Consider the following 141,347-nt stretch of genomic DNA (forward strand, 5'->3'; position numbering starts at 1 on the left):
GAGCTGGATCTGGCAGGCTCTGGTAAACTCGGTTCCCCTTCTGTCACTCACTCGACATTGTGTTGAATGAAGTGACATAAGGGGTCTTCCTGGGACGCCAAACGTACCTCTGAACCTGAGAAAAGGCTAATGTCAAGTTGGCAGACAGAATTTGCATGTCCCGTCCCGGACATATGGATATAAAGGGAAGCGGGGCAGCGAGTGCCAGTCAGAATTTTTCTTCAGAGCCGAACGGTTGTACAACAGCAAGCTGAGTTCACCACTGTTTCACTCACCTCTTCTGGCGATAAGCATTGCTGTTGGATCTACGGCGTGTTTCCAGCAGGCGTTCTCTCTCTCTGCACGCTGTGCAGTCCACGGCCCTGGGCGCTTCGACAGCGCTTTCATTGCCTGAAAGAGAGTTTCTCCTCCTAAAAAGAGTTTATTTCCTCTAAAAGAGTTTGAGTTCCCACTCATAAAACAGCAATACACAGCAGGCGTCCGACTCGGCTACGCGATTCAGTTCACCCGGCTCCCGCCTCGTTTCAGCGGTGACTTCCGTGCGCGGCGAGAAAGCCAGCGCCTTACGAGCAGAGATCACGACCCAGCTCCTCAAGGATGCGATAGAGCCTATACCTCCATCCGAGATGGAGAAGGGTTTCTACAGCCCTTACTTCATATACGCCGTATCCAAACAGAGGTTAGCTCACTGGGTCATTGATGCTATTTCCTTAGCTTATCACACCCAGGCTGTGCCTGCCGCTTTGCGGGTTCGAGCACACTCTACGAGAAGTGTGGCATCATGTGGCACATGCCCATGACACCTTCTTAGCAGACATCTGCAGAGCAGCGGGCTGGGCAACACCCAATACCTTTGCCAGATTTTACAATCTCAAGGTTGAGTCGGTCTCGTACAGTGTTTTGTCAGGTCCGAGCCAGTAGAACTCGATAATGCGGCACAACCGACCCACGGTATGGTCCCCCTGTCGGCGGATCTCTTGGGCAGCCCCGCTGCCGCAGTCGCCGTGCTTGTACAGTCCCCCCTCATTAGGCTGGACCTACCACCGCGCCATTTCCCATGTATGGCTTCACAATCTCGTGGTGTATTTGCCACATGTTACCTCCCCCTAGACTGGGCAGGATGTGGCCTCCGCAGGGTCTTTTCCCCCTGAAAGAATAGGAGCGGGAAAGACCGCCTTCCCTGACGCATTTCATAGCGTTAAGATAGCCCCAGCCGATTCACCTCCTATGTGAGAGACATAGTGCAGGTGTGCGGGGAACCTAAGGTCTGTATGTGACACCTCTTTGGGGGCATTGGGGAGCGCTACGTGCAGCCGACACAGTTGCTTCTAGTATGCAGTAGCCTCGGCAGTTCACGTAACACGGTCAGTGCTTGGCGTTTTATATGGGACCCCTTGTGTCACTTCATTCGACACAATGTCGAGTAAGTGACAGAAGGGGAACGTCATGGTTACTGTTGTAACCTCCGTTCCCCGAGGGAAGGAACAAGACGTTGTGTCCATCCTGCAACAGCACTAGACCTACCACTGTAAATGGCCACACCTTTTTTCGGCTCCTCAGTCCTGACTGGCACTCACTTCCTTTTATACCTGTATGTCCGGGGCGGGGTATGCAAATTCTGTATGCCAACTTGACATTGGCCTTTTCTCAGGTTCAGAGGTACGTTTGGCATCCCAGGAAGACCCCTTGTGTCACTTCATTCAACACAAGGTCTTGTTCCTGCCCTCGGGGAACCAAGGTTACAACAGTAACCATGACGATATGAAAAAAATAGAATAATATTAGCATAGATGCCATTAAATTTTCCATTAATATCAAGATGGATGTTTCTGGTTCTAAAGCAGCCTAATTATGAGTTGAAGGATAAATTGGTTTATGTCTGGCTAAATTGTGTTTAGGTTTAGTGAAAGTGTTTAGTCTAGACTTAAACTGAGTGAGTGTGTCTGCATCCCAAACAGTGTTAGGGAAACTATTCCATAGTTTAGGAGCCAATTATGAAAATCCTTTTGTGGAATTTCATGTTTTTGGAATTATTAACAAGACAGAATTTTGTGATCATAATGAACTTGATGGAATATAGCATGTTAGAAGGTCTCTTAAGTACTGTGGAGCTAGACCATTCAAAGGTTTGTATGCGGTTATCAGAATTTTTAAATAAATATGAAATTAATCAGGTAACCAATGTAACAACGATATAATTGAATCTGATTATATTTCTTGGTTCTCGTCAGCAATCTGGCTGCTGCATTTTGAACCAATTTAAGTTTATTTATTTAACTTGCTGGACATACTCCCAGTAATGCATTACAATAATCTAGTCTTGAGGTCATGAACAAATACATTTTTCAAAGAACGCTGTTCTACAAACATTGGAAATATTATTTTCAAAGGACATATTGGTATCAAATATAACACCTAAGTTCTTCACTGTTGAAGAGAATGTAACAGTACATTCATCTAGAGTCAAATTATATTTTAGCTGCTTATTTTTAGAGGTTTTTGGTCCAATCATTAGTACCTCTGTTTTGTTGGAATTGAGTAGAAGGAAATTTCTGGCCATCCAATCTTTTATTTCATTGATACACTCTATCAATGAATTGCTAATTTGGGGAATTGTGAATTTTCATTAGGTTTAGAAGAAATATAAAGTTGGGTATTGTCTCCATAAATAATATCTCCCAGGGGAAGCATGTATAAGGAGAAAAGCAGAGGTCCTAAAACTGATCCCTGTGGCACTCCATACTTTTGAATGATTTGACAATTCCTCATTTACACATACATAGTGGTAGCGGTCTAATAAATAGGACCTAAACCATGCTAATGCAAGTCCACTAATGCCAACATAATTTACAAGCCTATTCAAAAGAATGTTGTGATCTATCATGTTGAAGGCTGCACTAAGATCTAAAAGCACTAGAAGAAAAATACAGCTGCGATCAGTTCAAAAGAGCAAGTAATTTATATCTCTGATAAGCGCAGTCTCTGTAGAATGGTAGATTTTAAATCGGTCAGTAATTAGCCAATTCTCTAGGATCAATCTGTGGCTTCTTAATAAGTGGTTTGATAACTGCCATTTTCTTTGGCATGTCCTAAGGATAGTGAGTAGTTAATAATATTAAGAAGAGGTTCTGAGATTACTGGGAATACCTCTTTTAAGAGCTTAGTTGGTATTGGATCTTACATACATAACATACAGATCTAACATACATAACATAAAGATTTTTTATATGTTTTGTTACCTATTATGAGACACTTGTTTCTGAGGTGCTGTGACAGTTGATTGCATAATTCCAATTTTATTCTTATTATTACATTTTTTTTAAGTAAAGAAATTCATGAAGTCATTACTATTGTACTGCAATGGAATATCTGGTTCAGTCGATGCTTTATTCCTAACCAATTTAGCCCCTTTCTGAATAAACACCTTGGAATGTTGTGGTTATTTTCAATGAGTTTTGCTAAAATATGCTGACCTGGCAGTCTCTAGCTACAGACACTATCCTTCCTATGCATCCTATGCAAAATACCTCTAATTTTGTATTCTTCCACTTGCACTCTATTTTCCGAGCTTCTCTCTTGAGAGCATGAGTGTGACCATTATACAACGGTGTGAGGCTTTTTTCTTAAATTTTCTTTAATCGAAGGGGGGCAGTGGGGGGGACCCTCAATATCAAGAGTCCTAGAGAAGACTGTATATGATATCTAGATGATACAGTCTCTATGTGTTGCAGTTTATGTGACCTATGTAAAATCTCAAGGCAGCTAACAGATGTTCGGATTAACCAGTTTGTCTGCTTCCTGACCAGGGCCTCAGTTAGTCAAATATTATCATTACTAAGTCTATGAGCCAAATTACTAGAGAGGAGAGCAGCACCTTTCCTGGAGGGGTGGAGTCCATCTCTCTTTAGCAGGTTAGGTCTACCCCTGAAACTCTTCCAAATGTCTATAAATCCTATGCTATTCTCCAGACACCACTCAGACAACCAGCCGTTCAGTGACACTAATCTATTATAAACCTCATCACCACAAGTAGGGAGGGGGCCCGAGCATAATTCAGTGTCTGACATCATTTTTGCAAGTTCACACACCTCTTTAATATTATCTATAGTGATCTCCAACTGGCGAAATGTGCCGACATTAATAACAATTTGAGAAATTCTACATTTCGCATAAGCCAACACTTGTAAATTTTATCTAATGTCAGATGCCTGAGCCCCCAAAATGCATTTAACAATGTTGGCTGGAGTCTCTATTTCCATGTTCCATGTTAGTATCACCAATTATTAGTGCTCTTTCAACCTGATTCTCAGTGGATGCATCACTAAGTGGGGAGAATCGATTGGAAACCCTAACAGGAACGGGAGAGTGGTGTCAATTTGTTGAGCGAGAATGCCGCCGAGACGTCACCCAATCATCCTCTAGAGGACTCTAGAGCCGCAACCAAAGTGTGTGTATCGGTCGCTGTTCTACCCACATCAGAAACAGTAAATACCGGCTTCTCTCTCTCACTGACCTCCACTAGTGTTCGGATGCATGCCTCTAGCTCTTTAACCTTCTCTGTCAGCCTGACTATTTCCTTACATTTATCACATGTGAATCCCTCACTGCTGACGGAAGAAGCTAGAGTAAACATGTGGCATGTAATGCAGGAAGCAATAACATGAGCAGATGCCATGACTTACTGCAATTTTTTGTTGTTATGGTTTTTCTTGAGTGGCAAGGGTTTGAGATCGATGTGGTTTCTAATCAGCAGATGTTTGAGATTGATGCAATAATCTGTGTAATTAACAGTGTTGAATGCGAGATTTAGACAAGCGGAAAAAACTAAAATAAAAAACAGAGAAACGGGTGTGCGCGGTATAATACACACAGATGAAACAGTAGAAAAGTGGAAAAACCAAAAGCGCAAGCATAAAATGATGAACGTATAAGATTAAGAAATGCAAAGCAGGCTAGTAAGCTACAAACACTTGTGCACCCGTGCCATCAGCAACAGAAACATGAACTGTTATGTGGATGTGCGTGTGTATGTGAGGGTATATAAATTCAGAAAGTGATCATAGGCTTGAGGAATGTTGGATCTGATAATTTTATGATTAACCTATGTTACATATTTAACAATGTACTGCTTTGCTGGGAGCAACCAATGGAAGCCAACCACATTTGCACCAGATTATCAGATTACACCCAAAACTGATTATGCTGTTACGTAGCAACATAAATACAAAGGAAATCATCATTAGTTCCAAATCACCTGTATTCGGACCGATGTGCTGCATTCCTGTCAAGTGCTGCCATGCAGCGAATGTTCATGCCACAAAAATCACAGCATGTGCTGTGCATTTGACATCATGCCAGATTGACGTCATTTGCTTTTGTGATATCAGTCTGTAAGGGAAAGTAATCTAAGAATCAATGTATTTGTATCAATGTAACTGTTATGATGCAGGAGGAGGCAGACAAGAGGTTGGATCTATTTGCGGCTTTATTGCTCAGATTAACAAGAAAACACAGAGGAAACAAAACACTGGGAACAAAATAAAACATCCACGAGGGGATAAACAAGAATGTAAACATTAGAAACCAGAAAACCTTAAAGGAACACAAACTGGGGAAACAAGGCATAAACAGGAACAGCGAGACACAGGAGAAACATCCATAACAATATTCATCAACATGAAACGACGGGTAACCATACAACGAATGACAAAGGAAAAGGAAAACAACAGGGTTTAAATACACAGACACAATGAAGACTGAACGAGACACAGGTGAGAACAATGATGATTGCAGGCAGTGAGGGAGGCTGGGAATTGTGGGAATTGTAGTTTTTAGACAAAGACAAGTGAAACACGGAGTGGACAACAAGGAAAACGTGACATGGAGCGTGATCAGTGATGAGTGAAACAGAAAACACGGGGTAGACAACACGGGAACGTAACAGTAACTTTGCTATAATAAACACATTATATTAGTCAATTAGTCATGTTATTATTCCTGATTAATTCTCATTCACAACCATTCAGAAACTCTCTGTGTGTGTGTGTGTGTGCATGCATGCGTGCGTGTGTGTGTGTGGTGGAGAGGGAATGTTCCACAGTTTTGAATGGCTAATCTTGGAGTTATTTCATCACACACACATACGCACACACAAACACACACAGAGAGAGAGAGAGACTTCTGCATATAATGTAAATGCTGCAGTTCTCTGTATAATGACCCCTTGTGTATACACATCTGGATGTACACACATCTATACACAAATGTCCTTTTCTTCCCCTCTACACACTAATATTCAAGCTCTCCTGCTTGTGCTGCAAAAACAAACAGCTCCCGTTAGAGGTCTAGAATAATGGCTCCATTTTTCTCTCATATAGTCAGTCTCTCTCTCTCTCTCTCTCTCTCTCTCTCTCTCTCTCTCTCTCTCTCTCTCTCTCTCTCTCTCTCTCTCTCTCTCTCGATGGGCCATTCTTTACATGAATACTGCATAAAGCTAGCCACGCGCCTACCAGTCCTCCGGGGCCTTCCCCAGACACAGGCAAGCAGGCCATGGCCCACTCAAAGAGCTCGCTCCTCTTTATTCTTGTGTAAAGCATTCACACACAGCCTAAGGACTGCTCAGAAACTAAACCGTCTGAGTTAAGTTCACAGGATAGGTCTAGGACAGGTTTAGCCAATTCTGTGCAAGTTTGTCTTAAGGCAATACATGCATATTTATGTGCCCACACTGCACATGAATGTAAACATTCATCATCATTGAAGATACTGAATAGCTTATATTATCATCCAAATCTCAAATGGATATTGTAGAAATCTCCCGCGTGAAACTCTGCATAAATATATATGGTCAATAGAAATCCATATGCAATTTAGTTGGGCTTTATACATCTATAAGTTCCTCCAACCTTTCACTGTGAACAATATGAATTTTTCATTATGTTTATTATGGAGAACACCAAATGGCCACATTGGCTAACATTTAGTTCATCAAACATTAGCAATTTTACACCATCACTTATTTTTTTAAATGCGGTTTTTGAATTGCAGGTTACAGAAATTATTCATAATGCATTGCACTGTAAAAAATAATTTTGTCTTTTAGCTATCATAACTTGAGATACTGAGATACTGAGTAACTGAGATAACTCAAGTTATCCTATTTTTGTTGGCTGAACTTGTGATAAGTTATTGAACTTAGAAAAATAGAAGTCAAGAGAAGTAGACACATCACGCTCATGTGTTTGGATTCTCAGCATGCGCTGCTGGATTAATAAATTATGCAAATTGCAGTATTATTAAGCTCATCTTTTTACTCAACGTGTTTGATAATATTGTCACCATCATTGTGATTTCCATGTAAAGTGAAGAGGAACGCATGTCTCTTTGACAAGCTTAAGTCTGAATATGATAGAGGCATCAGATGTTGGTTTCTGACAGTATATTTGAACTCTGACAGTAGAATGGCCCTGGCTACTTCTATGGATGTCATCAGTAATATTCAATGATAAATATAACTAATTGAACTTCTATATTCCATTAGCATTGCATAAGAATGAAGTTGATTGAAATAAGTAGTCAAGTCAAGTTTTTTAAAAGACATTATGCTCATTTAACAAGATTTTTTTACAATAATATAGGCAAAATATATAGTTGACTAGTGAAGGTCATCAAGAATGTTAGCTTGTCTTTTTGCTGTCATTGTAATAAACACTGTAGTTAGATACAGACTAAATTAGAAGGTAGTTAAATAAAATATAGTGTATGTTTATTCAAGCCAAGCAAAAATCACTATGAAATCAAGGCAGGGAAAAACTGTTAAATTATCATATTTTTTACTTAGCAATTGTTTGTTTTTCTCCTGGATCCACTAAGCTTTTATTTTAAAGAGCTGGTTTACCATTAAAAAAAAAACTTACTTAAAACCCATTTGATTCCTTCCATTGAACAAGGTGATTTTTTTTTAAAGATTATTTTTATTTACTATTTTCTCTTTTGACTATTTGAATGGAGAGCATTTTATATTGGGGGTGAATTCACTAAAAATAAATTGTGCCCACTGTTAGTGTTGTTTATTTTCACATGCTGTCTGCATTGTTTTAGCGGCCAATTCACTAAATGGAATTATGTGCAACAAGTAGCAGTGCAAAATGTGTGCTAAATGTAATTTGAAGAAAACAACAACAACAACAAAAAAAAATAGGCAAGGGAAAAGGCCAACACGGTGCGAAAGAGCGAGAGAGAGGAGAGAGAGAAAAAGCTCACTCACCGGTTCTCTGATGTACCGTCGCATGGTCCTCGAACACTCCTCCACACTCAGGCGGACGACAGCCGCTCCAACCCCAGGCAAACCGGAGTGAAACCTTCGACCCCCAGCGAGCAGAACGCGCCTCCGCTTCTCTGGCAGCAAATGGGGACACTCCTCCGCCCCTGGCAGCGGCTCTACCGCTCCGGGCGGTCAGAGAGTTTCTTCCCTCTTCCCCTCGCGGACGGCGGTCTCCCTCGACCCCTCCGCGTCTCTGGGGACGGTAGGGCACTCCTCCGCCCCCGGCAGCGGCTCCCTCACTCCAGGCAGTCGGGGTATCCAGTTCCCACTTGCTTTCCCGTAATTCTCTTCCCGTAATTCCCGTAATTCTCTCTCTCTCGAACCATCATCACCGGACGCCTTTATCCCTCGCGCGCCTCATCAGGCCGATTGGGGACCAGGCGCGCGATATTCCGACCCGGTCCTGCCCCCCTCCATTCCACAATGATGTTTTATCTTGTGAATTTTATGGTTTTTGTTTAAATGTACAGTAATTTCAAATCAGATGATTGCGACACTCTCCAAAAACGTTGGGACAGTACAGTGTTTTCCACTGAAACATCACCATTTCTTCTAATAACACTTATCAAGCATTTAGGCACTGCAGACACAAGTTTGTTAAATTTAGAAAGTGGAATTTTCCTCCATTCATCCATTATTTATGTTTTTAGCTGCACAATTGTACGGGGTCTTCATTGTCATATAGTGTGCTTCATAATGCGCCACACATTCTCAATTGGAGATGGTCATGATTGCAGGCAGGACAATCTAGCACCCACACTCTCTTCTCACACAGCCATGCACTTGTAAACCGGGCAGTATGTGGTTTAAAGTTGTCCGCTGGAAAATGCAGGGACATCCCTGGAAAAGATGGTGCTGGATGACAGTATATGTTGCTTCAAAATATTTACAAATCTGTCTGCATTCTCACAGATGTGCGAGTTACCTATGGGCACAAACACTCCCCTGGCCCATACAGAAACTGACTTTTGGAACTTACAGTCGGCAGCTCTTCTGAACAGTGTTGATGTATGGCTTCTGCTTTGTATAGTAAAATCTTAACTTGCATCTGTTGGTGCAGTGGTGAGTGGTGCTGACTAACAAAGGTTTATAAAGTTATCCCAATCCCATATTCATGATATCCATTACAGATGAATGCCCTCAGTCATCACGAAAGACAGTGACATCTGAGGGATCATAGATCATGCGCATTCAGAACTGGTGTTTGTCTTGCCCTTTACGCACCGAGATTTGACCAGATTCCTTGAAACTTTTACCTATATTGTGCACTTTAGAAGGTGAAATGCCCAAAATCCTTACAATTTGTCTTTGGGGAACATTGTTCGCAAAGTGCTGGATTTTATCAAATTGTTATTAGTCTTAAATTGCCCCTGTCTCAACTTTTGTGGAGCATCTGATTAGAAATTACTGTCCATTTTTTTTTTTAACTATTAAATTCACAAGGTAAAACATCATATAATGTGTAGTTGTAGTGCTTTCAATATAGCAAAGGCTGAACGTAATTTACAAATCACTCCTTTTTTGTTTTTATTCAGATTTTTCATACTGTCTCAACTTTATTGTAATTGGGGTTGTAAATTAATAATCTAGAGATGAGGAACACACAGACGAGAGTTAATTATTAGCATATTTCTCTTGATTGGCAGCATTACGTTAAATGCACTGCAGAAAAAAAACAAAGGATAATCCTTTTTCAAGCACACATTGTAAGTGAACTTTAAGTCAGCACCTGTGTCTTCATGAAGTTATTTGTTTTATATTATGTTTGTGAGCTAAAATTAAAGCTATTTTAATATCAGCCTCTGATTTTACCTCTATGTTGGTGTACAGTCGACAAACTTTAGAAAAAAAGATAGATTTGCTGTGTTTTTAGAACACTTATGCGTTTTAATGAAGCCAGTAAATATTTATACACATTTCTTTTGTACATGGAAACGTACACACGTTATTGAAACTCATAATTATTATAAGACTGTTATTGTTGTCTTTTGATAAAAGTCAAGCTCAGCAGATCAAAAACTGTAGAGAAATTATAGATTTGCTTTGTTCTTATAATGATTAAACCCTCTACTAAAGTCTCTTTGTAGGTCTGTATATAAAAATTTTATAGGATTAAAAAAAATTTAAGATCATGATTCAATGACTAACGTCTAATTTACTGTCATAACCCTCATTCCCTGATGGAGGGAACGAGACATTATGTTGATGAAGTGACACTAGCGGTCTCTCTTGAGAGCCTTGAGAAAAGGCCAATGAGAACTGCCAAACAGAATTTGCATGTCCCTCCCCCAGACATACGTGTATAAAAGGAGGGAATTGTGCATCTGTTTAATCGGGTTTTGCACTGAGGAGCCGAGAATAAGGTTCGGCCGTTACAGTGGTTGGTATGATGTTGTGGCACGAGGGACAGTGGTAGGTGGCGCTGTGGTAGGTCCTACCTGGTGAGGGAGGGGCTCTACAAACACAGCAACCGGGGGCAGAGGGAACTGCCCAAGGGAGACGCGGGTCCGCCGACAGGGGGAAAGTACAGCGGAAAATACAACACAGGGGGTAGTCGTGATGACCGATACCTGTGGAGCACCTATTCATACAGAGTAATTAGTACCCATAGTGGGTCTTGTCGGGAATTCCTCCGGCGAATTTGCGAGCCAGAGGGCTATGGAGGAAAGACATCCAGGGAGCACAAGCTTTTGTGGACTCACCTGGGGGTAAAAGCTCACGGGTTCACCTTGGAAGAGGGGAAAGGCGCTATACGCATGTGGAACACCTTGTCAGCTGTCCCATATTATCGAGTTCTATGTGCTCGGACCTGAAGAAACACGGGCCAACCGACTCAACCCTCGGAGGTTATTGATCTCGCAAAGAAATTGGGTGTTTCCCAGCCCGCTGCTATGCCAATGTCTGCTAAAGAGGCGCCGTTGGCCAGTGCCCACGAGAATGCTATGCTCCTCATAGAGCATGCTCAACCCGCAAGTGGGCGGGCACAGCTTGGGTCTAATAGGCCAGGCGAGGGCATTGGTGACCTCGTGGACAAGCCTGTGGTGGGGGACAGCGTCCCTTTCCGCTGTCCGCCACAGCAAATTAAGAGCTGCTCGGAATAATCTAGAGCTCCAAGTATGGTCCAAAATAGGTATGCAAAGCACACACCGGACACAGTAATGATAAGGGTGGGTCAGCCTCCTCCTGGGGCAGTCGCTTGTAGGTTCACTGTCTGGCCCTGAAGGGGGGCCGTAGGAACCTTGGGCACTTAGCCTGGTTGGGGTCTTAGGATGACGTGAGTGTCTGCCGGACCGGGTTCCAGGCATGTGTCGCTGGCAGAGGGCGCTTGCAGGTCCCTCACCCTCTTGAAGGAAGCGAGCGGAAACAGGAGGGCCATCTTCAGAGGAGGGCATATAGACCATCTCGGGACTCAAGTCTGAAGCCGGTGCTGAAGCGGTCTCAAATGCATCAAATGCATCTAAACCGTTTTAGACTCTAGACCTCTAGACTCGTCAGAACCGGCCTGCCGGGAGTCTGCATTTGGAGGCATGGAGGCGAATAGACCGCATCCCTGGTGCCGTGACTGTAGGTGTTTGACTAAACAGATGCATGATTCCCTCCTTTTATACCTTATGTCTGCGGGAGGGACATGCACATTCTGTTCGCCAATTCTCACTGGCCTTCTCTCAAAGCTCAGAGGCAACTTAGGCTCTCAAGAGAGACCCCTAGTGTCACTTCATCGACACAACATCGAGTGAGTGACAGAAGGGGAACTCAGTTCACACAAGACTCTAATTTGTCACCACCTTCTGGCATCATCAGAAATAGTCACTGAATGAATAATTAAATGGATCTAAATGAATTTCGGTGAACTTAGTCAAACTCGAGCCACTTGGATACATTTAAATTCCACAATGCACAAACACAGAGTAAAAAATGTAAACGTAAACATGCACAATTGTCAATATTGTAATTGTCAAAATAATTTATTCAGGACCAGCTCATGTGTGAATCTGAAGCAATTGCTCCACATGATGTCCTTTTATTTTTGCAGCTAAATTAGCAAACATTTGCAGTTAATTTGCAACATCTGATTCTTTAAAATATATAATATTAGAATATCTAAAGTATATAATACTTATATATCAATATAATACTTATACTTATATATTAATATATACTGTAAAATATTAATGCAGCACTGTAAGTGTAGTCTGCACAGCTATGTCCATCCACTTTTAAAATGACTGCTACGCCCCTAGCCTGGTTTGTATCAGCCTCTGGCTGCATACACACAGTCTGTTCACTGACTGTCCGATGCATGTTGCACACAGAACTGGAAAGCATTTTCTCAATCTAATGAGTGAGCTCTAATCTGATTGGCTGGCTTTGAGCTACTTCCATAATAAGGGCAAACAGACTTTTACATCAGTCCGCCTGTCGTGTTCACAAGTAATTATAGTTGTGTGATACAATGGGCACATTTGAGGATGAAATATTAACTGGCTTTGCCAAAGTTTGCCATGTTAGTGGCATCAAATGCTGATATCCAGAGGTTTGTTTGATGTACTAGTTTAGCAAGTAAACTAGATGTCCACGAGAACTATACTCTACTTTGTTTTCTTAGTTATTTTTGTCAAATAGGCACTTATTTTCTGCACTGTAACGTACTTAAAAGTCTCTGCACATTTTCTGCTATTTTTGCAAGTGTTTTCTGTAAATATGTTTATAAAGCTATATTTTATATATATATTTTTTCACACTGGCCATGTTGGTTAAATTACTAAACAAGTAATTTACTACAAATTACCAATTATTTCTGTATAAATTGTAATCAGATTACTTGAACAATTACTAAATACACTTTTTACGGAAAAAGGTTTTCAGCTCGACTATTAAAAATAATGTTTAAATTGAACGTTTCTCCCGTACAATAACTTGTTAGCGGGCGCACGCCCTTCAGCTGTCATGGAAATGCAAACACGCTTATAGACATTATTCATGTTTTGAATGCAACATAAACAATATTATTTCAGAAATATGTGTAACCGAAGTAATGTACTTTAATGCATTAGACTTAAAATTATTAACTGTAATCTGATTGCAAGAATTTACAAAGTAATAGGTTATACTTCTTTTTAACTAAAATGCTACAGTAATTACAGTAACTAATTACTTGGTAATCAGTAGGGATGTGCCAGTAGCCGAATTTGGAAGGGCACGAATAGTGACTCCAAAACGAATAACGAATACATCCGAATAATAAAAAAACTATTCGGAAGTCGGATCATACAAGAACAGGTATTAAGCGATATTTTAAATAAGCATACCCAAAATTACAAAGCAATGAGTGATGAGTCTGTGAAGCCAATATTACTACAGTGTAAACCTTATGAATGAAAATGCGCAGGGTGTGATTTCAAGTACATCGGATGGCCGATGAACATGAAACGACTCCGTTTCAGTCTCCATTAATTGTGCATGTCTCAGAAATCTAAACTTGTCAAGAGTAACATTAACTAAGATACTATATCAAACACATTTTCCACTTCTTAAAACATCTCTTAAAGCTGACCACATTTATATCCACATCACCAATTAGGGTAATTGCATGGTTTAGCCTTCATTCCCAAACAGTTGAAATGCTCCAGAGAGGTTTAAATAGTTTTAAATGTATTCAGAATATTCCTGTACATGCACAGATGATTGCATTGAAAACAGAAAATGACAATTTTCTAAATGCTAAAATGCTTTTCAAAATATAGAGGCTCGCTCTTGCTATTTATTCCACTGCATTTCACCAATTCTGCACATGTAATTTAACTAAATAATTACATCCTCCACATTATGTTATAATATGTACACACAAATTAAACCTCAAGTGTAGCCTATCATAAAACTTTCTGATATCAATGTACAGTGATTTCACATGTTTGTAGGCGTAATCATATTTTTTTATTTCTTTTAATGTTTGTATTTGTATTTAATATTCGAGAAAAAATTAAGAATATATCAATAATATAATTAAATCAAAATAATAATAATAAAAATAATAATAATTAAATAGGCCTATCCAAGGCATATTTTGTATACAGAAATTATAAATGTAAGAGAGTTATATTTTCAAATTAGTTTGAGACATTTCATGTTTAAGCCACATCCACATACGGTTCTATCCAAATACAGAGACAGATACAGATAATGATGTCATAATAACAGATACAAATAGAGATACAGATAATGGCTTCGCTGCACACCTCTAGTAATCAGATTACAATCAACACTGCACATAGGTCTGTTGCTGTGGTATAACGTATCTCTAAACCTGCCCCTTAATGGCCCATAAAAACAAACCGAACTGTGATTGATTGCTTTACATGTCAGTCAGATAGTTCTTGGCCAGAATAAGCAACAATATGGGCCAGACCTTTTGCCATTTAGTCAAAGGTCTTTCTCTTTGAGACTGTGTCTGGTTAAACTGGATTGCGGATGGCTACTGAATAAGATGCATGTTTTTGCGATGCAAGCAAAAGTGCCGCAGCTGTGTAGTGAATTCGCCCCCTCAGTATATTGTGTTTGAGATAGAGAGGCTGACTAGCGGTACAAGCCTTGATGTAACACACCAATGAGCTGCAAAATTTGATTGTGTGTGATGGCCCTGAGGTTCCGAGAGGCGTGTGCCACAGATACATTAGGCCATCAATTTAAGAGACAGACTTTATTCGTCTCCTGCTTTTTCTTCTTGCTCTCAGTTTTTGCCCACACACATAAACCCAGTTGACACAAAAACATCTCCTAGCACCTTAATCAGCCAATACTCTCTTTTTCATTTATCTGTGTGTGTGTGTGTGTGTGTGTGTGTGTGTGTGTGTGTGTGTGTGTGTGTGTGTGTGTGTGTGTGTGTGTGAGCGTGTATTTATCACTTTGTGGGGACCAAATGTCCCCATAAGGATAGTAAAACCCAAAATTTTTGACCTTGTGGGGACATTTTGTCGGTCCCCATGAGGAAAACAGCTTATAAATCATACTAAATTATGTTTTTTGAGAATGTAAAAATGCAGAAAGTTTTCTGTGAGGGTTAGGTTTAGGGGATAGAATATAAAGTTTGTACAGTATAAAAACCATTATGTCTATGGAAAGTCCCCATAAAACATGGAAACACTACGTGTGTGTGTGTGTGTGTGTGAGAAGAGATCCGTGTTATTCGTATAAACCTTGCAAAGGCTTTGCATATATTTGAGTGATCTGCTTCCAGGGCTCTGGCTGATTCTGGTTGGACTAAACCAATAAGGAATGCTTTTATGAAAGAGCTACAAACATTCTTCTAGCTCAAAAATGTGACAGAGAAAGAAAAAAGAGATGAATTGGAGGATGGAGAGAGGGGAGTTGAGCAGTTGGCTACAACATGGTAAATCATGGCCACGGGACAGCGACTAGGAATGTCACTGACAGGATATAAAACATTGCATGTACCTGGTTGGCACTCGCCCATCCACTACACACTCTTGCAATCACACTGTCTCTGTTCCACATAATGAAGAGTCCATCAACCATCTCCTGTCTAGATGGAATATAGAGTTAAATGGAAGTGGGAAGAGAGGAAGGATGGGGGAAGGGCAGATAAGATTGAAGAAGGATGTATCGAGATGGAGAGAAGGATAAATGGAGGCATACAGGAAGCAGAGATAGGGAAATATGCTAGACAGGAAGTAGTGAGGACACAACTGGATTGCGTATAGTCCTCAAATACAAATTGCATTATAAAAAATGTGTTAGTAGCAGTCAGCCATGATAAATGTATCTCGTGTGAAAGCATCCAATTACAAGGGATTTTTGAGATAAAGCAAGTAGGTAATATTCAGCTGGTCATATGATCTCAACATGGCGGCGCTCATGAATGTGATACTAGCACCATATGTAGAATTAAGCAGCTTTTCTCTAAAGCCCAGAGTATACTTCTATTTTGATGTGAACTCTTATTTGTATCCGTGTACAGTCGACTGTTAGCCTTTCAATGTATACTTTATTCGACTGCGTGCATACAGAGGTGGTTGTCAGATGCACGCTACGATTGCTATGAGATACTGGACAATTTCTCTTCAAATGCGGTAGCACTGTTGGTGTTACCGCATTTGACTCCTTGTGGACCCACTAATTAGTGCAAATAATTCCAGGTCCAAACTGCACGTTTAGAGTACGCGCGGTTAGAAAAATCGGGCCACACAGGTTCAGTACTCGAGAACTCTGCCAAAGACAAAATTTGCGCTGAGTGCCTTAGTGTTCACGTCTGACCTAAGAATACTTATGCTTAAAGAATATTCCATGTTCAATACAATATAAGCTTAATCGACAGCATTTGTGGCATACAATTGATTACCACTTTATTTTTAGATAAAGTATTTTAGACTTTTTCCTCCTTTTCTTTAAAAAAAACAAAAATCTGGGTTCCAGTGAGGCACAATGGAAGTGAATGGGGCCAGTCCGTAAACATTAAAATACTGTTTTTCAAAAGTTTAACCACAAGACATAAACAGTAAGTGTGTTAACATGATTTTAGTGAGATAAAATCAATTACTAACATTTTCTGTTTAAAGTAATATCCAATTTTACAACTTTGTTGCCATAACGATGTAATTTCAGTAAAAAAGTCTATTTAAACAACTGTACAGCTCAAATAATACATGAGTTTTAACAGAACAATTAATGTACGTGCTTTTATAAAAGTATTAGCTTTACATTTCTGACTTTAAACGCTCCAAATATTGGCCCCATTCACTTTCATTGTAAGTGCCACGTGGTAACCTCAATTTTTGCTTTGTTTATGTTGAAATACCTGCCTGCCTATATAAAGAAAAGAAGGGAAAAGTCTAAATACATTTTTGTAATAATCACCAATATGCCTCAAATGCTGTTGAGCTTAACTTGTACTGAACCTGGAATATTCCTTTAACCCTCATGTAATGTTTGGTAATTTTTGACCGAAATAAATTTCGTTTCTTCAATAAACCTGGTTTTCTTTATCTAACGGGTATGAGACTTCGTGACTTTTTGTCCATTTGATATCTGAACACACACAAATAATTTGGAGTTCATTTGATCAGTCCTAAGTGGTAGAGAAAGAAAAAGTTACACTTGTACTGTTCACGGTCAAAAGTAACCGCCATAGGACATGAATGGGGAACACTAAAACACAGTTTTTTTATTTTTTATTATATAAAATCGAAACAACAGCCACAATGCAGAAAAAACACTCACATTCATGAAGGGGTGAGACTACCAAATATCAAGAGTGCAAAAAAAAAAAAAAAAAAGAATCTTGTTACAACCAGGGATAAATTAGGTTATTACTTGTTATTCTACTCAGTTCAAGTAATTTTTGGAAGCAATCTGCACACACACACACACACACACACACACATGCAACCCCATTGTTAATGTAGGATACATGTGTCAACGCCCCTTAATATATCTCGGTTTGGCAGCTGCACTCAGTATGTTTTTCCTCATTAGAAAGGCTTCACACATAAAACAATGAATAGTACTTTTGAACAATATTTTGTATTATACACACTCACATACACTAGTTCTAACATGCATCCAAACTCCTTAGAGCTCTGAGCTTTCAAGAAGTCAAACAGGGCCATTTGTTTGCTTTCACTCATAATGAGTCTGAAATTTCATTAGAGCTGAGAGCCAGAGAGCATCAAGCCTCTCTGTAGGCCGAACGGCACCCATGATTTCTCTTTTCTCATTGCTGCCCACAGTACACTGAGAGACTTTAAAGATGTAATCAATAGATTCTAAATCAAATTGGTTTTCATATTTGTTCCATTCAATATATAATGTGCAATCATGGACTGCATGGGCCTGCAGTCTGATTTATTTGATTATCGGGGACATGACTGTTGGGAAGACATCAGCCTTGTTTGTTTTATGGCAGGTCTGTTAAATGATTGAGAGAATGAATGTTTGTCAAAGAGTGAAATATAAAGATGATACAGAGACAAACATTGCGAGGCACACAAACACTGGCGCAAACGCACATTCTCAGTGGAAAATGCCATCAACTACCACAGCAGGGTGGAAAGCAATGAGACTGTTGTATTGCCAGAAACGCTCAAGCAAAACACACTGAATTTGAGATTTCCTGGCCTCCCTCTCCAGATATATTACACAATTCTATGTTGAAGTTAACAACATATACATATATTCATGATACACTTGCATTATTCACAAGAGAGACAATTTCATGCAACACATGTATAGGCTATACAGAGTCATAAAGTTTAAATGCATAGGTGTATATGACAATGCCGTAAAAGAGTAGTGGGTTCTCAACTGACAAAAATGAATTTCTAGTTCAATTCACATTGCAGCATAATGACACATTGAGCATGTTTTCATGTCTTACTAGGATTATGCTTATAAAAGTCGACAATGTCTGTGGTCATGTAAATGCATTAAACTGATTTTCTTTATCAGCGTAAGGTCATAAACCACTTAAGAATAAACCGAATGACACTGTGATGCATGTCAACACCTTTACCAGCATTCTTACCAGCTCATCCAATGTACGCAATGTAGTGCACCTCTTCGCGGTTTGACATGAAAATCAAAGTATATCGTGATTATTTTAAAGCTCACTTAAAGGTAGTTTTCTTATTTGTTTTGTTTTTTAGTTATGAGCATATTGGTGTGCATGTAAACGAACATGTCCAGGTCATATAAGTTAGTATGCACATATATATAAAAATAACATTTTGGATAAATAAAATTAAGCCTGTTTTTTCCATGGTGGCATTATTTATTTTTGTGACAATTAGGCAAATTAATGCCACAAATTCTCAATTACGTAATGAGTAAAAAAAAAAAAAGAGGTATTCTCATTACTATAATACAGTAATTATTATTGAAACTACTGTAATACAATGATTTTGAATTAAAATCAGCTTCAATTAAAAGCAGTTCAACAAAAAATGGAAGCGCAGCGTAGTTCTAGCGGGAAGACTAGCAGCTGTACATCAGCACATCATTAGCTGGGTAACTCCTAGCCAATCGCATGCAAGCCATTGCTTTATAAGTCTGCTCACAATCTATCACATTGCTGTTTCAGTGTGCTAACACAGGCAACCTCCACCACCCCACCATCACCAGTTGAGCCCTGTCCCGCAAGGGGGTAAGCTCCTCGCCCCTGCCTCCTATCTCCGGCAGGACATGACGGTTCCGGGTACAAATCCCTCGGACCGCCGGACGGGGCATACGCCAAAGAGAGAGACATTACTTCCTGTTTTACATTTATCAAATAAATGGCATCTTAAACTTCACTCAAGCCTGCGTGTCTTCCCGATAGAACTTCTATTATGTATGAATACTTTACAATTCAAATACTACATCCTTATTTTTCACAATATGGTCATGAGCAAAATTTGGTAAGATGTGCTTAATTTTCATGAAAGTAGTCACAATGCAAAATAAAAATAAAAAAAGCTTCATTCTCTTTATACAAAATATAATGTAATATTTTTTCTTTCATCTTGAGGTGAAAGAAGACATTATTTGCTAGTTTCATGAGATTCACCACATTAACTTTGTTCCAAAAACTCACCTTCTCACAAACACGTTGAGCAGTAGTTGTTTTGCACTGGAGTAAATATCCCATCTCTCCAGTAAACTGTTTTTCTGTTCTTACTTGTTCTGCTGTCACACTTTCAGTGTTGATGGAGAGAGAAAGTAATAGAGATTAAAAGAGACAGGAAAGATGTAGTGATTGATCCATCTCTGTGGTTTAGTTTTAGTGATGGCAAAAGAGTAGAGATGGGATTGAGAGTTCAGTCTCTCTGAAGAAAATCTACTTTACTCTGGAGATCTCCAGTTACTGGCTTGTAAATTCTGAAACAGAGACATAGAAATCAATCAATCAATCAATCAATCAATCAATCAATCAATCAATCAATCAATCTATCTATCTATCTATCTATCTATCTATCTATCTATCTATCTATCTATCTATCTATCTATCTATCTGTAACCCGCACACACAAACACAAGACGAGACAGTCACAATGTCGGAGAAAACTGCTTTATTCCAACAAAGCAGGCAACAGTACAAAAACAGGGCAAATCCAGTGAAGAATGGTCAGGGTGAGCATTAAATCGAAGCCGGGGAATCAAGATAGGGTAAAGGGGCAAATCCAGGAGAGAGTGGTCAACGAGAGCATAGGGGGTCAAAGCCGGGGTAATCAGAATAAGAATAACAAGTGGGAGCAAAAGACAGGGGAACAAGGGGAGCTGGCAAGCTAAGAGGTGAACGAGAGGAGGTCAAAACTAGATGAGACTAGCGGGGGGCAAAGACACGGGAAACTAAATACAATAACCAACAACCGTGAGACGAAAGGGTAGTGATATATATAGGGGCGAGTGCAGGTGTAAACCGTGACAGGTGATGAGACGAGTGCAGGTGAAACTAATGTGCAGGAGTGCAGATGACGCGAGTGCAGGTGGTCATAATGTTCTGGGGGATTGGAAACACGTGAGAAACTCGAGGAAGGGAGATTGCCTATGAGCATGTGAGCAAGTAGGAGCAAAGTGGGCGTGAGGGCTTGAGCGAGCAAAAAGAGCGTGCGAGCTCGAGGGGGCGGAATGAGCGTGGGAGCTCGAGGGGCGGAGCAGCTGGAAGCTCGAGGCGGGCTGAGGAGCGGGGTTCGTGACAGTACTCCCCCCTCTAAAACGGACGGCTCCTGACGGCCGCGCTCGGTTGCGAGGAAGTGGTGCTGGACGAACTCAACAAACAAAAAACCCTGAACAGACAACCCACAAAACACACAAACAAAATTGAGGGCAGTCCAAGGGGCACAGAGGGAAATGAGACAGTCCATGGGGTCAATGGGCAGTATCAAGGCAAGGTCTGGGGGAACATAGCGGACAGGCGGGTGGTCGGGAGATCTAGGGGGCAGCCGTATGGCAGAGGCTGGGTCAGGGGGTCTGGAAGGCGACTGGAGGACAGGGACTGGGTCCGGGGGTCTGGAAGGTGACCACCGGACAGGAGCAGGGTCAGGAGGCCAGGGAAGAGGCCACAGGACAGGGAGAGTGTCAGGGGGCCACCGGACAGGGTCAGGGGGCCAGGGAAGAGCCGTGAAAGGCGGTGCCGTCAGAGGCGGCACTGTAGGCGGCTCTGGAGGTGGGGTTCTGGAAGGCTCTGGAGGTGGAGCCGAAGGAGGCTTTAGGGGCGAAGGCCTGAAAGGCTCTGGAGGTGGAGCCAATGACGGTGGCGCCGTGGGAGGCTCTAGAGGCGGAGGCCTGGAAGGCTCAGGAGGTGGAGCCAATGGAGGTGGCGCCGTGGGAGGTCCCCGAGGCGACGACCTGGCAGGCTCTGTAGTCTCGGGGGGTAGAGCCGTAGGAGGCCCGAGAGGCGGAGCCATAGAAAGCTCTGGAGTCTTTGGGAGCAGAGCCGTGAGGGGCTCGGGAGGCGGAGCCCTAGGAAGCTCTGGAGTCTCTGGGAGTAGAGCCATGAGAGGCTCGGGGAAAAAGGTCATGGAAGACTCGAGAGGCTCTAGAGGTGGGGCCCTGGAAGGCTCGAGAGGCTCGAGGGGGGGAGCCATGAAAGACTCAAGAGACGGAGCCCCGAGAGGCTCGGGAGGAGGAGGAGCCCTGGAAGACTCGAGAGACGAAGCCCTGAGAGGCTTGGAAGGGGGTGGAGCCCTGAAAGACTCAAGAGGAGAAGCCCTGAGAGGCTTGAGGGGAGGAGGAGCCCTGAGAGACTCGAGAGGGGAAGCCCTGAGAGGTTTGAGAGGGGGAGGAGCCCTGAGAGACTCGAGAGGCGAAGCAGTGAGAGGCTTGAGGGGTGGAGCCATGAAAGACTCGAGGGACGGAGCCCTGAGAGGCTCAAGGGGAGGAGGAGCCCTGAGAGACTCGAGAGGCGAAGCCGTGAGAGGCTTGAGGGGTGGAGCCATGAAAGACTCAAGGGCCGGAGCCCTGAGAGGCTCGAGGGGAGGAGGAGTCCTGAAAGACTCGAGAGGGGAAGCCCTGAGAGGCTTGAGGGGGGAGGAGCCCTGAGAGACTCGAGAGGCGAAGCCGTGAGAGGCTTGAGGGGTGGAGCCCTGAAAGACTCGAGAGGAGAAGCCCTGAGAGGCTTGGGAGGGGGAGCCCTGAAAGACTCGAGAGGAGAAGCCCTGAGAGGCTCGAGAGGAGGAGCCCTGGGAGGCTTGGGAGGAGGAGCCTTGGGAGGCTTGTGAGGCGGAGCCCTGGGAGGCTCGAGAGGAGGAGCCCTGGGAGGCTTGGGAGGAGGAGCCTTGAAAGACTCGGGAGGAGAAGCCCTGAGAGGCTTGAGAGGCGGAGCTCTGGGAGGCTCGAGGGGTAGAGCTCTGGGAGGCTCAAGAGACTTGAAAGGCAGAACCCCGGGGGGCTTGGGAGGTAGAGCTCTGGGAGGCTCGAGAGGAGGAGCCTTAGGAGGCTCGAGAGGAAGAGCCCTGGGAGGCTTGAGAGGAGCCCTGGGAGGCTTGGGAGGAGGAGCCTTGGGAGACTCGAGAGGCGGAGGCCGCGAGGGCTCTGAGGGGCAAGCAGAGGCTGGCAGAGCCGTGGAAGACTCTGGGGGCGGAGCAGAACCCGGCAGAGCCGTGGAAGACTGGGGGCGGAGCAGAACCCGGCAGAGCCATGGAAGACTCTGGGGGCGGAGCAGAACCCGGCAGAGCCGTGGAAGACTCTGGGGGTGGAGCAGAACCCGGCAGAGCCGTGGAAGACTCTGGGGGTGGAGCAGAACCCAGCAGAGCCGTGGAAGACTCTGGGGGCTGAGCAGAACCCGGCAGAGCCGTGGAAGACTCTGGGGGCGGAGCAGAACCCGGCAGAGCCGTGGAAGACTCTGGGGGCGGAGCAGAACCCGGCAGAGCCGTGGAAGACTCTGGGGGCGGAGCAGAACCCGGCAGAGCCGTGGAAGACTCTGGGGGCGGAGCAGAAACCGGCAGAGCCGTGGAAGACTCTGAGGGCGGAGCAGAACCCGGCAGAGCCGTGGAAGACTCTGGGGGCGGAGCAGAAACCGGCAGAGCCGTGGAAGACTCTGAGGGCGGAGCAGAGGTCGGTAGAGCTGTGGAAGACTCTGAGGGAACCTCTGCGGTCTTGAGCACAAGACGAGACTGGGGAGAAGGGGCCCTCTTCCTTCTCTTGCGTCTTCGGCCAACAGGGGACGTGGCCATGGGGACAGTCGAGGCTACAGGCGCTGGCTCGCCGACCGTGGCGGGCATGGGCACTGGCTCGCCGACCGTGGCGGGCATGGGCGCTGGCTCGTTGGCCGTGGCGGGCATGGGCGCTGACTCTCTGCCCGTGGCAGGCATGGGCGTTGACTCGCTGGCTGTGCCAGGCTTCGAGACTGGGGCCATGACAGGCTTCGGGACTGGGGCCGTGACAGGCCTCGGGACTGGGGCCGTGTCAGGCTTCGGGGCTAGGGCCGTGTCAGGCTTCGGGACTAGGGCCGCGACAGGCTTCGGGACTAGGGCCGCGACAGGCTTCAAGACGGGGGCCGTGTAAGGCTTCAAGACGGGGGCCATGTAAAGCTTCAAGACGGGGGCCATGGTAGGCTTCAAGACGGGGGCCGTGGTAGGCTTCAAGACGGGGGCCGTGGTAGGCTTCAAGACGGGGGCCGTGGTATGGAACGCTGGTTCAGTTTCTGCCTCCCCCACAGTAAACGAGGAACCAGCGTACAGTAGGGTGAGGTCAATAAACTGAGCCAGGTTGAGAGAGCAGCGACCACCAGGCATGAATGATGAGGCTGGCTTATTCAGTCCAAATTGAAAAATGTCTTTCAGAGCCACCTCATCAAAATTCACCTGGTACGCCAGGGCACAAAAATCCATTACATAAGCTTCCAAGGGTTGGCTCCCCTGGAGCAAACCCAAGAGTCGGGCCGCTGGCTCCATAATGTCAAGGACGGGGTTATGAGTTACATAACCACTGCCTTGCACGGAAAACCCTTGGTCCGCGTCCGATGAGCCATAAAACCTCTCCGGGGATGGAGAGCATACGGCGCTCGCAGATGCGTGGAAAGCATCAACGGGCTCAGGGGCAGACACAGGTGAAACAGGGTGAAAAATTTCAGACATAGAACATACCTGCTGCCCCTGGGCCGCGAGCGCTTGGTCAAGTTTCCACACCGTAGCTCCTCGCGCTGAATGTGACGTGTTCCTCCGCTCTAGTGAGCTGCGCGAATCCTCAGCGCGACGCATTGTGACTGTCTTCGGTGAGGTTAGTTATTTTGTAACCCGCACACACAAACACAAGACGAGACAGTCACAATGTCGGAGAAAACTGCTTTATTCCAACAAAGCAGGCAACAGTACAAAAACAGGGCAAATCCAGTGAAGAATGGTCAAGGTTAGTGTTAAATCGAAGCCGGGGAATCAAGATAGGGTAAAGGGGCAAATCCAGGAGAGAGTGGTCAACGAGAGCGTAGGGGGTCAAAGCCGGGGTAATCAGAATAAGAATAACAAGTGGGAGCAAAAGACAGGGGAACAAGGGGAGCTGGCAAGCTAAGAGGTGAACGAGAGGAGGTCAAAACTAGACGAGACTAGCGGGGGCAAAGACACGGGAAACTAAATACAATAACCAACAACCGTGAGATGAAAGGGTAGTGATATATATAGGGGCGAGTGCAGGTGTAAACCATGACAGGTGATGAGACGAGTGCAGGTGAAACTAATGTGCAGGAGTGCAGATGACGCGAGTGCAGGTGGTCATAATGTTCTGGGGGATTGGAAACGCGTGAGAAACTCGAGGAAGGGAGATTGCCTACGAGCATGTGAGCGAGTAGGAGCAAAGTGGGCATGAGGGCTTGAGCGAGCAAAAAGAGCGTGCGAGATCGAGGGGGCGGAACGAGCGTGGGAGCTCGAGGGGGCGGAACGAGCGTGGAAGCTCGAGGGGGCGGAGCGAGGGAGCGGGGTTCGTGACACTATCTATCTGTCTGTCTGTCTGTCTGTCTATCTATCTATCTGTCTGTCTATCTATCTGTTTGTCTGTCTGTCTGTCTGTGGTACAATGGGGCTAAAAAAGTAAAAGGCTCTCTCATTTGGGGTAAAAGGCCCCCAGAGGGGTTATATTGATATAGTGTAGATAACAGAGCAATGGTTATAGGACACAATTTGTCAACTTATAGGCAAATACCGAGACAGCAAGATGCTTTTTAGAGTCAAAAATTAAGATAATGCTTATTAAAGATAACCACTTCAGAAAAGGGTCCATAATTCCTTGATCATTTTAATCTCATTTGACATTTAATTACATCTCAAGTATTCTTTAAACAAACTAATCTCTATTATGATTGTAGTCAATGTGAGCCCACACATTTTTCATAACAAGTCTATTCGCCCCACTTAAGAAAATATAATTAATTTTTTACCCCAAATACTATTATCCTTTCACTTATTGGGCAGTTATTGATTTTTTATTTTATATATATATATATATATATATATATATATATATATATATATATATATATATATATATATATATATATTAATAAATATATAATAAATGTGATCATTTCCAGGATATTCATTACCTACAGAAATATTAGATCAAATTGCCTCAAAGACATTACACGCAATGATCTCATGGAAGAGGACAATTTTGGTTTGTCGGTTAGTCTGTCTGTCTGTCTGACTGTCTGTCTGTCTGTCTGTCTGTCTGTCTATCTATCTATCTATATATCTATCCTTTCTACAGTTCTTCTGTTAATTCTTCCTGCCAAATTAGAATTTCAGTCCCGGCCAAATCCTGTCCTATGCGTTTAATTGTGAGCATTATGCCTTTTCTGCAGCCATCAATGGGGTTGGCACTCTCATGTGGAGAGGACACGGACTTCTGGTCAAATGCCAGCTGCACCTTAGCAAACAGGCTAGAAAGAGCAGCCTCAATCATGAGTAGAGCTGTCTTTATGAGATGTACTGTTACAGAACAACAGACCTTTGTCAACCCTGTCAAAACATGACAAGAGGCCAATCCACTTTGCAGCAGCATTGTGACACAGTTAGTTCTCACACTTATCAGCAGCCCATACTCTGTAACACTAGACTAAAAGGTAAGGTAAATGTAATGTACACCTCACATTAGTGGAGCAGAGCTGTTTGAAGTAACAGTGCCTATTGTAAAAAAAAAAAAAAAAAAAAGAAAAGAAAAGTGTGTATTAAACCCTCCAAAAGCATGTCAAGTCAAGTCAAGTCAACATGAATATTGATCCTATTTTTTATATATACACATTGCTGGTCTTATTGTGCATGATTCATCAGTGCATGTTACTGCATAAAAAAAAAGTATTTGCAATCTTTCAGCAAATGTAGATATTTATACATATTACATATAGGTGCAACAACAACAATGACTTTTATCAACTGACATGGTTGTTTCAGCAAATGCATTTTTCTCCTCACATTTGCTTTTTATGACACTATTATTTAGGTTTAGTGTAGGGAGTTAGGTTTTGTTGATTCAAAACAACATTTCTTTTTTGGCTGACATCACCTGGGCTGTAAAAGCATCGATATTAGCTGAAGGGAAAATTATATTAAACAAATGAATGCCGGTTAACATTATTTAATAAAAGTTACAGCAATAACAGCATAAAATTATAGATTTTAAAAAAGGCATCTTACATCGAGATGATGAACTTGAGCTTTAGCCTCCACATTCCGGTCAAAAAGCCTCCTCAAAAGTGGGTTGAGAAATGTGGAAACTGTGTTTCCCACTCATGCAGAGCATTTACAGTACAATACATAAATCTATCTATGTATCTTTACATGCACATTATTTTATAACGTGTAGTCCAAACAAACCAAACAACCCAACTGTTGAGGCCATCATTTTTTCTTTCCTTATAGAAGAATTGAATGCATTAACTACAAAAGATATTTTGCAATTAAAACTTTTAAAATATTAGACATCTTTCTAAGCCTGAAATCAAGAGCACAAATAACAAATGTTGTGTTAGATTGATGTAAAAATCACAATAAATCTGACCTGGTAGTTTGCCCATTGGAAAAAATCAGATTTTATTTATTTCCACATACGAAAGTGGCCCGGATCGGATTCGAAAAAGTCAAATTCAGTGAGCTTGTGGCTGTTCACACTGTCATCCAATTAACAGACCTGTGTCACATGTGAGTGAAAAAATCAGGGCCACTGTCAGCTGCGGGGTGAACGCTGTCCAAATGCCACTTTCACATTCCAATCAATTACTGATGAATAAAAGCTATAAAGTCCTACCATACTTTTTTTTTGTTTTCCCTTATTTATGTCACTTTGTGCACAGCAACTTATAGTGCATTCAAGGTATGTCACATTATGGAAGTAAAATGGGTTTCATGTTGACTATAAAAAGCTAAAGTATGAATAAGTATAAGATGAAAATTGCACATTTAGAGTCCTTGTTCATTCAATTTTGTATTAGTTATACCACATACATTACTACTTTTGACTGAGCTGTGAAGTAACAAAAATACAGTTCAGCAATAGTGCCTCACCTTCACATAGCACAACGTTATCCAGAATTGGGAATATTGTTTTTTTTTCTCTTCTACTCTAGTCAACCTTTGACGTCACTTTATAGATATTCTAATTCAGAGGGTGACAATACTGTATGTGTAATTGACATAAATCTCTGAGTGTGTGTGTGTGTGTGTGTGTGTGTGTGTGTGTGTGTGTGTGTGTGTGTGTGTGTCCCAAAGCCCCACTGTGCCCCTACTACCAGATTTGGGTTAAGGGAAAATGACTCACCATGCATCACACAGAATCTATCCCCCCTCCCAGCTAATATAGCTTTGATTCAATTTCCATTTTCATGGGGTCATTTTGCCCCTCTTTTATAGAAGGTTATAAAATATATAGTGTATTTTTTAAGCATTCTGCATAACATTTATATTTTCTATTGTATAGATGTGATCAGGGGAAGAAGACTGAATAAAACATTCATGTCAGGGGCCATTTCTTCAGTGACATTTGAAGCTGTATCTATCATCGCACTCTCGTGGAGTCGGAGGAGCAAATGATGGTGCAGTGTTTAACCGCGGCCTCCACAAATAAAATCCCAATTCTGCCTTCACATTATTGCTCGCCAGCTAGTTGATGAAATACATTTTCCAGAGATAAGAGGAAAGTCAAATTGAAATGTCGCTTAGTTGTGCGTGCTTCTGTATGTAAGAGGGTGTGTGAATTTGTGGAAATTTAAACAAGTCAGAAATGTGCATTATTGAATATTTCACCTTACCCTTTGCCATACAAAACAGTAATGTAAAGCAGAGCTTCATGGAATCTCCAATGCCATCATTTCTCTTTGCAAAGAATTTGCACAATGATTTTAGCTTACAGGGATAAAAAGCAAATGCAAAACACATGAAAAGCAACAAATGAATAAGGGCAAGCATACTTGGAAGTTTTCAAGCTGAGTAAATAATTTATTTTTGAAGCACTCCTGTCATGTTGATTTGTTAAGGTTAGAGACAAATGTAAATGTTCAATTAAGCTATCTGGTGATTAGAATATATATATATATATATATATATATATATATATATATATATATATATATATATATATATATATATATATATATATATACATACATACACACACGATCAGCCACAACATTATAACCACCTGCCTAATATTATGCAGGTCCCCCTCGGAGCGGTTATCTGAGTTACTGTAGACTTTGTCAGTTCAAATCAGTTTGGCCATTCTCTGTTGACCTCTCTCATCAACAAGGCGTTTCCATCTGCACTTGTTTTTTACTATGTTTTTTGTTTATGGCACCATTCTGAGTAAATTCTAGAGACTGTTGTGTGTGAAAATCCCAGGAGATCAGTAGGTAAAGAAATACTCAAACCAGCCCGTCTGCCACCAACAATCATGCCACGCTTCAAACGACTGAGATCACAATTTTTCCCCATTCTGATGGTTGATGTGAACATTAACTGAAGCTCCTGACCAGTATATGCATGATTTTATGCACTGCTGATTAGATTGGCTGATTAGATAATTGCATGGATGATTGTTGGTGCCAGATGGGCTGGATGAGTATTTCTGAAACTGCTGATCTTCTGGGATTTTCATTCAAAACAGTGTCTAGAATTTACTCTGAATGGTGCCAAAAATAAAAAACATCCAGTGAGTGGCAGATCTGTGGATGGAAATGCCTTGTTGTTGAGAGAGGTCAACTGATAATGGCCAAACTGGTTTGAACTGACAAAGTCTATGGTAACTCAGATAACCACTCTGTACCACGCTGTTTTGGCAGCACAAGGAGGACCTACACAATATTAGGCAGGTGGTTTTAATGTTGTGGCTGATAGGTGTGTATATGTATATATACTGAATATATATATATATATATATATATATATATATATATATATATATATATATATATATATAGTTACATAGATATGACATTCAGATCTGGATCCAAATAGAAAATTAATGAATAAAATCTCCACCTACCACCAGTGTAGTTAGAAAACATTGCAAACACCACTTTATATTGACAGCAATTAAAACCCACTGCTTTTAATGTCTTTTACACAATCTTCTTTCTGGTGTATCCATCAAAATGTAGCCTAAATAGCCAGTTCCGTCCAGTCGTACCTTAAAGTCTTTTTAGTTTGAAATGAGCTCCTTTTTATTTACATCAAATTAATGTACTAAACAATAAAGGACATTTTAGAAAGAGGCGAGAATATAAGCTGCAGAAGAAGACCTCTCTTCTCTCCACGTGTGAACGCGTATCATGGCAGACTCTTTTAAAGAGGGGAGGAGTAACAACACACACATATACACTCACACACACTCGCTCCGCCATGCTTGTACGGAGGCTATGCTCTTGTCGCTGCTCTCTGACCCCAGTGGCAGTCCTTTCTTCCTCCACTGCGGTCTAGACTCACTCCCCCTCTCCGCCAGTCAGAGCGAGACTCGCCGCCTGCCCGAGCTGCTTTTCCCGCGTCTCGCCGCTGCGCTCCTCCAGCTCGCCGGAGGGTCTCCTAGGGTCGAGGGTCCTGCCCCTGCCCGGCTCCGAGTGCCACCCCTTCGGCTACCGACATCTGCATTTCCCGGCGTGTATGGAGCAACATCCTTAGAGGTGGGCGAGAAAGAGAGAAAGAAAGAGAGAGAGAGAGAGAGGGGGGAATTCACGAATTATGCGATGAACAGCTTGGAAATTCACGTTTAGATAGGGAGAGAATAACAAAATAGACACAAACGGGTTAGAGGTGGCTTGTCATTGACGGAGCGAGAGCAGCGGTGTCAGCGCGGCCACTCACCCGGGGAACGATCACCCTTCACGGCGGCCGCGTTAGACGCAAATACACGCGAGTTTGCGCGTATGGTGCGTGTTTTTAAGTCGAAATGTCGGTGATGTTGTAGTATGGGGTGACATAGGTTCAACTTGGTCTCTTTTGCTCTGACTGAGACTGGTATATAGAGCATCAAACTAGATTTGAAATATGAAGCCTTTATTCTGATCGTTCCCTCGCATTATTCAGCTGGAAAGCAGAAAAGAGTTGAGCGTAAAATAACACGGGCTTTATCTAATAAATGCAGTGGCAGGGTTCTAGGCAGCTATGCTAGTGGTGGCTAGCTAGCTAAGGTGAGGATGTTTGCAGAATAAGTGAGGCATTGAATATGAATATTCATTATGCAATTTTATGGACTTTAATTAAGTCCACAGTTTTTATTTCGATTTTTTTTCTTCACATTTAAGCAAACTATATTGCCTGTTTAACTAATTGTAAAAATAAAGATATTTATATATTTTATGGGATTTAATATCTATTTTAGTATTGTTACGTTAGAAGAAGGAAGTTGAGAAAAGAAAACTGATAGTAGATTTTATTAGCTGCTCTGTTAGTGAGGCGTTCTATTCAGAAACAATGGAAACAATGTAACTGTAACCAACACAAGTTATAATGTAACAAACGCGCCGAGCGGAAGTCCTCATTTAGACAGTTTAGAACACAGTTTGGTGTTATTGTATGAATGGACGTTTTTTTGTGAGGGTTGAGAGACAGTAGTTCAGTATTGGTTTAACAGTGACAGGGGCAGGTCGCGATTAATGTACTGCGATGAGTACAAAAAACAAACTTAATACAGCTTTATATTTTCTCCAGTACACCCCCAATTACTTAAAATATTTTTTTTTTTAATAAATTGAAATATTTTGAAGTATAATGTTTTGATATTAACAGTTGTGCTCAAGTGATAAGTGGTGTCAGTTGTAATTATTAGTTTTTGACCACGTTGAAATTAGTAAGATTTACTTAATGTCTAATGTGCAAGTTTTTGTACACAGTTTTTCTAAGTAATCTTAATGGTATAAAATTAAGTAATATCTACTCAACTTCCTGACATAATATTGATTCAAGTGAGTCAGTAAATATAACTTAAACATTTTAGTAAATACAGTAACTTCTACTTACAAATATGATATACATTGGACATCAATAAACATAGTCATGAAAAAGTCCTGCGACTTTTCTAAATTTGGCTAATTTGTATGATATCATCGCGACTGCACTCTATTGAATTCCTACGACTTTCACTATAGCCAATGATGTCGCTGGACTTCGTTTAATAAGCAAAAATAAGCAAAAGTTACTTGCTTCTGTCACACACAACAGCTTCCTATCATGTTTATGCACTCTTCTGATTGGTTAAGTTTAGATAAGGAGTTTGGGTAAGGGCATCATAGTAATAAGTATCTCCTTAACCCCTGGTGCGTGAAACTTGCGCTTACTTCCTGGAATTTGCACGTGATGAAGTCGTACGACTTTATGCGAAGAAAATCGCGTGACATTTAGCCACCTCGAAATTATCTACGACTTTTCATGAGATCGGGTTGAAATGAACAACATCTCCTTGCATTACTGGCTATAAAAAGAAGATATAAAGCTGTACACGCAGACTTCAACAATTGGTGCACAAAACACGATGACCGTGACCATCAATAGATAATTTTATTTTATCTTGAATGGGTCATTTTGAGTAGATAATGAATTTCAGACTGCACAAAAAAAAAAAAACGTACAAAGTGTAACTTCAAAATTATGATGTAATAAATATAACAATACAAATTGTGAAAAATAAAATTTGTAAGCAGTGAAATCATGCATGCTCATTAATTATTCAAGCACAGTGCATGCTGGGAGTGAAACTTATTAAATTTACTAGTGAAATTTACTCAAATCAGCAAATAGACCTAAATATGACAAGGTTTTCTACTTTAGGACTGATACATGGTAAAGGCAACAAACAATCATAAATAATATTTTTTTAAAAGCTAGAGCATAGAGAATTTACTTTGAATGTAGAATTTAGTTGATAAATTCAAGTTCACGCTTTAATTTATTCAATGTAATTAGTACAACATTTTTCTGCTATTTTTATGTCATCACAAAATAATTTTTTATACATAGATTGATACATTGTTTCAGTAATTTATGAAAGTACTATTTTCATTAGAGTTTTGTAAGTTCTGTTAAAGTTAATAAGTGGAATTGTTGTGCATTTTCAGTTCTGAGGCGGTTCTGACCATTTTTTCGGCGTGAATACGTACTACGTACTTTCGGCGTAATACAAATGATGACATTTTAATGACATCATAGCAGCGTGCCCTATGCATACGGCTTCAGTTGTCTGTTTGTAACAATGCCTAGTGTCCCTGTTAAATAAACAAATACATACAAATTAAAATTGTGTTTTCCTATTTTTATTTTATGGAAATATCAGAAATTCTCATTCATACAAATTTGCCTGAAAAACATCAATCTACTTAAATATTTACACAGATGTAGAATTTTTGTTTTTATACAATCTGTTAAATGATTTGTCCGTTATCCTTAAAAATGTGCTTCATGTAGCAACATCTACCTCAAGTAAGCTGGATATAAAGCATATACAATACTTTAATACGGTTTCCAGAAAACAATATTTTTTTCTAATTTAAATTGACACATATTCCACAATCCAAATCAAAGTGATTAATCTTGCTCTCCTCTGTTGCAGTTTAGTTATTCCCTGCATATACATGTTTTCGGTGTATTACTCATATGGTTATTTCATGCAACCGTTTACACATCGTAATGTCTTTTAAATGTCACTCTTTCTTTACAGGTAGTATTTTTCTCCACATTGGTGCTATCAAGGATTCTTTTCCGCTTTTAAGGGGTGGTTTTGAAGGATGCCGACTGTGTGGGTCGCTCCAGGATCCTGGTGAAGTTTCTCATGTGTGACGCGGAGAAAGAATGGCCCACGGAATGCCGTCACAAGGCAAAGTGACCATCTCGGTGGACGAGTACAGCTCCAACCCCACGCAGGCCTTCACCCACTACAACATTAACCAGAGCCGCTTTCAACCACCACACGTGCATATGTGAGTAACCATGGGGAAATGGCCGTAAAACTTTACCCTGCACAAGTCAGCTTGGCTTGTTTCAAGATCATTTTTATGCTCTTACTTTGTGATTTAGAGTTGTTGTACGTTTCGTTTTTAGCTTTCTTGTTGATGTCATTTTTTAATTCCTTAGCTATGCTGTTTTGTGGACCCTTTCAAATCACATGAGCCGATCTGTCAAATCTTATACTTTTCCTAAGCTTCAGTCATAGTATGCACTTCCCTTTTATGTCTAATATACATTTTCCTGATTTAGAAAACTTTATAATAGGTTTGGACTACATCAGACACAAAACACCTTTAATAGTATTATGGTCTATATACTGGACAGGCAGAAATCGATAGTTTTGGGATTTTAAGGCTCTTGGTTTTTATATTGCCCCCAGCTGTGGCTCTGAATTGCAATATTTTTATCAAAATAAATTGTCATACACTGCATATTGTGCAATTTAAAACCAGGTTGTTCAGTCCACGTGTAGTGGTTTGTGGTTTGGAGGGAAAAGTCTTCATGGCGGATGCACTGTTCCAGCGTTATTCATCATCGCGGTAGCTGTGTAGCGTCTCGGCTATGTTTTTTTTTTTATTCTTTTGGACTGCTGAATGTGCTATTACAATTACTTCTCTGGCATGGTGGTGATATTACAAAGCTTATACACTACTCCAATTCTCATTTTCTGTGTGATGGACCATCATTTCACAAGATCGGTTCATTTTAAGTATGAACTTGCACTGTGGAGACTGAGCTGTGTCAACACACCGATAGATGCAAGTGTTCTTCAGCAGTCACATGAATAAGATTAAAAAGGCTGCATCATTATTTACATCCATTGGTCTTCTTTAGATCGCCTGTGGTTCCTGTGTTTCCTTTCTTGTAGCAGCCCTGTTCTCCACTGCTTTCCCTTTAATCACCTTCTTGCTTATAGAGCAGTGTTCTGGGAAAGGAAAGGCTTCTTTAGATTTGAGAGATAATGATCGTGTTTACCAGAGGCTTGCTTTGCTGGACATGAACACAAAACTGCACATTCACTCAAATAAATGGGAAACATTTAGAAAAGGATTTTTTTTCCTTCATTCCTTTTTAAAGGCAATATGAAATGGCACTCACAGTGCATTTTACCTCTGAAGTGTGACGCTTTTCCGAGAGAAACAGGATGTTAAATGAGATTGTAGGGCTTTACTTGGGCTGGGTGATAAAATGATATTGATATTTACTGAGCAAAAAAAGTTAAAATTCACATCCGCTAACTTGTTGACAAAGGCAAGAATGTATTTCATTTGTTGATTTGATGTTAATTGGCGGTTGGCAGTCAAGATCATGGCGCATTACTGCCACCTACTGAGCTGGAGTGTGGTGTGTCGCAAGAAAGTCTTTCAGTGGAGTCAAGCGTGCGCTAAACATGATGTAATTGGCGAAATTTCATTGAAAAGAGATCACACATCTAATGTAGGATTAAATCCTAAATTGAGTATACTTCTTGAACTTTAAATTAAAAGCATATCCTGTCGATGATTACATTCATTCTTGAGGTCCAAGAAATACATGTATATGGAATGCATTTCCTCCCCAATTAATGGCATGAAATGTATATCATGGTGATAAATATCGATATCTAATGGAATGGGGGGGATCAACCAGCCCTAGATGTGACTTGAGGATCCATCAGGAATTGATTGGATCTTACAATTTGGCATCTCTCCTCTTAAGAAAAAGATGACAAAGACAAGACAAAAGATTTTTCCTCTGGAATAAAGTGCACTGATGAATTGTGTACTATAAGACCAGTTATTAAGAAAGTATATAGTGTCAGTTTTGATTTCATGTTGCTTGAAATGCAGCCATCTTTTTAGGTGGTTTAGCGAGGAATTTTGTGACAGCACACAGAAGGCTGTGGGTGCTCTGATGAACGTAGCCATGTTTTTCCTAATCACGTTACTGTATGCACATTGCTCCTGCACATCAACAGCAATTGTCCTACGTTCACAACGTAACTGAATGTGGCCCACATCAATTTTTTTTTTTGCTCAAATCTGATTTCTTGTTTGGTTGTTCACATGACATTGTAAATATATATCACATATCAGACACTGGTCTGATCAGCCGACACTTCTAAACTGTTCCGTATGCACGTAGCACTCCTTGAGCATATGCATAACAAACTCTGGCATGTTCATCAGTATAGTATGAATAATGAATTAAATTAAAATTGAATAAGGAATTATCAGTTTTTAACGCAGATATGACTCATACCTATCTGTCCACGAGTGATAGAGAAAGTCCGTTGATGGATAAAGTATTTGTATGTGGTCATTTGCCTTCATATGGTGGAATTTACACAGATCAGCCACAACATTTAAACCACCTGCCTAATATTGTGTAGGTCCCTCTCGTGCATTTCAAAATAGCATTCTGAGATTATATTCTTCTCACCACAATTGTACAGAGTTACCGTAGACTTTGTCAGTTCAACCCAATCTGACCATTCTCTGTTGACCTCTCTCATTAACAAGGCATTTCCATCCACAAATCTGCCGCTCATTGGATGTTTTTTGTTTTTGGCACCATTCTGAGTAAATTCTAGACACTGTTGTGCGTAAAGATCAACAGTTACAGAAATACCCAAACAAGCCCATCTGGCACGACAATCATCCATGCAATTATCTAATCAGCCAATTGTGTGGCAGCAGTGCATAAAATCATCCAGATACGGGTCAGGAGCTTCAGTTAATGTTCACATCAGCCATCAGAATGGGGAAAAATTGTGATCTCAGTCGTTTGGAGCATGGCATGATTGTTGGTGTCAGATGGGCTGGTTTGACTGTTGTAACCCTTGTTAAGACCCTTCAACGTGACCTTGTGATTCAAAGAGAGACTTCAGAAAGGGGGACTTTTTTCCTCTGTGTAGCATTCTGATCAAGAACTGACACGATTGTATCCGTTTTGGTTCCTTCCACCTTCTTCTATGTACTCGTTCAATTGTGTTTCATCTTGTTCTCATGGAGCAAATGCAAAGCAACAGAAATCGTATGTTCTGGTGCTTATCGTGTCACATCAACCTTCGTGGAGTTTGCATGATTTTTGGTGACTGTATTGTCACATCATTCAACTATGTCTGTTTTTAGGTTACTTGATTCTTTATTTTTGTTTTGTTTTATTCAACATCACTGAATCAACCTTAATACATTAGGGTTCACCAACACAACTCATTTTAGATCCAAGTAGCAGTTGTGTTATGTTGATAATTTCAGTCACAGGTGTGCTGTCCAGTTTTGCTTTTTATAAACTTTATAATTTTTAAGAAATTTAAGATTTAAACTTTAATAGTCTTCCATTGAGCTAATTTGTTAAAATGTTCGCCATTCAAAATCAAATTAAAAGAGATGACATCTTTGTAAAATGAGTGTACGATATTGTGATTGTCCTTCTTTTTTGCGTTTATTTGCGTACTGATTTATGATGGGTCTTTTTTTCTTGCATCTGTTTTACCATATAAGTGCCTTTACACTGCAAGGATGGTTATGTGCGTTGCGTTTATTCTCATGCACAATTGACAGAAAATGATGCACTCTGAGTGTGAATGGCAAAATTCAAGGTGGCTCTGATGCAGAATTTCATTTACGCAGAACCTAAAACCTAGTAAGCTTTCCTAAAACTTCAATACTTTTCTTTTGCTACCTTGAAAGCACTGCTATTTCCTTCTGGATATGCAAATCAATTTTTTTTTGGTCTTCATATGTCTGTGAAGGAGGCTCACTCCTTTCCTTCATCCCTTTTTATTTGCTCCCTCGCTTTCTCTCTGTATCCCCTCTCCTCTTTGTGATTGAAATCGGTTGTTCACCTGCGCCCTCATTACCTTTCCTCCACTTCCACCTGAAATTGGTTGTTGCCTTTTTTCTGTTTAACCTGATCTAGCAGAAATAACCGAGTGTGACCCCAGAGGTCCTGTGCCTTTATTTCAGCAGCCCTTCTTAATAAGAGTGTAATTGATCTTTGGCTCTTGTGCACACGTTCTGGTCTGTTTTAAGTAAAAAAAAAAATAAAAAAAACACAGCCTAACACTTTCAAGATTCAAAATACAATCGATTATGACATCACAAAGAGAACAGTTGAAGAGATAATAGTTTTAAAAGTCTACATTTGTAATCTTTATTTTGCATGATAAGCAGTCAACTGACATGGTTTTTTTCAATGGGCGATGCATTTTGATACCGATATCTACAGAGAGCGGGTGGCCGGTAAAATGCGGATATATACATAATACAATTCAGTGACAGAAAATAACATGAACACCAAATCCTTTCATTTATATTGTAATAGGGTGATTCTCAGGAAACCTGATTTACTCCAAAATAAATAAATAAAAGAAAGATATACAATATTACAGTAACACAAAGAATATTTTGCATTTAGAAAATAATTCATTCATATTTTTTACATTGTGACATTATCGTCATGATGATTATGCACAGTTTACCCTCCAATTTGCATTACCGGAATGTAAGAAATGATAGTACTCCACACACTTGGGGTAAAAGCCCCCATCGGCCTTTCCGATATATGAGTCTATAAATATGAACAATATTATGCATTACTTTTTACTATTTGCTAAAGCACAAATTTTGCTGTCTTGAGACAGAAAGACTAAATTGCCTCTTTTCCTCTCTCTCATTTTTCCCCAGGATCTCATTGTGCAGCCCTCATGTGCTTCCTATAGCCTCGTTAATTTCTCACCCTCTGAATAATTGAAATACTCATAAAAGTGCTAACCATTTTAGAATTTCAACTCAACGTTCATTTTATTCCAGCCACAGGGAGGAAGAGGGGCCCTCATCTCGCCCATGTCAAGTTAAATGAATGCAGCGCACATTCCTAACACACACATGCACACAAATAAACCACAGCGCAGAAAGCCTTTGTATCGGTTTATTATTCAATGTTGCTTGAATAACGTTGTTTACTTGGCTTGTTTCGAAAAGGAGAAAGAACAAGATTGTTGCTTTTAAAGTCTGTTTCTTTTTTCAGTTTAGAGTAGGGTACAACGTGGCTAAAGGCTCTGCAGGTTTAAGGGCACTTTTCTTTTTTTTTTTCTCCCAAAACACTAAATAGCATAAAAAAACTACCACAGTACTTTCCTAAACACTTGTTTGTCATGATGCACTGCAAATATTTTTTTTAAGTTTTAAGGTTTATTTTGAGGCAATATGATCAAATGTTTAATATTTTTTAAAATGTTGCAAATTATTGTAGCTAATGAAAATACCTGAATTTAACATATTTACATTGAGACAAAACACTGATTTATCATTTTCAGTTATTTTTAAGGTGATTAAATAAAAAAAGTTTCAATAAATGTTCAATAAGTGTAAGAATAGTATTTGGGGTAAAAAGACCCCCTGTTGCAGGGGCAAACGTTAAAGTGTTAAAATGTTAAAGTGCCCTATTAATCACACTGTTTTTCTTAAGTGGGGCGAATAGATTTGTTATGAAAAATGTTCAAAGTTGGCTCGCATTGACTGATCCAATCATAATAGAGATTAGTTTGTTTATAGAATACTTGAGATGTAATAACATGCCAAATGTGTTTGAAATTAACAGGAAATGGTTGACTTTTTCTGATGTAGTTATTTGGAGTAAGCACCACCTTAATTTGTTACTCAAAAAAAGCATCTTGCTGTCTCAAATTATTAGTTGTCAAATTCTGCCCTGTAACTATTGGTCCTAAATCTACACAATATCACTTTAAACCCTCTAGAGGCCTTTTACCCCAAGTGAGGGAGCCTTTTACACAGAGGTAAGAGCTTATACCCCATGCTTGGGGTATAAGGCTTCCTCACTTAGGGTAAAAGCCCCCATACTTGGGGTAAAAGCCTCCCTCACTTGGGGTAAAATGCCCCATGCTTGGGATAAGAGGCTCCCTCACTTGGGATAAAAGGATCCATCACTTGGGGTATAAGGCCCCATGCTTGGGGTAAAAGGCTTCCTCACTTGGGGTAAAAGGCTCCATCATTTGCGGTATAAGCCCCCATGCTTGGGGTAAAAGGCCTCCTCACTTGAGGTAAAAGCCCCCATGCATAGGGTAAGAGGCTTCCTCACTTGGGGTAAAAGCCCCCATGCTTGAGGTAAAAGGCTCCCTCACTTGGGGTAAAAGGCCCCCTGTTTGGAGTAAAAGGCTTCCTCACTTGGGGTAAAAGGCCCCCTGCTTGGAGTAAAAGGCTTCCTCACTTGGGGTAAAAGGCCCCATGCTTGGGGTAAAAGGCTTCCTCACATGGGGTAAAATGCTCCCTGGCTTGGGGTAAAAGGCTTCTTCTCTTGGGGTAAAAGATTTCCTCACTTGGGGTAGAACCCCCCATGCTTGGGGTAAAAGGCTCCCTCACTTGGGGTAAAATGTCCCATGCTTGGGGTAAGAGGCTCCCTCACTTGGGGTAAAAGGCTTCCTCACTTGGGGTGAAAGCCCCATGCTTGGGGTAAAAGCCTCCCTTTCTTGGGGTAAAATGCCCCATGCTCGGGATAAGAGGCTCCCTCACTTGGGATAAAAGGCACCATCACTTGGGGTATAAGGCCCCATGCTTGGGGTAAAAGGCTTCCTCACTTGGGGTAAAAGGCTCCATCATTTGCGGTATAAGCCCCCATACTTGAGGTAAAAGGCTTCCTCACTTGAGGTAAAAGCCCCCATGCATAGGGTAAGAGGCTCCCTCACTTGGGGTAAAAGGCTTCCTCACATGGGGTAAAATGCTCCCTTGCTTGGGGTAAAAGGCTTCTTCACTTGGGGTAAAAGGCCCCATGCTTGGGGTAAAAGATTTCCTCACTTGGGGTAGAAGCCCCCATGCTTGGGGTAAAAGGCTCCCTCACTTGGGGTAAAATGTCCCATGTTTGGGGTAAGAGGCTCCCTCACTTCGGGTAAAAGGCTTCCTCACTTGGGGTAAAAGCCCACATGCTTGGGTTAAAAGGCTCCCTTGCTTGGGGTTAAAGGCCCCATTCTTGGGTTAAAAAGCTTCCTTACTTGGGGTAAAAGGCCCAATTCTTGGGGTAAAAGGCTTCCTCACTTGGGGTAAAAGGCCCAATGCTTGGGGTAAAAGGCTTCCGCACTTTGGGTAAAAGGCCCCCTGCTTGAGGTAAAAGGCTCCCTCACCACAATTTTAATCGAAACAACCTTCAGTTATTATTTATTTAAAAATAATATCTTTGTTTGCTTTTACATTCTTGAATGGCATGCAAATAATTCAAATTTTTGTTGCTCTTCTATATGAGGTTAACATGACTAGCCGCTCAGATGCATCACCATACTGCAGTGTTTCCCAAACTGGGGTATGCTTACCCCTGGGGGTATGTGAGGTGACAATGGGGGTACGCAAATAACATTCTGAGGTTTACCGTTCTTTCAATTTCATCAGTCTTAAATAACATTCAAACCTGCAGTTCATGTATTTCTCGCTGGCAAAAATTATTTTGTGTGCCCTCTAGTGTAGAAACACCAAAATGGTTGTATCATAAAGGTCAGAAAAATGCGCAAAATATATTTTGCGGTTAAAAAATTATACAAAAGTATATTTTTTTGCCAGCCCAATCCAGTGCTAGGTGACGTAGCTTAGTGATAGCATGTAAAATACTTCACTGTTTTACCAGACTCGCGCATGTCAGTCATCCACGATTTTAGTTTCGTTTTTTAGTTTTTTTGCAGTTTAAAACGTATTTTGTATTTAAGGTTAGATGCATAAGGGGATTTGCATCGTACCTGTCTTTTGAGATTAATGGTAGCGGACATTTATGTTCCATTTCTGGAACACACAAGTGACAAACGACATGAATTGAAAGAAGTACGTACACCCGTGTGTGGAGCGTGTAATGGAAGTGCACAGAACTGAAAATCTTGGAACATGCGGCCTTTGCATGGTTGGTAATTGCTGTAAGCACTCTAGCGCACCCCTGTTACGCAGATGTCTTGCAAAATTAGACGAGGAGGTCCCGCTGCTCCTCTCTCCCTCATTCCCTATTTTCCTCCATCCAAAAGGCATGAACTCTTTCTTTTAGAGGGACCTGTTTTAGTTTGCTTTTCTGTGTGTGTGGATGGCACAAGAGTTCTCAAAGCCTTTGAAATGAGAGAAGCCTTGATTAAACTCACACAGCTTCTGTCCACTGAGGCAGCCTCCGCACAGGGTCATGGAGGTCAAGTGACAATTGACATCGGGCAGGTCTGGGACCTGTACGTTTGAAGTTTTTTATGTCAGCACTAGCGTATGTGCACTTCTCCTTCAGACAAACAGCACTGGGTACACTCACGGTACAGAGAAAGAGAGAGAGAGAGAGAGAGGTGAAGATCAACACTGCTCCTGTTTACTCAAGCAACCAAAATATCTAAGAATCGACGAGATACAATTTCCCTCTTCTTTTGCTAGCTCTGAATAGAGCTCTAGCTCTGAATAGAATCGCTACAGATCATATTCAGACTCAAATGGGGCTCCATACTTAACATTAGATGTCATTGGTGGATAGCATCATACAAGTCGTAGTGGATGATACTAATATATTTTAATTTCTAGTAGCTGAACTTTTGCAGGGTAAACTTTGAAAATGTACACCTTTGGAAACTCTCTTACAGTTGGTTTCCATGAGACTGAGAACAGCCCAGGATTAAATGTCTGCTCTAAAATCTGATGAAAATCTGGATGAGCCAAGTTTGAAATCGTTGAACTCTGTAAAAAGTGGCAATCTGCAATTGTTTCCTTATAAAGCTATTTCTACCTGATTTAACCCTTAAAATCAGTTTTGTTGGTGTAACCATGTATTCTAATTTATTCAGGTTGATTCAAATCATATTTTTGACTTGAATGAAGTTAATTTTGAGTGTAAAATTAAGTGTAAAATAGCTGGTATACTGTATATATGCCCACTTGAAACCAGTGGCGGGCCTTGCATTTAAAGTCTAGGCCTTCAATGTGATTCATGCCATTAAGGAAACACAGTTTCACAATGAATAAGACATTATGTCGCAGCTAACTGACAATGACAATGAAATCAACGGCAACGTTGCTAGGTCAAATCTTTCATCTAAAAACACTGAAACACTTTTAACCCTTACTGCTCACTGATATTCCAAAGCGGAGGTATTATATCAAGATATTACCTTTTCAACTGCAAGATTATTCTAAAAGAACAGAATATTCGCACAACCAATTGTCAAGTTTTATATCAATATAAAACAGCCGTTTTTAATGCAGCATGTGAGAACTGAACTCTCAAAGAGATGATGTACCCAAGAACGAAGTGTAGGTAACACTACATCAGTTAACATGAACTAACAATTAACACCATTTTATATTATGTATTAATCTTGGTTAATGTTAATTCCAAAATATAGTGTATTAATAAATGTTCATACATTAAAATAAAAAGTTCTATATGTTAACATTAGTTTTTTTTTCTTGTAACTAACATTAACTAAGATTGTAAAATGCTGTAAAATATTGTTCATTGTTAGTTCATGATAGTTCATGATTTAGCAAATGATAGAGAAGAGTGTCAAAACTTGCCAACTGTATATCAAGATGCACTTTGTAGTAAAGCACACTTTCGGTATGTTGAAGAGATGATTCTGGCTCACAGTAGTGAAGTGATGCTTTAAAGCCCCTTCAGAGTGTGGGGTAGAAATGGGCATTTTTGAGTAATTTTGTAGTTGAGTACTCTAACCCACAAATAAAGCGAGTAACCGATTACTCGTGAATTAAAAAAAGTTCAAAATAACAAGTTTGACACTTACGTTCAATTTATATATTGTTTTATTCAAAACGTTACCATGAACGGTTTCAAAATAAGCTCTTTAACTGAATGTTTTTCATTAAAACTGTATGCATTAATTCAAATGATAATAAAATAAGAGGTGAAAGTTGGCTTTTTATAAAATGCGACACATTCAACAGTGCCCCCAGTGGACACAAGTGTAACTGCAAGATTTGCTTTGAGATTCAGAATGAAAGTGCAGTAGAATTCAGCGTTTCTCACGGCAGAATAATCAAAGCGATATTCGAGTAGTGTTTTTAATAGTCGACTAGCTTGTACAGAATGATTAATAATTTAATCGTGCTCATTCTTAGTGTGAGGATTGGGGATTGCGCTTGCAAAATTAATTCAGCACAGATTATGTGGATGTGGTTGCGCTGTTGCCTGATCTTCATAGTTCCTTCAGTGAATCGGGCGCTAAACCAGTGCAAATAACCAGTGCTTTTACTGGCCACAATTTATTCTTAGTGAATCCCCCCAAATATTTTCAATTAACCAAAATGCAAACTCTTAAGAGCTAGGAAGATAAGTTTATAACTTGTTTCTTTTGTAAGAATGTATATGCAGATCCTCCATACAGCTATGCTGGAACGATTTTTGAACAACACAGAACCAAGCTATGCCATTTCCTCTGATTGTTTTGTTTTTACTTCTGTGGCTCTACGAAGAATTTAGGCATGGCGTTCAGCACTCCAATAAAGATAAATGAGTAAAAGATTGTTTTGAATCAATAAACAGAAATGATCACACAATTATTCTATTATTTTATCACCCCCAGAAATCGATAAAATGTTGTAGCTTCGGATCCCTGCTGATTCCTAGCCAGGGTAAACATAGCCAGTGTGAACGCACCTTTAGAAAAGGCTGCAAATTGTCATCTTCTAATTTAAATATTTGTTCTTGCAGCTGAAGTGATTCTTCATTTATCCTCATCTTCCATCCTATTTCTCCAGCTTTACCCCCTCCCCTTTCATTTTTGCGCTCACTGTTACTCTGAAGTTTATTGAATTAGTGCCGACAGCTGAGAAGCACAAGATAAGATAGATGCTCACTCGTGCTCTCTCTCTCTCGCTCTCTCTCTCTAAAATGGATTGCATTGCAATGTATGATTGAAGGTGGAGTTTGCACATATGTTTTGATGTTTCTTTAACAACAGCAGTACAAGCCGAGCAGCACGAGTGGAAAAGACAGTAAATATTTGTTTCCTCTTAATGATTATCATTATGTTTTTTCATAAAGCTTCCCGCCCCTGCTTGTCTCACACACACACACACACACACACACACATTTCCTGCCGCACATCAGTGCTGTGGCAGGGCTATACACATCAAAGGCTTGACTGCAGGGCACTCTTTTCAGAGCCCTCTGCCCCACATCTACACAACACGGCCTTCTGAAATATTCATACTGTACACAGAGGGTTCAATCTCTCTTTCTCTCTCTCTCTCTCGCTCTCTCTCTCACTTGCACTCCCTCAACGAATTCCTACTCAAACACCAAATTAATTTAAGAAGGAATCTTTAAGCAGAGAGAGAGTGAGAGAGAGAAATGCTAAATATTTCCTTTAAGTTGATGCACAACCCTAATTGATTCTTCTGTAAAGCAAAACTGCACATTTTCCTTTAAAGGAGACGTATTATGCCCCTTTTTACAAGATGTAATATAAGTCTCAGGTTTCTCTAGAATGTTTCTGTGAAGTTTCAGCTCAAAATACCCCATGGATCATTTATTATACCATGTTGTAAATGCCTCTTTTTGGGTGGAATCAAAACCACGCTGTTTTCGTGTGTGTGTCTCTTTAAATGCAAATGAGCTGCTGCTCCCTGCCCCCTTTCCATAAGAGGGCTGTGCCTTTACAGCTCTTGCTTCAGATACTACAGGAACAACAAATCAGAACCAATACTGACAAGCAAAAATAGCGGAGTTCAGTTCAGCCATGTATGTATGAATATGTATATATGTATATCTGGTCTCCATGAATACAATCAGAGACAATGGTAACTTTAGAATCCTTTATTTTGGTCACACATTATACACACAGTTTTTTGCATATATACAGTGAAATGTATTAGTTTTCACATATCCCAGCTAAGCTGGGGTCAGAGTGCAGGGTCAGCCATGATACGGCGCCCCTGGAGCAGATAGGGTTAAGGGCCTTGCTCAAGGGCCCAACAGTGGCATCTTGGTGGTGCTGGGGCTTGAACCCCCTACCTTCTGGCCTCAACCACTGAGCCACCACTGCCCCCTGAGAATCAGCTAACAAGCACATTCGGAAAGGCGATTTGTAAACATTCACAAAATACATGCGTGCGATATTTACATTTTCAGGTTATAAAGCTGGAACATGAATAGTTGGTACTGATACATGCTTGAGAATCAAATTTTTTGAAAATCCTGCTTTATATTGACACTCAATCACAAAGCAGTCCAGTGTAAAATAACTTGCACAAACATACACACATTTTTGTATGTTTTGGGGCACATTTCATTAAAAAACTAAACTTTGTCCACTGCGTCTCCAGTGGCTCTGATGTCGGGAGTACATGAAGACTCTTAGGTTCACTTTTACAGCCAATAACAGAACACTTATGACACTTATGAAGCTGAGACATTATTCTTCTCACTGTATCTGCTCCAGACTGTGTGTAGATCACTCAGGGGAGGATCTATGATAATAGGATGGAGTCTGTCACCAGTCGTGGTCGAGGCCAGAAACGAAAGCCATTCATTTGGACACACTGTTTTTGATTAATAGAAATATAAGAAAGAGGAGTGTGTGCACTTTTAATATCGTAGGGTGGTTGTGTACACAAACACACACTGCCAACACACAATTATGTACAAACACCATGTAAAAGTGAATTTAGCAAAATAGGTCCCCTTTAATGGCTGTAATATTCTTTGTAGTTTTTCACCAATATGGGTTATTTAATGGCTGATGCTAATATATACTGTATAAAGTGTTTTCCACATATTCCACTAACTGACATTTGTCCACAAAATGTTTACTACCAGAAGGTGTCTAAATACCTTGATTGGTATCGGCTGCCCAACGAGCCCGATCCAAATTCGATACTGTGTGTTGTCATGTCACCATTAAAGTAGTCACTTTGACTCGTGCCTTTTGAAGACCCACACTAGCTTTGTCAATCTGAAAAGGATGCATTTATTTTCAAAAAATATAGTCTGCATGGACAGCACTTTAGTAAGAGCTGTGATTTTCTTAATTGGCTTAATTGGCATTTCTCTTCCAATTCTGATACCGGAAATCTCAGTATCAGCCAATACCGATCCCGATCCGATACCAGTGTTGTTTTTTGCATAATCAGTTTAGAATCGCTTTACATTATTGTGTGGAACTAATTGGGAGTAATCTTTAATAAGTAAAGAAACACAAACCTCCAACTACACATTATTTCAATATAAATGTACAGCTTATTAAGAAACAATGTATTATTAACTAGTATACTGAATAATGTAGCAGCAACATTAACAGTAATTCCAGACTTCAAGTCTTCAGTAGAAAAGAAATCAGTGTTTTATTTTTGATATTTCTTTCTTTTTTTCCAAAAATGTTTCAACAACAATCTGGACTTTAAAGGATTCAGATCTCTTTTTTGTTCAGTTAAGTTGTAAGACATCAGCTCACTTGTCATGCACACAGTTATTTTTTGGAACCCTTTCAATTAAAATATTGTTATAAATTGTAAACAAATACTAATGATGAAAATAATAATAATAATAAATAGTTATTAATATTATTATTATTATTGACTTTTAATTGAAATTTTAAATACAACATTAATATATTTAGGTTGTGCACTTTTTAAACCTTCACGCTTTTATTTTGACATTCCATCCAAACTCTCCAGGAAGTCCTGTATGTGTGTGTTTGTAGGCAAGTTCACAGTAGTTTAATTCACTTTTTATTCAAATTCTGGTCAAATGCACCTCCGGTGCCGTTCTAAATGCATATTATAAGTGAACTGAACTATTGAGCATCTACATCAGAGATGTTGTTTGTGAGTAGCGGTCAAATGTTGCGCGATACGTGATGGCTGAAAATAGCCGCCAGTGTGTGTAAATAGAGCAGCGCCATTCACTGATGCGCTGGTGCTGTGCGTGCATTTCATATATTTACTTACACAGCCTTTTGTGATTCACAGAGCTATTGCACGTCTTCAGGTGGCTGATCACTTCACTTCTGGTGAGGGGTCTTTAATGTAAAACTATGGCAAACTAGTGAATTGCAATGTATTATGCTTTTTTAACACTTCTATAAGATTTAGTGATATTTTTGTTTGTATTTTGTGCTGTTATGCTCATTTAAATTCTCCAAGAGACTCATTATACACACACACACACACACACACACACACACACACACACACACACACACCGATAACTTGATGATTATCTAATCAAAATGCCAAAAATAAGTATTACTGTGAGGATAAAAAATGAACTGAAATCAGATGCGTTTCTGATTTGTTTATACGTTTCTCTTGACTGCATGAAGATATTTTTCTCAACTTTCTCACTACCTTTAAATATACAATTTAGCTGCCTAAGGCATAAAAAGCATAAACATGACTGGATATAAACTAATGCAAATAGATTGTAATACAGTTTATTGAAACATTTGGGTACGACTTGTGTGTTTTTTGTCACATTCTTCTAACTGCTTGAGGTTAGCTGTAATGTTAGCATCCTCTCAACTTGGTCTGAAAATATACTGCTATTCTCTATTAATGCAGCATCTATTCAAGAAATGAATTACTTTATAATGATATGACAACATTTACTGTATACATACCTTTTAGTTGTTGGTGTTTTAAATCTGCATTGTTCAGCTCTGTGCAGTGTTCCGCTGCATTCAACATACAGTCAGTCACACGTGTCAAAACAAACACAACAATCAGTGATCATTTTATTTCGCCTCTAGAGGCCACTCTCATACTGTATAATGACAGCGCGCCCTTCCCAGCCGTTCCAGCACGGTGGGGAAAAATTATCGGTCTGGATTTTTGCCGATAACCGATAGTTCCAGATATCGTTATCGCTGACGATTAATCGGCAAAACCGATATATCGGTTGACCTCTATCGAAGAATAAATGAGAAAAAAATGGTATCGGTGCATCCCTAACCCTTCCTTATTTAGTGATAGACTGATATTGTACAGACTGATTAATCAGCCAAAATTTGGCCATTTTAGGATTTATCAACATCGGCAAATAACCGGGTTCACTTCAGTGATTAACGGTGTTAACTTTCTCTTGTGTAAGTTCCTAAATCTGCCAATGGATAGTCAATACTTTCTGTTTTCAAGGGTTTTTTTTAATCTTTTCAAGATAATGCAAAATTAAGTAAATATAATAAGTGTTTGATTTACTTTAGAAATTGTGTGTACATCTGATTTGCTGTTGGTAAATGTTATTGTTTATCTTCATTTATATCGGCCATCCTGCTCTATAGATATTGGTATCGCATCAGCCATTGAAAAACCCATATCGGTTGACCACTAATTTGTTATCTAATATTCATACATTTTTAAGTGTTGTGTAAGTGTCCAAATACTTTTTGGAGCCACTGTAATGACTGTATACATCAGAAACATAATTCTAATATATACATTATGTATAAACTTTCTATTTAACCCTAATTTTGTGTTCCAGTCATTTTGACCTGAAGAAGATTTTGCCTGAAAATGCTATTCAGTCTTATCCTATTAGACTAAAACTTACTGACTTTGCTCAGACAGGGTATCACAGCTTCCCCAAAAAATGTGTATCTTACTGGTCATTTTCAATGGGCGGTCATTTTTGACCGGGAACACCAGAAGTGTGACTTTGTGCCATTTTGTACAAAATAAAAGCATTTACAAACAAACTTCCTGGTTAAACGTTAAAGCACACTAATGTGATAAATTGTACAGAATATTTTCATATTTTATTTAATATTGCCAAAATTATCCACAAATAATCTTTTTTTCAGTCAAAAATGGAGGTGCATAAGCTCAGGTCAATGAGTCCAATAATAAATACAAAACCTGTGCTAATTGAAAGAAAACAAGTTGACAAAAAGATCCAAACCAATATTTGGTGATAATATAGCTTAACAAGAGATATATTAGCTATTTTTAACTGGCTGGTCATTTTTGACCAGGAACACCAAATTAGGGTAAACATTTCAGCACAACACAAGGGTTAATTTTAGCAAATGAGATGGACACAAAAAATGCTAAAATCAAATTCTTTACACAATTTTTAATGCATTATTGCAATAATATGCATGATCTATTGATAAGGTTTTTGGTATACTGTAGATTTTGGATCTGACACAGCGACAAACTAAGGGGGGGCATATATTAATCTACTGATGAAATCAAAAAGCCCCAAAATCAATCTACCAATATTTCTTTGTATACTGTTGTCTCATTTGTATTAGATTTCATGCCAGCCATATTTTCATGGTAAGACATGGCAGTATCAGACTGACATTAAAGACATAAGATGACGTGCTGTCTTATGTTGTTTTGCGGTCTTTAAACCCATAGATCATAGGTCAGGCTTCAAATTAACAAGTCTATTGACTGGACAATCGTTATGTCATAATAAGTGCTCTGGGGAATGGAGGGTCTGATAATTATTCTTTACTCTGATTGGACAGCAAGTGTCTCTCTAATAGGAAGCACCTTGACCAATGGTTCCTCCCAATCGATTACAAAAAGTGGCTGTAAGAATGGACTAATAGCACTCAGATAACTATGTAGTAACATTCAGACTAACTGGAAGTAGTCTGGTTCAAGAGGTAAAAGCTTAATTCTGAGAAAAGTAGATTTGAAAACCCTTAATTTGCTGTGCTTTTATCTGCAAAAACGTATAGAGAATTAGAAATAACTTGGAAACCTTGAAGAGTTATTATTCTTTTACACGGTGTCCTAACCATTTGCGATGTGACGAGTTTCCTGCGTCAACAATTTTGTCTGTCTACACTTCAAGCAAAAATGCTGCCACACAATCACAACCAATCAGAACCTATTTGATGTTCCAAATGCAGCTGTGAATAAGGATTTTGGACCAATGAGATTTAATACCAACACAATAGAAACCAAGAGACTGACAAAATTGCATTTCTTGTAATACAAAAATCAAAGGAAGTAGGAGAGAACAGTCCACAAAGAGGGCGTTATTGTTCAGCTCTGTGTAACTGTAGTTGGATAAGGAAGCTTTTATAAACTGTTAACCTCAGAAACAATTCAATCATCTGTTCAATTCAGTTCATTTGTTTGTAAAGGTTAAAGCATCAAGTGAAATATGTCAACTAGAATATCTATTAATTCAAATAGAAATGCATTATGGCTGGGGATCTCATCGCTGCTTTTTGCAGATGATGTTGTCTTCATGTCATCATCGGTCCGTGACCTTCAGCTCTCACTGGATCGCTTGGCAGTCGAGTGTGAAGCAGCTGGGATGAGGATTAGCACCTCTAAATCTGAGGCCATGGTTCTCAGCAGGAAACCGATGGAGTGCGTACTCCAGGTAGGGAAGGAGGTATTGCCTCAAGTGAAGGAGTTCAAGTACCTCGGGGTCTTGTTCACAAGTGAGGGGACAATGGAGCGGGAGGTTGGCCGGAGAATCGGGGCAGCGGGGGCGGTATTGCACTCGCTCTATCGCGACTGTTAGTCACGTAAAAGAGAGCTGAGCCGAAGGCAAAGCTCTCGATCTACCGGTCAATTTTTGTTCCTACCCTCACCTATGGTCATGAAGGTTGGGTCATGACCGAAAGAACTAGGTCGCGAGTACAAGCGGCCGAAATGGGCTTCCTCAGAATGGTGGCGGGCTTCTCCCTTAGAGATAGGGTGAGGAGCTCAGTCATCCGTGAGGAGCTCGGAGTAGAGCCGCTGCTCCTTTGCGTCGAAAGGAGTCAGTTGAGGTGGTTTGGGCATCTGGTAAGGATGCCCCCTGGCCGCCTCCCTAGGGAGGTGTTTCAGGCACGTCCAGCTGGGAGGAGGCCTCGGGGAAGACCCAGGATTAGGTGGAGAGATTACATCTCCAAACTGGCCTGGGAACGCCTCGGGGTCCCCCAGTCAGAGCTGGTTAATGTGGCTCGGGATAGGGAAGTTTGGGGCCCCCTGCTGGAGCAGCTGCCCCCGCGACCCGACTTCGGATAATCGGTTGAAGATGGATGGAGAAATGCATTATGGCATATGTACCTAATAAAAGCGCTGCAGGGCATTCAGAGTCTAAACTTGTCTGTTATGAAAGTCTTTTTCTAGGCACGTTGAATTCTATGCATTTTATTACATTTCGACGACCGTTTCTTTTACTGCTCAGCTTTTTGCTAGGTCTGTCTTGCCTTTTCAGCATCATAATGGTAGGGTTGCCCCCTAATAGTCGACCAAACATTACTCGATGAGAAGAGTCTTGGTCGACCCAGTTTTGATTGGTCGGCTGGTCGCAGAAAACAAAAACTCCACAGGAAGTGGCGAAGTCACACAGTCAGTGACGGGCAGACATGGTCGTTTACACGGCTGATGCGTGTGGTAATTAGTTATTTTGGGCAGGAAATCCAAAGTGTGGGATCAAGGATGACCCCAAGAAGGTGACAGGAAAACGTTCGCCTATCATTCATCAACATCAAACATTGTATATCATTTGAAACATGTATGTTAGCCTAACGGTAGCCACTTAGCATGGCCGCTTGCTCTAACATTACATAACCTAGAGAATTTCTCTCTATAAATTAACTTAATGTCATAAGCGTGCAACAACTAGTCTGATAATGGCTTAAACTTACAACTACTAGTCGACTAGGAACATCTTTGGTCGGGGGCAGCCCTACATACTGGTATATTCTCTCTATCCTTTGGTCTAATGAAATTTCACTGGGCAAATAAGCTGCTTGTCTGAATAATCCTTTCTTTTCCCTTCCACCTAATGAATATTTAATGAACTGTGAGCGAATATTTTAAATACTAATCTAGTATTCAAGGAAGAGCCAATATGCTGTAAATCTTAGAAATTAAATAATATTTTTTTCTGGGTACATGCACAACAAAATAATAGAAAGCTATTGTTTTTAACCACATACCGACTGTTAGTGCTGTTAATCGATTTGATTTTTGAATGGTATATTTTTCTATATTCAGTGTTGTATCTTCAAAGGGTCAAAATACTGTGAGCATAAGGTTATTTAAAGTCAACATGAAATGGCATTCATAACCCTCTTCTGCAATTTTATAAGGGGTGTAACGATTCATTCGTTTTCTCGTTTCATTAATTACTATATGCAGTGATCTTGATATATGATTTTTGAATCGAGAATTGGTAGTGTTTGTCAATTATTTGCGATTTGACAAAACAATGTAAAATATTTTAAAATATCTAAATTTTGAATTAGTTACATGTGCGGCTTTGTTCTCTAGTGTGCCTCGGAGCATGTGCTCTCGTAGACACACTGCACTCTTCTGCCACCCATAACTCTCATTGAAACTTTTTTCTGTACAGCTTTTGAGCGCCTCTTGTCTGGGCAATTAACAGCTCGTCCTCTTGTCTCAAATGAAACACAGTCAAAGCAGTGTACAGCTGCCAACTCATTGGCTGCATCTGTATACTTGAAAAAGCTGCCTTCGGAGGCTGTATACGGAGGTAGGATGAAAATAAGATGCTTTTCAAACTGTTCTAGAACCAGTTCTTTAAGAGTTCCATTCATTCATTCGTTTAAGCCATTAACTGATTAGGCAGCAAGTCAGCTGCCTACGTTTTTGGATGCAGCAATTGTGTGGCCACTACTGAAATAAAATCAGGGTTCCCACGCATCCTAGAAAACCTGAAATTTTTCAAAACAGTTTTCCCGTCATAGAAAATAAGAAAAATACCTATATATATCCTGGAAAAAAATATTTGTCCTGGAAAATATTTTAGTAGAATAGAACTGTTTGACTACATGGTACAAAAACATGGTAATGATCAGGCCTCAGAATGTAGCAGAATATAGAGTCAAATACGCAGATTGTTTTGTCTCTCCCGGCGGCTGTTTATTGCTGTTGTGTTAACACCCTGAATTGGTAGCATTGTGATTTATACCACTTAACACTGGCAGCCAAATGTTTTGAAAAATTTAAACATTTTGCTCTGTGTTTCTTTGCCCACTCTAACCTTTTCTTTAAATATTTCTGTTTCAAAAGTGGCTTTTTCTTTGCCATTCTTCCCATAATGTTGAGCGGGTAGAATTCAATGAAGCTGTCAGCTGAGGACATGTGAGGTGTCTATTACTCAAACTAGAGACTCTGATGTACTTATCCTCTTGTTTAGTTGTACATCTGGCCTTCCACATCTCTTTGTGTCTTTGTTAGAGCCAGTTGTCCTTTGTCTTTGAAGACTGTAGTGTACACCTTTGTATGAAATCTTCAGTTTTTTGGCAATTTTAAGCATTGTAAAGCCTTCATTTCTCAAAACAATGATTGATTGATGAGTGTCTAGAGAAAGAGGTTTATTTTTTGCCATTTTTGACCTAATACTGACCTTAATACATGCCAGTTTATTGCATACTTGGCAACTCAGAAACAAACACAAAGACAATGTTAAGCTTAATTTAAAAACCAAATAGCTTTCAACTGTGTTGGATAGTTCCAAATGATCAATTTAGCATGATTGCTCAAGGATAAGGTGTTGGAGTGATATGCTGCTGGAAATGGTGCCTGTCTAGATTTGATCAAAATGACTTTTTTCAAATAGTGATGGTGTTGTTTTTTTTTACATCAGTAATGTCCTGACTATACTTTGTGATCAATTGAATGCCACTTTGGTGAATTAAAGTACCAATTTCCTTCAGAAACGGCCAAATTATTCCAAACTTTTGGCCGCCAGTTTATATCGCGTTACCACATGTAGTATGCAGAAAACACGGATGGAATCATGGAATCCAGTCATAAAAATGACATTCGTTTAAAAATTCAGAATATCATGGAATATGACATATTTGGATGAAATAATGCATGTTTAAATGCACAATTAATCAAATTAAAATTGTGATATGTGCTAGTGTGATAATTAAACAAATAATGTAATAAATGTGTAATCTATATTTGTATTTATATAATATATAAATAAAGAATAAATATAGAATCTACAAGTGGTGCGCGCTTCAAATTGTGTGTGATGCCGGCTGCTTATACACTGAAAACACCTTATCATGATCATCACACGCGCTCTTGTGTGTGAGGTGACAGAGAGCAGAGCACTCTGAAGTGCACAGCACATACAGACTATGTTTTTTTAATTTATTAAATAACAGCTTTACCGGAATTGCTTTTCTCTTTTCCTTGTTTGTTTATGAAGCTTTGAGGAAACTGAATATAGTCATGTTAAATATTACTTTAATGTTGTAATATATAGATTAGTACTGATTCAGGGTTCCCACGGTCATGGGGAACCTGGAAATATCAGACATTTTAAAATTGTGTTTTCCAGGCGTGGAAAAGTCATGCAGATTAATAAAATGTAAGAAAACATATATTTTTTTAATCATGGAATTTGTATCTTGACTGCATGGCTCTAAAATATTTTATCGGCACATTGCACTCTGTTGAATTCCAATAAGCCTGTATGTACATGTATTTAATGTGTTTTATTTTAACCTGCCTTTGGGGCAATCTTAAGTATAATCTTAAGCATATTGGCTTTCTTTTTATTGCCGAAGACACATTATGGGGAGTATTTAAAGAATCCTATAAATGCATTTAAAAAAATTAATTGAGAATCGAATCAAACCGAATCGTTCTGAATTTGCATAAAATCATTTTGAATAGGAAACGAATGAATCATGAATCATATCGCTTTCAATCCAAAGATTCACACTAAATTGTATCCATCTGGAATTGGTTGGACTGTAAAACGTGGTTCACATGACAGATGGTTAGAATGGAGGGGTTGAAAAATTAAGGTTCTTTGTGATGTCAGCCAAAAAATAAAGTAGTTTTATAGACTGAGCAAGTGTACATTTTGTTCAGGGTTTTGTGGTGGCTGACATTTATTGTCGTCCACATGATGACATGTTGGTTAAAGTTGGTTTATTACATAATTGCAATTAATATAATTTAATTGCATTTCATGGTAACATTGAAAATTTGAGAATTTGACATTTGATTTTTTACTAAAAGGTGCTAAGTGAACTCAAACATAAATTATTAAACACTTATTTCTTTAAGTCCAGTAAAAATATTCTGACTGTATCCATGAGTTGACCACTTTAGTGTGTTGAGACTGTGATACTGTATATGCTTGTTTCCTACTCCATAACATATTCCTTTCATCAGTCTCTTAATGATTTGAGTGAAGTACCACAAACTACCACGGTTACTGTAACCACTGTAAAATCACCCTTACATTTTAGTTGGGCTAATGGTGGCACTGCACAGTGTCTCGCCTAATTTGAGATGAATATCATTACATTTGCTTCAAAATTGTCAGTGCTGGAAAACCCCTTTTATGTGAAAGATAAAATAAAAAAAAAACATTCAATTTAGTTTTTTGGAATACTATGCTTTAATGAATCATTCACAATATGACCCTTGTGTAGGACTGTGTATTATGATAGGAAATAGATTTTCATTTCATGTAGACATTAAACTCTTGGTTTGCTCATGAAACATAGATCTGTGACTCCTGGGAGTTATGTTATCAGGTGACAATTAACAATGTGTGTGCGTGCGTTCCTGCGCACGTGTGTGTGTGTTTATGTTGGCCACAGAGTTCAGCACACCGGCCTCCTCCATAACTAGATCTTTCGGGTCTTTTATATCTCCATGGCTGGCCTGACCACCACAGACCACATTCAATCAATAAGTGTGTGTGTTGTGTGTGTGTGGTGCGTGCGTGCGTGTGTGTGTGTGTGTGTGTGTGTGTGTGTGTGTGATATTTGAGTCACATTGTATCTGAAGTGAACCACCTGAACAGAAAATCTTGACACTATAAAAAGGAGAGAGAAAGGAACAGTGTGTCAGAAAATAATATTTATTATTGATCACAATGCAGTAAATAAAAGCAAGTGTTCACACACACAAACACCCATGTGAACAGGCAGATTCACAGTTCAGACACATGCAAGACCCACTGAAAATGGAAAACGGGATTCTTATCTTCATTCTCTCTCTCTCTCCCTTCCCTCCTTCCTATTTGTAATTTTTCTACAAAAATACCTGCCTTTTTGTATTTCGATGTTGTTTAGATTTTTTGTCTGTCTGGCCCTATTGCAATGTCAACAAATTTTATTTTCCTTTCCACCCCATTTTTCATCTTGCTCTTTGCCATCATGTGATTTTTGTATTTTGTATTTTTTAAGTAGATTCCCTTTTATTTAACTGCTTGACGTACTTGTTTTCCATAATGGAGTGTGTGTGTCTGAGTGTCTGAGAGTTTGTGTGTGTGTGTGTGTGTGTGTGTGTGTGTGTGTGTGTGTGTGTGTGTGTGTGTGTGTGTGTGTGTGTGTGTGTGTGTGTGTGTGTGTGTGTGTGTGTGTTCTGTATGGCAGTCCACCTCCCTTCCTAAGGTCCTTTTATATTTTTAGTCAGACGGGAGTTGTAAGTGTTAATTAGAGTGATGAGGGTTTTTTTGTCGACTGACATCCCTTTTAGTAATTATATAATAGCGAGGTTAGGAAGTGAGGCTTATTGCACATTTCTGACTTCAATTACAGCCGAGATCCTTTCTTTTTCCACTTTACTTTTGAATTATAGAGGACCGTTGCTTCCACCCCAAACTATCTTTGGGAAAGTAAATAAAAGGATGTTCAGACAAGAGTAGAGTGATTCTCTTAAAGAAATCAAATGTGAGAATTTGATAGAAATCATAGAAATCAAATGTGAGAATTTCTGAAGGCCTTCTTCCATTTCACGAGCTACTCCAGAAAAATATTCACCACTAGTTTCTGCAGAAACGGTTAGCGCAAACAGGACAAACAAGGTTTTCGTGCAATATATTCTTTTTTGCATTCGTTTTTTGAAAATGTCGAAATGTCAAACAACATTTTAACTCATGTACTGTACAACCAATTTAGCAGTTATTTTTTGCTGATTTTAGAACTTAAACTATGTGAAACTTTGATTTTCTTGCTAATAGAATAATCCCCCTTTCTTTCTCTCCTTCTGTCTGTCTGTCACTCGTTCTCTCTTGCTCTTAGGGTGGACCCCATCTCGTACGACACTCCCAAGCCGGGTGGCCACACACGCTTTGTGTGTGTGTCAGACACACACTCAAGGACAGATGGCATCCAGATGCCTTATGGGGACGTTCTCCTGCACACGGGGGACTTCACCGAGCTGGGCCTGCCCTCCGAGGTCAAGAAGTTTAACGACTGGTTAGGTAAAGAGCTCCGATTAACCACCGTTTAACCCCCGTGCATCACAGATGACCCTCTTCCGCACACACGTGAGCTGGTGCTGACTGGTTTTACTGACTGAAGCTGAGTTTCTCCTTCCAGCATTGCGGTTCACTTAGAGAATAAGTGGTAGCACTTTACAAAAAAGTTTCATTTGTTAACATTAGTTAACAGCATTAGTTAGCATGAACAGTACTCTTACAGCATTTATTTATTCGTCTTGGTTCATGTTCATTTCAAGATCTGCTAATACATTGTTAAATGAAAAGTTGTATTAGATAACATTAGTTATTATAATTATTATTAAGTGTCATAATGTTATTAACTAACATTAACAAACCTTAATAAATGCTGTAAAAATATTTTGTTCATTGTTTGTTCATGACACCTAATGCATTTACTAATGTTAACCAATGGAACCTTACTGTAAAGTGTTAACCGAACAATAAGTATTATAAAACATAGTGTGCAATCATTGGGCTGTGTGCATTATTACTCTTCTGGATATATATAATTTTTTTCATTCAGTGAGGAATGCTGGGAACACATTATACTCTCACCCACTCTCTCACCTTCTGGGTTAAAGCCATTGAGTCGTTTAGTGTTAATGTCTTATGTGCGCTGCGTGCTGGTATTGGGTTTCTTAATTCGATTTTCCTCAGACTTCTGCCCTTTTCTATGGAGTTGGATAAAAATATAGAGAAATGTCTTCCATATATATTCTTTCAATTAGGGGGCCTGTTTATATCAAGGACTTTTGTTATTATTTAAAATCCTTAATTCTTTGATTAAGACTTATTTCTGATTTAAAGGAATTTATACTCACTAAGAATCATTTTATATCTCTAATTAAAAATTCATTCGACAGTAAGGGGTACTTCATTAGCACCTATTTATGTGCGGGTAAATGTAAACATGTTTTTATGCGTAGTAATATTCCTCTAAAGAATGTTCTTAAATATGAACATTTAACATTTATGCATTTGGCAGACGCTTTTATCCAAAGCGACTTACAGTGCACTTATTACAGGGACAATTCCCCCGGAGCAATCCTTGCTCAAGGACACAATGGTGGTGGCCGTGGGGATTGAACCAGTGACCTTCTGATTAACAGTTATGTGCCTTAGCCCACTACACCATCACCACTCCACTGAAATAATTTATTGCAAAATATCTCAATTCTTGAATCCATTCAATAACTTTCTTTATAGGAAAGTGTCAAAATTCTGCTAATTTTTTGCAAGTGCATTACACAAATTGGGACTTTGGGAATTGGTTGTAGGGCTTACAGTGCTAATTTGTCAAGTCCTTTTTATTTGTATACAATGTACTTTTTACAACTCCCATCGTTTCAAAGCAGCTTTACAGAAAATATCCTGGGAATGTCTGTGATGATTTAAAGTCCTCAAAGAACAGTTTCATTAAAAAAATTATACTAATTAAATCGTGCTTTAAAACTTTTAGTTTTTAGGCCGCAGTGAGCAAGACAAAGGGGACTGTGGAAAGGAACCCAAAACTCCATAAGATGCTAGTTAATGGAGAAATCAAACCTTGAGAGAAACCAGGCTCTGTTGGGGGAGCCAGTTCCCCTTAGGCTTTATAGCAAGATTATAATCCCAATATCAAATAGCTTTGTGTAATACAAGTCAATTGAGTAAACTCATTAGATTTTTGGTGGGTAATGGTTAAAATGAAAGGATATTAACTGAAAAGTAAGATTAATGATGGTGTCAACTGCGGAACATAGACTCATCAATTACACAATTAGCAGTTGATAGATAATGCAAAGGCAGATGTCCATTTTAAAAGTGTCTTGTTATTTCATAACCAGAGTTGACTGAACTTGAATGAGAGTTTCTAACAGGATTTTGTATCTCTAAGTACAAAATCAAAGTTTCTTCTACAATTGTTTTTGTTTTATTACCCATCTCTCTTGCATTCTTAAAGGTGCTTTTAATAATTTGGGGCTAATTTAAAACATTTTACAAATTAACTAATGAATTGTGTTTTTGTGAAGAGTGATCTGAATGTGTTTTTATTATTCATGGTGCGGGTCACCCCTTCAATGTGTTTCGCCATGTTGAAATGTAATGGTCCACTGTGTTTCACTAAATGTCAAAGTAGAAAATCCTCGCACTCATTGGCTGTCGCCTATGTAGATATGCGTGTCTATGCTTAGCGCGGTGTTGTTTGGTGACGCGAAGAGCGAAAAGGACACAATGTAGCATATTTGTTATCGTGCTTTAGTAACCGGAAAGCAACATGTAATTTTATTTTCTTTATTATCACAGCTGTATTAAGGGGGCCCATCTACCTCCACCTCTATCAAATGGCATATGTCTTCGTTCGTTTAGTAGCTTGGCACAGCGATTGAAGAGCCATGACACTGGTTTGCTGGGTTTATTTCATGCTAAGCAGTTCTCAAATAACAATAGTCTTTAGAAATAACGTGAAACGTAGACAGTCTCAAAAGATTATTGATATGAGGGACAATAATAATCTGTTCTTAACTGTAGAAGTCTGTTCACTTGCTAAATGCCCCTTAAAATTCAGATTGGTTGATTCTGCTGCATTCAAATGTTTTTGTATAATGCTAAACTGCTTATTTAACCACACTGTAAGTGTTTCAAGCCTCTCGTAGCACTCCGTGGTCTTTTTCTTCTCACATTGTAATTCTAATTTAGTATTTCACAACTGTTTAAAGGGATATTTCAAAGATAGATTTTTAGAAGAATATCTTACATCTGTTGGTCCTCACAATGCAAGTGAATGGTGGCCAGAACACAAAATGTCCAAAAAGGACATAAAGGCAACATTGAAGTAATCCATACAACTACATTGGTTTAATCCATGTCTTCTGAAGAAATATGGAAGGTGTGGGTAAGAAACAGATCAAAATGTATGTCTTTTTTTTACTATAAATCTCCAACTTTGGCCAGCCGTGCCCAGTAGGTGGCTGAATGTGAAAGTGAAAGTCAATTCAACACCAGAATGTTGAAGTGAAAGTGTATATTTATGCATTGAATGGGGCTACAGAGCTGAGATCTTCTTCTAAAATCTTCATTTGTGTTCAGCAGATGAAAGAAAGACATGAGATGGGGTGAGTAAATGATGAGAGAAAACGTCATTTTTGGGGGAACTATCCCTTTAAGTAGCGGTTGAATAATTACTTGCATATTTCTCGTCTTATTCTTGAGACACATTCAACATGCCCTCTAATACCTTTGTCTCTTTAGTGTGGACATCTGAATGAATTTATTCACCGAATCTTGTGTCTTTCAACACAGGCAAAACCTTGCCTTTAAACACATTGTTTTGTGTATGAAGCACAGAATCTAACCTCGATTAGTTAAAGGGAGCGCTTCTATTCCTCTGCCAGTGTACATTATCCTTGTTCAGATCTTTATCATCCTCTTCCATTTCAATCCTTTGCTTCTGCATTTCCCAGTTTCACTTTCAGTCACATTTGCTTCCATTTTGATGTCCTGTCTGTAGGGTTTGAGAGGTCTATCAGAAAGATAGAGTGACTAGTCTGTCTTTGCGGCTGACTTTCATAACTGTTAATTTATCCATTTAGAGGCCCCTGATGTGTGACGTGCTCTCATTAGTGTAGCTGTAGGCCTAGTACACTTCACACACACACACACACACACACACACACAGTCTAGGTTCTGCTGCATTACTCTTTTTGTATGGAATTGTGCATGGAGTTTGTCATTTATAAAGTACCTTTTGGGCTTTGGTAATGCATTGAATATTTAGACTATTCTTAAACTATTCTTAAGGTGTTTAAAATACCAAGAATCAGGGCTGTACAATTAATCGAAATAAAATCGAAACCGCGATATGACCTTGTGTGATTATTAAATTGCAAAGGGCTGTGATTTAATTAATTAAATAAATAGTCTGCTCCTTTCAAATATATTTGCGCTGCTCTTTCCAGTCTATATTAATTTAGAGCAGTTACAGTGTTACTGTTTTCAGAGCGGTTCTGTGCTCCACAACTCCCTCTCATGCTTAGAGTAACAGAAGTGCTCCGAGTTCGGTTCCGTTTACTTACGTGCGCTAAACGCTTTATTTACACTAAACTGGCGCGTACTGCGTGAAGCGTTTTTATTATTATCTGCGGAAGCAGCATCTCAGTCTCCGCAAGGCACAGGTATCATAATAATAACGCAGAATACAAGATGGGGTATAATTCAAACATCTTTATTAAATGATTGCTGAGCAAACAGCATTAACAGTAACACCTGTAGAGTCCAGAAACATGTCATTTGTTTACCTCTCACGAGAGAGCATGTCGCCCTTATTACACTCCCCGCGGAAACAAGTGAAAGCGGAACTAATATTACCAACATCCAACAAAATGAAAAGGAAGAAACATGCATATAATAAATCTATATCAAATATTTTGTTACTATAATGTAATGTATTGCTAATTTAAATATAATAAAATAATGAATAAAAATAATGTAATTAAATGGTGACAAACTAATCAAAATTTTCACTTTAAATTTAATCACACCAATGGGTTACCAGTTCAACTTCAGTTTGACATTAATTAAGCCTCCTTCTTTAGGACTATCTTATATACAGTAAAGAATAATTTGTATAAGCCAACTAGTTTTTAAGGCCTAGAATACAGATTATATTTTGTGTTTATTGCATTATTCAATCAACCAACATTATTTTGACAGCAAAAACTAGGCAACAATTATGGTTTTACCAACAGGGAAATTGAGTTAACATTGACATTGAGCAGAAACCTTATATATAACCAGTTTTGACAGAGCTGCTGATAAAAAGTTAAATGATCAGCGTTGATGAGCATTGATGAGATGAAAACTGGAGATCGTATCGGATGTTAAAATCCTGATTGGCGCATCCCTAATATTCAACTTGACTGTGTTTCAAAAACTAATGATTATGATTAGTGGGCTGAGACCCTATTGCAAAATGGACAAAAACATGGTAGATGGTAACATTTGAATATGAAGAAGACTTTGTTTCACAGTTATATTTATTTATATTTATTATTATATATATTTATTTGTTTGTGGTTGAACTGAAAAAGGTCTCAGTTTGGTTCTTTTTAAGAGGGCTCAAGTGTGAAAAGCCCAGTAGCCTTTTTGCAGTTGAACATGTGGAAAACATTACCATCGTAATCGCAATATTTTTCAAAATAATCGCAATATGACTTTTTGTCCAAATCGTGCAGCCCTACCAAGAATTTGACTTTCTCTATGGTTTCATTTTTTGAGCATTATAAAGTTAAGTGTATTATTCTATTTTATATTTAGCTTCACCGTTAGCTACTGTTATATCATTTTTGGTTTACTGAAAAAAAAATAAGGAAGGGAAGTCTTAAAGTGCTGAAAATAGAATACAGCACTTTATCAGCCTTTACAAAAACAAGAATGCAACTCTCACTCACTTCTACAGTATACACACAATTAATCCATTCCACTGGATGTATGTAATTTTGTGTATCTAGTTCAAAAAAAGCATCTTAAATCTTTTTTTATTCTTTGCTTTATAGAGGTGTAGATCAAATGTTATTAAATTAGGTTGCCAAATCTGACATCCAGAGCTCCCAGACTAGGGCCAGGGGGTCCTGTGCTGAGGTTCTGGGATGTTGGAACCTGATGCGTCCACAAAGAGATCACATTGACCTGTGGAAGTACTCAAATCACTGACCTTCATACCAATGAGTGCAGCGTATTGTGTTTTGTGCCATTTATTTGGCTTCTCATTTAGAGAATTAGAGACGCTACTGAGGCCTGTGAGTGTATGGCGTCGGACACGAGTAATATGATGATGTTTTAATTAGCTAGTCAGCGTCATCTACCACCCTGACAAAAAATGCATGTCGATAATTTATGTACTAACCTAGTTAAACCATCCTCTTAAAATCATGAAGATAAACCAAACATACACTATTTGTATAAAATTTTATTAACCAAACCATTGCAGTGGATGGTTTAGCGAGGTCCTCAGATTGCCCCCGCTGGGGCTCCTCTTGGGTCTTGGCGGAGCACTGAGAAGATGATAAAACTTGACTGTCTAGAGGAAGTAAATGTCGTAACAAGGTTTCCGTAGGTGAACCTGCAGAAGAATCATTAACAAAGGCTCTGGTGGCTAGAGACCCAGAAGAGCTGAAAAAGGCTGAGGTGGGGGTGGTGGCGTCCCCCTGCACGAGGCAAACCATGGTTCATCCTCTGTTAAACGAAGTCACCCGTACCCGGGGAGTTTAGCCGGCAAGACTATGGCCGCGCCATAACTCCTGCATGTTGCTGAGAAATGCCGAACGGTGGTGAACCGTGCTCAAGTGGAAATGCTACTGGAACTGTTTCTTACCGTGATCAGGACGGTCTGGCCCAATGTTGTCTAAGGTCTTTTTCCGGAAGAAAATGACTATTCAGTTAAATATGGAAGTCAATGGCAATATTTCCAGTTTTATTCAAAATTCAGGTTTATTTAGCCTAATTTTGCCAGTCATATCAATGTTAAAAAGTGGCCCAATATATTTTAATTCACCCTATTCTTTAGTTTTTATAATTGCATAATCAGATTATTATCAAAATGATATTGTCCCCTTAAATACAGTAGCTTCAGTATAGTTAGCTACTAAGTGTTACTAACTTGGCTAAAGAATCTAATTAGATTTCTCTGCACTGCTTGTATTTTTGCGAGTATGTGCTGCATAGGAGCTCGATTTTAATGCCACATTCTTAGCTTGTCCATCTCCCAGCCATTCCATCCCCTGCACACTCCCACGTCACACCGTTTCAAATAGCGTGTCAGTCGGGATGAAGCGGAGAGGGCTGTCAGCAGTCTTTCCATCCCTCCATCTATCAAATTACTCGACACTGCTGCATTTGTTTTTTATATCCGGCATATAGCTCCATCAGTTTTTTATGTCTCTGTGGCAGGTGAATTCTCAGATCCTTGTTCGACACTCGTAGTATTTACATCTGATGATGACATTTTTTACACATCATAATTTTTTGTTGTAAACAACACATGGACGCATGGATTGATCTCATGCCAATTGAAAGCTGTCTTCTGCCCCAAAAAATATGTTTGTAATGGAGGAATTTAGTCACCATGAAACAAAGCACTCCATCAAAGATGACATGATGATAGAGTGGTTTATATAAGCCTGTTGATGACTCAAAGGATGTGGTTCTCAAATCAAGTCAATCCACGTTATTGTCACTCCACCATATACACTAGTGTGTGGTCCACATACTGCAGTCATTCAATATACAAATACCATGCATTATGTATAGACAATATACAACATTCAAAACGTGCAGAGTACTTCATACAGTTATGATGTAGCACAGAATGTGCAACATATTGGAAAAACATCTAGTAATTTGCCCATTTTGTATTATATCTCAACTGTCTCAATTGCTTTGCACATGTCTAATCTGTGTAATATGTGTTTTATGCATATTGTGTATTATGTGTATGGGTGAACTACAAATAAATACTTTTGGAAAGTTGACCTGCCCTGCTGTGCAACATGCCATGGTCCATTTACATGCTATGTCTCAGCTGCTCATAAGCCTTTTGACGTTGTCCTTTAGTGGCTTTCTATACAGCGAGCAGGAAAAAGGGATCTTCATGTTTTCATTGTCCGACTCAAATCATTCCGTTTGTATTTTCCGGATAGTTCCGCAACATAAAGAAAACTTGCATTTATTTCCAAGGTCACTCCTTTGTTCTTTAGCTGTGGGGGCTTAATGATACTTGGAAAACAATGGCCATAATGGCCTTTTCTAAATTAAACGAAATGAGAATAAATTTGTTTTGTTTGTTTCTAGACCGTCTGAATTCTGCAAATGTTGTCGCCCCTCTCTTTTTTCTTGTTTTCCTACCACATTGTCTCTCTTTTACATTCACCTCATTCCCTAGACAGTATGTTTTCCTTGATTGGTCAAAGCATAGCTGACTTTTGTTTGTTTTTCCGCCACAGAAGTCCAGCCGCGCTAATCGTTGTCATTGATCAGGGTTTTGTTTTGTGCAAATTGATTCTTCTGAAGGAACGAGGTTCTTTGGCTGAAATTCAGTTCTGCTCAATATATTGCCTGGGAGTCCTGACCTGTTCTTGGCCACACAGGATTCTGGGATGCAAACATGGATCTGTGTACTGTAAATAAGGAGCTTTTCTAGGTTCTGACTTCGTTTGTCTTAGTTCACCGCTAGTGCATTTAGTCAATACAGGGCAGCCAGTATTATTGATGTCCAATAGATCAGCTTTTTGCCTTTGTTCTACAGAGAAAGAAAGCGTTCGCAAGTTTTTTAATGATTAACACTCAGCATGTGTTTCACCCCTGCAATTAACTTACAGTAAGTAAAAAAAAAAAATTTGTGATTGCGCTGTTGGGCGTTGTGAAGCCATGTTGCTCTTTGTTTTTAATTCTATTCATCAAATCACACATGTTGTGTTTTTTTCCCCAGCAGTGGTCAACAACTTGATGAATGTGATTGCACTGTTCTGTTTTCAACAAAATACATATGTTCCTACTAGGCTACTAGGCATCCTTCAGTTTCAGACGAATGTTTATGGTGAATAGTTTATTTTCACTAATTTGATTTACATTCATAACACACAGCGATTGCCAAACCGTGCCCCACGCTGGTCCTCTGATGTAAATCAAATTTAAACATTGAGGCTAAATTAAGTTCTTTCGACGTTCAAACTTTTAGCTGTTTCACGCATGGCACATAACTTTCCATATGTTCCTTCCCTAGCTGCTTCTCTTCAAAGTAATAAACAGAGTTTATATCTGCAGTGCTCTTTGAAAAATACATTTTGATTGCAATAAAATGTTGTAAAAATTCCTGTGGGGCACTGAAGATGCAGTCAGTGGGGCAGTAATTGGATTCCGGGCCTTTTGCTACAGTGGAGAGGCTGGCACAGAGCTTGTCCGCCGGGGCTTCGTGATTCGGTTTTGTGCGACAGGAAAGCTCCATGTAAATGGATCCGTGATGCATTTGGCTGACTGCAGACCGCAGAACTGAGAAATGGGCTCTCGTTATTAAGTTAGACTGGGATTTATGATATTGCTCCAGTACCGAGCGCTAACTCAGAAGAAAGAGGAAAAAATTGAGACTGCTGCTTTGACCATGGAGTAAATTAAACTGCTTTTAAATCAGTTTATCTTTTTATTTCCTTTATACTTTGGTCAAGTGTTTTGCTCCTTTCTAATACCTTTACGGTTCAGGATTTCATTGAGTTTTATTGTTGTTTTCTTGCTGCATTTTCAATCCAAGCTCTTGCTTTGTGTTAAAATTGTAATAGGCATCTCTTGATCTTTCATGAGATGAAATATTGTGATTTGTTTTGGTTTGAAAATCACTCTGCCTTTTGAAGTTCCATATGCATTATGCAATCCAGTGTAAAGCCAGCTCTAGTGAGAGTGTGTGTGACTGTGTTTTCATGTCTAAAGATTGGAATACAGAGACATTATTTGAGTTGTATAAGGAACAACTTCCTCTGCTTCGCTCTTAAGGCCCCTGCACACTTCCTATTGAATCAAAAAACAAATGGGTGTGATGTCATTTAGATCAACATCTGGCCAAAAAGGTGGTGTTTTTTTATTTTTAATCCGTTTCAGTGGTTCGTAACAGCTCGCCTGGGCGAATTTTCAGGAAAATTTGTACCGGCTGCTAAACCTCTTCTTACTGCCATTGGTCCACGTCATTGGTAGGCGTGACCTGGAGCTCCACCTACTTTTCCCATTCAGACTGTTAAGATTAGGCAACATGAACACACGGCATGCAGAGTTATTAGCACACTGGTGCAAATTTATCTACATCTGTACGGGAATCAAATCTACTCAAAAACTCTTAAGTGTCAATCCATTCGTGTGCCTTTTTTTTTTTTCAGAAAGCCATTCACACATCTGCCCAAAGTGATATATCTTAGCATAATTCTATTGTCTGTATTCTGCCCATTAACACTCATACACCCATCTTTGCAGTAGTATCAGTGACATCATAAATTACAATAACAGAATGTAATTGGCACATATTATGGCCGTGTATAGTGCGTTAGCTCATTTGCACCATGAACGCAAAAGGTAAACATTACAAATTACACATTATCTACTGCAGATGTATTACTTGATATAATCATTGAGAACTTAAACAGCTTCTTTTACTGATCTTGCGTGATTTCTACTCATGGAATGAGGCATGCAGTCATTGATAACACATTTTAATGTCACATTAGATGTATTACATGTAGTCTTGTGCATCCTCATATTTAAATTGAAAAATCTAAACGCCTCTCCCAGCAAAGTGGCGGGTGTCTGAATGTTCGCAAACAGTATGTTGTTGTTTAAATGTTTCTGAGCAAAGAGTGAAAAAGCACTTTGCCAGGGCCTTGAGAATGGAGGGTAAAGTGAAGAAAGGCAAAAGGAGAAATGAAGCAGCCGTGACTTTAATAGATGTTCGGTGCTATTCAGGTTGGCCACTGTGCTTTAGCACAGTTTTTGTAGAAGGGAAAAGAACGATAGTAGTAACCTGTGAGACATAGGCAGTAACGTCATCTGTGATTTAAACCCCTTATGAAATATATATTTTTTTCCTCTCAATGATTTGTCTTGCCAAAGCTTTCCAGAAGAATTTGTATTTTTTTTAAATCAGTTATTTGAGAATTGACAGTAACTTGAAAACAGAGGTAATGATATAAACTGTGTTTTTTTATTTTTGTTGTAATGATCTGTTTCTACTTGCAGGGAACAGAACCCTGTTTTTCATTAACTGACTTTTCCTCAGGATCACAGTAATCGACATGAATGTCAACAAAGCTTTTTTCCACATTTGAGAGTAACAGTAAAGAAAAAATAAAACGATAAAGTAAAACAAATGGAAGAATGGGAATTATGTAAAAACGAACTTATATTTTATCTTCAGTTGCCATCTTAATGCTTTTTCTGTAAATAAATCCATATATAGGCACAAATTATATTTGTCTAAAAAATTACATTTCCAAACAGTATATTAAATGAATTGTTTTGTGTAAAATGTGAAAATTGCTTCTGATAAAGAATAAATATTCTATACAGATGTAACTAACATGTGTACATTTGTGTGGTGTTGCAGGCAGCCTGCCGTACGAGTTTAAAGTGGTGATCGCGGGGAACCACGAGTTGACCTTCGATAAGGATTTCATGGCGGAGCTGGTCAAGCAGGATTACTATCGCTTTCCCTCCGTGTCCAAGTTGAAACCAGAGGACTTTGACAATGTTCCGTCTCTCCTCACAAACTGTGTTTACCTGCAGGACTCTGACGTCACCATCAAGGGCTTTCGAATTTATGGGACACCATGGTAAGTTCCTCATGCTCTTTCTTACAATTTCTTATAATTAGAATTTAGAGTTGGAACTATAGTTTTATATATATATATATATATATATATATATATATATATATATATATATATCGTGTCCGCTCAGCATTGGTTACATTAGCAGAAAAGAATAGAATAGAATAGCTACATTTTGATGAAAGATTATTCAAACCATCAGAATAAATTGCACTGATAAATCATGCACAGTGAGATCAGGAACATGTGTTAAGAATGAAAACAGGGTCCGTTTTGAAGATCTTTAATCATTTCTGATGTTATTTCTTTGATGGTACTGCACACAAGTAAACAAGACATCCTGAGAACGCACATCTACATCATTCCCATACTCCAGCTCTCTGTGTTTGAATTTCCTCAGGCACTCTGATCCTCTTGAAACCCGTGTTTTTGTAGAGCTACTGTGGGAATAGCTCTCCCTTCGTTCTCAGTTGGGCCGCCCATATAGCTGCACCTCTACCCTACTTCCTCTTCATTTTTAGCATCCAGCTAAAAAGATAAAACAACCCTGAACTATAATTATACCCCTCACAACATCTTTATGCTTCCTGACTTTTTCTATTTTTACCTCTCACCCCTTAGACTTTGCTTACCTCAGTTTCTTTCCTCTTAACACCCATTGTAAGATTCCCCCATTGTAGGTCACCATGCTCTCTTTTTAATGTCTATAATTAGCTGTGAAACTAAGTAAAAGAGGGCGTTGTTAAGGGCATACCTCAAATATAGTGAAACAGACAGTGGGGAAGAGGAAAACAGGGAGGAAGTGCAGAAGGAAGGAAGTCCCCTGTGGGCCTTTAGCGTGAAAGCTGCTAAATGTCTGTTGTGACAGCGTGGGGCCTTGTGGGAAACGGGAGGAGGGGGGACAGCGGGCGAGTTGATACTGTGATAACTCAGCACACACTCACAAACACAGATGGCCCGTGTGTTGGTCAGGCTGACCAGAAGTGTGAGGTCTCGCTATGAAATTTCTGGGTGGCCTGTTGCGGCGTGTGCCTCATCTGGCCTAGAAATTTGAGAAGCCTGCTAATTTGTTTTACCATATTGTCACAGTGATGATTCTGTAACATAAGTCATATACTCAGTGAATGTCATGATGGCAGACCAGCCGTTACGACACTAGCACTGCTTGTTCATTCTCCACTGAGAAATGTAGAGAAAGCGGTAAGAACAGAAAGATATTGGAATATGTGAGCAGTGTTGGAGTGAAAGTGGAACAAGGAGTGGAGATGCATGATTTTGCCTGGAGTGAGGAGTCAGAGCATCTTGCTCCAAGATCCAAGATCACTCCATCATGTGCATGACACATGTTAATGGCCCATAATGCAATTGCACCACACCACATGTTAAGCATAGCATGACCAAGCAGTCAGAATAAAAGAAAGATGGAATTTGTGAAAAAGTTCAAAAGTAGATTCATATGCAGAGACAAGTATTAAGAAGCCATTTGTAAGTTGATTCCCTAGAAAAGTGTGAACATTATGTCTCTGTGGCGCTTTAAAAAATATTTCTATGTTTGTAATAAGCCCGATGGTTCAATTAATGGGGCGTTAGTTTGGGGCGGGGGTTATCTTTTTTTGTCTGCTCAATAGAATACGGTTCGAGAAACCTGTTTGAAAAGTGCAATTTTTTTGCAATTTCATTTAGTGATGCTTGTGGCGTAAAAAATGTGACTTCAGCAGGACTGAGGTTGAGGGTGAATAAGAGTGTGACGACGGCGCATTGTGGAATTTACAAAGGCATTTGTCAAGAAAACATGATGATCTCTCTACTTTCACATATAAAAAATTAAATAAAAACATTTGTTTTTCTCTGCTTTTGACGTCAAACCATTATAAGCTGGTAAGAAGCTGGTAAATTGGCGTAATGGGCAAAAATATACCTATGTCGATCGGTTTATTCTTACACCATTTATGACCTTACACTGATAAAGGAACGCTGTTTAATGCGTTCACATGACCATGACCTTATTAAGCATAATCGTTGCAAGAACGTTCATGTAAATGCGTTCAAATATACATTGAGAATACATTCAAAGTTGACGTAATCCTGAAAAAAGCTCCTCTAACATTTATAACCTGTGATTTAAGATGCTTAAAAGATAGCCCACAGTTTGGACAATCAAAAAGCATCCTTGTTTAATAATTTACATTTTGTAAGTTCATGTTTCAACACTTAAATACAGTTTGTTTTCACAATGTGCTTTTTTTTGTTCTATCAATTGGCATCTATCACATGTGAAAGGCTTGATTTTTTTTTTTTTTTTCATCCCAGCTGTTAAATAAAATGTACATTTAAAAAGGTAGATTTAATGCTTATATTAGTTTGTACATCACTGACTAATCTTGTTCTTCTGGACTTCTTGGATTGCCTGATTCTGAAAATTCAAAAAGGAATGGTTTTTTTTTCTTGCTCTGGCCAGCTCCTGTTTGTATTGCAACTGGGAACCCAGACATCTTTCAGGAAATGGCTTTTTGTTCAGGAACATCCTGGTGCTTTTGTCTGTGCCCCGACATCAGACCCTGGCCTGACCCCAATGTGCTTCTCCAGAGAACTGCTTCCACACAAGCACTCTCAAGAACCGATAAAGTCCTTTGAAATTGCAGAACAAGAGAAGATAAATTGAGATAAAAAGAAGCAAGAATAAACAAATGCTTCCACTGGGATAGACTAAAAAACTTAGCACATGTTCAGACACAGTAATTTAATTCTTTGTTTATACTGTTTAAAAATATAAGAAACTCTAAACAAATCTCTATTCTATTTTTTAACAGTTTTTAATTTTATGTAGATTTGAGTTGTTAAAATGCTGTATTTCGGACATCAGGTTAATGGCACAAAAAGGTCAACTGTAGATTGTCAGTTTAGCGTATCGGTATTAAATAGATCTGATTCACAAAATATACCCAATGATATGCCGATATAAAATTATGCAAAATAGTGAATATTGCAATGACTTTTATTTGGCCGTTCAATTTCCTATTTATTTGACTAGTTTTCACGATCCATCCTTGAATTTTAGACTAGCGATTATGAGAGCGTTAAGGCACGTGTTTTAAAAGTTAGGTTGGTAAGTTAAATTTATTTCCAAGAATAAGGTCAAATTTTAATTAATCAATTCAAAACTCTAATTGTAAATCAAATGATCACCCTTTTGCGCCATTCCAAGGCAATGTTGTCTTAATCTTTATGTCCTACTATATCGCCCAACCCTAGTACGACCATTACATAGCCAGTTCTTTTCTCCCAAGTCGCTAGTGTTTTTTTTGGTTATTTGTGGTGGATGAAGGATAAATCAGAGAGTGTGGCACTCACTGAAACGTGAGTGAAAGCTGTATGAAGAGGAATAGTATGCAGGTTTGAGAATGGGGGTGCAGGGGCATCTGGCTTTTTAATGCTGCATGCTAGCAGTAATCTCCCTCAAGGCCTGACCTGTCTCTCTGAATAGTTGCCTTAACGGTCACGTGATTCAGTTCAGATGGGGTGAGTCCTGCTGGTAGTCAAGCTGGGTGCCAAACCAGCACCACTCCCAAGGGGTTATTACATACTCTTTGTAGTCTCTTATGAGCTTGATTCCCTTTTAACTTGAGAAGAAAACTTATGGTACATTTGTGTTGAGGACACAATAACTATTTGTGCACTTATTAATGAGCCTATGAAGTGCTCAAACTATTAACAATCAATTTTGAGAAAATTTGTCAAAATAGTATATACAATATTTTGAACAAAATTATTAGTTCATATATATATATATCACTCACCTAAAGGATTATTAGGAACACCATACTAATACTGTGTTTGACCCCCTTTCGCCTTCAGAACTGCCTTAATTCTACGTGGCATTGATTCAACAAGGTGCTGAAAGCATTCTTTAGAAATGTTGGCCCATATTGATAGGATAGCATCTTACAGTTGATGGAGATTTGTGGGATGCACATCCAGGGCACGAAGCTCCCGTTCCACCACATCCCAAAGATGCTCTATTGGGTTGAGATCTGGTGACTGTGGGGGCCATTTTAGTACGGTGAACTCATTGTCATGTTCAAGAAACCAATTTGAAATGATTCGAGCTTTGTGACATGGTGCATTATCCTGCTGGAAGTAGCCATCAGAGGATGGGTACATGGTGGCCATAAAGGGATGGACATGGTCAGAAACAATGCTCAGGTAGGCCGTGGCATTTAAACAATGCCCAATTGGCACTAAGGGGCCTAAAGTGTGCCAAGAAAACATCCCCCACACCATTACACCACCACCACCAGCCTGCACAGTGGTAACAAGGCATGATGGATCCATGTTCTCATTCTGTTTATACCAAATTCTGACTCTACCATCTGAATGTCTCAACAGAAATCAAGACTCATCAGACCAGGCAACATTTTTCCAATTTTGGTGAGCTCTTGCAAATTGTAGCCTCTTTTTCCTATTTGTAGTGGAGATGAGTGGTACCCGGTGGGGTCTTCTGCTGTTGTAGCCCATCCGCCTCAAGGTTGTGCGTGTTGTGGCTTCACAAATGCTTTGATGCATACCTCGGTTGTAATGAGTGGTTATTTCAGGCAAAGTTGCTCTTCTATCAGCTTGAATTAGTCGGCCCATTCTCCTCTGACCTCTAGCATCAACAAGGCATTTTCGCCCACAGGACTGCCGCATACTGGATGTTTTTCCCTTTTCACACCATTCTTTGTAAACCCTAGAAATGGTTGTGCGTGAAAATCCCAGTAACTGAGCAGATTTTGAAATACTCAGACCGGCCCATCTGGCACCAACAACCATGCCACGCTCAAAATTGCTTAAATCACATTTCTTTCCCATTCTGACATTCAGTTTGGAGTTCAGGAGATTGTCTTGACCAGGACCACACCCCTAAATGCATTGAAGCAACTGCCATGTGATTGGGTGATTAGATAATTGCATTAATGAGAAATTGAACAGGTGTTCCTAATAATCCTTTAGGTGAGTGTATATATATAAAACAACTAAATTAGGAATGATCAGTAGAAAGTTATCCAGATTTTGTGCAACTTTAACTGTTAATCCTTCATAAGAAGTAGGGGAATTGATTTTTAACAAGATCTTATTAACATTTAAATACAGAACAACGATGAGTTCTGAGGTTGTTAATCAATGGAGCATGCTTCTGTTGAAGCCATGAGTCCATGTTATTTCAACCTTATTTTTTAGAAATTGCGTAAATGTAGAGTATTTTACGCAATCCAGTCAGTCTTCATACACTCTCAAACTACTTATATTTTGGCAAATTTGCAGTGCTTCACGAGATTGTAGTTCACAACCTCATGACAGATGTTAAGTACACAGTCTTGCACCTTTATCACTTTGTCCAATTTTCAAACACGTTTGGCTTTAAATTAAAGTTTGCAATGTTCTGATTCACCTTGGAGCTGGTTGGTTTGGTTCATTTGCACACTATTACCATGAATACCTAAAATTAGAACTGAGCGAAAAATGTTTTACAGATTTTGTACAATCTTAATTGTTAATCATAATAGAAGTTTAGTAGTAGACCAGAATAGTACAAAACTATGGGCTATAGAAAGTCACAGATTTTTCCTCCTTCGTGCTAGCGAGTCTGGATCCTGTGAGAGTTTGGCTGTGTTGGGTAAATATTTCTCCGTGGCTCAAACGGGGCTGGTGGTGCAGGCACCAGGCTCTTCTCTAGTTTGTATTGGCCCAGTGCCCTCAACCCATGTCCAGTTCTGTACGATAATGTGAAAATCCCCTGACTCCGTTTGTAGATGCTTACTCTGTCACACTTTCGAACATGCACACGCAAAGACACTTATCCCATTCCACTGCTCTCATAAGCTGTGTGAGTAATACTCGACCGTTCATAATAAGTCTTCTTCACCCCTTATCTGCAAGTAAAGAGTGATTGATAGTCTGTGAAAAAACAGAACCAGAGAAAGAAGTGATCACTTTTCTCACCCATTTCCACATTATTTCATACATTTGATAAATGCATGACAATATCAAATTTAAGTGGAATGGGATAACCAATCCTGTTATTTTGAGTGCACAGAAAATTGTGTATAGTGAAGCTTTATCCTGATTTACTAAGGTATTTACGAAGGTACTAACAACTTCAATAATGAGAGTAAATAAATAATTCTAAGCTTCTATGCTATCAAATTTAAACTAAGTATATATTTTCCAGATTTTATATATATATATATATATATATATATATATATATTAGAGCTGTCAATCGATTAACATTTTTAATCAAATTAATTACATGGTGTCCCAAATAATTAATCGCATTTAATTGAATATACAAATATATGCTGAGAAAGCCCCTCATATAACAATAATTCAATATATAATGATGAAATAGTTATACATGGTTATCTTTTAAATATTTAAAAATTTTATATATATATATATATATATATATATATATATATATATATATATATATATATACAAACACACATATATATCAAATAAAAAATATTCAATCATTGGCACACAGTTCACAGCAATCCATTTCACAAGTGAATTTGTGGGGGAAATTTATTATGAGGGCTTGTTTAAGGACCCGTGAATGTACACCAGCCTCAGACATGCTTGTGTAGCGTCTCGGGTGCGTTGCGTCATTAACATAAATTGTTTAGGTTAAATATAGTTTAATACATAGAATACATATTGAGATCTCTTAGTTCGGATTTGCGCTCCATCATGTGTTTTGAACGCAAGAATGTAACGCACGTTTGTGTTGTTCTGTCTGCTGGATGGTTGTTTTCTTCACTGTATAAACTGCACGTTACCATACTGCTGAAGTTTCACTTACTGCCCTCTGGAGTAAACAGGTGATACTACAAGCTTGCATTTCTCAGGAATCTTCCATATTACGGTCCGGGGGCATTGCGTTTAATGGCATTAATTTGTTTAACGCATTACTTTTAGTCAAATTAATTGCTTTGAATTAACGCATTCAATTGCCAGCCCTAATATATGTATTGCCATTATACTAAATCCATATATACACACACACACACACATCCCCCAGTTTCTATTACATGTTGGTCCCTACTGTAGATTTTGGATCAATACCCAGAGACAAACCTGCTCAAGTGAGAAGGTGTGAGAGTTATGTGACCCCTGTGATTTAATAACTTGGTAATTTTAGTTTGAGGAGCTTTGAAATGGTGGCACCAGATGTTGGACCTACAGCCCCAGTGTTCTACGGTTCAACCCCCCTTCCCTGGCCGAGCCGTGGGCTTAAAGTGGGGCTCATAATGTAGTCAGGTTACTGATACTGGGGGATTTAGGCAGCCGGACTTCATACAGACTTTATGGAGCCTACAGGCTGAGGGGGGAGGGTCTCTATGCATGTGTGTGAATGGCTTTCCCAGGCTGAGTTACTCGGTTGACTGAGTGAGTTTTAAATGGCGCATTTGTCATCACCTTTGCCCTGTGGAGTGTGACGGGACGCAGAGCTCCCCCTCAGAATTCTCCTGCAGACTTTCTCACATATACTACGCTCACACACTCCATTCTTCCATCATTGGCTCATCATCCAACCCCTCGACTCTCCACGGCTATTCAGGCACATTCTCTCCATCAGCCGAAGTGTCAGTGACAGCAGCTACTGTTTGAGATCCTCCCACTACACTCAAACTCACACGCACGTACACACATTTATATAGCTAAATCTAAATGAGGACATACTATAGACTTCTAAAGCTTATTCATAAGGACTACAGATAACCCAAACCTCAACCCAATCTTGCACCTGCCCCCAAAAGATACATTTATATGTAGCATTTTTTTAATAATAATAAAAAAACATTAATAACCATTCATGAGTAATTTTTACCTTCATTTTTAAATGGTCTGCACTTATATAGCGCATTCATTTTTACCTTACAGGTTACCAAAACGCTTTACACTGTGTCCCATTCACCCATTCACACACACACTCATACACCAAGGGTGGCAGAGCTGCCATGCAAGGTGCAAGCCTGCCATTGGGAGCAACTTGGGGTTCAGTGTCTTGCCCAAGGACACTTCGGCATGTGGAGTCATGTGACCCGGGAATCGAACCACCAAACCTGCGATTAGCGGCCAACCTGCTCTACCACCTGAGCCACTTGTATAAACTAACTCTAACCCTGTTGTAAAAAATAGAACTGCATTTCTAGAATTTAAAAGAATATTATTTACTTTGCTTTTTTCCCTCATTTTATTGCTCAGAGGTTGCTTTTTCATAGCATAGGAAACGCTGTGGAGGTCATAGTTATTGAAGTGTTATTGAAGTATCAATTTTGTCTCAAAATTCACAAAAACCAAATACATATGTGGTCAAAAACCTCTGAACGAATCACATTTGATGTGTAAACTCTAATCCCTCCTGTATGCCTCCTGGTAGTAGCGAAGCCCCTCCCCTCACCTGTCAATCAACTGCTGCACTGAAACAAGAGTTTAAACTTTGTCGGTTAAGAGCGGTTTAAAAGGAAATAACGGTCTGATTGGAAAAATTTTAAAATGGATATATACACAAGCAGGAGAACTTAACAGCTGTTCTTCAGTGTGTCTGAAATCAACATGCAGGGACACTTATGAGAAGCACGAACATCAGCAGCTCAGGTTAATACAGCTAATCCACAAAAATAACAGACAATTCTAATAATGTTTTTTTTTTATATTATTATTTAAGTGAAAAAACTGTTTAAGACCAGTTGTTCCTTCCATTGGCTTAACGGGTCAATTTTGACCCATATGGGAAAAGCCAGCTTGACCTTTGGCCCATAAGGTCCTCGAACCATCTGGATGTTATGCAGATTTAAAAAGTTTTTGTACATATATAATCAAATTTTCCCTAAAAATATTTCACATTTACTCAAATTTAGCCCCTAACCCCAAACTGCTCTCTAGCGCAACCACCTGTTTCACTGGGTACTGCATCTTTCTCCACAAATTGCATTACATTATGTTAATTAATTACAATTCTGAATAAATATACATTATATACTTTGACAACACAACTAAACAGATTTTTGTCATTAGTGGTGTTGTACAGTAATCTAAAATGTATTCATTTTGAATGGTTTTCAATATGGGTCAAAAATGGTCCGAAGAACAAAAGGACAGTGCAGTTTGACAATAGGAGGATAAGAAACACAATTACTGAAGTGGATTGAACACTTATGTTACACAAGATTTACTCAAAATTTAATACGATTTTAAAACAAATATTGAGAAATATATTTTTGAATTGACAAAGTCAAACAGCATCTGCTCACTGTCTAAGTGGACAGACTATTTGCATGATGCTGATAGTTTGAAATGGCCAAATATTGGTCTATTAATGGACTGGTTTATTAGTAGACAAAAAAACAAAACAAAAAAAGTTTTTCTTCTTCTTTATACAAGTTCAGACATGCCATTTTATGACCTACACTCAAATAACCTGCTGTACCCATGTCCTCATTATCCATATAATGCCTCTAAAGCGGAAAATCCCTATATATATTGTATATACAATACATACAGTCTGTAAAGATTTTGAACCTAAAAAACATGGTTTGTGTGGTAACTAGGGCTGCTACTAACAATTTTTTTGATAATTGATTAATCTAACGATTATTAGAATGATTATTTGGCGATTATTGCAACGATTAATCGTTCGCTCTTAACTGATTATTCAGCTTGTGTCCCGACTTAAAAGGTTGTATTAAACATGCTTGCTAACAATAAAGAGGAAAAAAACATATTTAAAAATACCTCTAAATGACATTCACTGAATTAGAAAACCTTTTAATTAATTTTAGATTAAATTTAGTAAAAATTCACTTAAAAAAATCTAATTGTTATCAAGTGGTTTTGTCTTGTTTTCCATAAAAAATTGTCTAAAAATAGATTTACTTAAGAAGCAACATATTAGATATTTAGACTTGCTTTAAGAGACAAATATAAGTGTATTTTGAATATAAGTGTATTTTGTCACTTGTTTATACTTCTGAGTGCAGTAAAGACAAAATATATTAACTATTAAATATATTAATAATAACTATTCTCTAAAAGCAAGTCTAAATATCTTATATGCTGCTTCTCAGGTGAATGCATCTTTTTTTAAAGGATTTTTTTTTAAACATTATATTCAACATTCTCAGATAACAATTTTTTCTTCTGCAGTATAGCTGCTAATAAAAATGTACGTTGTTTTAAAGGAGTTTTAGATATATTTTGGAAAACAAGCCAAAACAAAAACAAATCAAAAACATATTTTGTTGCAGTGTATAATGGGGTGAAGATTACCCTCTCTCACCTTTCTGTTCACTTCAATCCACCTTTAACTCACAAAAAACAAACTCTCTCTTATTAATAAAGCTGCATATTGCCACGAGCCATCACGTTATAATCTAGCTGCAGCAAGCACGCGTGAGGTGGACGAGCGTCCACGTGACAGAGCGTGCCTCATTCGGGTGCAGTTTCAATCTCTCCCCCTTAGATCAGGTCAATTCGTGCAGTTCATAGACAGAGAAATGCCAGTTTTGAAGTTTTTTGTTATTTCTTATTAGAACTTTAATAAAGCTATAACACATTAAATATAACTGCATTAAAGATGTAACGCCAGGGTGTTTCCTTTAAAGATGCTCGACACACAAGCTTTGCTCCAGCTCCGCTTATTTCACAACGATAGTGCTTCTGTATTTATTTTTTGGGTATTTTCGTGTAGTTCCCTCATACTTTGTGATCTACATCACCTGAAGCTGGGAAAGTGCATCTGGACTGTGAGCTGTTTCTTCCTCTCTTCAATCAGGCACGAGCTTCATGCGGCATCATTAAAGTTTCGTATGATCTCATGTTACATTAAATGATATCAAACAACTATTCGACAAAAAAAACATTTGTCAACAATGTTTTATTGTCAACGTTGTCGATAACGTCGACTAATCGTTTCAGCCCTAGTGGTAACATCTCAATTAACAGGCTTGGTTAATGTCAAAAATATTAATTAAAATCACTGAATCAACATGAATATACTAGGAAAGGCAAAAAACATTTTTGGGTTTGATTAGGTAGCAGGAACTCCTTAAGGTAAAAATTGCAGCTTAACGCTTTTTTTGTGTGTGTATGTATATATATATATATATATATATATATATATATATATATATAATATACTGTATAAAGTGTTAAGCTGCAATTGTTACCTTAAGGAGTTCTTCCAACCTAATCGAATCAATATTTATGTGAATTTATATTATAGAAGATTTTCCTTCTCTGCCTTCTTTTAATTCCCTCTTTCTCTCACTTCCTCTTTTCAATATGTCAATACATGGGATGGAGTCTGCTTTCCTTGTTTAAGAACCATAATGGAAGAACAAAAACACTTTGACCTCTGTTCAACGAGGAACGAGCAGCGGTTATGCTGGATAGAAACCACAGCAAGTACTGGAGGAGGGGTAGAGGAACAGGCCAACAGAAGTGGGAGGGTCGGAGGGGGTTGTCTGGTATTCTTTGTCATCTTTCCAGGGGCAGACACTACCTGCACTTGTCAGTGATTGCAAGGTGACCCTTGACCGGGGGGAGTAGCGGCTTGTCAACTTTAATTAGCAGTCCATGTCTGGGTATGCCTCACAGACCCTTGGCCATGACCGTCAAACAGACAGACCTGAAGCGGCGGGCGGGGTGACTGAGGGGTAGCGACCCCCTCGTCTTTCAATGACTCTTTTCTCCTTTGGTGTCAGAGGTCATCGTGTAGCTCTGCTCCGCTAATTGTGCATAAAAAACGTATTGCTACATCTTCTTAAACCTCATAGACGTAGGAAAAACTGCCAAGCGTCATCTCTGAAAAGGTGACTGGAAGCATATGGAGAACATTGATGAGCTCTTATTAGAAAGACAGACTTATGTAATGACGTCAAATGGAGCTGGTGTTTGTTTACCTGTAAGCACATATATATAAATGCAAACCTTCCCTGCATTGGGCCATGAGTTACATATCCCATCATGACCCCCCTTGATCATTCAGTCCTGGGACCAAGCAGCCAGAGAGAGAATTAGCTGTAATGAGAAGTAGTACAGTTGCCTGAATGTAATAACCCGTGAAACGAGCAACATTGTGGTGTTGCTGTTGGCCAGACCGTGATTTGTCATACACACCAGGGATTTTGCATGCACAATGCAAACACAAGACACCGCCACACTGCCGCAACCTCACATGACTCTCCCGTTCATTGCGTTTATTAGATTTCAACGGTGCTTATCTATGTGGCAAAGGTCCTGAATTTACTCCATGAAGGAAGGTATGTGAATGCCAGAACCCTTTTTAAGACATACCATAGTAAGTAAAGTGTTTGTTTTTTTTATCAATTAACTTTTGCCAAGAGGCAGGCACTTAGTTCAAGACTTTTCACATAGTTCATTATATATTTGCATTTAAAATAAAATAAAGCAGAAATTGATGTAAAACTTCAAATGAGAGATTTCTCTTTTATTTTAAAGCCTGAAAACAGATTTTGGTACATTTAAAGTGTACACTTACCCTACTAAGAACTTCTAAAATTCATGTACATTGTTTATCCAACTGTCAATTGACATTTCCTAGTTAGACTCCACTGTTAATTATAAAAACTGGACCAAACTATCTCTCTTGTTTTTTTATTTAACTATTATATTACAGTGTTATTCTTATTTACACTCACCTAAAGGATTATTAGGAACACCTGTTCAATTTCTCATTGATGCAATTATCTAATCAACCAATCACATGGCAGCTGCTTCAATGCATTTAGGGGTGTGGTCCTGGTCAAGACAATCTCCTGAACTCTTGAAACTGAATGGCAGAATGGGAAAGAAAGGTGATTTAAGCAATTTTGAGCGTGGCATGGTTGTTGGTGCCAGACGGGCCGGTCTGAGTATTTCACAATCTGCTCAGTTACTGGGATTTTCACGCACAACCATTTCTAGGGTTTACAAAGAATGGTGTAAAAAGGGAAAAACATCCAGTATGCGGCAGTCCTGTGGGCGAAAATGCCTTGTTGATGCTAGAGGTCAGAGGAGAATGGGCCGACTGATTCAAGCTGATAGAAGAGCAACTTTGCCTGACATAACCACTCGCTACAACCGAGGTATGCAGCAAAGCATTTGTGAAGCCACAACACGCACAACCTTGAGGCGGATGGGCTACAACAGCAGAAGACCCCACCGGGTACCACTCATCTCCACTACAAATAGGAAAAAGAGGCTACAATTTGCAAGCTCACCAAAATTGGACAGTTGAAGACTGGAAAAATGTTGCCTGGTCTGATGAGTCTCGATTTCTGTTGAGACATTCAGATGGTAGAGTCAGAATTTGGCGTAAGCAGAATGAGAACATGGATCCATCATGCCTTGTTACCACTGTGCAGGCTGGTGGTGGTGGTGTAATGGTGTGGGGGATGTTTTCTTGGCACACTTTAGGCCCCTTAGTGCCAATTGGGCATCGTTTAAATGCCACGGCCTACCTGAGCATTGTTTCTGACCATGTCCATCCCTTTATGGCCACCATGTACCCATCCTCTGATGGCTACTTCCAGCAGGATAATGCACCATGTCACAAAGCTCGAATCATTTCAAATTGGTTTCTTGAACATGACAATGAGTTCACTGTACTAAAATAGCCCCCACAGTCACCAGATCTCAACCCAATAGAGCATCTTTGGGATGTGGTGGAACGGGAGCTTCGTGCCCTGGATGTGCATCCCACAAATCTCCATCAACTGCAAGATTCTATCCTATCAATATGGGCCAACATTTCTAAAGAATGCTTTCAGCACCTTGTTGAATCAATGCCACGTAGAATTAAGGCAGTTCTGAAGGCGAAATGGGGTCAAACACAGTATTAGTATGGTGTTCCTAATAATCCTTTAGGTGAGTGTATATCATATGCCATATACCATATATATGAATATGGTAATTGCTCAATATTGTGGTATATATGAAAGTACCATGGTATTAGCGTCTGATACCATCACTGTTCCATGGTTCAGCCACAGGGACAAAATCCTAAAACTGGATTAGACACAGATGCTAATATTGCATGTAGGAATAGAATGATCTGAGCATATTTTTTATGTGCTGTTTAGTCTAAAGACTTCAGCATTTGTGCTAAATTATAGTTTTGCTTAAACTTCCATTGTTACATCATATATTTGGTCCCCGGCCTGTAAGAGTAAGAGAGTTTGTGGTGTCAGTCTATAAAGCAACAAGCTTTTATTAACTGACTCGTTACCTACAAACTGTTACAGTGACGAAAAGTGAATGTAAAGGGATTAATGGAAAGGAGGAGGTGAGAACCGGCTTGACAATATAAATAATATTTTAATTCTAAACTTAACCAAAAAGACAAACACACACACAGGTGTCGGACAGCTGTCCATAAATCTCTCTCTCGCACTGCAGCTTCCAGTCGGCCTTTATCCCTCTCTAAGGCTTGATTATCCTGATTAGGGGCCGTGTGTGCGGAATCTCGGCCTCGCCCTCCGCCCTGCCACATTCCTCCCTTGTTCTCTCAGGCTGGGCATGACGTACACCCCCCCTTTCCCTGGGTAGGGGCGTGTCTTCTGCCCCGTCTCCCGGCAGGTCATCCCCATCTACCCGGATGAGGGTGTGGACAAGGTGAGGGAAACAAAAAATAATGTGGCATCTACACGCCGTAACGGCAACCGTGCCAAATTAACAAAACATTTTAAAAAAGAGAGGGAAAGGCCAACACGGAACTCGCTGGTTCTCTGATATGCCGTACCTTGGTCCTCGGCCACTCCTCCACCCTTTAATGGATGACAGCCGCTCCTGGTTGGGAGCCCCTCCTCCCAACCAACCCGCTTCCAGCCGGCCGGCTCCTCCGTCCTCCGGCGGATGGCCACGGCTGTTCAGTTGGGGTGGATGGTAGTGGTGAGGACTCTACTAAGGTGCATCCCTCCTCCTTCCCTGTTTCGGCACCAGTGTAAAGGGGTTAACGGGAAAGGAGCAGGCGAGAACCAGCTTGACAATATAAATCAGCGTTTCTCAACGGGGGCGGTACCACCCCCTAGGGGGCGTTTGGACAGTGTTGGGGGGCGGTGTGAACGAGGCAGCAGAGAGGGGGGCGCTCAGGCACAAATGGGGGTGTTACTCAGAGGTACTCAACAGGTGGCCTGCGCAAAAATCTTTTCAGCTCTTCTCCTTAGCCTATGTCTTCGTCTTGCTCGGATTACTGCTGCCACTTCACCAGGAGGATATGCTAGGAGAGCCGCTTCCTAAGTTACACATGCTTTTAAGAGGCGGAGAATTTTCAGCGCAAAATAGAGGCGCGCTTTCACTAGCTTTTTCTGTACATAACGCGGAATACATAATTAGGCGCATAATTAGTGCTCAGAGCTCACACTAATGACCGTAATTAATAAAAAAAAAGTGGCTGTTTTTGACGTCGTTTTTTCTTCAGTTCAGTTCAGGTGGCCGAGCTGTTGTCGTCTTTGTTCGTCATTTGAAATCAAATGACCGCTTGTAGGCTATTCAAATTTGAAGCCTAGTATATATTGCCTAATTGAGTGCGCGAAGGACCGCTGCTTTTTCATTGGCCATTTAGGTTAGTTACGTTATTGTTCACGTGATTGGTTCATCTTAAAAAAATTTGTGTGTGAGCCTGAATTTGTAATACCTTTCAAACAATCCATGTGTTTTTGCATTTTTTTTCCAAACACAATATTACTCAACTTGAGGCTTTTACATGTAGTTTAAATACAATAAGAAACTTCTGTTTCAGTTTTTTTTTTTTACCAAAAACTCAGGCTTCAGGTATCAGTGTTGCAATTGTTAAGAGGATCATGAAGAGGTCAGGGGGCTGTTTGTTCAAAAAAGGTTGAGAACCACTGATATAAATAATAGTTTAATATAAAACTGAACCAAAAAGACAAACACACAAAGGTGTCGGACAGCTGTCCGTAAATCTCTCTCTCTCTGTTGCTCTGCCGTCTTTAGTTGGCTTTTATCCCTCACGAGGGCTAATTAGCCTGATTAGTGGCCAGGTTTGTGGAATCATGGCCCCTCCGCCCTGCCACAGTAAACACCAGTGTATTGATTCAATCCATATTCATGTACAAAGACTGTATTTACAGAATTCTCTCAATATGACAACATATGACATAAAACCCAGCAGATGATACTTGAGTGTTTATATAGAAAGAAAGAAAGAAAGAAAGAAAGAAAGAAAGAAAGAAAGAAAGAAAGAAAGAAAGAAAGAAACAAACAAACAAACGAAAGAAAACAAAACATTGTAATAACATTTTATGGACTTGTCCCTGAATATGGAAGTCATTTATTGTACCATGATACTGCCACAGTACTTTTTGTAAGGATTGTGTCTGAATGGTATAAAATTAGCATGAAAGGTTTTGAGTTGTAATATCAATAGCTTTTGAGACATTTTTCTAATGAGCAAAGGTGAGAAATTACATGGGCTAATAGATTTGAAGAGCAGAAGTCCTTTGAGTATTTGAAAACATTGCAATATGGCTTCCACTTTGCCTTAAGGTACAAAAGAATAATTGCCCTGTATGAGGAAATATCGTTTTTGAATTTATTGGTAGATTCATTTGAAACGGTGTTCTCAAGCAGAACACATCCACAAAATTACTTGTGGACGACTGCCTTGCTTGTGCCAAAATATATGTATTTTTACTTGTGTTGTTCCTGGTACTCTTCTTCATACACACAAGACCCTGGGAATAAAAAAAACAATTGCCATTTTATATGACATCCTGCCCATTGTAAGCACCTATTCTCAGTGACCCTGCCAACACCCAATATAGTAAGGTTGAGACAATAGCCTTTATCACCCTGGCTTGCTTTCTCACTCACACAGGCATTTATTCACTTACCCTCTTTTCCTGTTGACTATTAAAACCTTTGCCCCTGACTCTTTACATGTGAAATAAGGTACTCAGCTCTGTGTATTTTTGCACAGCCGTCTTCCCAGACTTCAGTATATTATAATCTCTCCCTCCCAGCAACCACTTTTTTGACTGAATGGAGACCTGTGTAAATAATGCTCACCTCCTAATGAAAGTCCTCCTTGGATGTTCCTTGTTACAAGATCAGAAGTCGATGTGTAAAAACGATATGTGTTCGAGTCATTTTGGCTGGAAGAGAATGGATACAAATGTATATTTTTTTCTTTTTCACTTCCCAGCTAAGGCAGGAAGCTTCAGACTGATCACAATGTGAATTTGACAACAGTAGGTCAAAAGTTCTGCTGCTGAAATTGGTCTGTGCTTGCCGAAATTCGAACCACTGGCCGAAGCTTGAAGTGTCGTTGAAGTGAAGTGTCCACAGTGTGGCACCAAAAGCGAGATTTTTAGTTGTAAATGACATGACACAGTCAACCAGAATGCATATTTTATCAACCCTACTCCTAAACCCTAAACCTAAACGGCAGTGGAGTGAAATTTAGACTTGTTGATTTAACGCTTTAATTTAGTGCGATTAATTATATAACAAATAACGCATAAAATTGTGAAATTGATCATGCCGCTGATGCGTATGTAAATTCCATAAAATAAAGTATGGATTTTCCTACCATACGAGCATTTTGAGCTTACAGTAAAGCGCATCTGTTTTTACGAGCCATGTCAAGGTGGCAACGTGCCTCAACAAACCTCTCAAGTTGAGAACCACTCACATAGGGCGAAGCACAACAAAATACAGGAATCCTGAGATGTGGTTCAAATTTGAGGCGATTATGATGCTGAACACCAGTCAGATGCTCCAAACGCGTTCATCAGAGGCATGAACATGTACATTGAGCAACAGTTAAAAATAGCGGAGGACACATTGACGAATTCAATGAAAACAGATTTCTGTCAACTGTAGGCTTGTTCAGTGATATGAGAATAAAAGCAATTTAATGAGTTCTTAAGCCACTTTCTGTATTGTCTAATCAATGCTTTATTCATCTACCACAATAATGTAATTTAATTCAAACTACATTTCATATTATACATATTATATTTACATAGAAATTTTAGGGGTTTTTTTAAAGAGTTTTTTCATATTTATTATCTTGATTTGGGGGCCTTTCTCAGGAACTAATGATGTATGCGATTAATTGCAATTAATTTGATTAACAAATCAGCATGTCAAGTAATTCATTCGATAAAACCATCAATCGATTAACTAACCTTGTACAAATATTGTTTTTAAGTAAAAATGCAGCCTTTCTTTCTGGTTTCCATGGGGCAAGAACCAATGTCAGGTATCAGTAGCCCCACAGGAAAAGGTGAACACATAAAAAATAAATAAAATTCTGGCGGGAATGGTGCTTGTCTTGGCGGTATCAGGGTACATGAACATTCCAAAGCAGCATATGGATTTTCTGTGATCAAGTTGGAAGCTTATAACTAGCTTTAAACGCTAGTACAACAAAATGAAGAGCAAAGAATGCGCATTACATGCTTAATTGAGAGCACACTTAGTATGAACCTTGCCTTTACCAATTCAGTACTTTTATCATTTAGTATAAGTATGCAAAGTAGGTCTCTAAGTTTACATTTTTTTCCCCAGTTTTAGCGTGTTTTGTTTGCATTACATTAATGCTACATTTGTTTTTCCAATTCCAGTTTAGTTGCAGAATGAACGTTCTCTCAATCTTTGAGCTGACCATCAGCCCTCTGAACTCCCTCAGAAATATCACAACCCAAACAAAAAAATGTTTTATTCTTTTTCTCTTTTTTTCAATATTAATATTAATTTTTCTAATTTCTTTAGCTTTCTTTAGTTTGCCTCTTCATCTTTCAAAGGTGTAGGAATTTCCACCTAATATATGGTGGGTTTTTTATGGTGGGTGCACAAGCTCAGCTCGATAAAGGGAAGCAGATGCCAAAACGCTAATTGGTCCAGCCTGTGAGCCACTCACTTTCTCATCTTCCTCTGTAATCCTTTTTCATCTGCCTCTTTTTGATCTTTGGCACACAGTAGGAGAATGAAAATAGGGATTTCTGTTTGGGCTCTTTCCAAAGTCCTTGTGAAATATTTCCTTCATTGAAACAATGCATTCAGCTCAGGGAGTGGAGACCTATACCCCTTCCTGAAGATTTGTGTTCACCTCAGATTGTAGTTTTTTTATGACGAACATCAAGGGGGAACCGCTTTTATATCCAAGCTTAATACAAGCATGATCCCACTGGGTGGTTCACGGCATTGCACATGTATATCATGTATTGTACTCCTATCTTTAAGTTTAATTTTACGTTTTTAAATAGATACACAGAAGTGCATCTCTGTGAAATGCATCCCATGTTAGCTTTACTCTGGAGATAACAGACATTAAAGTGGTTTGGCCTGAGGTTGTAGGTTTCAACCCTGCGATTGGCAACCCATGAACAATCACTCTGCCACTGACCTTGCAAAAATTTACTGTCTAAAAAATTACCAATTTTTACACAAAATACCACAGTTCCCTGGTTGCACATATTTAATGTGTTTAACAAGATTTTAAATATCTGCAATAAGTCTTTCTCTGGCTGATTTTAGGATGATATTCAGCAGATGATTTGGAAAGACGCAAATTGGGGTTACACCAGTTATATTGGTACAAAAAGGGTATTTGGCTAACAAATATTTCTAGAATAATATTATGTATGTAGAATACATTTACAATATGAATTGTAAATGTCAATTGTAAGAAAGTAACTTAAAAGTAATTAGTAATTTGATAGCTTTTCTGATTAAGTAAACCGTAAAGTCAGCAAGCTAATTACATTATTACATTAGTATTTAGCTATTTGTAATGAATTTCCTTTTTTTGAGTAACTGTTGTAGTATCTATAGTACTGTGTGTTGGTGGAAACTAGTTACCATTTTGAAAGAGGAGCAAATTAACAACCATCTATGGACATGTTGGAGAAGAATTGCCATTTAGCTAGTACATTTTTGGGTCACACTTTATATTAGGTGCCTTAACTACTATGTACTAACAGTAAATATATACAAACCCTTGCATAGATGCGGCACAAGCCAATTCGTTAAATTATTTAGTATTTAGTGTTTTCTGAAGTTAAAATATTTCACAATGTTGTAACCCGCACTCACTCACACAAGATGAGACAGTCACAATGTAAATCCAAACTGCTTTTATTAGTATAAGTAGCAGGCAACGTTACAATAAGGAAAATCCAGAGGGAGAATGGTCGAGGTAAGCGTAGGGTCGAGAGCCGGGGAAATCGGATATAGCAAAATGGGCAAATCTACAAATAGAGTGGTCAAGGAAAGCAAGGAGTCAAAAGCCGGGGAATCAGAATAGCAAGAGGAGTAAATCTAACTAGTAGAAAAGACAGGGGAACTAGGGGATCACTAGGTGCTGGCAAAGTGCAGGGGTAAACTATACGATAACCAACAAGTGAGAAATGAATGTGTCGAGGTAGATATAGTGAAACAAACAGCGGTGCAGGTGAAACAAATGACAGGTGATTGGGACTAAGGCAGGTGTGTGCAATGAGAGGCTGAAAGAGGCGAGTGCGGAAGTGTCTAATACTCTGGCGATAGGGAGAGCATGAGTGCCCGAGGGGGGAGAATGCGAGCGAGCATGAAAGTTCGGGGAAACAGAACGAGTATGGGAACTAGAGGGAATGGGTTGAGCCGAGGGGGCGAGGTTCGTTACAAATGTATGATTGTGCCTTTATATATATTTATGTATTCACACATTTATTACAATTACTACATAACTACATTTTGTAACATGTTTGTTTATATGCACTGGTGCGATTTAACATTGAGTTTATATTGATTTGTGTAACAATACTAAATTGGTACTTTCTCTTTAAGAGAAGTGTATACAGTTGAATGAGCACATTAACGAGAGAGAAGTTTTGCGATTGTTTCTCCCTCATCCGTGCAATGTATGATTAGAAATAATGTTTCTTTTTATCTTTTTGATCAACAACTGTCTTTAAATAACAGAAAGGATTTTAAAAGGGACATTAAAGGAAAATGGGGTGCCTGGGTCTTTGATACAAAATACACGGAACGAAGCAAAAGGAAACTTGTACATGTATAATGGGTATTACTTGCTTGGACAAATATGAATCCAGCTTCTTAATCGCCAGCTTCTTATTCATTAAACAGACCATGCTGCTCAAGTTCTTCGCCACGACACAACTCAATCTCTGGCTAATAAAATCTGAATATTTACTCACCAGTGGCTAATAAAATAACATTTTAGTCATGTAGCATGAAATTTGGTCGCATTTGCAAGTGATTCACTCGCAATATAGAGGGCTGATTAACCACAAGTTACTCCGGGGATTTCTAAAAATGCTGTTATTCGGCAAGCTAAAAAATTCAATTAGAAAACTAACCATGACCAGCTTCAAGTTCTCCAACCTACTGTACACCTTTATCATTTTCCTGTAAATCAAATCTGGTTGGTCAGGTAACCTTACCGCACCTCTGGTGCTCTTTTAGCGAAACAGACCATAGTCCTGGATCTGTGTGGGTCTTTTGTGTGTGTGTGAAAGGTCTTTAGTGTGTGAATAGGGTCGAGGTGGGTGAATAGGGCTATCTGTGTCTCTCCACCTGTCTATCAGAAAGGGCTCTCATTACTCCTCGGCTTCCTGAAATGATCCATATTTCAAAGTCACGTCATCCCGCGTTGATGTGTGAATGCACAGGTCTTCATTTTCTTTTCCGCAAGGCCTTTTATACCTGCCAAGAGAGAAGAAAAGGAGCGAGAGAGCGGATGGTCTTGGAGAGAGAGAGCACACTTGCTCTTTGTTACGTGACCCGAAAACAGACACACATACGCACACATGTTCTCTCTGGCACGGCTAGACACATCTACTACTCATGCTATTGAACTTTTCTTTAAATTGCATGGAGCGGTATGTTTGCCCTCCTGGAGAAACATTAATTACTCAAATCATTTTGTTGTACCTGAAAATCTGTGTTCTCGCGAACATTTTTAGCCTTTGTTTTTGCCTCGTTTAAACCTGTATCTAGGTCATATATCACCCCAAAATCGAAATGTATATTTTGCTGTACTTTGACAACTAAGCAAATTTAACACTACAATCCTCATTACAATAATGCCAAAAAGTCTCGTTCTTATTATATGTGGGAGAAATAATATATAATTAAAATTTTGAAGTATTTATACTTTGTGATAGTAATGTTTAATAGTCTAATATATAATATTCTGTGTTTTTTGCTGATTAAAATAAAAAACAGTGTATTACAGTATTTTATACAATTAAAAATAACAGTGATTTTACGGCTGAAAAAATAAAGTATTACAAAAATGATTATCTAACAAGCATCACCAATGAAAATAAGGGGGAATTAGGGGTGGATAATATATACCTGTAGATCGTCTCGGGTTATGACTATAACCCTTGTTCCCTGAGAAGGGAACGAGACACTGCGTCGTTGAAAACGACTCTTTGGGGAACGCTCCTTAGCGTGCGCCTCTGAAGTATGAATGAAACTATTCCAATCTTGATTGGTGTTGCGTCATGACGTAACGTGATGGCATAACCGGATGCATAAAAGTGACGCCGGCACACACACACATTAGCCTAGCGATGAAGCAAGCCGCTCTCAGGCCTTGAGGGGCGTGGCAGGACGACGCAGTGTCTCGTTCCCTTCTCAGGGAACAAGGGTTATAGTCATAACCCGAGACGTTCCCTTCCGAGGGAACTCGCACTGCGTCGTTGAAAACGACTCTTTGGGGAACGAATGCCCACTAGGCCACGCACCGAAAAAAGGCCTGCCCTAGGGTGAAACTGAACTCAGGCACTCAGCTAGGACGAGAGCACACGTGCGCCAGGCGTACTAGGGAGGTGCAGACTATAAAACCTGATGAAAGTGTGCGGGGGTAGCCCAACCGGCTGCCTCACAGATCTCCTGGAGGGGTACTCCCGATAAGAGAGCCCTAGAGGACGCCATGCCTCTAGTTGAATGAGCCCTTACGGCCAAAGGTGAAGGCAAATTGCGCACCTTGTAGGCCGAGATAATAGCCTGAAAAATCCAATTACTAATGGTTTGTTTCGAGGCAGGGAGCCCCTACCTAGGTGACCCAAAACACACTAACAGTTGGTCCGACCTCCTCCAGGAAGAGGACCTCTCGAGGTAAACGCTCAAAGCTCTGACAGGGCAGAGCAAATGGAGCCTCTCTTCTTCTGCCAACACATGAGGTGGAGGATGAAATGCCTGCAGGACCGTAGACTGTGTTATACGGCACCTTAGGCACATAGCCAGGTCTCGGGTGCAAAATGGCTTTAACTCCGCCAGGGGCAAACTCCAAGCAAGCCAGCGTCACTGCCAGGGCTTGAAGATCACCCACCCTCTTTAGAGAGGTAATAGCTAAGAGAAAAGCCATCTTGAACGTCAGGTCCTTGGGTTCGAAGGGGGCCAGGGATAACCCTTCGAGAACCACCGCCAGGTCCCAGGCAGGAACCCTGGACCTGGTTGGCGGTCTCATCCTCCATGTACCATGGAGAAAACGAATGACCAGCTGGTGCCTCCCCAGAGGCCCATCACTCAGTGGTGCATGGAACGCCGAAATGGCAGCCACGTACACCTTAAGTGTGGAAGGGGAGAGACCCGCAGAGAAACGATCTTGAAGAAACTCCAGAACTGAAGCCACCGGGCAGTTAACTGGATCTAATTCATGTTCTCTACACCAAGTGGAGAACACATTCCACTTGAGGCCATATAATCTCCTAGTAGACGGAGCCCTAGAGCTAAGTATGGTTTCAACCACCCCCGCTGATAGACCAGCATTTAGGTACTGAACCCCCTCAGGGGCCAGACCCACAGTTTCCACAGCTCTGGACGAGGGTGGAAGACTGTGCCCCCTGCCTGAGACAACAGATCCCTCCTCAGAGGAATCTGCCATGGCGGAGCTATCAGGAGTGAAATTATGTCTGAGAACCATACTCGGGCCGGCCACATCGGGGCAACCAGAAGAAGACTGATGCCCTCTTGGCGGACCCTTTCCAGGACTCCCGGGAGCAGAGCGATCGGGGAAATGCGTACAGGCGAAGCCTCGGCCAAGCCTGTACCATGGCGTCCAACCCCAGTGGGGCTGGATGTGAGAGGGAGAACCAAAGTGGACAGTGGGACGTCTCTCGAGACGCGAATAGATCCACTTCCGATGGTCCAAATTTGTCCCACATCAACTTCACCACCTCTGGATGAAGTCTCCATTCCCCGGGCCTCAGCCCCTGCCTCGACAGGATGTCTGCTCCCTGATTCTGAACCCCCGGAATATATATTGCTCTGATAGACAGTATTTTCCCTTGGGACCAAAGAATTATCTGATGCGCCAGTCTGCACAGAGGGCGCGATCTGAGTCCTCTTTGTCGGTTCAGATAAGCTACCACTGATGTATTGTCCGAACGTACTAGGACATGGTAACCTTTGATGTCTGGAAGGAAGCTCCTCAGAGCCCTGAACACAGCCAACATCTCTAGACAGTTTATGTGCCAAGAATGATGATGGGCCTGCCACAGACCCCTGGCAAAGCGGCCGTCCATGACCGCGCCCCAGCCAGTGAGGGAGGCGTCTGTCGAAATGGTTTTCCGGCGACATGACGCTCCCAACACTGGCCCTTGGGACAGGAACCAAGGTTTCTTCCATATTAGCAGAGAACGAAGGCACCTGTGCGTTACTCTGATTATACGAAATGGATTCCCCTTGGGGGAAAACCCCTTGGTTTTCAGCCACCACTGGAGGGGCCTCATGTGTAGAAGGCCCAAAGGTACAATGTTGGATGCAGCTGCCATGAGGCCCAGCAGTCTTTGAAATTGCTTTACAGTGATGGCCTGGCCTAGCTTTAACCCGGCCACCATCGCCATAAGGGACTCGATACGTGCAGGAGACATGCGTGCCTGCATCGTAACCGAGTTCCACACAACGCCCAGAAACGTTGTGCACTGGGATGGTTGTAACACACTCTTTTTTGTGTTGAGTCTCAACCCCAAACTTCGAATGTGGCCAAGAACGACATCTCGATGCCGAACCACCACTTCTCGAGACTGGGCCAGAATGAGCCAGTCGTCGATATAATTCAGTATACGGATGCCCTGAAGTCTCAGTGGAGCAAGAGCTGCATCCATACATTTGGTGAATGTGCGGGGAGATAGTGCTAGGCCGAACGGAAGAACCCGATATTGGTAAGCTTCGCCCCCGAAAGCGAACCTCAGGAACCTCCTGTGGCATGGAAGGATGGATACATGAAAATAGGCGTCTTTTAGATCTATCGTGACAAACCAGTCCTCGGATCTGATCTGACTCACGATGACAGGAATAGTAAGCATTTTGAACCTGAACCTCCTCAGAGACCGGTTCAAAACTCTGAGATCTAAAATCGGCCTCAACCCCCCATCCTTTTTTTGGAACTATAAAGTACCGGCTGTAAAAACCGGACTCCCTGTCTGAATGAGGAACACGTTCTATGGCCTCCTTCAGTAGCAGAGATTGCACTTCTTGTTCCATCATCTGAGCCTGCCCCGGAACCACTGTAGTCTGCACCACCCCAGAGAATTTGGGGGGGCGGTGCCCGAACTGCAGTCTGTACCCTGATTTTATTATATGCAGGACCCATGCAGATATGTTGGGAAGATGATTCCATGCCTCTACAAAATCTACTAAGGGAACCAGCCTCTCGAGGCTGGCCTCGGGTGTTTTTCGCGCACTGTTCTCGACCTCCTGAAGCGGGATACCGGCAGGATTTGGTCGATACAGTTCTTGTGACCACAATTGATGTGTGTTTTTTATCTTTTGACGCGAACGGCACGGTGTGCGTTCGCTGGAAATTGGTGTGGCCCGAAGCGTCAGAGACGGCGGGAAACCGGCACCGATTTCCTGAGGGCTCCGCTGCGAGAACAGCTCTGCAGCGGGGGGGGGGGGGCAGCCCTCCGAGGTTCTACCACCCCGGTTAGGACCTCTTCCCCGAAGCCCTCCTAGCCTTAAGGACGTCCCTCAGGTCGGCCCCCTGGCTGGAGGGCTTCCGCTGGGAGCGTTTCCTCTGTTGCCAAGCTCCTGGAGGAGGGGCTCTAGAGGAAACGCTCTCCTTTTGCTCTGCGCGGTGCGAGGAGCTGACTGAAGGCTGGGGCTGATCTGTTTGCCCAACCCTACTTGATTTAGACTTGGATTTACGGGGGAGAAACTGCTTGAACGCCGCAGATTGTTTCCTCGCCTCCTGAAACCTGTCGACGACCGATGTAACTGCGTCGCCGAACAGGCCAGAGGGCGAGAGCGGGGCATCAAGCAAAAAAGCTCTGTCTTTTTCTTTTATTCCCGACAAATTTAGCCACAGATGCCTCTCCGTGGTCACCATAGCTGCCATAGAGCGGCCAATAGCGCTGGCCGTCTCTTTAGTGGCCCGGAGAGACAGATCTGCGGCTCTGCGCAACTCCGCGATATCTTTGGGAGTTGGCCCCTCCCCCTCGTCTAAATCTTTCAGGAGATCGGCCTGGTACGCCTGCAAAATCGCCATTGAGTGCAGGCATGAACCAGCCCGACCTGCCGCCATGTAAGCCCTGCTTATTAATGCAGATGTATCTCTGCAGGGCTTACTAGGCAGCGCCGGGGTTTTAAGGGAAGATGCCGACTCAGGAGAGAGGTAACCGGCTAAAGCCTCCTCCACACCAGGCATCTTCCCATAGCCCATATCCCGTGCCCCTAAAACATAGCTGTAATCGAACACACTGGGGGTGGAGACACGGGACGAATGTGGTTTATCCCACGATCTCGAGATCTCTTTGTGGAGATCGGGAAAAAACAGCAAACCCCGGCGCTGGGGTTGTGACGTGTGCTGCAGGAAACGCTCGTCTAATTTGCTTCCGACGTGCGTTCCCTGCTCATTTTGTGGCCAGCTAATGTTAAGTCTGGCCACAGCACGCGTCACAACCTGAACCAGCTCCTCATAAGCCTGGCCGAAACCCGGCATGCTTGGCTCACGGTCGTCCACATCAATGCTGAGCATTTCCACTTCCTCGGAAGCAGAGAGCTCGAGCATTGGGACCTGATCGTGGGCAGAAGAAGCCGCGACGCGGGCTTCTGCACCACTCACAGTAGGCTCGGGATCCTCAAACGAAGAATGAGAAAGTGCCGGAGCAGTCTCATTCTCATCTGCAAGATCCCGCTGCGAACCCCACGATCTCAATCGCCGCGCTGACTCAACAGACGCGGGACCAGAACCATGGGGAACGCGAGCCTGACCGTGCTCATCAAAGCACGCCAACCGGGAGCGCAGCACTCTCAGGGGTAGTGCTTCACAGCTTTCACAGGCAGATCCCTCGAGAGCTGCCTGTGCGTGCTGCGCTCCCAAACAGTTCACACACAAATCGTGCGTGTCCCTACCCGTAATATAACGAGGGCAGGGGTGCACGCACTTCTTGAACTGTTCGGTGGCCATAATTCTTTTAAATAGGACAAACAACACCAATAAGACAAACAATATACATAGAGCGCTTGCTGAAAAGCGAAAGCTAATGTGTGTGTGTGCGCCGGCGTCACTTTTATGCATCCGGTTATGCCGTCACATGTTACGTCATGACGCAACACCAATCAAGATTGGAATAGTTTCATTCATACTTCAGAGGCGCACGCTAAGGAGCGTTCCCCAAAGAGTCGTTTTCAACGACGCAGTGCGAGTTCCCTCGGAAGGGAACTGATAAACCTGTAGAAATTTGACAAACGATACACATTTTGAATTAACGTTTCTATCACAGCCACATGGCAAGAAATGTGCACCTCAATCTATTCACGTTATATGTACGCTGCACACATTCTGTCTGAGAAATGGAGGAGGAAGGGTGAACGGCTTCAGGTGAGACACATGAAACAAGTTTTTCAGTCACTGACTTTTTTTTTGTATAATCAAATAAATAATAATAAATAATTTGGTATCATTTAATAATCACTCACTCACAAGCAACGAATTACAACTACTCTTGTTACAGTGCATTTTTCAACTTTTTAAAGTATAAATAAATAATAGTGTTATGTTTATTCTTTTGGTTCCTGTTTTTCATGTCTCTTATTTTGAAAAGTTCATGTCACGTTTTGTTCCTGTTTCCTTGTCATGTGATCTTCCTGTTTCCCTCCATGTACATGTGTCTTGTTTTTATTGGTTCATTGTTTGATTACTTTGTCTTCTGTTCTAGTTTGTCATTGGTTTTAGTTTATTGTCTTGTTATCTTGTTTAGAGTTCTGTTTGCATGTCCATGTATTTAAGCCCTCATGTTTGCCATTGTCTCTGGTCTAGTATTGATGTTAGTTTGTGTAACAGAGTTCAAGTCATGTCAAGTTCATAGTCAAGTTTAAAGTTTTTGTCTAGTTTAGTTTACGTGTCAAGTTCATGTTCATGTTCATGTTCATGTTCACTGTTATAGTTAGGGCTTCTTGTATTTCCCATGCAGATAGGTTGGTTATGTCTGATTTGATCACTTGCAATTAATAGTGCGGACAGTCTGCCTGAAAAGGTCTGATTTGAGAAAAAATCTGATTTGCCTTCAGTCTGAACATAGCCTAAGATATTGCATTATATTAATTTTGTACAGTATGTTAAATTAATAGCCGAAATACTTGAATTAGAATAAATACGTGAATGAGAGTAAACCTGAAATAGGAATGTGTTTTAGCCACAATGCACATTATGTAGTTTAGAGACGATTTGGAGACATTTAGAATGTTACAAATGGATATTTCTATTTAAATAAATGTTGTATTCTTAAAAATTTCTGTTTGTTCAAGAATCTTCTTGCAGCAATGCAGGTCTTTGGTATTTAGAAGCTGTTAATTTAGGACCTGTGAGGAGTCTGTTTCTCAAACTAGAGACTGTGATTAACTTGTCTTTTTGTTGTGCATCTGGCTGTCCACTTCCCTCTCTACCCTGTTTAGAGATTCTTTTTTTCAAAACAGTAATGATTGGAATAGCCTTCATCTCTCTAAAACAATAGACTTTAGGAAAATATAGAATTTCAGGAGAAATTAGAATTTTATGCATCCTTGATGAAAGGAAGTTTCTTTCAAGAAAATAACATGAAACAACTAAGACATAAACTGAACAAGTTTCACTGACATGTGACTAATAGAAATGGAAGTGGAGCGTAGTTCTAGTGGGAAGACCAGCAGGTGTACATCATCACATCATTAGCTGGGTAACTCCTAGCCAATCGCACGTAAGCCATTGCTTTATAAGTCCGCTCACAATCTATCACATTGCTGCTTCGGTGTGCTAACACTGCAACCTCCACCTCCCCACCACCACCAGTTGAGCCCTGTCCCGCAGGGGGGTAGGCTCCTTGCCCCTGCCTCCTATCTCCCGCAGGACATGACGGTTCCGGGTACAACTCCCTCGGACTGCCGGACGGGGCATACGCCAAAGAGAGAGACATTACCTCCCGTTTTACATCTATCAAATAAATGGCATCTCAAACTTCACTCAAGCCTGCGTGTCTTTCCGATAGAAATTGAATTATCTGTCTCAGAACAAAGGGAAGTAACAGTCAGTTACTGCAGTGCATCTCTTCCTCATGGACTCCACCAGATTTGCCAGTTCTTGCTGTAAGATATTACCCCATTCTTGCAAGTTCCCGGACATTTCTGGGGGGAACGGCCCTAGCCCTCATCCAACAGGTCCCAGACCAACACATTCTCACACCCCAACTTGTCACATACGGACGCTAGGGCAGGACCCCTTGGCGTCGCTTATTGACGCGCCGGGTGTACCTTTGGCATCATTTTATGACGCGTCCGGTTTTGAAACATAAAAAACCAGTTGGAGGGCCATTGTAGCCTATTCCTTTTTATTTTTATTGATTACGGTCTCGACTCTCGACCCATTCACGGCGTGAGCTTCCCCGAGACGTGACATTTCACCGCTACACGCTCCGGTTCGGAGATATGTAGAACGGCGTCATTTTACGACGTGTCCGGGGTTTTAAACATCAAAAAACAGTTGGAGGGCCATTGTAGCCTATTCCTTTTGATTGTTATTTATCGCGGTCTCGACTCTCCACCCATTCGCGGCGTGAGCTTACCCGAGACGTGACATTTCAACGCTACACGCTCCGGTTCGGAGATACATAGAAGTCTATCGGACTACCCTGCGCGCCGAAAAATGACGCCAAAGGTATACCCGGCGCGTCAATATGTGACGAAACTGCCCGAAGCATCCGTATGTGACGAGTCGGGGTGAGAATGTGTAATGTGTTGCCCAGACGTGCTCAATGGGATTGAGATCTGAGCTCTTCGCTGGCCATGGCAAAACACTGACATTCTTTCCCTGCAGGAAATCACACAGTAGTATGGCTGGTGGCATTGTCATGCTGGAGAGTAATGTCAGGCTGAGGCTGCAGGAAGGGTACCACATGAGGGAGGAGGATGTCTTCCCTGTAACGTGGAGCAATGAGATTGCCTGCAATGACAACAAGTTCAGTCCGATGATGCTGTGACACACCACCCCAGACAATGACGGACCCTCCACCTCCAAATCGAGGTACAAGCCAGAGTACAAGCCTCGGTGTAACGCTCATTCCTTTGATGATAAACGCAAGTCTAACCATCACCCCTGATGAGACAAAACCGTGACCCATCAGTGAAGAGCTCTTTTTGCCAGTCCTGTCTGGTCCAGCAAAGGTGGGTTTGTGCCCATAGGCAACATTGTTGCCGGTAAAGTCTGGTAAGGACCTGCCTTACAACAGCTCTTCAAGCCCTCAGTCCAGCCTCTCTCAGCCTATTGCGGACAGTCTGAGCACTGATGCATTCCTGGTGTAACTCGGGTTGTTGTTGTTGCCATCCTGTATCTGTCCCACAGGTGTGATTTTTGGATGTACCGATCCTGTGCAGGTGTTTTTACATGTGGTCTGCCACTGTCAGGATGATCATCTGTCCTTCCTGTCTCCTTGCGCTGTTTTAGTAATCTCACAGTACGGACATTGCAATTTATTGCCCTGGCCACATCTGCAGTACTCATGCCTCCTTGCAGCATGCTTAAGGCACATTCACTCAGATGAGCAGGGACCCTGGGCATCTTTCTTTTGGGGTTTTTCAGAGTCAGTAGAAAGATCTCTTTAGTGTCCTAAGTTTTTATAACTGTGACCTTGATTGCGTCTGTTAGCCGTTAGTGTCTTAATGACCGTTCCACAGGTGCATATTCATTAATTGTTTATGGTTCATTGAACAAGCATGGAAAACATTGTTTAAGCCCTTTACAATAATGATCTGTAAAGTTATTTGGATTTTGACAAAATTATCTTTAAAATACAGTGTCCTGAAAAAGGGATGTTTCTTTTTTTGCTGAGTTTATAATATCATTTTCATAAAGTAACTTGTAACATAATTACTTGAGTAGTAGTTTTTCAGCAAACTACTTATTTACTCTTACTTGAGTCCAAATATTTCTTAGTACTTCTACTTGTACTCAATTGAATTATTTCTTCAGTAGCAGTGCAGTACCACTGCACGTGAGCGACAGCTAGAGACAAGAGTATGAATTTATTTGAAGTCCTTCGCCGCTGCATACCAAATCTTAAAGTATAACTAAACAGCACTAGTTATTATAAAAGCGCAGCCCAGACAAACTCTTCACACAACCACTGTTACACATCAGGTTCAGCTGTGGAGGGTCGAGTGAGTAAACCTGTCTACTCAGGTACAGAATCCCTCCGATTTGACTTGCGAGACACAATGCACCGGAGCACACCGTTCCCGCCGAGAGTGCTGAATATTTCACTGGTGCACCGTGCCCTTTGATGCCTGCTTTAATCCTTCATGGCGCGCTGCAGGAGAGACTCTCTGGGGGGGACGTGTGTGTGTGTGTGTGTGTGTGTGTGTGTGTGTGTGTGTGTGTGTGTGTGTGTGTGTGTGTGTGTGTGTCAGATGTGTTTTAATGAGCCATATTTTTTCAGTGGAGACTACAGTTGGGTCAGGCCTGATTCAGTATTTTTCTTTCACCCCTTCCGGAAAGCTGCAACCAGTATTTTGTGAGTCAAAAAATGCGTGTGTGTTTTCTCTTGTTTTGTTTTTTCTCCGTTCCTGTGCAGCACTCTTTGCGTTCACATTCCCATACCCCTTTCAGCATTTTTCATTTTGTTACACAGTGTCCAAAATGTTAAAACAGTTTCATGACATGGAAAACATGTTTTACACATTTACACCTGTTATTAAAGCTTAAGTGTGCAATTTCTGCATCACCAAATGGAATAAAAACAAATATATATATACATATAGTGTAGTTCAACATATAGTGACATACAGTATACTACTTACTGCATATGAGACACGTTAAAACCAGGTGTCGGTCTGTGCGACCATTGTAGATCAGATCACCAGAGTTGGAAATGAATACAAGTTGTAAACAGTCAAAAAACCAACAGACCTGACTTCTTTGCTGTTCACTTATATATTCACAGATTTACATTTATATTCATAGTAGACACTTTCTTAGCATGGATGGATAAAACAGAACTGTCCATGACCAATGTGAGTGCTCTTGGCTGGTAATACAAGAGCTGTTATGGTGGTGGGAGTAAGAATTCTCCTCAATGAAACACACACACATACACATTTAATAACATACAGTATATTGCTGCTGACACCTGCTCATGCACTCACACAAAGCTCCATTCATAATGACCTGAGTTTGGGAACTTGTAAGATTTTCTCCCAAAAGACAGATCCTCCCAGTAGGCCATAAGAGCCAGACAGACACATATATAAAATACAAACTGAACCTATTATTTTCTTAACAATTGTCCAACCCACCCATGTAATCCTTTTAATGATCAGATGCGCGACAAGATGGCGCAATGGAATATGAGTGCCATCTAAACAGAATAGCCTCCAGTACTGTAATTACATTTTTGCTGATTAAAATAAAAAAACAGTGTATTAAAGTATTTTATACAATTAAAAATAACAGTGATTTTACAGTTGAAAAAATAAAGTATTACAAAAATGATTATCTAACAAGCATCACCATTGAAAATAGTGGGAATTAGGGGTGGATAATATATACCTGTAGATCTGATAAACCTGTAGAAATTTGACAAACAATACACATTTTGAATTAACGTTTCTATCACAGCCACATGGCAAGAAATGTGCACCTCATTCTATTCACGTTATATGTACGCTGCACACATTCTGTCTGAGAAATGGAGGAGGAAGGGTGAGCGGCTTCAGGTGAGACACATGAAACATGGAGTTTTTCAGTCACTGACTTTTTTTTTGTATAATCAAATAAATAATAATAAATAATTTGGTATAATTTAATAATCACTCGCACGCGAGCAGAGGTGGAAAGTAACGAATTACAACTACTCTTGTTACAGTGCATTTTTCAACTTTTTAAAGTATAAATAAATAATAGTGTTATGTTTATTCTGTTGGTTCCTGTTTTTCATGTCTCTTATTTTGAAAAGTTCATGTCATGTTTTGTTCCTGTTTCCTTGTCATGTGATCTTCCTGTTTCCCTGCATGTACATTGGTTCATTGTTTGATTACTTTGTCTTCAGTTCTAGTTTGTCATTGGTTTTAGTTTATTGTCTTGTTGTCTTGTTTAGAGTTCTTTAGAGGGCTAGGGCCGTCGGGAACGGCCCTAGCCCTCATCCAACAGGTCCCAGACGTGCTCAATGGGATTGAGATCCGAGCTCTTCGCTGGCCATGGCAGAACACTGACATTCTTTCCTTGCAATTACACAGCTGCTTCATGTTTGAGCGTGACAGCGGCCGGCCAACAAACATGCTAACTTCGGTGTGGTTATAGAGTGTGCTCTATTCTGATGACTGATTTAGATCTTATCCTGTCCATGATCTGGTACCCGGAGAATAAGAGATGGAATCAGCAATCTGTCTAACAGCCTCCAGCATAAATGGCATGTTTGGAGCATGAGTTGCAGATCTGCAGCCAAGAAACGTCTCGTGCCAGTCCGTTTATAGACTGTGGTCCATTCTGACCAGTGATTTCAATCTCATCACGGTGTTTAGTGTAAAAGTCCACTCTCATGTCTTTTCCGTGAGTGCTGTTGAAGTTTTGCGCCTTCCTGGAACAGCTGCTACATCCATAAGTTTGAATTCTCCACTGTAATGTGAGCTTATGCATGAGGCAGCGCTGTGATTGGATCTATTGGAACTCTCAGAATCTACTGATGTACATGTGTACTGTCTTACTAAACATAACTCAGAGTTTACAAAAATACCTAATTTTTGTGACTTACATTTACATTTATGCATTTGGCAGACGCTTTTATCCAAAGCGACTTACAGTGCACTTATTACAGGGACAATACCCCCAGAGCAACCTGGAGTTAAGTGTCTTGCTCAAGGACACAATGGTGGTGGCCGTGGTGATCGAACCTGATTCACAGTTATGTGCTTTTGCCCACTAGGCCACCACCACCAGTTGACTTCTTCAACTTTCATCGACCAGCGAGTCGTTTTTTAGTTTTGAGGATGCCGTTGAACATCCCTGTTTTCTAAAATAAAATTCTGTTACCTGGCCTGCTCTTTCCCTGAGGACATCACCTCTCTGCCCCATGGTTAAGCTTCTATCTTTCTCCACCCTCATTGTCTTCCAGGACCCCCATAAACACAGTCTCTTCCTTGCCCTCTGCCTGCCTCCATCCGTTATAATCTGGAACAGGTCATTATCAGTGTCACAGCTTCATCCCAAACAGGGACAAACCCCCTTTTACCGTCCCCTGTCTCCTCCCCTATGTTAACCTGAGAATGGCCTTGGACAGAGGGGTCATTTATCAAAGGTCGATGCATTGGTTACTAATGCAGCAGGGACTCAAGGTACTTTATAAACTGGAGATGAGCACTTTGAAACAGGGCATTAAATGTGTTGGGATAGATAAAAATACTGTCCTTTGGCTGTTGGGGCTGCCCCTCTTGGGACAAATAAAACCCCTATTAACATCCAACCTCTCATTGCTTTTGACAGGCTTATAAATTAGGTTCCTCTTTAGGTGACCTCTGTGTTGCTGTGACAGTGAGGTGAGGGTGCAGATGAATAGAGCGGTCACTGTATTCTCTCCAGGGAGTTGATCATGCCGCTCTGTGCTGTATCACTGTCTCATGATGGCCTGTCTTTCACTTTGCCTCTCTTATTTTTCTACCTCTGCCTCTAGTTTATAATCTTTTTAATATTACTCTCCCTACTATTCTCCCTTCCCTTTTCATTTCCTACCTTAATTCCCCCTTTTTCTTTTCCTCTTACTTGCTTCCTTACTTTTACTCTTTCTTGCTTTCTTCCCATTCCATCCATCTTTCCTCCCTCCTGGCCATCCTTTCTTTACCTCTTTCCTTTCCTCTTCCTTTCTTCTTTCCATTTTTGTTTCTTTCCTTTCTTCCTTCCATCCTTCCTTCCATTGTCCTTCCTTTTGTTTTCTCTTCCACACTTCCTTTTTTATTTTCCCCTTCGTTCCTTTTGTCCTTTACCTCTTCCTCCCTTCCTTTACTTTTTCCATTTTCATAATTCCCTCTTGTTTCCTCTTCATCCCCTCCTTCTGTTTTCTTCCTTCTTCCATTCCTTCCTTTGTCTTTTCCTCTTTCATTTTCTTCCTTTTAGTCATTTTTCCTTTTCTCTCTTCCTTCTGTAAGTCTTTTCTCTGTTCCTCTTCCTTCCTTCTGTCCTTCTTTTCTTTTCCTCCCTCCCTACCTTACATCCTTCCTCTCTTTCTATTCCTCTTCCTAACATACACTCTTCTTTGCTTATTATTTCCTATTTCTTCTTGCTGGCCATCATTACTTTAACTCTTTCTTTCCTTCTTCCTTTCTTCTTTTCATTTTTCCTTCTCTCTTCCTTTCTTTTCCTAGACTTCCCTCCTTTCCTCATCCTTCCTTTCTCCTGTCTACTGTACCTTCCTTTCTGTCTTTTCTTACTTCCTCCTTCCTTTATTTTTCTCGCTCATTAGTTGTTCATCTTATTATCTCTTTCTCACACATCGTTCTTTTTCTAGCTCTCCAATGCTACCATTAGTCCCCTCTGTATACTCTTCTATTGTTCATCATCTTTCTAAAGCAGGGTAATGGTGCCTCAGATGTATGTCTTTTCAGTTTCACCTCTTAGTCCTCCACACGGCCAAACAAAAGGCATGCTAACCAGCATGTATCGTGTGAATACACGCATCCCATTCACTTCCAGGCTTCTTGAACTCAGATTCTTTGAATAATATCAGATTATCTGCATCATCATACCAGGAGGAAAGATAATTTCACCCCTAGCTTGAACTCTAGCCTTTCATAATGAGCTGTAATCTACAACACGAGCTTGTGTTTCTGCATGCTCTTGTACACAAGAGTCCAAATATTATGCCTGAAGTTCATTGAAGCACAGAGAAATAAGAGTTCACCACTTTCCGTTGACAAAACACACATCTCTTTCCCGTGCTGGTGGCATACAGAGTTTAAATAGTGCCGTAGCTCAGTGCATGACAGGGTCAGACCTCAAACCAACATGGAGTTTTTAATAGCGTAACCGGTTCAAGGTCAGAGCTCACGCTGAGTGTGGGTGGACTGTTTGTGTTTATAAGCTCTGTGGACTTTCCTTTGTAATGGTGGAGGAAGTAAACAATCAGGAACATTGTGATTTGCTCTCTCTTGCTGCAGCGTGGTTCAGATGAGCAGTCTGTGTTGAGAGTTTAATGTTATCTCCCACCCTCTCGCTCTTGGTTTGTTTTGACTTACATTGGCGGGCCTCTGACCTTTGCATTGCTCAGTGTGTAATGTCCTGTTGTCTGACAGCTGGAGCTAGTAATACTCCGTAATCTTCACACACATGAACAGAGAACTGTACGTAGGAGGGGGACAGATTGGACAGCGTTATATTACTCAATGTGGATTGCATAGAATCTCATGTCCAGGTCTCATTTCACGCTAAAATATAAAAATATGTATACATTTAAATATATTGCATAAAAATTGCATTGTTAGGTTATAAACAGGACTGACAACCGCATTCAAAAAGCAAACTGATACCCTAATTATTTTCAGAAAACATTTGCTGTGTGAATGGAACCACGCTCGACAACTAGTTATTTTTCACATCATACACACTCTTTTAGATCCAGTCACTGTCTGTCTTCCACCAGAGGTGCTCTTCGCGGTGTGGGCACGACCCAAGTAATACTCTGTACTCTACTCTCGAAGTCTCTGTTAGTTAATTGATGTGTAACAGATGGACTCGTGCCTCCATTTGATTTTTTATGAAATTGAGATGTGACTTTCAGTTGTTATAAAAGTTGCCACATTTGATATGTACTTTAGACAGTGACTATGGTTACAGATGCTACTCACAGCTATTGCGAGAATAAAATAAGGGATTGACTTTGGTTATTCATGCATATAGACAGTTTTCCAGATGCTACTGTAAGCTGTTGTATAATCAGGGCAATTCAAGGCTCGCACCTGTTAGTGAATGTGGTTTTCAATTGCCAATGAGAAGTGTAGTGTTGAAGAGTAAGGAGGGTGCAGGAAGTGACCTCATGAGGTGTTAAGAAGGTACAGCTTCTTTGTGGAGGAAGTGATGCTGGTGTGCGTGTAGCTTAATGGGATGGTGTTGCAAGTCTGAACTGAGTGGTATTTCTACACTGTAAAAAATGTTTTGTCAGGTAATGTACAAAATGTGCTTAGTGTGGTTATTCAAATCAAATACTATTTAATATGAATGAATCAACCTGAATACATTAGGTTATACCAATAAAACACATTTCTAAGAGTTAAATCAAGCTGAAATAGATCTTTAAGGTTGCACACTGTGATTGTATGATGTTAGCTGCATTTGCTTTTAGGAAATGTCATTAAATTATATTTCCTTATCCTTGAGGGGAATTAAGTGTCATGTTTATATCAAAGAAAGTTTCAAACTTTGGCAGTTGCTTCTGAATCTGTCATGAACCTCAGATTTGCTCATGTTTTCAAGTGCTTTCTGTAGTTGGGGTCAAAGCAACTCTAAGCCAACATGTTACACCTTAGCTCTGTCTTGATCCTTTAAAAACTGCCCATGAGTTTCTTTGAGTTTCTACATTGTCCAGATGGTGGGCCAGTTAGAGTACTATCTTATCTTGTGCGTCGGTGTTACCGGACCACATTCCGTCCTCCCTCAAATCACACACAAGCACACATACTCATACATCTGTACAGTATAAGAAGACCTGTGTGCATGGGTCCATAGAGGCAACAAGCTTTCCCTCATATGACTAGGATGTCATTAATCTTTATGGAGGTTAACAAATGCTCTCGCATAGGAGGTGTATTTCATTCACAGACACTAACAATGGGGCCATTGTGCAATGATCTCCCAATGTACATTCCTCAACATTCCAGCCACGTACAATACAGCATGATTGATCATTATGTTTTCTAGACAATATATTAATTTGAGAAGATTATTTGAAACATGCTCAGGTAATACTTTGGATATACTTTAGATTTGTATTTCATTTCACTCGGACTGTTCTTGTGGCTTGTCCTTTTCTCGTTTTTAAAAGACAATATTGCAGGATTTTATTTTTTAAGAAAGCTCCATTTTGCACAGTGTCTGTGACAAATTGCTGCTGCAACGCAGAATGGCCTGGTTTGCTATGAGTTATGTCAAGTCAGAGCTGTTTAAGAGTTGTACTTCCCCCTAGACATATTCCTGCTTATCCTCACCACAAGGATGTAACCCAATACAGCCTTGTCAGCTTAACATACTCATTTTGCTACACATTTTTTGACAATTAATTATAAATCATCTGTTCACCTCACTGCAGAGTTCAGTTCCTTGTTAAAGAAACAACACCTTAAGACTGCAAAGTTCCTTTCCCACTTCTTTTTTCTTTTTTTACTGAACGAGAATTGAATGACTGCAGGAAACGTTTATACTCTGTCTGGACTCACCTCTGCCCGGCTGCCGTTCGATAGTCATTCGTCGCTGTCGCTGAAGCAGTCCATCACTGTATCAAACTCTATTGACGTTTCTGAGCTCAGATTTCCCCCCTGGTCAAATTCAATACACAATCGCAGCAGCAAAGGGAGTCAAAAATAGCACCCAGAACCTTTCTGTCTCTCTCTCCCTCTCTAAATCAGTGTTAACCTGAATTAATGTGGGATAGCGCATTTATTAAAGGAATAATTCACCCAAAAATTTACATTTTGTTATTATATATTATTATTTACATTATTTTCCTTCCAAATGCTCTATATGGCTCTTCTCTATATAATGGCAATTCATGTGAACCAGAGCCATGTCTGTCAAGCTCAAAAAACACCATAAAAGCATCATAAAAATAGTTAATATCACTTGTATATTCCAACTCTTGGAATTCTTATTCAAACTCAATCAATGATAGCTGTCTGTGAAGAACAGATCCATTTTTTTATTCACTGTTAGTCACTAATAATCTTACCCTCCACAAAAACTCTAAAATATCATGTGCAGTTGTGTTCAGATTAAGAAATGGGGTCTCAATGCATCAAGCCAGATTTAATGTCATTGATCAGTTTTAATATGCGGGATGGCGATTGAGATTTGTGAGCTTAGCTACTTATGGATTCAGAAGACTCGGAATATATAGTGTCACATGGATTACATTTACGATACTGTTCCTTTAAAGGGGTCATGATATAAGGAGTCAAATTGACCTTGATCTTTTAACATATAAAGGTCGCTTTATACTTCTGCATGAGACCAACTCATAGCTAAGGTGGTTACGGCGTAGCCTGCGCTGTAGCCTGACGTGCTCCTATTAAATAATAATATAATAACTGCGTGTTACAGGTCACAACAGCTGTGATTGGTCCACTTTAACCAGAGACGACCCCCCAGGATGATAACATGGATATCTGAGGTTGCGTTGCATTTTATCCATGTTTATTGCATTTGGACTGGGGACCATTACATTTCAATCGGGAGCATGTGCTGTTTTCTTTTATTCTGTTTGCGTTTCTTAAAGTTACAAGCGAAACGTAACAAAAGATATCTGTTTAAAGCTTATAAACTCAAGGCTTTATTCTGCGGGCCTTTACTTGCCTAGCCTACGCCGTAGGTTCGACGCAGAAGTATAAATCGGCCTTATGAGGTCATTGTACTATAAGTTAAGAAACTGTAAGTTTCAGAACTCAAATCTTCCTCCTCACTGCAAAAAGAGCATTTATTGAAACCAAGCTGCCAAAACACCTCGTTATCTACTTCCGACACATTGTGATGTCACACTGTGGTAGACATTTGCATCTGAACGCCTCCACAGCAAAACATCAGTGCCTACCTTTTACCTTCTCACATCCGTAGCCCAGCCCAGTAGTGGGATGGCAAGGAGAGAGGAGGTCAGTCAAGAGCAGAGAGCCAATCAGAACAGTGGGCGTTTACTGTCAAGTCTTAAAGGAGAAGCAGCACCAAAACCGATTTTGTCCTGTTTCTGCCAGAAGGTCAAAATGATGGTGGAAAATGATCATGTTTTACAAATATTTGATTTTATTTTGCATAAAACATTACCAATATTATAAGTGAACCTCAAGGAACATATTAAAATAATAAAAAAGGCATGGTATTACTCCTTTAACTTGCATTTCATGCATGTACAGTACTACTGGGCTTTAAAAGCTTTTAATCACAAAACATGTCATGCATTGACTGTCATTTTCTGTAAAGATTGCAGACTTCCTTTTCTGGTGATTTCCACATACAGGCATTAGTGTTTTTCACCAGACCTGGGACAAATGGACCCTCAATTTATCATCACTATCAGACCTTCAGTTTGACACACATACAGAGATAAATGAAAACACACACATCCCCACCAAAAAGCTCAAGCTCATTTTTCACATTATTTCATTTGGGCATCATACCAACATTAACCCTGAGGCTTTATTTGAGCTATCAATCCACAGAAGTCATAAGAGAGGCTATTTGTTCTCTCAGAGGGCTGCATCTCCTTTAGCATTTGCATTTATCATGGCAGCCTTCAGTGATGCCCTGCTCATTTCACACTCTGGAGCTTCCTCTAGGGAAGGACGAGGGGGAAGAAGATCACTTTGACAGGTTGAGATTGTTTCTCCACATCTGCCGTCTGCTGTCATTTTAAAAGGGGCGTGAACTTCTCTAACTGGCCATGTGGATGGGTGCTCGCTTAGTTGCGTGCCTATTAATGTTTTTTTCTGTCTCCCCTCAGGACACCATGGTTTAATGGCTGGGGTTTTAACCTGCCCAGGGGACAGTCCCTGCTTGATAAGTGGAACCTCATTCCAGAGGGCGTTGATATTCTCATGACCCATGGGCCACCCCTCGGTGAGTTCAATTAACCATTCCAAATGGACTTCCATCCAATTATTCAAATACTTATGAATACATTAAATAGCGTTTGTATATAGCCTGTTGATAAGCTTGTGAAGAAGTCTGTCATATGAAGTTATGAATATATGAATAAGTGTCATTTTTGCATATACAGTGGGGGTCCAAATGTCTGAGATCACATTGAAAATCTAGGCTTCAGCATCTAATTTAAACGTGGAAATAAAACCGAATGGTTTAAGATTTTGAAACATTTAAAATAAGGAAAAGATGCATATTTAAAATGTAGCACTATTTTTGGTTTAATTATCAGATGCAACCAAATCTGTGACCATGTTAAATCTGTAACAATGACAATAGGTCAGATTTCCTTTCTTCCATGGAAGCACACAAGATGCTCTTTGGATCAAATCATGCTGGGGTAACACTGAACACTCCAATTCAACTTTTCAGCTAAATTATTAAGCTGATAATAGAATTCACAATGAACTTGAATTATTATTGTTTGTTTATTTATTTTATCCCCTTTTCTCCCAATTTGAAATGCCCAATTCCCACTACTTAGTAGGTCCTCATGGCGGCGTGGTTACTCACCTCAATCCGGGTGGTGGAGGACAAGTATCAGTTGCCTCTGCTTCTGAGACCGTCAATCTGCACATCTTATCACATGGCTCGTTGTGCATGACACCGCGGAGACTCAAAGTATGTGGAGGCACATGCTACTCTCCGCGATCCACTCACATCTTACCATGCACCCCATTGAGAGCGAGAACCTCTAATCGCAACCACAAGGAGGTTACCCCATTTGACTCTACCCTCCCTAGCAACCAGGCCAATTTGGTTGCTTAGGAGACCTGGCACTCAGCGCACCCTGGATTCGAACCCATAACTGCAGGGGTGGTAGTCAGCATCAATACTCGCTGAGCCACCCAGGCCCCCTTTTTATTATTATTATTATTACATTTTAAAAATATGGAATTTCCAACGCATTTCCAATATTGGTCTCTGACTTTTGAACCCCACTGAATAAAAAAAGAGTGAGTGATTGCGTTTTTGAGTGATTGCGTTGTTTTTTTAAGTTGTGGCTGATTTGAGGAAAAGCTCCATACAGCTTAGACTTGGTGAACTGCAAATGATTGGACATGAGTAACAAAGTGAGAGCTATTGTTCAACCTAGATTAAAAACTATGATTAACAGAAAGTGTGTGTGTTTGCAGGTATTAGGGACTGGGTACCAAAGGAGCTACAGAGAGTTGGGTGTGTTGAGCTGTTAAACACAGTACAGAGGAGAGTTCGACCCAAACTCCACGTGTTCGGGGGAATACATGAAGGTAAATAACCATATAAAGACCACAAATACTCATTAGCTCTTGAATATTGTGTAATATGCAGCTATTACATGATACAAATTAGTACACTTGAAGTGTGAAGAATTGCAGAATTATCCATATTTAAAGGAATGTTCTGGGTTCAATACAATTTAAGCTCAATCGACAGCATTTGTGGCATAATATTGACACTACAAAAATGAATTTTGACTTGTTAGTCTTAATAAAGCCAAACATCTGGGTTACAGTGAGGCACTTACAGTACAATGGATGTGAATGGGGGCCAATCTTTGAAAATTCAAATTACTAAATTTTTCAAAAGTTTAGCCACAAGACATAAACAATATGCATGTAACCATGACTTTAGTGTGATGAAATCAATTGCTAACCTTTTCTGTGTAAAGTTATAGACAATTTTATGACTTTGTTGCCATGACGACGTATTCTCAACAAACCCTAATACCCTAAAATGACAATTTAAACAACTTTACAGCTCAAATAACACATTAGTTTTAACAGAAGGATTAAAGTAAGTGCTTTTAAAATTATAAGCTTCACATTTCTGTCTTTAAACTTCCATTGTGTCTCACTGTAACCTCGATTTTAGCTTTTTTAAAGAAAAGGAGGGAAGATTTGAAATAAATTTTGTGGTAATCAGCATTAGGCCACAAATGCTGTCGATTGAGCTTAACTTGTATCGAATCGGGAACATTCCTTTAATGAACACATTGTTTCGATTTTGTTACGTGTCGAAGCCGTGGCTTAGCAGTTCGCTCAGCCCAGCCCATTGAGCCATGATATTCATGCAGGTGATGCAAGTTCCAATCTGGCTTAATCTCTCCTCATTTCCTTACCTCTCTCTACATGGCTGGGTAAAAATATAGATTTTCTGATGCATGGCTGATTTCGTTTGAACGATATCGACATAAATCCCAAGATCAATCTTTTTCTCTATGTGGCAACCATCTATAATGCAAGTAAATCACTTGCATGTATGACCAAATTTCACACTATGTGACTAAAAACGGCGTATTTCTCTCGCCTGTGATTGAGTAGTATAGTGGTGAAGTTTCCTATCTGTCACTCACTCGACATTGTGGCAATGTTGTGTTTAGGATTGTGCTGTGAGGTTCTGTATACAAGCACTTCATTTGATAAAAAATAGTACAATATTATGTTGAAAATTAATTGTTGTTTTTTCATTTGACTAAAGTTTTTATTTATTTATTTAGACACAATTTTGATGATGAAATTCTCCGACTCGGTATCGGCAAGTACTAAAAAAAAAAAAGTAACGGTACTCATTCTCAAAAGTAATGTATCGGATCATCCCTACTTTTATATAAACTGAGTTGTAAACATAGAAATAAACAGCTGCAATTACCTAAATATTTTGCTTCAAAAAAATAGGCGCAATGACTTCTATGCATAGACTCATGTGAAATGGGGAATTATTTATTTGTACTGCTTCATTTACATGAATCGTCCTAACAAACCAATTCACTAAAATGAAATGGACTTCCCAAAGCTACCAATAAGTGGATTGGAGTGGATTGTGGAGTGCACAATACAGTGTGACAAAAAGCAATGTAGTGTTTTGTCATGTTACACTACTCATAGAATACAAGTAGAATATATGAAAAGTAGATAGTTTTGTTACGCATACCTTTTTGAACGGCCATGTCTTCGCCTGGGTGTGTCAGGTCACTGATGACCTCTTAAACAAAACAGGTGGTGTAATTATGTTTTTTTTGTTGTGCTCCAAAAATGAAATAAGAGTGACATATGACATAAGAGTGTTGACTCCTCCCCTTTTCTTCCCCTATAGGTTACGGCATTATGACAGATGGGTACACAACGTTCATCAACGCCTCTACCTGTACAGTCAGCTTTCAGCCCACCAACCCTCCCATCGTGTTCGACCTCCCAAACCCCTCCAGTTCTTGAGAAGCCTTTGAACGTCACCATCCTCCATTTCTTTCTTAATGTTTCTAACAATCCTTTGAAAATAGTTGAATGTTTCTTTTAAAATTGTCAAGTCTTTGGCTAAAAAGTTCAGTGAAAGTTTATGATGGCGGGTGGGTTGGTGGGGATTGGTTGGGGTGTTATGTTTAGAAGTGGTGAGCAATCTTATGAAAAGATCTGATTAAATCTGTAAGATAATAAGCTTTGTGAATTTGTAAAATCGTCTCTTTTTGGTCAATATTTGAAGTATGTTGGTATGGGATGACGTTGTTCATTTGTATGTTCTTTTTTTTCTCCTGGATAATTAAGCTTTCTTTTAGCTGTCAGGAAAAATGCCTTAAACTAGCTTTAAGTTCCCCAACTGAAGCCCCTTCACTCTGCTTGCAAAGAGAAAGCCTCATATTTATTGTTTTTATCCAAAACGGAGGGGATTTTTGTTTTCAAAGAACTCTTTCTTACAAGCGCAGGGAAGACATGGATGAATTTTAACCCGTGTATATTCTAGAGCGCCTCATTCTGCAAAGAAATTGGAAAATGTCTTAAAATATGAGTATATCTATATGTATGTGTGTACGCTGTAAAATCTCGAACTAAAATTGTGTGCATTCTAAGCCTCTTGAAGAATGTCATTGTGATGATTTATATTTGCATAAAGCACACATGCTCATTTTTGTTTTGTTTTGTTGTTGTTCTCATGAAATGTTCCTTTTAAGTTCATAAAATAAGCAAGTACTCAACTTGAAATTATTTTAACGTACAATCTAAAAGGTTGTTTTCTTCTTCAAACCTGTCTAAACCAGGTGTAGTTGTCGTTTAATATCTTGCATATGATAGATTTCTTCTTTTTTTCTGATTTTGCACTGTGTAAATGCAGTCTTGCTAGCACAAAAAAATACAAAAAAACATTGCCAATATTGTTTCAACTCTTGCCACTGTAAATGAATATCAGCTTTTCTTTCTTTAACAGTTCCAGGCTTGTTACTGGAAAAGTTTAGATCATTAACTTTTTTTTCTTCAGGTTTCTTTGTGATATATTTAGCTGCCTTTATATGCAAATAAAATTGCAAGATTTTTACTTCTCAATGTTTTGTTCATTTTGTCTCAGTTATGGTCATGCTGCATCATATTCAACTTGTAAAGTCTTAACCCTAATAAACAGTGTATATCATATTTGTTGGAAGCAATGTACTAGATTTCTACTGCCTCCTGGTGGAAGTATTTGTGCTCTTCTGGAAGTAGAAGACCTTGCATTATCACATTTCATATTTGATGTACAGGTGTTTTTGCTGTGAAATCTTTGCTGATTTTGATAAAGAAAAATGATTGCTGATATTTTAAGATTATTATTTGCTGATTAGAAGCAACTTGTGCTTGGTTAAAATTTCATATATTATTTTATAGAAAAATCACATTGAAATGTGTGCATCAAATACAACAGTCTTTTGAGATTCATCTCTCAATCATTAATATGTTCCATTCATTCTCACCACAATAAAAAAACACAGAGCTTTGAAAATACTGGCATCTAATATTATTTTGAAAGTGGGAACTGATATTAATATGTACTTTTATATGGATATGGATGTATTTTATATACAACGAGAGGTAGTTGCCATAGCCAAACTACCTAACATATGTTGTCTCTGATAAGAAAATGGAGCTCATTACTAGTGCCCATATGCCCAACAACACTTACCTCTTTGGCCACTGGGGACAGTTTTTTTTATTTTATTTCATTAAGCACAGGCAGATTTTATCTAAAGAATAGTCCACCTACTTTTTCAGATATCACTGTGAGAGGTCAGAATACTTCACAATGTGGTTGCCAAAAGACTTCTTTGTTTGAGAATCGAACGCCTGCAAAGCTAACAGGAGTGCTGTCATTTTAGTTCTTTATGCATCATTTTCTGTTTGATGGGCAATGGAACACATTTTGGCAATAACTAGAAATATCACACATCAGACTTTGAAAGGAACTCAGCATTATTCCAACTAATAAGAACCATCAATAACATTTTTCAAAAGATATTTCACTTCCTCCATGTAGTCATCTTATGAAAGGCAGGCAGTTAATGCAAGTCCACAACATGTGCAGTAACCTCTTTGTAATCCAGTTTGAGTTCAACACACATACATGTAAGCCAATAGTACTCTTAAGAGAAAGAACACCAGCAGTGCTCTGGCCTTGGAGTCAAAGTAGAATCTTTTTATTATTATTATGCATTGATCTGAATCCCTCCAAGGCCAAAAAATGAGAATGTGAGAATACACTTTCTTCTGCTCCGCACACGCTTATTCAGCCTCCCCCATCCAGTTTACCAGCAGTCACATCAAAGGCATCAAACCAATTAACACTTTCCCCAAATGAGAGCATGAAATATAGCCCCAGACCAGCTCGCTGGCATAATCCACAATAATCATATTAGCATTACCCTGTGATCTGGCACTGACACTGTTATGAACTCAAAGCACATTTCCAAAAGCTCCAACAAAATCTGCTTTTAACAGACATAATTTAATATACAACTACATTTTAACTTTTTTTAACCTGTGCAAAACTCTCCATCACGATGCACCTCCAAGTCTTTATGATCTTCTGGTCCTTGTGTCACTCCTTCAATTTAAGCCTATGACATGTTTGCCCCTGTTTAATCAACTGACAGAAAAAAAATCTTAGGTCATATCACTTAGAAAAGGAAAAAAATACCTTTCCCCATATAGCTGCAAAAAATTAAAGTTCCCCGTCTGTCGCTCACTTCAACGTTGTGTCGAAGAAGCGACCCTAGGTCTCTCTTGAGAGCCTCACTCATCTCTGAACTTGAGAAAAGGCCAATGAGAAATTGGCAGACAGAATTTTCATGTCCCGCCCCCAGACATACGGGTATAAAGGGAGGGAAATGCATCTGTCCATTCAGAATTTTTTTTTCCGGATCCGACCGGTTGTGTGATCAGCAAGCTGCATTCACAAGACTGTTCACTTCATCTCTAGAAAGAGCATATGCTGTTGGATCTACAGGGCATATCAGCGGCTGTCTCCTTCTCTGCATGGTAGTGCAGCTTTGCCCCAGCGCTTTTATAAAGAGAATATTTTCTTAAAAGAGTTTATTGCCTGCTCGCCAAGGGCGTCCTCCTGCGGCTTTTAGGAAATGTGCAGCTCCGCCTTAACCCGGGCACAGCTCTCAGCCCCAGTGTCGAGTTCCCCGCAGGAAGCGCAGACACTCACGTCATCCTAAGACCGCGACCAGGCTACGTGCCCAAGGTTCCTACGACTCCCTTCAGAGACCAGGTAATGAACCTGCTCGGCTCCCTGGATGACTCCTCCCTAGCACTCTGGTCCACGAATTCAGCGGAGGAATTACCCGACAAGACCCACTACGAGTACTCAAACTACTCTGTACTGGAATATGTGCTCCACAGGTCGGGCCCCCGTGTGGACTTATTTCCCTGTGTGTATTATCCGCGGTACGGCCCACTTGCGAGGAAGAGTACGTGCAGTCTGACACGGCCTGTTGCCTTGGCACGCAACTGCCTGCCCACACCTGCGTCAGCAGCGCACGTACACAGTTCAAAGCATGGCGTGATTAAATATGGACCCCTAGTGTCGTTTCTTCGAAAATCCTGAATGGACAGATGCATTTCCTTCCCTTTATACCCGTATGTCCGGGGGCAGGACATGCAAATTCTGTCTGCCAATTTATCATTGGCCTTTTCTTAAGTTCAGAGATGCACGAGGCTGTGTCGCTTCTTCGATACAACGTCTCGTTCCCTCCATCAGGGAATGGAGGTTACAATAGTAACCTAGACGTTTGCTTTGATATGACTAAGTTTCATACCAAAATTTAATTTAAGAAGTCAAAGAAGTCAACTTTGTTGACTAGCTAAATAGCTAGCCAATTTATGCTACTAGTAGCTAGGTAGTGACACTGCTAGCGTAAGTAATGTTTTTTAGTGTGTCAGTAGCTCAGTTGTTAAGGAAAAAGCTGGGGCAGGATAAAGTATAATTACAGTACATTGAAAAAATTAAACAACACATTTAACTACTTTAAATAATGTAGCTTGTTGCTACAGCTACAGTTTCAAAGTAGCTTCATTAACACTGACACACATATTGTATATTCATGTCCTATTCCTCACACAGAAGCTTTAACTCCCTTTTCTCTCTCTCTCTGTCCCCACCATCTCAAATTAATGTGAAAATGTGTATGTCAATCTAAATTGTGTTGGGAGCATGTGTGAGTGTATTAATTACCTTGTCCTGCAGCAGGGGCCAGGCATTAAAAGGTGCCCATAACAGGGACTGCTATTACCCTACGATGCCCCAACAGCTTCTATTAATATTGGAAATTTGTCAACTTAGCCTTCATGCCACTGTAATGGATGACATGCAGCTCTAAAGGCTACTCACCATCACCACTTGAGAGATTATGTTTGTGTGTGTGTGTGTGTGTGTGTGTGTGTGTGTGTGTGTGTGTGTGTGTGTGTGTGTGTGTGTGTGTGTGTGTGTGTGTGTGCAATGCTAGACAGAATATAAAGTAAAGATTAGATTGAAAAGACAAAAATACAACTTTACCACACTGCTGAAAATTACAGCTAAAACAAGCCGGCTGGTGTAGCTGGTCTCTCAGCTTGACCAAGCTGGTTGGTTTTTCTTGGATGCCAGCTAGACATTAGCTGAGGAAGTGTTAAGGCCCCTGCACAATTCCTATGAATTCGAAGAATGAATGTGTGTGTCATTATTTTGAACAAAATCTGTCTGTTAAGGGATTAATAGGGAGGCGAGATCCGGCTTGACGATATAAAAAATAATTTAATACAAAACAAAAAGACAAACACACAAAGGTGTCGGATAGCTGTCCGTAAATCTCTCTCTCGCACTGCAGCTTCCAGTCGGCCTTTATCCCACTCTGAGGCTTGATTAGCCTGATATGGGGCAGGGTGTGCAGAATCACGACCCGGCCCCACCCTACGCCCTGCCACATTTGCAAAATAAAAAAAGAACATTTTTGTGTTTGTTTCGGTGGTTCATAACTTATTGCAAGGGCGAATTTTTCGGTTGCTAAACAACTTCTTACTGCCGTTGGTCAGTGACAATGGCTTCCTTACAAAAAATTCTATAGTTACCGCAAACTTGCAGCAAATTCGACACTCATTCATTTTCCACATGCAAATGAGCTTTGTGGCAAACTCTTCATTTTCAATTCCGGTGAAGAGTTGCAAACATCTGGCAAACATTTTCAGGGAATAAGAAGCTTAATATAATGAAAAATATTGAAATTTTATTAGCTACAAATACGCTAAATAATTAACAGCCTCCTTCACGTACCCTAGTTATCTTCTGATCGGCCCAACTCTTTGCCGCCCGGGGAAAAATAATGAGTTGCAGCAAGATTGCAGCACTTTTATGGCAACTCTAGATGTTTTTGTAAGAAAGCCATTTACACATCTGCCCAAATTAAGAGATGACATTAATCATACTTTTGTTTGTATTCTACCCAATAACACACTTTTATCCCCCCACCTTTGTAGCAGTATCAGTGTAATCATAAATTGCATTAACAGAGTGTAATTGGCACATATTATGGCCATGTATAGCGTGTTAGCACATTAGTGCCAAGAATACAAAAGGTAAACATTACAAATTACATACTTAGCCTGCAGCATATCACCCTGCAGCTCTTGCCTGGCCACCGACCGAAACTTAGCAGGGTTGAGCTTAGTCAGTACCTGGATCGGAGACCTCCTGTGGAAAACCAATATTGCTGCTGGAAAAGTTGTTATGGAGGGGGTGCTCACCCTGCCGTCTGTGTGGTTCCTAATACTCTAGAATAGTGATGGGGAAACTACACCGTAATAAAGGCACCATCTTTTGGATAAGAAGTTAAACTGAGGACCTGATTCTCTGTGGTCATTGAAAGTCCTAGGGCACAGCTTGTAAAGAATAGGGGTGTAACTCTGATCTCCTGGACAAATTTGCCTCTATCCATCATTGCATCCTAATAATCACCTATGCATATAAATTAGCTACATCAGTGTACTCTCCTCTTCACTAATAGCTGGTGTGTGGTGGGAGTTCTGTGCACTCTGGCTGCTGTCTCATTATCGAGGTGCATGCTGCTCAATGATGGTGGTTGAGTAGATTCCCCCACTATGATGTAGAGCGCTTTGAGTGCCTAGAAAAGCGCAGTATAACTATAAGGAATTATTATTAATTATTACAATATCCACTGTGTAGCGTGCAGGATGCACGTGTGATGGCACCCGGGCGGCAAAGAGTTGGGCCGATCAGAAGATAACTAGGGTACGTGAAGGAGGCTGTTAATTATTTAGCGTATTTGTAGCTAATAAAATGTTTATCGATTTTGATTCCTAATCTATTATAAAATGTAACTCTTTTGTAACATTTTTTCCAATTAAACTCAATGAAATATAAATAAAAAATTACAAATCCCTATAAATTACCTATACAATTCAAATAGTCAATTATACAATTAAACAAACAAGAATCAATCAACTGAATTACCAATTGTACTAAATTCAGAGTTCTTCAAGAATAAACATTCAATAAATTCACAAATACCTCGACCTTTTAGTTTCGAATGAATACAATGTAGAAGATATTCCACGACCAGAAGATATTCACAGTTCAGATAAGATATATACAAAAACTGGCCTGCACAAAGCACGAAAACAATCTCAGGAACATTTTCCTAACATTTCAGACAATGATTTTATCTATCTTAACTCTTAAGTATTTTTCACTGTTTCTAGAGCTTTAGTTTAAGATTAAACAAATCTTTTCTATTTTTCTGACTTTTTGCTGCTATAAATTCCTAACAGCGCAGTTTATCTGCAGTTGATTCTGTTTCTAGTTACTTGTCTTTAGTTTCTTCACATATTTTAGTTCAATTTGCACTTTTTAGTTCCTTTTAAGCTTATAATCTGGGTTACGGCTGCATATACTGTATATATCACTGTAAATCATCATCGAGTATTTCAAACAGCTTCTTTTACTGATCTCGTGTGAATTCTACTCATGGAATGAGACATGCAGTCATTGATAACACATTTTAATGTCACATTAGTTGATGTTTTACATAGTCTTGAGCATCCTCATCTTTAAATGTACCAATAAGGGGCCGTCTGGAGCAACTCATGAAATAACGAAGTCAAATTTAGAGTAAGCAAAGAAGTGTTGGTTCTCTTTGTTGCTCATTTCCTCATTGGCCACGTGTTGCAAATTATTGAAGAAAGTTTTTCAAATGCAATACTATTTTATTGGTTCAATTATGGGTTTATTATCAAAAATGTGTCATAGCTGAGTTGGAAAAAGAGAGCAAAAGAGCAACGTGTTAGTTTAAAAGCTTCTTGTCCTTGAATCTTTAATCTTCCACTGAAAATATTTAAGCAATAAGCTACTAGAGGATTTGTGTTACATATGGTCAAATCACCATACAAATGTGTTGCATTTAAATATAATTAATCCTTCATCCACCAAGTAATCTTGATTTTTATCAAGATTACTTGTTTTAACTGAATGTGCAGCAGCAGTTGTGTGTTCATCAGCATTTCACAATGGCTTTGACCGTGACTCATCAAATCAGAGTTTAGATTTCGAGTTATATTAAATATGTTCACGTAAACATCAGTACATCAGCTGCGTCCTCTCTTTTCCTCCAGCAAATTTACACCCGCTCATATCCTCAGAGACATGGCCTCATTACATTTGAAAAATGACTCTCCCAGCATTTCTGTGATAAATTCATTGCTATTTTGAGCCACAATATATTTCTTCACTCAAACATGTGTCAATTATTTCAAATATCCTCATTTAGTGCATTAGTGTCTTTTAGTACTAGCTCTAACATTTGATGGATCCTTTAATTTAGTAGGTCTCAATTAGTGGGTCAGGTCGCAGGTCTGTTCTGATACGGTCATGGATAGCAGGGGAAAAGGCCAATAATAAAACTAACCATATTATCAGGCATGGCTAGGATACCAGAATAAATATGCTTATCAGTTCTGAAAAGGGAGGAATAACATGCTTGCCATATCTTTTGTTGTTGAAGTCAAAGTTCATGGGTATGAAGCACTTTAATCAAGCTCTATGGTATTTTTGCGCAAAATATTTAGTCACTTAGTACATTTACAAGCAATTTGTCATACAAAACTCAACTATACAAAAGCCAAGTTCCAAAAGTAGCAAGAGTGGTAAAGAAGCTGGCACAGAAGAAAGAGACAGACAAAGAAAAATATTTTGTATTATTATTATTACATAGTAAGTGTTATTAGTAGAAGGCCAAATTAGCCAGATTCCAACCTTCACTCAGATTCCAACATGGGCAAAATGGCATGCCCTCATTCTTTAAAACCTTGAAATGCAAAGTAAGGTTCTTATATATATATATATATATATATATATATATATATATATATATATATATATATATATATATATACACACTGGCAGCCAAATATTTCGAATAATGTACAGATTTAGCAGTTTTGGAAGGAAATTGGTACTTTAATTCACCAAAGTGGCATTCAGCTGATCACAAAGTATAGTCGGACATTACTGATGTAAAAAACAGCACCATCACTATTTGAAAAAAGTCATTTTTCATCAAATCTAGACAGGCGCCATTTCCAGCAGCATATCTCTCCAACACCTTATCCTTGATTAATCGCTAAATTGCTAATTTGGTGCTAGAAAATCACTTGCCATTATATCAAACACAGTCGAAAGCTATTTGGTTTGTAAAATGTAGTTTAACATTGTCTTTGTGTTTGTTTTTGAGTTGCCACAGTATGCGATAGACTGGCATGTCTTAAGGTCAATATTAGGACAAAAATGGCAAATAAAGAAACCGCTTTCTCTAGAAACTCATTGTTTTGAGGAATGAAGGCTATACAATGCCAAGTATCTGCAGAGCTGTCATTGCTGCACGTGGAGGGGTTTTTGATGAGCATGCTTTGAAGTAGTTTCAGAAGTCCTGAACATTTGTAATAGTCATTTTTCACATTATTAATGTGCTGACTATATTTTGTGATCAGTTGAATGCCACTTTGGTTAATAAAAGTAACAATTTCTCTCCATAAGAGCAAAATCTGTACATTATTCCAAACATTTGCTCATTTTTAAAGGAACAGTTCACCCACAAATTACAATTCTCTCATCATTTACTCACACTTGTGCCATCCTAAAAGTGTATGACTTTCTTTCTTCTGCAGAACACATATGAAGATTTTTAGATAAACATCTCATCTCTGTAGGTCAGCATTTTAAAGCTCTAAAAAGCACAGACAATCATAGCAAAAGTAATCCATACGACTCCAGTTAAATTGATGTCTTCTAAAGCCGTAAAGATATGATCGCTTTGGGTGAGAATCAGATCAATATTTAAGTCCTTTTACAATAATTGTTTACTTGGAAGTTCAGCTCGATTTCTTTACAAGAGAACACTGTTCAAAAGCTTCATTGGTTTTGCTTTAATTTGAGCATGGCAATGCACTTACCTCACTCAAGAACTAATTCTCCATGGAAGATCAATTAGAAGTAAACAATTATAGTGAAAAGGACTTAAATATTTACCTGTTTCTCACCAAAGCAATCACATTTATTTAGAAGGCATTATTTAACCACTGGAGTCAAATGGATTACTTTTACTACAATAGTTTGTGCTTTTTGGAGCTTTAAAGTGCTGATCACCATTCACTTACATTGTGAGGACCAACAGAGCTGAGATATTCTTCTAAAAATCTTTGTTTGTGTTCAGCAGAAGACAGAAATTCGGGACATTCTAAAACGCTTAACGTGAAAAACGCTTAACGTGGCTTACTGCACTAATACAGTGATATTAAAAGACCAAACTCAGTACACATCATATTAATAAACCATACTATGTATAAAAAAATAAGATGAGTCCAAAATATGAACGCATAGCGCGTTTAATTACACGTTAAGCATTTTCCTCCCATAGAAAACCGTTATAAGAAAACGCTTAACGTGGCTTATTGTACTAAGACAGTGATATTAAAAGACCAAACTCAGTACACATCATATTAATAAATATGATTATATGTTTATATAATATTTATAAATATAAATATAATATTTTTTATATATATATATATATATATATATATATATATGTGGAATAATACAATATATATTTTATAGTATATTTTATCTTTTTTCTTTCTGGGTTACTTGCAACAGTTCACTATCAATTTTATTGATCATGAAACCTGCACTATTTCATTCACAGTGTTAACACATTTCATTGTGTTGTTTCAAATTTGTTGCCTCAGGAACAGCACATAAGACATTTATGATAATCAGTGCAAGCAACAACTAACCGGTCAGCTGATGGTGTGCATTTAAGGTGGAACCACCGTCTGCAAATAATGCACAAGATATAGTCAACTCTGTGCTTTGGGTCACCCTTACACGTTGAGGTTAAACAGAGAGTCCAGTCTTTGCTGTTTGGGTGTAGTCTTTTCAAGGTACCAGTGTAATCTGCTTTGCTTACATGTACTGTTTGTGTGACTGCCTCATATGTCTGTACTTCTTTTTTAAAGCATTGCAGTTTTTCGTGTGAGAGTCCCGCCCTTCTGACCTTTGGAGGCTCATACTGTTCAATAAGGGTATGAATCCACATTCTTGCCTTGACACTGTTGACTGGACCTAATGGTGTGTTGTCAATGATAGCACAAGCATTCACTACAGCGAAGACACCGCAGTCATACCCATTTCCTTGTTGTGGAGTATTCACCACATCTGAAGTTTTCCAGTCAGAGGCCTGAATGTTTTCTGTTGCTGAAGTGTACATGCAAGCTACTACTTTCATTAGTTTTGGAGCAGCATGCTTCAAAGTTTTAAGACTGTGGATTGAATTGAACACTGAGATCTCTCGCTCTCTGAAATTTACAGTGACAAGAACCCAGTGATAACCACGGCCACTAATGTCAGTGTTGAAGGGTATTATGATTAGATCATAATTTAGAGCCTTTTTTGCAGCACAAAACTGCAAAATTGGAGTAAAGTCTTCTAGTGCAGCTAGCTGGTAAAGGTATGTGGGTACACATAGAATTGAGTCTGACTTTTTTTGTTGGTGAATGAAGACATTATTTGCCTGCTCAATTGTTTCCCCTTCAAGCCAGGTCATTGGAGAAAGACAGCGGCTTTTGGGAGAGACCTTTGCCCAGTCATGAATGTCATTGATGCCCATCCAAGGAGCAAATGAATCCCCTGCACTGTTTGGTGTGGATACTCTGGAAAGATGTGGTTCTAGAGGCAGACTGTCGCCATTTGAAAGCCAAAACTGGTAAGTGTTGTCCTCTTTTTCAGCACCTGGTCGTGATGGCACGTAGCTTTATCAGAACACTCCTGCTCTGTATTTTTTTTATTTTCAGCATTCAAAGAAATTGATGGCATGCTGTCCACCAAAGAGGCGGATTCATATGAGCACCCAAACTGGCAAGTATCTTTCCCAGCATCAGTCTGTGGTGGCTCCTTAGACAGAGCAGCTGTATCGGAACACTTATTTTGATCTTTTGTTTTGTCCTCCTTTTCAGCATCCATTGGAATTTGTGGAATGTTGTCTACCAGAGAGTCAGGCAATGAAGACAGTAAAGAGTCTGGTGCCGGGTTCACCAGATAATCATAATCTATTGGCCCGATTTTGTTTCATTGCCTCTCCCTCTCTTCCGCATCACTGAGAGGCTGTATGTTCGATTTGTAGCAAAGTGAAGCCCCGTAGCCATTTCTACTGCAAAAATGTGGTAGCATTTTCCAGTGCTGGGACAAGAGCATAATGCACCATTTGCAGTATTTCGAACTACATGTACTGATTCGTTTGAGGGACTTTTCAGGACAAACACTCTCAATATGGATTTAGACTCACCAGACCCATTTCAATGACTGTCTTGGCCAAAGATGTCTGAGAAGACAGAAGTTTAACTCCTTCAACTTTGCACAGCTCATTTTCTGTGTTGGTCTTGATCCTTTTGATGATTTCTTCCAAAGGAAGAAAAGGGGGCATTTTCACATCCATCACTGCTACACTAAGGTTCTGCTTCATTGCATAATTTCCCAAGCCACATTTTGCCCTCTGAAATTCAAATAAAAAGTATGACTGCATGTAGTACAGTGAGAGCACCATTGCGTCCACTGGAAGTTCTCGCCATTCATTTTGGGATTTTATCATTTTGTTGATGTTCTCACTTATATTGTTTGTTGGTGTTTTGTCTTTAAATGCACAGAATTGTTTGGTGTAGTATGCAGCCATGTTTCACAAATGTCTGCTTTCAGGTGATGGTCAAAGTAGCAGAGGAATCCTTCTGATCATACTTTTCCGAAGGCATCATAGCGGGCATCAAACTCATCTGGACAGGAGGAATCAATGAGCTGCTCAACATGGTCTTTTAGGACCTTCACATCATCCCTTTTCCCCCCATGTGTCTTAACCCAATATTCCACATCTCGTAAGATGTGGTTGCAGCAGAACACTACACTTAGATTGGTAAAGTTTTTTTTCAAAGCACCTACAATTCCTTTCTCCCTGTCAACTGTCACTGGTATCTTTTGGTGTTTTCTTGAGTCCATTCCCAGCTTTCCAAAAATCTCAGTCAGAAATTTCTCATGGTGTTGCATGAATTTACGTTCATGTAGCATGAAGCCAACTGGATACACTGGGTCATTGACCAGTGCAGTGTTTCTCATAGCTAGCACAGACACATAAAAATCCCCCATTTGAAATGTTGTGTCTTAACTTATCATTTGTGGGTACTCAAACCTCACTGATTCATCTAAGTTTGCACGTGCCAAATCAACAATGTCTGTCATGCCAGCATAAACAAGAAGGTCCGGGAATGTTGTAATGTTCCATATGAAACCTGGTAGTTGGTATGTCAATTCATGCAAACTAAACAGTTCATCTCGTGATATTCGTTGGTTGCATCGTTGTGCATATACTGTGTTCTGGACTTGTTTAAGGTTTCGTGGTGTGTTTACTGCCATGTGCTCCAGATTAACACTGCATGTTTTAGCAAGGACAGTTTTGTAGATGTTTGACGGGGCTTGACCGTGATCGTTTAAAAGTATGTCAGAGAAAACTTCTTTTTTGGAGGGAATAAACACTCTGTCCATTTTGGCATTTCCATGCTTTCGTGGTACATATACGGTCTCATTTCCCAGGTAATGAATCAAATAGGAATTTTTTTCCTCATTAACAAGAGAGTAAATGTACTTCCTGAATTCTGAGGAGGTGCCTTTTTCACATTCACCAGCTCTAATGTGATAGTAGCGTTTCAAAACTCTTCCCCCATACTTTCTAATGTTGTGATAATTTGAACCCTTCTGCTTCCACATCATTTGATCAAACCTAAAGTCCATGTTAGGTTTATCTGACTGTGAACTTGTGTAAAGGAACACATCACCACCCTTTGGATGTAATGGTGGTTCGCTGGAAATTAAGTATTTTTCAACATCATCTAGAATTGCTTCTGCTTCTTTAAGTGTAAACTCTGACTGTTTTTGCATTACAGTCATTTTTTTATATTCACCTGTGTCGATGTGAATATACAACAAAGGGGGAAAAAAGACAAAACAAACAAATACAACAAAATATAATATACTATACTATAATATAATATACTATAATATATAATATTAGTAATAATATAATATACTATAATATAATATTATATAATATATGTATATTAAGAATACCCTGGTAATTAGTATGACACCAGTGAAAATGAGTTGTAGCCTTTAAAAAGGCTTTTTATAAAGAAATTTCAATTCCAAAAATCTGAATGCAACTGAATGACCTATACAGTGACTCTAGCAAGGCGACTGCACAAATGACAGGTTGTGGTGTCAGTGCCACTGACAGTGCCTTATATATACCTACAGATGACAGTTACACGCATTTCAAAAGATTACAATGTGTGGTGATTGGACATTCAAAAACAAAGATTTGTGATTGGTTGTAGGCAACCATGTGCTCTAAAAAAGGGGCGTGTTCACAAAAGGGCGTTGAAGAGGAAAATTTTTATTTTTTTTTACTCCACAGCGTTTTCTTATGGTTTTCTATGGGAGGAAAATGCTTAACGTGTAATTAAACGCGTTGCGTTCATATTTTGGACTCATCTTATTTTTTTATACATAGTATGGTTTATTAATATGATGTGTACTGAGTTTGGTCTTTCAATATCACTGTCTTAGGACAGTAAGCCACGTTAAGCGTTTTCTTATAACAGTTTTCTATGGGAAGAAAATGCTTAACGTGTAATTAAACGCGTTGCGTTCATATTTTGGACTCATCTTATTTTTTTATACATAGTATGGTTTATTAATATGATGTGTACTGAGTTTGGTCTTTCAATATCACTGTCTTAGTACAGTAAGCCACGTTAAGCGTTTTCTTATTACGGTTTTCTATGGGAAGAAAATGCTTAACGTGTAATTAAACGCGTTGCGTTCATATTTTGGACTCATCTTTTTTTTTATACATAGTATGGTTTATTAATATTATGTGTACTGAGTTTGGTCTTTCAATATCACTGTATTAGTACAGTAAGCCACGTTAAGCGTTTTTCACATTAAGCGTTTTAGAATGTCCCAGAAATTCATACACATCTGGGACGGAATGAGGGTAAGTAAATGATGAATGAATTTTCATTTTGGGTGAACTATCCCTTTAAGGAAATTTTTTGTATTATACTTTTCTTTTTGCCAAATGTACTTCATGTGCTGCCATCTAAACTTGTTGGTTTTACTCAAGTCACAGATATTTCATATGACTAAATCAACCTGAAAACATTAGGTTTCCCAAAGCACTAAGTAGTGTGGGACATTAGTAGTGTAACGACTGAGCAGCGAAGGCAGACGAGGAGATGCGGATCCAGATGCAGCTTAACTTTATTTAAGAAGACAACTGAATAAACACAAAGGAAAACCCTCAATGGGGAAACAAAACATAAAACAGAGAACATGGGCAGGGACATGTTGTTTAGCCAGCATACCAGGCTAAACAACATTCAATGATAGACAGCGACTGAACAAACAGACAGGGTTTAAATACATGAACATGGGACAAAGGGGCCAATGAACAAACAGAACTCAAAACAAGATAACAAGGTGATAAACAGAAACCAATGGCAAATTAACGAGGGCAGGTGAAAACAATGAACGGAGAACACGGACGCTAACAGGGAGACTGTGGAGCTACAAAAGGGACAAAAGTGAAAACTAAGGAATTACAAAAGTGACAAAAATGGTGAACAAAGGGCAACGGTGAAACAAGACAAGGTATACGTAACAGAGCCCCCCCTCAAAGGATCGGATCCCAGACGATCCTAAAGAAAACAAAACCAAAGACAAAAAACCCACAGAAAACAAAATGATGGCACCAGGGGCAGACGGGGGGGGGCACAAGAGCAAGAAGGCAGTCCAAGGGGCACAGAGGGCAGGCAGGAAGTCCAAGGGGGTACAGAGGGCAGGCAGGAAGTCCAAGGGGGGCAACGAGGGGAAATGAGACAGTCCACGGGGGCACAAAGTGAAATGAGACAGTCCACGGAGCCAATTAGGCAGTCCCTGGGGGCACAAAGGGACAGGTTTAGGGGGCCAGGGAGGTACCGACCGGGGAGGTGGCCACAGGACAGAGGCCGGTTTTGGTGGCCTAGGAGATGACCGTGGGGCAAGGACCGGCTCAGGGGACCTGGGAGGTGGCCACAGGACAGAGGCCGGTTTTGGTGGCCTAGGAGATGGCCATGGGGCAAGCACCGGTTCAGGGGGCCTGGGAGGAGGATTGGCCACTGGGGAAGCCGGCGGAGCCGAGGGAGGCCCGGGAGGCAGAGCCGGGAGAGGCTCGGGAGGCTCAGGAGGTGGAGCCGAGGGAGACGATGGCTTAGGAGGCTCAGAAGGCGGAGCTGAGGGAGCCACTGGAGGCGGAGCTGGGGGAGGCTCAGGAGGTGGAACTGAAGGAGGCTCTGGAGGCGGAGCCGTAGGAGGGTCAGGAGGCGGAGCCGGGAGAGGCTCGGGAGGCTCAGGAGGTGGAGCTGAAGGAGGCTCTGGGGGCGGAGCTGAGGGAGGCTCAGGAGGCGGAGCCGGGGAAGGCTCAGGAGGTGGAACTGAAGGAGGTTCTGGAGGCAGAGCCGGGAGAGGCTCGGGAGGCGATGGCCTAGGAGGCTCAGTAGGCGGAGCTGAGGGAGGCTCAGGAGGCGGAGCCCTAGAAGGCTCTGGAGTCTCTGGGCGCAGAGCCGTCGGAGGGTCGGGAGGCGGAGCCGTAGGAAGCTCAGGAGGCGGAGCCCTAGAAGGCTCGGGAGGCTCTGGGAGCAGAGCCGTAAGAGGCTCGGGAGGCGGAGCCCTAGAAAGCTCTGGAGTCTCTGGGTGCAGAGCCGTAGGCGGCTCGGGAGGCGGAGCCATAGGAGGCTCTGGAGGTGGAGCCGTAGGAGGCTCGGGGAAAAGGGCCGTGGAAGACTCAAGAGGCTCTGGAGGCGGAGCCCTGGAAGGCTTGATAGGCTTGAGAGGCGGAGCCCTGGAAGGCTCGAGAGGCTCGGAAGGCGGAGCTCTGGAAAGCTCGGGAGGCGGAGCTCTGGAAAGCTCAGAAGGCGGAGCTCTGGAAAGCTCGGGAGGCTCGGAAGGCGGAGCTCTGGAAAGCTCGGGAGGCGGAGCTCTGGAAAGCTCGGGAGGCGTTGGTGATTGGACGGTCATGCTCCAGGCGCTGGCCCAGGGACGGTCGGGGCTACAGGCGCTGGCTCAGGGACGGTCGAGGCCACAGGCGCTGGCTCAGGGACGGTCGAGGCCACAGGCGCTGGCTCAGGGACGGTCAAGGCTACAGGCGCTGGCTCAGGGACGGTCGAGGCTACAGGCGCTGGCTCAGGGACGGTCGAGGCTACAGGCACTGGCTCACAGACATCTGAGGCTACAGGCACTGGCTCATTGACGTTTGAGGCTAACGGCACTGGCTCACTGACGTCTGAGGCTACAGGCGCTGGCTCGGGGACGGTCGAGGGCTCAGGCTCGCTCACCATGGCTGACGAGGACTCAGGCTCGCTCACAGTGACATGCGTGGGCTCTGGCTCGCTCACCGTGACATGCGTGGGCTCTGGCTCGCAGACCGGGACAGGCGTAGGCACTGGCTCGCTGACCGTGGCAGGCGTAGGCTTGCTGACCGTGGCAGGCGTAGAGAGCCCAGAAGCGAGAGCCGGGATTGAGAGAGGAGGTTCCCCGGCAGCGAATTCCTCCACGACGAGACTCACGTATTCCTGCCAGGTGTAGTCTCCAATCTCCGGCAAATCGTAACACCAGTGTTTAGGTATCCTGTAAACGGTCTTCAGGAGGGTGTCATCCCAACCGGTGTGGCCGGCCATGCAGGAGAAAAAGTGGGAGAATTCACGGATGTTTAGCTGCATTCGCGTCAGTCCCACGAAGAAAGCCGCTGGATCCATTTTGGTCTATCGTTCTGTAACGACTGAGCAGCGAAGGCAGACGAGGAGATGCGGATCCAGATGCAGCTTAACTTTATTTAAGAAGACAACTGAATAAACACAAAGGAAAACCCTCAATGGGGAAACAAAACATAAAACAGAGAACATGGGCAGGGACAGCATACCAGGCTAAACAACATTCAACGATAGACAGTGACTGAACAAACAGACAGGGTTTAAATACATGAACATGGGACAAAGGGGCCAATGAACAAACAGAACTCAAAACAAGATAACAAGGTGATAAACAGAAACCAATGGCAAATTAACGAGGGCAAGTGAAAACAATGAACGGAGAACACGAAGGCTAACAGGGAGACTGTGGAGCTACAAAAGTGACAAAAATGGTGAACAAAGGGCAACGGTGAAACAAGACAAGGTATACGTAACAAGTAGCAGTTAAATAGTACTTAATCTCTAAGGTGCGCTTCCTAAAAACATCATTATCTAAGTAGTTCGTTAAAACTTTTGTAACTTAACAAGAGCTCCCTCTCTCTCTTCCTCTTCCTCCAATGGATGTTTCAAATCAGCTCGTCTATAGTCTTTTTACAAGGCAGTGACAAATTACATGATGCATAATGGCAGTAAGGCTACAAGCACACTCGCACTCTAACCAGATGATCTATTAATATTTAGACAGGTCTTTGAGTAGTACATGTTCAATACTGATGCCTGTCATTTTAATCCTGTTATGAGTGCATTTGATCAGTTTCCAGCAAAAAGAAAAAAACTTTAGGCTACGTGAGAGTTTCACAATGCGTATATTCACATCACATGCATTTATTGCATTTACTTATCTCTATGATTGAGCGTCAATACATCTAAAACTCCATCTTACTAAAGCCATCATTATTTCTTTAATTCAATTCTGTAATAGTTAATACATTTCGGCATCTCGACAAGGTTACAAACAACTTCTACGTTTGTTAGTATTATTTTCAAGTTGAGAAGACAATCTCCTGGACATACTGGCCAAAGTGATCAGCATCTTTGGACTGGACAGCTCCCATAACGAAGCACTTAAATTCAGCTTTATAATGAGCGATCTACGTGCTGGTTTGGGAAACAGGCATTACACCATCATGATTTAACGAGCGATGTTAGTTAAGATGATGGTAATAGCTTAAGTTAACCTCATCGGGAAACCCAGCCTAGATCAAGTAGAATAAAAAATGTTTTCTTTTAGATCCTTAAAAGATCCAATTACACATTGTTACTTTTTAGTACGGTAAATATTTTTGGTTTGTGTTGCCACTTGATGTCCAAAGTAAAATCCTGAAGCAAAGATAATTGAGAACTACTTCTTTATTATTTATTCCAATGGAGCTGCAATCACGAACATGGCATGAAAATCTGTAATGCCACAACAATAGCCCAATCTCACTCTATTAGAGGCTGATTGTGAGACGACAAGCTGAAGTCCACAGGACTGTTTCAGGATGAAGAGGGATGATAATTACAAATTGTTTGGGATTCTGGAACTGTGTGAATCTAATTTGAATTAATCACTTCAGTTTGTACAGATCGGTTGATAATTGGCACTTATTCAACTGACATTAATTTCCACCCCTGAAATAAAAAAAATCAGAAACAAAGGATTTTAATTGTGACCATCTTTAAATCATACCATTGGATTGTTGTTAGATTGAATAGAGCCTTAAATGATAAATTAATAAGAAAAAAAAATCACTAAGCATCACTATTACTATTGCTCACATTTAGGGTTAGTGGTTTTCCACCAAGAACACCCTGCCAACCACTTAGCACCATGTTAAGCAACCAGCCAGAGCTGCCTAGCAACTGCATATGTAACGGTGGCCAGATGGTACCTGATTGCGGTGTAGTGTGTAAACCTCACTCTCCTGTCCTTAAGAGATGCACTAGCGACCGAGGCTAAAGGCCATGGTTTTTATATCCTCCTTGCTAGCGTGACTGACTCGAATCGGGGCGGGTCGAGTAGGACCGGTGACGCATAGCAACCTGCTAAAAACACTCATGATGCCTGCCTTAATCACCACTAATTAGCATATTTTTTCCCATTTCAAATTAGCACAAGTTCATGACATCTAAGGGTCACTGAGTAAACAATTGAATTGTTCCAAAATCCTCTGTTATCTACAACACTTGTGTGGTATGAATCGTGGTGCTTGTATATCACAGCAGAACGCAAGTGCAAATTGGTTGATTTAATAGCTGCCGCTGATTTGGGAATTAGTGCCTAGCATATGACGACTAAGTGGCGCCGCAAAATCACGTCCTGCGCTGTTTCCCATCCCCGCAGCTGCTGCTGTTGGCTCGGTCCACAAGATAGCCAAGATGTCCAAATTAAATATATTCACTGTGGGGAAAACATCAACAGCTTCAAACATCAACTCAGTAGAGGTTCATGTGGCGTTACTTTTGTGTTTTCTTTTTGTTTTTTGTGGTTGGCCGACTAAAATATGAACCTACATACATTTCATAACAAATACTTAGGCCTTCAAATCAAACAACTAAAAATGTTCTTACAATGAATGAATCTCTCTTAGACATTTGGTCATAATATGTTGGACAGGTGCAAGTAAATGCATTTTGACAATTGGTTTTTGCTCTTGTACACTCGTTGCCATTGTCTTTCCTTTTCTGTTAACTGATGAAGGTCCGTTCGGTTAATTAACGTTAGTTAATTGAGGATAGTTATGCAGGCCTTATTTAATTTACTGGCCCTCTTTGTAATTAAAGTCATCTTGGACACACCATGACATAATGGTAACTTCTTTTCTCTCTTTTTCCTCATCTTTGTCCTCCATCAAGGGCATCTGGGTAATTAAGCATCTGTATTGCTTTTGGTCACACATAGAATTAGGGGTTTGTTCATAACCCTAACCATCAGTATAAAAGTTTGGCATTTAACTATGTTAAATGTCACACAGTTTGTGCAACAGACATCAGGGATACTGCAAATCATGCAGCTTGTCAAAGATGTGTGCTATTACCTTTCTAAGAGATCTGATTTATGATGTTAGCCTAGCAGATGGCTAAAACGGGCAAAAATCACATGGTTTTACATTGAAGGAGGAACTCCAGTCATATCTGGAGACCATCGTTTTTATAAAAACTTGGGAGTGGGCTCTTTTGACTTTGGCTGTATGTAAACACATAGCAACCACCCAGAACACCCTAGCAACTACATAGCAATGCGCTAATAACCACTCAGAACACTGTAGTGTTGTGGTAGTGACTTTTGCACAGGCAAGCAGCACTCACATTTTCTTCAGAAAATGTATAAATCTTGTTGTTTTTTCTAAAACTGCTAAATTCCAGACCTCAGATGAATATACAGTATTCTGCAGGAAGCTGGAAGCTGGATGAAATCCAATGAAATCTGAGCACCTCTAATGATGGAGTATAAACATGTTCACTGGTGGTGTTGTTTCAGAGCTCATGTAGGGTAGTTTTGTTACAAGTTGTAAATTCAGAATTATGATATATGACATGCATTGAAATGGTTTTGGTAAGAATAAAAAAGTAATGCATTATAAGTTATGTATTCATACATCTTTCTCACGTTTTAGATTACTGATACAAACAGAAAGCTTTTTAGCACTGATGCAACAAACGGCTAATTGGTGCATGGTCATATTTTATCATTCTCGTGTCACTGCTGAACTAAACAAATGCAGCCATAAACTGGATAAATTGCAAGCTTTATAACTGTTCTTTTTCAACCATATACCAAACTTTCAAAATAAATAATACAGTGAAGTTTGGGCTTAAAGAAAGAAAATCCTGAATTTGTGGTGGTGTTAACTGTATGTGTGGCTTTCTGGTGGTAGTGGAAAGAGGAGAGAATGTGATGTGATGTGAGGTCGCTCCATAGATGGGTATCAGATTTCTTTTGTTCTGTCTAATTAAAACGCTTCAAATCAAGACTGTTCAAAAGAGTATTTCCCTCTGTTTAAAAAGTTGCTCATGTTGTAGAGAAAATTTCATACTCGGTGCATTGGCAGCGGTAGGGCTGGACTTCCTGCCCTCGCAGTCATGATTTGTGTGAAAGTGAGTAAAACGCACAGTTGTTGTAGCACCTCTGGTGATAATTACACCAGGAAACTGCATCAAAACATAGAAATTGGCACGTAAAAGCCAGTTGGCAAAAATATCGTTATTGTAATGATAGAACAGGAACAGATGGTCTTTCTACATTATTGATAACACCAAATAACACCATAATCAATATGACACCAAAGTACACATGCATTGTCTTGTTGGCAGCTGCTTTCCAGCAGTCATGTATTGGCACTTTTCCACTGCATGTTACCTCAACTCTACTCACATTACTTTTCGGAGCTTGCATTTCCATTGCAGTTTAGTACCACATCAACGTGGGTGGGATTATAGGCTGATCGTCATAGTTGCGCCGCCTCTACCTCCGTGACAACATCTTAAACAAGACACAAACTGACCAAAACAATAACACAAACACTAGCTGTTAGCCACTAGCTCATTGTGCTAAATAAAGCAGTTGTTGCATGGTTATTTTACACAAGTGTAACAGTTACATTGGCCTGGTTGTTTTAGAAGCAAGCTTAGTAGCTGGTCAACTAAATAAAGTGAAGCTTTCAAGCAGAGTATAGAGTTAACATAACAAAACATACAATCCTCCATCGTGGCTGAGTCCAGGGCACTCTCCCACCCATTGCTCACTCTCCCTCCCATTGTTCCCATTGCTCACTTTAGATAGCGTCCATTTGGTCAAACCACTTCCAATTTTCCTTGATGGTTCTGTATTCACTTTTAAGTTTTGGAAATCCAGTGACGCTGGTAGTGACGATTCTCCCTGACAATCAGTGATCTGCAGGATTTTTACATTACATTTAGCATCGGCTCGGCTTGCTTGGAACCTCGACTGAGGTGGTACTAAAAAAAGTATCAGGTACCAGGTACTATCCACAGTGGAAAACCCCCAAAAAGCGAGCTGAGTCGAGTTGAGTTGTACCGTGCAGTGGAAAAGCCCCTTATGTGTTCAGTACACATGCGAGACTAGCACTCTCAGCACGCGATTGCCTTTGTGTTTTTTCTGGTCAACATTCCTGTCTTGGTGAGATAATGGGAACTCTGTTGAGTTGGTCCATGCAGATGCTGTACACCAAATATTAAGATATATAGCCCTGAAAACAAAGAGTAAAATATACAGATGTGCTCGAGGAATTTGCAAACTTTAGTCATGAGTCAGTTTTTTTTTTAATCTCTTTTATTCAGACACAAACAGAATGCCATGAACCTGGCAAAGTCTGGCAAAACTAGCATCTATTTTATTTCTCACACATTTTAGGCTATTTACAGCCTGTTATCTTCTAAACTACATCGATATGATGCATTAATACAGATTTGATGTTGCCAGGTTCTGACTGAGAAGCAGATCTGTAATGAAAATGCAATTCTCCTTGTAGATTTTTTAAGGCCTTACTTTGTGATAATGTTTGGCAGTCATACTTTAGTTCATATGGCTTATTACAGCTAAAGAGCCATGAGCAATGTGTGTGTGCTCCCTTCTGTTTTATCCCAATGTTGGTTATTAAATCATTATAAAGTGGATTCAGGACTTTATTACCTCCAGAAGGATATGATCTGTGCATGTGCTCTCTGTGGGTACACTAAGGTTTAAAAATTGTTTATAATTCATCCAGCATAAGATGACATTTAGTCCAATCGTGCCCAAGCACTGTGTGAGTGCACGCAGGAGAGAAAGATTTAGGCTATTAATTGATTTTAGATGGCCAGTTGTATATATTTTAAATATGTAACATGTTTTTGGAATATATTTAATATGAAGAATAGATTTATTGAAAAGACATGGAAAGAATATGGTGTTGCTTATTTTCAGTTTTATTTTTAAGACCAGGGTTTTCCCAACCCTGCGCATTTCCAACAGTGCATTTCCAACAAGCGCATTTCCAACAAGCATTGTTCTGGTAGTTCGAGTAGTTCGTAAAAACATTTGTAATTATCGAGCGTTTTGAACCACTCTTAAGTCCATTAAGAGCAACATAAATTTTAATTTATCTTTACAACTTTATAACGAGCAATCTTCGTGCTGGTTTGGGAAACACGTGTTACTCCATCATAAAAAACGAACGACGCTTGTTAAGATGAACGCAAAAGCTTAAGTTGCAAAGTTATCGGGAAACCCAGGCCAGGTCCCTTGTTTTTCTTGCGAGATCTGGCAACGCTGCAACTGTTATATCACCCACCCTTAGTGTAGAGTTCTGTCATTTTAAAAGGACCATTATTAACCGTTCTTTTATTTAGTTCTAAATACCATACGGTTACCTGTGGAAAGCAGGCTGGGAACGTTGGAACCAGAATGAAAAAATACAGTTTCTACTCAGAACAAACTGAGCAAGAATCTTTACCTCTGCTGTAGCTCTCAAATCTCATTTGCATTTCTATAAATTCAAAATTGGCATGTCACGTTAAGTTGCTAAACAAGTGATAATCAATAGTGTTTGCCAACACTGACATCATACCTAGTGTAACGTGTTTTCGCATGCCACTTCATGCATATTTTTTGCGTTTAACTGCATCTGTCCCTATTCACTTTAATTATGTGGAAATGATCAGCATAGATATTCTGCTAAACATGCCATTTTGTGTTCTATGAAAGAAAGAAAGTCATACAAATTAGGAACGACTTGCCAGTGTCAGTAAATGATGACAAAATGTTTATTTTGGGGTGAACTAACCCTTTAAAACTTAACATATATTGCTCACTTCTGAAAGAATATGGCATGCTGCTCTGTTAAAACTGTAATCACATGAAATCGAATTACTTTTAATTACTAATTACTAATAATATTTTATTTATCAGTTCATCAATTGAACATTGTCTGTTCTTCAGGTCTATGCTCTCAGACATCATATTTTGGCTTCTTTTAGACATTCTGTTATGCATCTTGGCCCCTATAATCCTGTTGCCCTCCTCCCCAAAATTTTCCACCCGTCACCTCCACTTTTGGACACTAAGTGCACATGAAAACACTCTGGGTCTGATGTTTTTCACACATCCTCCCCCTCTCTCGCTTCATCCCACTAGTTATCTCTCCGTTCCACTGGATCACTATAATCAGAGGAAGACAGCCGCATATATCGTCATTCCAGAGAGAGAGAGAGAGAGAGAGAGAGAAATACATGTATAAATTTTGTGAGGTGGCAGAGAATCAGAAATGCTTGAGCCATAAAAGACAGACAGTAAAAATGCTGGCAGATCTCAAAACTATAATCCACTGTCCACAGGGCTGTGTGACAGATAAAAGATACAGCATGACACTGCCGTGAACTACACACACTTACACTTCAGACTGACTTGAGTTCAGTACACTTCCCATGTTAGGAAACGTGTCTGCTTTTTATGAAGCTGTCACATACAAACATCTGTTTAGAAAAGAATACATTGTATATTACGTGATTTATTAACACATATGAGTTCAGTCACTTTTGGTTGGGGTAAATCTGTGTCTAAAACAAAAGTTGAACTTTGCTTAAGTCTCCAGCTTCTCAGATGTTTCTCCTGAGATCTCTAGATGTTTTCTAATAATCTGCCATGTGTCTCCACTGGTTTCAGAAGAGATCTCAACAATGTCTCAAGTGCTGCTCAGACTTGCCAAGACACTAAATTCTGCAATGAAATATCTGAAATTTCTATATGAGCTCAAATATTTATCAAATTTTTCCAAAACGAAATTATGTGAGCTATTCTATTTTATAGCACTATACTCTTACTGTACTTCGACAACTGTTTTATTTTTTAAGACAAAGCTGATTAAATTAAACTGAGAATTCCTATTCCAGAAATCTTCTTTCCCTCTGTAAAACTTTCAACTACTTATCAGGTATATCAGAAAAGAGCTGTTACAGCTTAATAAAATGATTCCAGATAAAAACAATTCTCAGTGATGGATAATTTTTTTATGATATAATGACTGGAATGGTATGGCGTAGTGGTTAAAGGTAGGGATGTACTGATATTATGTTTTTTATCCAATACCGATTTTAAATATATGCCAATACCAATATTTTGCCTCTTATTGACCTTATTTTGTCATCAGGTCACTGTTATGCTTAGGAATTACACTTAAAAAAAATTTAACAGTAGGTACAAAATCGACTTTATTGTTTAAAAAATAAGTAATTTGAAATTGAACACATTAATTTTATTTTATTTAAATTTTGTATTTTTTTGAAAGCCACTGTGGCAGCGGGGGCGTGGTCAAGCGCCCGTCCGGGAGAGAAAGCGGTGGGGAGAGCGGCATAAAAAGGCAGCAGCCACAGAGCCTCGAGAGGGAGTGTGACACGTCAGTCCAGTGTTGGCGTGTTCCCTGAAGTTAGAGAACTTTGTGTTTACTGTGTTACTGAGAGTTTTGTTATTTGTGAAGCTGTGAGCACTGCTGTGTCAATTGAAGCCTTAACTCTGTTTTGGAAGCCCTGTTCCCAGTGTCCTCCTTCCCTCCTTAAAGATAAGCTTTACAGCCACAATGAAAGAAATACAAGATAAAAAAATATATATATTTTTTAAATGATAACATGACGATTGATGGGGGAGACATATTATTTTGCACTTCTGTTTTTGCAGTTCTAACAATTAAACATAAAGACATATTATGCATACATTTGACATGCTCTAATTTATTTTGGTAAGTATTTCTTCATATTACACAGAAAAAAAATACATTGAAATAAATGTATGTAATTAATTATAAATAAACCAATGTTCCCTATCAAAAAGCTACACTTTGATGCTGCGCTGATTTAGCTTTTTGGGAACGTCTTTAGGAGTGACACGCTGTGAATATGTGTGCAACACGTCAGGGGTTAGGGTTAGGGTTAGGGTTCGAGCATTGCGATCTGTTCTCAGTCAAAATGCTTCGCACTCGTCTTCCTTACTTCCGAGAGACAGCACCCACTCTTACATCGAGGGGCTCTCGTATGGAGCTGGCTGAGGAGCGAGAGACAGGCCCGTCCCTATCGCTCGCTCTCTCCCCAGATCCAGCTGGTCCTTCCCGTGATCCTGAAGCACTTTCCGGTACCTCTTCGGTTCATGAGGGGGACCATGAATCTCTTGAGTCTGCGAACTTCGAGCTACCCACCTCTGAGCATTCCGCGCATGATAATAAAGTGACGGAGGAATTACTCGAGGTGGTTACTCGTGCGGTGGCCAGGCTTCAATTAGACTGGCCACGCGAACAAGAGACCCACAAGCGCTCCAAACTGGAGGACAGATTTCTGTCTGGTGGCCAAGGTAAGGGAATACCTCATCAGTTCCTTCCCTTCTTTGATGACATCCATGACGAGCTTTCTCGTTCATGAAGGAAACCTTATACTTCCCTTGTCTTCGTGCCCTCAACGAACAACATATTCGACTATCGTGGGTGCTGAGGCACGGGGGTATTCAGTGATGCCACTGGTAGAAGAGACACTTGCGGGTTATCTCTCGCCTGGCTCGGCATCGTCGCTGAAAAGACCCACTCTTCCCACAAAGATGTGCAGGACCACATCTACGCTTGAAAAATACTGACGGGGGTGTGGACCCCCCCCCCCCCCCCAGTCACCCAGTCACCCAGCCCCCTGGGTCTGGACACGATGGCACATACATGGCTCAGAATGCGCCTGTATGCGTTTCCTCTGGTTTCTCTGCTACCGGGAGTCTTGGCCAGAGTTTTCCAGCAAAGGTCTTGCCTCTTACTGATAGTGCCACGTTGGCCGAACAGTGTATGGTTCTCTGAGATAATGTCTCTCCTCGTCGGCTCGCCTTGGGCGATTCCGGACAGGAGGGACCTTCTGTCCCAGGCGCAGGGGACAATATTTCATCACCGGCCCGAGCTGTGGAACCTCCATGTTTGGACCCTGAAGGGTACCAACTGAGGCCCCCTTTGAACCTCTAGTGTCAGCGTCTGATAAACTTGCCATCCTGCTTAGATTTTTATAGCCAAAGCAATATTGCACCCTCACCCTGACTACCTGCCTAAAGTTCCTTTCTCGACCGTACATCACGCTCCCCGCCGTTTATAA

The 141,347-nt window shown here is 40.2% G+C and overlaps 1 protein-coding gene across 1 annotated transcript; it reads left to right on the top strand.

Moving 5' to 3' along the window:
• The first annotated feature begins 30,033 nt into the window (after positions 1-30,033).
• Positions 30,034-114,893, top strand: LOC127621529 (metallophosphoesterase MPPED2-like). The gene is made up of 7 exons (XM_052095217.1): positions 30,034-30,413; positions 33,443-33,701; positions 57,677-57,858; positions 68,996-69,221; positions 110,399-110,514; positions 111,735-111,848; positions 113,674-114,893. The coding sequence occupies exons 2-7, from the start codon at positions 33,574-33,576 to the stop codon at positions 113,790-113,792; spliced, it is 885 nt and encodes a 294-aa protein (XP_051951177.1). The 5' UTR covers positions 30,034-30,413; positions 33,443-33,573; the 3' UTR covers positions 113,793-114,893.
• The last annotated feature ends 26,454 nt before the right edge of the window (positions 114,894-141,347 follow it).

The sequence above is a fragment of the Xyrauchen texanus genome, chromosome 1 (genome assembly GCF_025860055.1).
Source record: "Xyrauchen texanus isolate HMW12.3.18 chromosome 1, RBS_HiC_50CHRs, whole genome shotgun sequence".
Lineage (NCBI taxonomy): Eukaryota > Metazoa > Chordata > Actinopteri > Cypriniformes > Catostomidae > Xyrauchen > Xyrauchen texanus.

Excerpts from the sequence above, each read along its gene's own strand:
- LOC127621529 (XM_052095217.1), top strand. The coding sequence starts at position 33,574 with ATGGCCCACGGAATGCCGTCACAAGGCAAAGTGACCATCTCGGTGGAC. Across the intron at positions 33,702-57,676 it reads CAACCACCACACGTGCATAT|GGTGGACCCCATCTCGTACG; the intron begins GTGAGTAACCAT and ends TCTTGCTCTTAG. Across the intron at positions 111,849-113,673 it reads GTTCGGGGGAATACATGAAG|GTTACGGCATTATGACAGAT; the intron begins GTAAATAACCAT and ends CTTCCCCTATAG.